The sequence below is a fragment of the Saccopteryx bilineata genome, chromosome 2 (assembly GCF_036850765.1).
Source record: "Saccopteryx bilineata isolate mSacBil1 chromosome 2, mSacBil1_pri_phased_curated, whole genome shotgun sequence".
Taxonomy (NCBI): domain Eukaryota; kingdom Metazoa; phylum Chordata; class Mammalia; order Chiroptera; family Emballonuridae; genus Saccopteryx; species Saccopteryx bilineata.
Genome location: NC_089491.1, coordinates 362,261,929 through 362,399,028, shown reverse-complemented (window position 1 = coordinate 362,399,028; position 137,100 = coordinate 362,261,929). Strand labels below are relative to the sequence as shown.

The window sequence follows — 137,100 nt, the reverse complement described above, 5'->3', positions numbered from 1 at the left end:
TTGACCTTCTGTATACTCTAAATTGTTCAGCCAGTTGGGCAAGGAATTTTCCTAGCTGCTTACTATACTGCCTCAAACTTCATTTGCCTTAGTATCTGTTACATATTTCTTAGAATTCGAAATTTTAAACTGGAATGGCCTTAGACATCTAACAGCCCCTGCAATTTAAGGGTTTTTTTAAGGCACTGTGACATGTTTGAGACGAGACTTGGAAGTCTTGGGTCTACCACTTGCTGCTTAATCTTGGGCAAATTATTTGTTCCCTATGCTTTATTTTTTTCCTTATTTGTGAAATGGAGATAACTGTCTCCATAAAATAGCTTGAAATGATGTGTGTAACGCTGTGCCTGACTGACCGCACACAGTAAATATTAGTATTTATCATCATAGTTATATTACTGCCCATGAGGAGATGGGGCCAGTAAAGTTGAGTGACTTATCTAAGGTTACTTTGGTAGCAGCTGAGAAGGGACTTGAGCCCTTCTCAATCCTATCTAGTTATTTTCACAGGTATGAAAAGTTTTTTGCTTTTTTTTTTTTTTTTTCTTCTTCATTTTTCTGAAGCTGGAAATGGGGAGAGACAGTCAGACAGACTCCTGCATGCGCCCGACCGGGATCCACCCAGCATGCCCACCAGGGGGCGACGCTCTGCCCACCAGGGGGCGATGATCTGCCCATCCTGGGCGTCGCCATGTTGCGACCAGAGCCAGTCTAATGCCTGAGGCAGAGGCCACAGAGCCATCCCCAGCGCCCGGGCCATCTTTGCTCCAATGGAGCCTTGGCTGCGGGAGGGGAAGAGAGAGACAGAGAGGAAAGCGCGGCGGAGGGGTGGAGAAGCAAATGTGCGCTTCTCCTGTGTGCCCTGGCCGGGAATCGAACCCAGGTCCTCCGCACGCTAGGCCGACGGTCTACCGCTGAGCCAACCGGCCAGGGCAGTTTTTTGCTTTTGGCAAAATGTGTGACACGAGCCATACTTAATAACGATGGAGGGAAACCGGGCTAGACAAGTGAATGTATTTTCATGCATTCAGCGAATTGGGGGCTATATGACAAATGTAGAGTTTTGTTAATTGTGTTAAGACAGAGCTTTAAAGAAGAATTAAAGGACCTAGTGTGCGGAGGACCCGGGTTCGATTCCCGGCCAGGGCACACAGGAGAAGCGCCCATTTGCTTCTCCACCCCTCCGCCGCGCCTTCCTCTCTGTCTCTCTCTTCCCCTCCCGCAGCTAAGGCTCCATTGGAGCAAAGATGACCCGGGCGCTGGGGATGGCTCCTTTGCCTCTGCCCCAGGCGCTAGAGTGGCTCTGGTCGCAACATGGCGACGCCCAGGATGGGCAGAGCGTCGCCCCCTGGTGGGCAGAGCGTCGCCCTTGGTGGGCGTGCCGGGTGGATCCCGGTCGGGCGCATGCGGGAGTCTGTCTGACTGTCTCTCCCTGTTTCCAGCTTCAGAAAAATGAAAAAAAAAAAAAAAAGAAGAATTAAAGGAATAGTTAGCAGGAAAAGTTGGGGGTTTTGGAAAAAGCGTAAGAATATACTTTAATACTAAAGTTTCTGTCCTAGAAAATGCTTTGTCCAAACTGCCAATCCCACTATACTGCTTGCTAATCCCACTCTTCATTCTGCCCCTTAAAGAAAGTGATAGCTCTTTTAGGCTATATGTGTAACTATGTATTAATGTAAACTAGTCCTCTTCCCTTTTTACCATCCCTAATGATTCAGCCCATAAGCCATTATATGGGGCTCAGGAAGGGAAAGCTACCAAGGCCCAGAGCTGGGTGTCACCAAAACAGTGAAGAAGAGCATTGTGTAGGAGCAGCCCAGATGAGGGTAAGGGGTGATCCATACAGAGATGAGGCCCATGCAGAATGTCAGAGCCCAAGTGGGGAAGGGAAGGCAGTGGGTGGCTGTGGTGACTGCCTAACAAGGGTTTTGGGTCTGCGCAGGGTAAGAAGGGCATTTGTAGAGGGGGCAGTCCCAGAAAGAGTTGTCAGAACCTGAATGGGATTTAGAGGGTGGTGGCAGCAGCAACGGAATATTGCTTATATTCAGGGATACTGATAAATATATTCAGGATAATGGGAACCAGGTTTACTCACTGTCCTAGAAGGAGTTCTAAATAGGAAGAAAGCAAACTAGAATGAACTTTGTAGTTTGGTGTTGGAACTGGAGATAATGGTGTGAACTCATAGTTTTCATGATAGAGAAATAATTACAGATGCGAATGTGTGTGCCAGCACACACTAGTATAGTCCAGTGAGAGGACTTGGTATTAGTGACACCCCAATAGCAATGAGCATAAGCTAGCACCTAGATCTTGGTTTCTAAATACAGTCTTCACTAAAAGGAATCGGCTTCTTAGAGAAGTGGCTGTGGCAGAGAGTATAAGATGTACTGAAATATCTTACTCCAGAAAGTAAGGAAGTTTTTCAAGAATTAGGGGAACGTATCAAAAGGAGACAGTCAGCTTGAAAGGACTCACTCCCACTGGCTAGATGTAGGACAATTTGAGCATTGAAATAATAATAATGGGTTATCCACTGAATAAAAATCTGTAAAAAAAAAAAAAAAGAATTGAAAGTTAGATAAGGAACAGGATATTTGCACAGTCTCAGAGTAATCCCTCCCTTCAAAATACTAATTACAAAAAAAAGAATACAGTGGAAAGCCTGGCAAACACTACCTTACTCAGGTGATTGAAATGAACCACCAGTATGAGGACAAATCAAATCGTGTTCCACCGGCTAGGATGTGGTGAGAACAGAACATCATTCCCATGATGTTTCTGCCAAAAACGCATATCCTGAATCTAATCCTGAGGAAACAATCATCAAACAAATCAAATAGGGCATTTTAAAGTGTCAAATTCATGAAAGTCCAAGAAAGACTGGGAAATGTTTCCAGACAGAAAGAAACAGACATGAAACTTAAAAAGTATGATTGGGGAGTGTATTCCTTTTGTTAAAAAGACATTATTGGCCCTGACTGGTTGGCTCAGTGGTAGAGCGTCGGCCTGGCATGCAGGAGTCCAGGTTCAATTTCTGGCCAGGGCACACAGGAGAAGCGCCTATTTGCATCTCCACTCCTCCCCCTCTCCTTCCTCTCTGTCTGTCTCTTCACCTCCCTCAGTCGAGGCTCCATTGGAGCAGAGTTGGCCCGGGCGCTGAGGATGGCTCCATGGCCTCTGCCTCAGGCGCTAGAATGGCTCTGGTCGCAACAGAGCAATGCCCCAGTTGGGCAGAGCATCGCCCCCTGGTAGGCATGCCAGGTGGATCCCAGTCAGGCGCATGCGGGAGTCTGTCTGACTGCCTCCCCGTTTCCAACCTCAGAAAAATACAAAAAAAAAAAAGAAAAAAGACATTATTGAATGGGGTCTAAGATTAGATGACAGTAATGTAGCAAAATTGTCTTCCTGATGTTGCTATGTTGCTGGTTGTATTGTGGTTATGTAGGAGAATGCATGTCCTTGTTTGTTGAGAACATACCCCTCATGATTTTGTTTGTTGAATTTAGTATCTTTTTTTATACTTTTGTAGATGATGATTTTAAAGACAGACATCCAAAATAACCTTTGGCCAGCAATCAGAAAACCTAGGCATAAGGCCTGTTCTGGAACTTGCCAGCTGTGTGAACTTGGGTAAATCAGTTAACCCCTACGAACCTCAGGCTCCTCATCTGCAAAACTGGGGAAATAACATCTGTCTCTGAGCTCTGATAATCAAATGAGTTGGTATATGTGAAAGCACATTATAAGTCAGCACAAATTGCAAAGAATTATAATTAGCTTTACTGAAATTTATTTTAAATTTTTTTATGAGACAGAGAGAGAGTCAGAGTGAGGGATAGTCAGGGACAGACAGGAATGGAGAGAGATGAGAAGCATCAATCATTAGTTTTTCGTTGCGCGTTGCGACTTCTTAGTTGTTCATTGATTGCTTTCTCATATGTGCCTTGACCGCGGGCCTTCAGCAGACCGAGTAACCCCTTGCTTGAGCCAGCGACCTTGGGTCCAAGCTGGTGAATTTTTGCTCAGACCAAATGAGCACGTAGGTGGGACATAAAAGTGAGACTAAGAGACATTGATAGGGAGTGACGTCACGGAAATGGCGCCGTGAGCAGCGCGTACGACAGATCTCCCCTAAATCACAACAAATTTATCAACTAGAAACAGAAAAATTTATCCTCGGAGCATTCCGGAGTTCCACACAAACTGAAAGTGAAAGGACTGTTATCACTTGAATCTGAGAGATGAGGGTGTGGAGGAAGCTACCACAGCGACGTTCATTCAAGCCGCGAGGGAGTGCGCCTGTGTGCTATCAACAAGACCACCCTCAGATGCCAATAAGAAAGAGGAAATCGAATATTATGAATACAAAAGAAAGAGAGGTAACACAAATAGATGTGGGAAAATCTATGGAGAAAAGACTTAACATATTGGAAGCCTTGGAGCTAAATGACAGAGAATTTAAAATAGAAATCTTAAAAATACTCAGAGATATACAAGAAAACACAGAAAGGCAATATAGGGAGATCAGAAAACAACTCAATGAACACAAAGAATATATTACCAAGGAAATTGAAACTATAAAAACAAATCAAACAGAAATGAAAAACTCAATTCACGAGCTGAAAAACGAGGTAACAAGCTTAGCTAACAGAACAGCCCAGATTGAAGATAGGATTAGTGAAATAGAAGACAAACAACTTGAGGCACAACAGAGAGAAGAAGAAAGAGACTCAAAAATAATAAAAAACGAGAAAGCCCTACAGGAATTGTCTGACTCCATCAGAAAGAATAACATAAGAATAATAGGTATATCAGAGGGAGAAGAGAAAGAAAATGGAACGGAGAACATACTCAAACAAATAATAGACGAGAACTTCCCAAGCCTGTGGAAAGAACTAAAGCCTCAAATTCAAGAAGCAAACAGAACACCGAGTTTTCTTAACCCCAACAAACCCACTCCAAGGCACATCATAATAAAGATGACACAAACCAATGACAAAGAAAAAATTCTCAAGGCAGCCAGGGAAAAGAAGAGTACAACATATAAAGGAAGGCCTATTAGATTATCATCAGATTTGTCAGCAGAAACTCTACAAGCTAGAAGAGAGTGGACCCCAATATTTAAAGCCCTGAAAGAGAGGAACTTTCAGCCAAGAATACTATACCCATCAAAGATATCCTTCAAGTATGAAGGAGATATAAAAACATTCACAAATACAGAAAAGATGAGAGAATTTATCAACAGAAAGCCCCCACTCCAGGAAATACTAAAGGGAGTTTTCCAACCAGATTCAAAGAACAGAAGAAAACAACACCACAAGTAACAGCTCCACCAAGAACACAATAAAACCAAACTTAAACTGTGACAACAAAGGAAAAAAAGGGGGGAGAGGATGGAGATTAACAGTAGCAAAGGACGATGAAGTGCAGAAATACTTATAAGATAGGGTACTACAATGAATATGGTAGGTACCCTTTTCATTACTTAATGGTAACCACCCTTGAAAAAACCACCACAAAAACACTTGACTTAAAAAAGGTAGCAACAGAGGAAAGAAGTATGGAACACAAACAAACAAAAACAAACGATAGAAAAACAAAAGAGAAGAATCAAACTAGATACAAAACTAACAGAAAGCAATTTATAAAATGGCAGTAGGGAACCCACAAGTGTCAATAATTATACTAAATGTAAATGGATTAAACTTACCAATAAAAAGACACAGAGTAGCAGAATGGATTAAAAAAGAAAATCCAACTATATGCTGCCTACAAGAAACACATCTAAGCAACAAGGATAAAAACAAATTCAAAGTGAAAGGCTAGAAAACAATACTCCAAGCAAACAACACCCAAAAAAAAGCAGGCGTAGCAATACTCATATCTAATAATGCTGACTACAAGACAGAAAAAGTACTCAGAGACAAAAATGGTCATTTCATAATGATTAAGGGGAAGTTGAATCAAGAAGACATAACAATCCTTAATATATATGCACCAAATCAAGGAGCACCAAAATATATAAGACAGCTACTTATTGACCTTAAAACAAAAACTAACAAAAATACAATCATACTTGGAGACCTCAATACACCGCTGACGGCTCTAGATCGGTCATCCAAACAGAGAATCAATAAAGATATAGTGGCCTTAAACGAAATACTAGAACACCTGGATATGATAGACATCTACAGGACACTTCATCCCAAAGCGACAGAGTATACATTTTTCTCTAGTGTACATGGAACATTCTCAAGAATTGACCATATGTTGGGCCACAAAGACAATATCAGCAAATTTAGAAAAATTGAAATTGTACCAAGCATATTTTCTGATCATAAAGCCTTGAAACTAGAATTCAACTGCAAAAAAGAGGGGGGAAAACCCACAAAAATGTGGAAACTAAACAACATACTTCTAAAAAATGAATGGGTCAAAGAAGAAATAAGCGCAGAGATCAAAAGATATATACAGACAAATGAAAATGAAAATACGACATATCAGAATCTCTGGGATGCAGCAAAAGCAGTAATAAGAGGAAAGTTCATATCACTTCAGGCCTATATGAACAAACAAGAGAGAGCCGAAGTAAACCACTTAACTTCACACCTTAAGGAACTAGAAAAAGAAGAACAAAAACAACCCAAAACCAGCCGAAGAAAGGAGATAATAAAAATCAGAGCAGAAATAAATGAAATAGAGAACAGAAAAACTATAGAAAAAATCAATAAAACAAGGAGCTGGTTCTTTGAAAAGATCAACAAAATTGACAAACCCTTGGCAAGACTCACCAAGGAAAAAAGGCACAGGACTCAAATAAATAAAATCCAAAATGAAAGAGGAGAGATCACCACAGACATCATAGATATACAAAGAATTATTGTAGAATACTATGAAAAATTATATGCCACCAAATACAACAATCTAGAAGAAATGGATAAATTTCTAGAACAATACAACCTTCCTAGACTGAGTCATGAAGAAGCAGAAAGCCTAAACAGACCAATCAGCAGGGAGGAAATAGAAAAAACTATTAAAAATCTCCCCAAAAATAAAAGTCCAGGCCCAGATGGTTATACTAGTGAATTCTATCAAACATTCAAAGAAGACTTGGTTCCTATTCTACTCAAAGTCTTCCAAAAAATTGAAGAAGAAGCAATACTTCCAAACACATTTTATGAGGCCAACATAACCCTCATACCAAAACCTGGCAAGGATGGCACAAAGAAAGAAAACTACAGACCAATATCTCTAATGAATACAGATGCTAAAATACTAAACAAAATACTGGCAAACCGAATACAACAACATATTAAAAAAATAATACATCATGATCAAGTGGGATTCATCCCAGAATCTCAAGGATGGTTCAACATACGCAAAACGGTTAACGTAATACACCATATCAACAAAACAAAGAACAAAAACCACATGATCTTATCAATAGATGCAGAAAAGGCTTTTGATAAAATACAACACAATTTTATGTTTAAGACTCTCAACAAAATGGGTATAGAAGGAAAATATCTCAACATGATAAAGGCCATATATGATAAACCATCAGCCAACATCATATTAAACGGCATAAAACTGAGGACTTTCTACCTTAAATCAGGAACAAGACAGGGTTGTCCACTCTCTCCACTCTTATTTAACGTGGTGCTAGAAGTTCTGGCCAGAGCAATCAGACAAGACAAAGAAATAAAAGGCATCCATATCGGAAAAGAAGAAGTAAAGGTATCACTTTTTGCTGATGATATGATCCTATACATCGAAAACCCGAAGGACTCCACAAAAACATTATTAGAAACAATAAACCAATACAGTAAGGTTGCAAGATACAAAATTAACATACAAAAGTCCATAGCCTTTCTATATGCCAACAATGAAATACTAGAAAACGAACTCAAAAAAATAATCCCCTTCACGATTGCAACAAAAAAAATAAAATACCTAGGAATAAACATAACAAAGAATGTAAAGGACCTATATAATGAAATTACAAAGCATTGTTAAGGGAAATCGAAAAAGATACAATGAGATGGAAAAATATTCCTTGTTCTTGGATAGGAAGAATAAATATAATCAAAATGGCCATATTACCCAAAGCAATATACAAATTTAATGCAATTCCCATCAAAATTCCTATGAGATTTTTTAAAGAAATGGAACAAAAAATCATCAGATTTATATGGAACTATAAAAAACCCCGAATAGCCAAAACAATCCTAAGGAAAAAGAATGAAGCTGGGGGCATTACAATACCTGACTTTAAACTATATTATAGGGCCACGATAATCAAAACAGCATGGTATTGGCAAAAAAATAGACACTCAGACCAATGGAACAGAATAGAAAGCCCAGAAATAAAACCACATATATATGGTCAAATAATCTTTGATAAAGGGGCCAACAACACACAATGGAGAAAAGAAAGCCTCTTCAAGAAATGGTGTTGGGAAAACTGGAAAGCCACATGCAAAAGAATGAAACTCGACTACAGCCTGTCCCCGTGTACTAAAATTAATTCAAAATGGATCAAAGACCTAAATATAAGACCTGAAACAATAAAGTACTTAGAAGAAGACATAGGTACTAAAATCATGGACCTGGGTTTTAAAGAACATTTTATGAACTTGACTCCAATGGCAAGAGAAGTGAAGGCAAAGATAAATGAATGGGACTACATCAGAATTAAAAGTTTTTGCTCAGCAAGAGAAACTGATATAAAAATAAACAGACAGCCAACTAAATGGGAAATGATATTTTCAAACAACAGCTCAGAGAAGGGCCTAATATCCAAAATTTACAAAGAACTCATAAAACTCAACAACAAACAAACAAACAATCCAATAAAAAAATGGGAAGAGGACATGAACAGACACTTCTCCCAGGAAGAGATACAAATGGCCAACAGATATATGAAAAGATGCTCAGCTTCATTAGTTATTAGAGAAATGCAAATCAAAACTACAATGAGATACCACCTCACCCCTGTTAGATTAGCTATTATCAACAAGACGGGTAATAGCAAATGTTGGAGAGGCTGTGGAGAAAAAGGAACCCTCATTCACTGTTGGTGGGACTGTAAAGTAGTACAACCATTATGGAGGAAAGTATGGTGGTTCCTCAAAAAACTGCAAATAGAACTACCTTATGACCCAGCAATCCCTCTACTGGGTATATACCCCCAAACCTCAGAAACATTGATACGTGAAGACACATGTAGCCCCATGTTCATTGCAGCACTGTTCACAGTGGCCAAGACATGGAAACAACCAAAAAGCCCTTCAATAGAAGACTGGATAAAGAAGATGTGGCACATATACACTATGGAATACTACTCAGCCATAAGAAATGATGACATCAGATCATTTACAGCAAAATGGTGGGATCTTGATAACATAATAAGGAGTGAAATAAGTAAATCAGAGAAAAACAAGAACTACATGATTCCATACATTGGTGGAACATAAAAATGAGACTAAGAGACATGGACAAGAGTGTGGTGGTTACCAGGGGTGGGGGGAGGGAGGAAATGGGAGGGAGGGAGGGAGAGAGTTAGGGGGAGGGGGAGGGGCACAGAGAACTAGATAGAGGGTGGCGGAGGACAATCTGACTTTGGGCGAGGGGTACGCAACATAATTTAATGACAAAATAACCTAGACATGTTTTCTTTGAATATATGTACCCTGATTTATTAATGTCATCCCATTACCATTAATAAAAATTTATTAAAAAAAAAGAGAGACATTGATGAGTGTGGTGGTTACGGGGAGAGGGAGAGGGATAGGGGGAGGGGGAGGGGCACAAAGAAAACTAGATAGAATGTGACAGAGGACAATCTGACTTTGGGTGATGGGTATGCAACATAATTGAATGACAAGATAACCTGGACATGTTATCTTTGAATATATGTATCCTGATTTATTGATGTCACCCCATTAAAAAAATAAAATTATTAAAAAAAAAAACAAAAAAAAAACATGAGCCCACGCTCAAGCTGGCGACCTCGGGGCCTCGAACCTGGGTCTTCCGCATCCCAGTCTGATGCTCTATCCACTGCACCACTGCCTGGTCAGGCAGCTTTATTGAAATTTAATGTCTCTAATTCTAGATAGTTTTGATGCTAAATATTGGCAAATGCCAAGCAGTGATGTCTTGGGGGATGTGTATATGTTTTGACAATTATACAGTTAAGATTTTTATTTTAACCTTAAGAATTTGGAAGTTTCTTTTTAAACGAGACTGAACAAATCTATCATGTTAGAGTTATGACAGTTGGTTCACATCATAAGGCACTGATGTCTCACAATCTGACTTGGAGCATTTTTTACTAAATTGCTGCGTAAATGAATATAGGGGCATTCTATGCATCTTAAAGAGGGAACTCTACTTTTATACAAATAAAACTCATTTAATTTGCTACATTTTAAAAATGGCCTGACCAGGCAGTGGCGCAGTGGATAGAGCGTCGGACTGGGATGCAGAGGTCCCAGGTTCGAGACCCCAACGTCGCCAGCTTGAGCACAGGCTCATCTGGTTTGAGCAAAATCCCACCAGCTTGAGCCCAAGGTCACTGGCTCCAGCAAGGGGTTACTTGGTCTACTGAAGGCCCACGGTCAAGGCACATAGGAGAAAGCAATCAATGAACAACTAAGGTGTTGCAACGCGCAATGAAAAAAACTAATGATTGATGCCTCTCATCTCTCTCTGTTCCTGTCTGTCTGTCCCTGTCTATCTCTCTCTCTGACTCACTCTCTGTCTCTGTAAAAAAAATAAAATAAATTTAAAAATGTATTGTGGAAAAAATAATATTGGTAAATTACTATTGACAGAGGTGAATAGTGGAAAAATGTACTTATCTGTAAGTATTGTGGAGGAAGAAAGTAAAAATGAGGGAAAAGAAATACCATTTATATAATTCAATTACACATAATCTAGAATTTGAAGCACCTCATTGATACATCCAACACACAAAGTATACTGAAAAATTGTAAATCAAATAATATTTTAGCCCTGGCCAATTGGCTCAATGGATAAATCATCGTCTCAGTACAATAAGGTGGCAGGTTCAGACCCCCATCAGGGCACATATGAAAAGCAATCAATGAGTGCACAACTAAATGCAACAACTAAGTGAAACAACTTCATGCTTCTCTCTCAAATCAATGGGAAAAAAATTTCAATCATATTTTAAATGCCATTGGAAAAATAAAATTCCCTACTTTTATCTTTTAAAATATGCATTTTTCCACCTGACCAGGCAGTGGTGCAGAATTTATTTTATTTAGTGCGTGTCAACCTGGGACACAGAGGACCCAGGTTCAAAACCCTGAGGTCACCAGTTTGAGCATGGGCTCATCCAGCTTGAGCACAGGGTTGCTGGATTGAGCCCAAAGGTTGCTGGCTTGGAAGCCCAAGGTTGCTGGCAAGGGGTCACTGGCTCTGCTGGAGTCCCTGGGTCAAGGCACATATGAGAAAGCAATCCATGAACAACTAAGGTGCTGCAACAAAGAATTGGTGCTTCTCATCTCTCTCCCTTCTTGTTTGTACCTGTCTGTCCTTCTCTCCGCCTCTCTCTCCCTCTCGCTAAAAAAAATTAAAATAAAAAAATTAAAAACGCATTTTTTATATATCAAGTGTAATTCCAATTGAAATAAGAGTAATTTCCTGGAAAAGACTTCTCTTGAAAAGGTTAGTTGTTTTGAAACAATATAGAAACAATATTGAGTACATTTGGGGATGGTGTCAGAGTAAGGGCGGAACGAAAGATACCCTTGAACTTTCCCCTTGAAATTTCAACAGACTGAACAGCTATAACTCAATGAAGGAATCCCAACTTCACTCACAGTCTTGCCTGAAAGATCTATGCACTCAATTGACTAAAGGTGGGAAGGGTAAAAAAGGGAGGCAAAAGATAAGATGCTCCCTGTTGGCTCCAGAGAGGAGAGAAACCTGGAATGACTGGGTCTCCTTCAGCCAGGAGGAGTGGAAAGATTGGGGGGAATTTGGTGTGATACTGAACCACAGTGACAGAGCATGAGATCACCCCCAGTGTTCCCAGGGTCTACCTGCAGCCTACACTCAGACGGAAACACAAAAATACAACGTGTGCCCTTGGGGGTACAGAGAGTGGCAGAGACACACCACGCAACTGAAAAACAGAGGTTCTCTGTGTGTTCCCTTCCTCTGTTCAGACTCAAGGAGGAGCACTTGAAGCCATTGATAACGACATAAAGCCCTCACAACAAGTCCCACACATCTTTGCAACTGCAGCACCGCCTCCACCTTTGCAACAACAACAGCTTCTCAGCAGAATTCAATCTGAAGTTTTTTTTTTCTTAAGTTGGAAATGGGGAGGCAGTCAGACAGACTACCGCATGCGCCTGACCGGGATCCACTGGCATGCCCCCCAGGGGCCGATGCTCTGCCCATCTGGGGCATTGCTCTGTTGCAACCAGAGCCATTCTAGTGCCTGAGGCAGAGGCCATGGAGCCATCCTCAGTGCCTCGGCCAACTCTGCTCCAATGGAGCCTCAGCTGCGGGAGGGGAAGAGAGAGACAGAGAGGAAGGAGAGGGGGAGGAGTGGAGAAGCAGATGGGCACTTCTCCTGTATGCCCTGGCCGGGAATCGAACCCGGGACTACTGCACGCCAGGCCGACACTCTACCACTGAGCCAACCGGCCAGGGCAGTCTGAGATTTTACAGAGCTAAAACTTGTAATCCAGTACCACCTAATGGGAAAAGAAATACCTCAGAAATATTTCTAATTTTTTCATTTTTCTTTAGTTCTTTTTATGGTTGTTTCATTTGTGTTTGAGTTTGATGATTATTTTGTGGGGTATGTTTTTGCATTTTTTTGGGTTAATTTTTAATTTTTTTTAAGTGAGAGGAGAGGAAATAGATTCCTACATGCGCCCAAACCAAGACCCATCTGGCAACAACTGTCTTGGGTTAAAGCTCTGTCCATCTAGGGCCGATGCTCACAACTGAGCTATTTTTAGCGCCTGAGGCAGAGGCTCCATGGAGCCATCCTTAGCACCCTGGGCTAACATGCTCAAATCAATTGAGCCATGGCTGCATGAAGGGAAGAAAGAAAGACAGAGAAGGGGGAGGGGAAAAGAAGCAGATGTTGCTTCTCCTGTGTGCCCTGACCAGGAATCGAACCAGGGACTTCCACATGCCGGGTTGACACCCTACCACTAAACCAACTGGCCAGGCCCTTAATTTTTATTTATTTATTTTATTTAGTAAGAGAAGGGGAAGCAGAGACAGACTTCCACAAGCTCCCTTTTCAGGATCCACCCAGAAAGCCCACTAGGGGGTGATGCTCTGCCCATCTGGGGTCCTTACTCTGTTGCAACTGGAGCCATCCATTTTTTAGCACCCGAGGCAGAGGCCATGGAGCCATCCTCAGCGCTTGGGGCCAACTCGTTCCAATTGAGCCATGGCTGCAGGAGCAGAGGAAAAGAAAGAGAGAGAGAGAGAGAGAGAGAGAGAGAAAGGGAGGGGTGGAGAAGGAGATGGGAGCTTCTATGTGCTCTGACCAGGAATTGAACCTGGGACATCCACACACCGGGCCAATGCACTAATGCTGAGCCAACCAGCCAGGGCTAAGTTTATTTTATAAGTCAACTTTTTTTTTTTTTTACAGAGACAGAGAGAGAGTCAGAGAGAGGGATAGATAGGGACAGACAGACAGGAACAGAGAGAGACGAGAAGCATCAATCATTAGTCTTTCATTGCAACACCTTGTTGTTCATCAATTGCCCTCTCATATGTACCTTGACCACGGGCCTTCAGCAGATGGAGTAACCTCTTGCTCGAGCCAGCAACCTTGGGTCCAAGCTGGTGAGCTTTGCTCAAACCAGATGAGCCTCCGCTCAAGCCGGCGACCCCGGGGTCCTGAACCTGGGTCCTCTGCATCCCAGTCCGACGCTCTATCCACTGTGCCTCCGCCTGGTCAGGCTAAATTTATTTTATATATATAAATTTATTTTATATATATAAATTTATTTTATATATATAAATTTATTTCATATATATAAATTTATTTCATATATATATATATATATATGTTTAGCAAGAGTGAGAGACAGACAGCCAGGGACAGACAGATAAGAAGGGAGAGATATAAGAAACATCAACCCACAGTTGCAGTACTTTAGTTGTTCATTGATTACTTTCCATATGTGCCTTAACTGAGAGGCTATAGGTGAGCCAGTGACCCCTTGCTCAAACCAGCAACCTTGAGCCAGTGACCTTGAACTTCAAGCCAGCAACCTTAGGGCTCAAGCTAGCAACCACAGGGTCATGTCTATGATCTTATGCTCAATCTGGCGACCCTGCACTCAAGCTGTTAAACTACACTCAAGCTGGATGAGCCCATGCTCAAGCCCACAACCCAGGGGTTTCAAACCTGGGTCCTCAGCATCCCAGGCTGATGCTCCATCCACTGCAGCACTACCTGGTCAGGCTTATCTTTATATTTTTTGTTGTTCTTTGTTGATTTTTTAACAATACCACTCTAAAATGCCCTCAAGGCAGAAAAGAAGGAATACCATGACTACCCAAGAAAGAGACACAGTTCAGAAATTAAATGAAAAATCTCCAGAAAGCAATCTCAATCACATGGAAACCTTGGAGTTAAACAATAGAGAATTCAAAATTGGAAGTTCTGAAAATACTCAGTGAGATGCAAGAAAATACCAATAGGCAACTTAATGAGCTCAGAAAACATATCTCACCAAGGAGATTGAAACTTTAAAGACAGAGATGAGGCCTGACCTGTGGTGGCGCAGTGGATAAAGCGTCAACCTAGAATGCTGAGGTTGCTGGTTCAAAACCCTGAGCTTGCCTGGTCAAGGCACATGCACTCCCACGTTCATCACAGCATTATTCACGGTGACCAAGACATGGAAACAATCTAAGTGTCCCTCAATAGAAGATTGGATAAAGAAGATAAGTTATATATATATATATATATATATATATATATATATATACACACACACACACACACACACACACACACAATGGAATACTGCTCAGCCATAGAAATTATAACATATTGTCACAACAATATGGATGGACCTTGAAAACATTATACTAAATGAAATAAGTAAATCAGAAAAAGCTAAGAACTATATGATTTCACACATAGGTGGGACATAAAACTGAGATTCATGGACATAGATAAAAGTGAAATAGTTACCTGGGGGGAGAGTGAGGGGGAGAGGAGATAAGAGACAAATATTCAGTGACGGAAAATGATTTGACTTTGGGTGATGGGCACACAACGCAATAAACAGCTTCAATGCTATAGAGATGTTCACTGAAACCCTATTTACTCTTGTTGATTATTGTCACCCCATTAAATTTAATTTAAAAATAAAAAAATTAAAAAAAAAAAACAATACTGAATAGATTGCAACTTTATGATACAAAAGGACATATTTGAGGCCCCATCCTAAAATGCTTATCTTGTTCAATGTGAGAAATGCCTACTAAACCAATTAAGGGGTTATTATTTTATTCTAGTAGAGGAAATAAAATTTAAGTTCACCTTTCTTTACAAATTTCCAGATTTTAAGAAGAATGGAGGCCAGTTGGCTTAGTGGATAGAGCATTGGCCCGACATATGGACATTCCAGGTTTGATTCCCAGTCAGGGCACACAAGAGAAGTGACCATCTGCTTCTTCCCCCTCACTCTCCCACTTCTCTCACTCTTCCTCTCCCTCATCCAGTGGCTCGATTGGTTTGAGTGTCAGCACTGGGTGCTAAGGATAGCTTAGTTGTTCTGAGCATCTGCCTCAATCACTAAAAATAGCTCAGTCGATTCAGCATTGGCCTAAGACAGGGGTGAGGGGGGTTGCCTGGTGGATCCCAGTCAAGGCTCATGCAGGAGTCTATCTTCGAAAGAAAGAAAGAAAGAAAGAAAGAAAGAAAGAAAGAAAGAAAGAAAGAAAGAAAGAAAGAAAGAAAGAAAGAAAGAAAGAAAGAAAGAAAGAAAGAAAGGGGAAAGAAGAAAGAAAGAAAGAAAGAGAGAGAGAGAAAGAAAGAAAGAAAGAAAGAGAAAGAAAAAGAAAGAAAGAAAGAAAGAAAGAAAGAAAAGAAAAGAAAAGAAAGAAAGAAAGAAAGAAAGAAAGAAAGAAAGAGAGAAAGAAAGAAAAGAACAGAGAAATTAGTTTGGTCACCAGGTGTGTTTCTGCCTTTAATGTAGTTATCTGAACTTTGAAATATTGTTTCTCATTAAAATTTAGAGACAGTTAAGCAATGAGGGAAAAGGGTGATACTACAGAAAATACAAAAAAAAAAATTTAGAGCTTTGAAATAGTTATTCCATGGAACTAAACAACAAATTTTAATAAATATCATTGACTTATCTCTGATATTGAAGAAAAAATTCTGACTGTTTCAAGTAGACCAGACAAGCTTTCAACAGTATAGAGATATTCCCAGTCTTGACATTTCTTTTTTCATATTTGAATTTATAAATTTCATTCTCTAACACGCTTTTCAAGCAAGCACTAAGCTCACCTTTCTAATTTATAGCCTTTTTTTTTTTTTTGTAACTCTCCTTGTGTTTTAAATAATGTGTGACCTCCACGGTAACTTTAAAATATACAACTTCTTTCCACTTAGCATACAACTGTTTTGCTTTTATTACATTACTCATGGGGATGACAGACTGTAGCTTAGTCTCAGTGAGAAACCCACTGCTCCTCTTCCCCACCCCTCCCTAACAAAAACAAAAAAGGAAGGGTGAAAATGCCCTCTGATTGCTGGTGTGTTTAATGGTATCTTAAGCACCAGGTGTTGATTTAGGAGTAAAGGGATGTGCTGAGAAAGGTACCAGGCTCAGATTGTATCATCGGGTGATTAAGCATTGTCTAAGATGTGTCTAAGAGGCCCTGGCCGGTTGGCTCAGTGGTGGAGCGTCGGCCTGGCGTGCAGAAGTCCCGGGTTCGATTCCTGGCCAGGGCACACAGGAGAGGCGCCCATTTGCTTCTCCACCCCTCCCCCTCTCCTTCCTCTCTGTCTCTCTCTTCCCCTCCCGCAGCTGAGGCTCCATTGGAGCAAGGATGGCCCGGGCGCGCTGGGGATGGCTCCTGCCCCAGGCGCTGGAGTGGCTCTGGTCGCCACAGAGCGAAGCCCCGGAGGGGCAGAGCATCGCCCCCTGGTGGGCAGAGCCTCACCCCTGGTGGGCGTGCCAGGTGGATCCCGGTCGGGCGCATGCGGGAGTCTGTCTGACTGTCTCTCCCCGTTTCCAGCTTCAGAAAAAAAAAAAAAGATATGTCTAAGAGCAGCAGAGTTCAGCCATTGCCTTCCTTAGTTTTAAGCTTTGTTTTGACAGTAAACTCCAAATCAATTATACAACAGATAGAAAAATCAAGTCAGTCTTTCCTACTTTATCAGAAAGAATAAAATTCTAATTGTAGAAGAATAATCTCCCTTGTAAGGGGTGGGATGGGGCACATGAGTTAAGAAGAAATTCATACTTAAAATTTGAGATCGGTGGTATCAAATTAACAAGATTAGTCAAAGAAGGTTGGTGAGGGAGTGACGCATTTCACAGAATAACTTTTGGCCTTATTTTGAGATTTGATTTTCAGTTTTTTTATTTTGGAGCTATTCTACTGAATTTGGATCTGTCAGGGTATTTGCATCCATCTCTGGATGGGGTGGCAGAGCAATAAATTTAGGTTACAAGTTATATGTATTCCATGCAACAAGTAGAATAAGTGGTAAATGGGTTATAAGTTTTCTGGAAGAAAGTTAAATTCTTGGACTTCAATGTACAATATATCCTTATAGGATACAACCTCAATGAATTGAATTACCTCCATGCCTATTTCTTGGGTATTTATTTCTTACTAATAAAAACAGCAAAAAAATTAACTTCTGTACTTAAGTGACTTTATAGTTCAGTTTCATTTTTGTTTTTTATTTTTATGTAAATACTCCATTAAATGTAAAGGTTCTTTAAAAGATTATTTTAAAGTCCATCTACCTACTCTTAAGCCTGCCCTTTTAAAAAAAATCCATAATAGTATTGATAAATAGGGGCCAAGTAAATGCAAACTATATAGAACAGAGGTTTAGGGTTATTAGTATTATTATTATTTTGTATTTTTCTGAAGTGAAAAGCAGGAAGGCAGAAAGACAGACTCCCACATGCACCCAACAGGGATCCACCAGGCATGCCCACCAGAGGGTGATGCTCTGCCCATCTGGGGCATTGCTCTGCTGACACCAGAGCCATTCTAGCGCCTGAGGCGGAGGCCATGGAGCCATCCTCAGCACCTGCGCCAACTTTGCTCCAATGGAGCCTTGGCTGCAGGAAGGGAAGAGAGAGACAGAGAGAAAGGAGAGGGGGAAGGGTGGAGAAGTAGATGGACACTTCTTCTCTTTGCCCTGGCTGGGATTCCAACCTGGGACTTTTACATGCCAGGCCGATGCTCTACCAGTGAGTCAACCAGCCAGGGAATTTTGTTTGTTTTTTAAGTTTAGTGAAGTTTGAAAAATTTTCAAAACAACTGTATAATTCCCTTAACACCTGTCTTGGCAAAACTCTGATTCTATTTGAAAAAGGTGCTTTTAAAAATGTTATATTTGGAGAATGCATAAGTGTGTGTGGGACAGGGAGACTCCACGTCCAAATATCTTTATAAAGTAACTTCTTAAATTTGCAAGGCTATTGACCACTGAATACATTGCCCTCTATAACTCTTGCCTTTAAGCATGCCAGAAAGCAAAGAGAATGAAAATAAGGTAAAAAAAAAAAAAAAAAAAAGAAAGACTAAAGATAATGAAGGTAGGTCAGTACAGAATATTTTTTACCCTCCCCCCTTCTCTCTTCCTGTAATATTTTGGAAAGCTCAGCTGCTCTCATCTATAAGGAAAATATCCTCCTGGAAAAGTCAACAGAAATCAGAAATAGAAGGACGTAGGGGGAATACAGGAAGATGGCTAGGGAAAACTGTTGGGGAAAGGAGGTCAAGATAGGAGGAACTATAAATGAATAAAGCCAGGCCTCTGTTATATGAAGCATCTTTTTACAAGGTTGTTAGAATTAAAGTTGATTTGTATAGAAGACTGAAGTGATAGCAATCTAGATAATTGAGTCATCTTATCATTGGTTAGGATTTATTCCCTTTAAGATTTTGAAAAGAAAGTCCCCATACAAGGTAAAATTTTATTCTCTACCCATGTATCTGAAAACCAGATGTTACCAAAGGCCAAATTTATTCAATCTGTATGAAGGGCTATATGTAGAATTTGAAAGGTTACTTAACTGAATCTTTTCCAATAAGCCTTACTTAGACTCAATCTGGAAAATTATCTCCTCCCACAGCCAGTGGCTCAATTGGTTCAAGTGTTGGCCCTGGATACTGAGGATAGCTCAGTTGGTCTGAGCATCAGCCTCAGGCACTAAAAATAGATTGGTACTCGAGCATTGGCCCCAGATGGGGTTGCCGGGTGGATCCTGGTCAGAGTGCATGCAAGAGTCTGGGAAGGAAGGAAGAAAGGAAGGAAGGAAGGAAGGAAGGAAGGAAGGAAGGAAGGAAGGAAGGAAAGAAGGAAGGGAGGGAGGGAGGGAGGGAGGCTCACAATCCTGATAGTCAACCAGGAAGGACTGTCGGGAGCCGATCCACTAATGCTGGCTAACAAGGTCACAGCAGGAGAAGATCCACAACTGCTGATTGACAAAGTCACAGCAAAAGAAGATCGATGGCTACTGGTTGATAGAGTCACCGCAGTGAAGACCAATGGCTGCAGGTTGACAAAGTCACCGCAAAGGAAAGGCACAACGATACTTCCCCCTTTTGAATTAATCTGGCTTATATCCCCGTTTCTGAGTGTGTGCTATTATTTATGGCACAAGGATAATAGTACCTTGCTTTCCCTGTAGATTCATAGTAATTTCTTTGGAAATGAGACAGAAGGTGTAAGTTCCACAGAAAAGCCTGTAAGCCCCTTGAACTGGGCTCATAAACTTAAGAGGCTGGCCATGATATCCCTCATAAAGGGTTAAGTTTGTAGGAGAATTTCTTCTTATTAATCATGTTAGGAAGAATAAAGTTAGAACTTAACTAGTGTATGAATATAGTAAATGAATAAAGTTTAACTAGACATTAGAATCTTAGGTAAAGTGGAGTGGAGTGGCCTGTTGCGTGGCCTTGGATAGGAGCGCAGCTGGTAAGTAAAGAATGTTTTGTTAAAAGACTTGTTTTATCACTGAAGGCAGTTGCTGGGCTTTTCTCAGTAAAACATTCTCATGAGATTTTTGTATTTTCTAAGAATAAGGAGAGGAATGTAGTGGGATTCATAGCAGCAATAGCAATTAATGCCTTCTGATATTATGTTGCTACTAGATATCTTGCAGGTGCACTCTATGTATCATTAAGTAAAAGTTACTCTTAATACTATGTCAGTTTCTTAAATAGCAAGCCTTTTGTAGTCTTGTGAAAAAAGAATTAGGACACTACATGAACTCAAGGCTATTTGCCTGAGCAAGCGGCAGTCCTTGATGATTTCGTCTGCTATCTCTCTCTGCGCCCTTGACTCACAACAACAGTAAAATAGTTATTAATTAGTACTAATCTTTTAGAAGTTTGTACCAATATTGTTATTACTATTCAAGTTATTGTATAATTGTACTTTGAATGACTTACCACCTGATTTGTAGCTTATAGATATGAATTAACTGTTATCTGGAAATATGTAACCATAGTGGAACTAAAACAATGATGTATTCAAAATACCATGTGATTGTAACTTAGTGTGTGTGCATAAAAAGTAAAGTTAGACCAGCCATTGGCAGAGATGCCTGGCAGTAAATGCTAACTAGAGAATAAAGAGAAAGAAAAGAATTCGGCTCTCTCACTCGATTCGCGCTGACGCCGTCTCTTCCTGTGGGACCCCTGGATTCCCCCCAGGGCTGAACCCCGGCAAAGGACCAAGGGATTGGGGCTGGAGGAGTGTCCATTTAAGACTATCCCAGACTCTTCAATTACTTTTGAATTGAGGATGACCTTGGTTTAGGTCAGGGTGCCAAATCTCTGTACACTATAAGTAAAAACTGGATTTAGCCTCTCTTCACAAAGCAAAATAACCTCAACAGTCAAACTCAAGTCATTTGAAGTATACAGAACTTAAATCAGCCAACTGAACATTGAAGATGAATTTGTCAATATCCCTATTCAAAGTGGTTCATGGTCAAGCCACAGTGACTAATGAAATAAGCCAGGTTTGCCTGTGGAACATTATCCTAAGTGTTTAGCAGAAAGAGACAGGAAGATGACAATAAAGTTCAGCAAATGCTAAGGCTGGCCCATAAAGGAAGGTGTGTGGATTCAAGTAGTGTCCCTGCAAAAGGAGAAGGTGGCAGAGCGTGTTGTGATAATTATACTCTTCAAATAATGACATACATACACATTTGAGTAGGTAGAATTGATTAATGTAAGAAAAATTACAGGAAAGTCATATAGTTTGTAATAGGACCAAAGTATTGTAATAAAGATAAGAATACACTAAACAATAGTACACACAGATACATGTGCTCACATGTACACATTATTTTTCAATTTAGTTTCTTACATCTTTCTCTTCTGATGCTACAGCAGCACATGGGTTACAGGGTTCTAGCAGCTGCAGCTGGAGAGTTCTATGCTACTCAGAAAACATGGCTAGCTAGACAAGATCCCTGTTTTCTCCTACATGGTTTATGCATCCATGAACAATGAAAACTTCAGAAGCAAACAGATGTCCGATACCAGTGATCATAATGAGAAATGATACAGGAGACGTTCACAGACTTGACTCTAAGCCTAATCCTGATTACATGGTGGTTTCCATCACCTCCATACACACCCTCAAGCATCCAAAATAGTTCAGTTCAGCTGATCACAGAGTCTAACATGGTAAGATATCCAGGAAATTTCACAGAAAGATGTGGCTGGAGGCCTTAAGAGTCTGGGCACCACAGTCTTTGGGACTGAGTCTCTATGAAGAAGACCCTTCCACTGTCAGACTTCGCTGGAAACTCATTCACTTGGAGGGAGAAGGCGAGGCGTGGCTTCTCAGAACTAGAGGAAGAAGTTGTTGGGAAGCCGTTTTTCTTCCATTGAAGTGTTTTAAACGACATTCAAGCAGATGTCCCCACAGGGAATTTCTGTTGGTGTTTCTGGAGTAATACTTTTAATAATACGCTGTTGGAAAGAAAATATTATGTTATAAACATACTCGTAATTTAACAGAATTGAAAAAACACTTCAACATTAGTATTACAGCTAAAATAGCATTTTAACGGCATTTAATAGTAAGTTGGAATAGTCTCACCGACTTTCCTTAGGAGAGGAATTCCCAATTTATTCACTCTCAAGTGTGAATTAAAATGAAATATTCAGGAACTATAAGCATCTGTAAACTAATTATGAAACTCACTAAGTCACTAATGGGAGAAAATGATGAGCCTTCAATAGAACCCCTGCTGGTCTATCACACGCCTTTGATGATTTGGGAAAATGCATCTTTTTCTCTTTCTCAGGAAGGAGGAGGTCATGGGCTTGGGGGACAGAGTGAGTGCTGGATTCTGCCCCCCTCGCCTCTCCCTCAGCCCTGCATACACACAACAGACACGGTGCACAGTGCCATCAGCCACATAACAGCCAGGATATTACTGGGTTAGTGAACCCATCTGTGAAGGCATACTGGTTAGTTCATAGAAAGGTGCAGACCACCACATAATTACATGAAAAAAGATGTGACTATTGAAATCATCACTCCTAAAGTAATCTCACGCTGACATGGTGCTTACCACAGGGAAAAAGCGGAGAATTTTTACATTAGAAACAGCTGAGGTACACAGAAATTTTAAGACAGACCTGAAATATGCTTGGGCTTTGTGTATGAAAAACACAGCCCACCTTGTAAAAGCCTCAGGGTGACATGGAGCAGCTCAGGGACGCAGGGAAGGAAGAACAGCAGCACTGCAGAAGCTTAGAAAAACTTCTATTAAGTTGCTTAGTAAAATCTCTGATGGAAAAGTCGATCCAGTAAGTAGGTAGGATGAGATTGGGAAGCCTCTCTGGATATACTAGTAAGTGAAGCTCTATGAGTTGTCCCTTTTATTTTGGATGGAAAAAGTACCCAGTCCCCTTCGATTTCCCAGTTCTGGGAGTTTGCTCTTCTTCTTTCAGGAGCAGGACCAGCCTTTGCAATTCAAAAAGCTCCACTTCACAGTTAATGAAATTCACAAAATTGTACATGCTGTGTTCCTAAATGGCCTCAATATTCAAATACCCCAGTCTCCCACTGGAAACCCATGTACAGAAGCGCTGCGGCAAGACTCATCAGCTACCTGGACAGGTGAAGTCACAGAAAGCAAAATTTCACAGACTATCCTTCCCCACAGAAGACGGTGTAACCTGACTACACAGGATTCTGTCTTGCTAATTAGGAACTGGACACAGATCATGCTACTAACTGGTGTTAAGTGTCGTGCAGAAGGAGAAGAGAGCACCCAGGTGTGCAGTGGAGGAAGGTCCATGATGAACCACTCTGTAAGGCAGAACATCTGGCTTTTGTACCCTACCCCCAACCACCTATTCGGCTGCCCTTCTGGCTGCTATCCCCCTGTCCCCAAATGCCAGGCCCGCCTTCGTTTTCCATACTTTGGCAGCACTTCAGTTGTCAGACTACTATTGCTCTTAAAATTTCCCAGCTCTGGCCTTCTGCAAGGTGGTCATCTAAGAAATGAACCACTGTTAGACACTTACTTCGGAGGGACCAGTATCTGTGCAGAGTACCGGGGACTTCTGTGAATGACCTAGTGGAGTTGATGACTTCTAGGCTACAGGTGCCTGTGATATCCTCCAAATTCAGGTGAGCCAGGGATGGCTCGCTCCACAAACCCCAACCTTGTAGATGGTCAGGGCCCAAAAGAGTTCAGAAATTTACTTTCTCTTAGTCTTTTTTTTAACCACATCAAAATTTCTTATGAAGCCTCCCTCCCTCATAAATAAAATGTTACAGACTATCAAGTATGGTATTCATGAAGAATTACAGCCCCTTGTTGTTCTTGGCAAAAAGAAAAAAAAAACCATGGTGTGCTTTATCCCTCTCAGAGATTAGGCATGCACATGGGCATATTAAGGCTTCTGAGAAGTCCTGCAGTAAAGAAACCTATTTCACTTGCCTCAATCCAGCATTCTCCAAAACTTTCTGACTACATACCCTTCTCCCCAGCAGTAATGCCTATTGATATCCCGTGGAACTGTTGCTCCTTAAAATACATTCACATTTGGGACATGTTCATCTAGTCCAACAAGCACATTTTAAAGATGCAGAAACTAAAGCTCAGAGAAGGTGAATAAGCTGTCGTAGCTGACTAGGTCTTCCCCCTCCCAGTCCCCATCGATTGTCTGTGTATCAGGATGCTTCCTGGTAACTCACTGTTCCCTATCTAGTGGCCTGTGGCAAAGATGGCCCTACAATCAGCCTTATCTCTGTAACTAATGAATCTGAGCTGTGTTAATTATACATGTTGAGGTGACGTTTCCTATGGGCAGGAAAAGGAATTTGCAAGAAAGATAACCAAGATTTGAGGTGTAGTCTGTTACCAAAGAATACTGACATCTATTCATCTGAGTTCCCAGCCCTGACCTTGGCCCCTGGGTTTGAGTCAGCAGAGCCAGTGGACCATCACGATTGCCATGAAGGACAATCTGAAGGAACAAATTCAATGACTCCAGTTCAAGGCCCTTTGGAAGGAATGAGGTTGTGACAGGAGTGGTTTGGGTGTAGGAAGTTAGTAACTCCTTGCAGAAGTTCTGTTCATCTAGAATTCAGTTTTCCTTTTTGCAAGAAGAAATGAACTCAGTTCTTAAGAGGAGCTGATGTGTAATTGGCTCATGTTCTCTTGCTTCAGGTTTCTTATAAAATGTTTTAGGAAGAAGAGCATGTTGGTCTCATGTTTGAGTTTTGCTTCCGAGAGCCCACTGACCAGCCCGTCTCAGTTCTCAGGTTGATATAGAGCACTGTCCCTTCTAGCTTTCCCCAAACACCCCTCTTCCCCTTTGAGCTTACCCCCCGCAAACGCACCTACCCACCCCAGACACCACCAATTTGATGATGTCCATGCCAATGGCAAGCAGGAGGCAAAGTAGTTGTCTGGTAAGTTCAGGGCGCTACAGCCCCTGCCCCCACACTGCGTGCTGTGGCGCTCCGGAAAGACCAGCTCGCTCCTGTGCTGTTTTATTTGAGGATTATGAGAAATGCCTTAAGATGACAGTTGGCAACCTGACCTGTGGTGGCACAGTGGATAAAGTGTCGACCTGGAACACCAAGGTCACCAGTTCAAAACCCTGGGCTTGCCTGGTCAAGGCACATACAGGAAGCAACTACAATGAGTTGATGCTTCCTGCTCTTCCCCATCTCTCTCTCTTTCTATCTCTCCTCTCTCTAAAAATCAAGGAAAAAAAAAAAAAAGATGACAGTGGCAGCCATTAGAGGTCTCCATGGTGTATGTTATATAAATATATAAGTGAATTTTGTGTGATGGACCTATCTCCTTTGAATAGACGTAACAAGAGAACCCTTTTCTCCCAAAACAATTACCAGTCTGAACACACGCACACGCACGCACACGGACACACACACGCGCGTGCGCACACCCGCATGCGCGCGCTGACGCACACATACCTCCTTAAAGGTCCCTGGCGTGGTGAGCAGCCGGTATGTTATATACGTGGGGATGCAGATGAATGACGAGGTTCCTATGCAGTAACCCAGGATGACACTCCAGTGAGGATAATTATACTGGAAAAGTCGTAGCTGTGGCGGGCTCATCAAAAAACTGCAAATAATGAACTAAAACAGAAACATTAAAAATCTTAAAGGTTATCTGTCCAGCTAGAGAAAGTTCCGATACCATGAACACCACCAAACGTAAAGGTTTACTTTCAAGACGTTCCCAAAATATGACATAGCTTAGATTGAACTCTGACACACCAAATTCATCGACTTCTGTGCCTCATTTTCTGCAAATATCTAACAGCCATGTTCTTATCTTGATGCTCTCCTCCCACCCCCCACCTCATCCTCTACTGGGGATGAGAAGACCTCAGAATGTTAGTCACAGCACCCCTTACAGGGCAAACAGGAAGAGACTAGCATCTGTCAGAACTGGTTTGGGCCCCTCTTACCGGCCGGCTGGACCGTGAAGGGATAAGCTGGGTGACCTCTCCATGGCCCCTGCCGGCCCTAGGACTTCCTATTTCTCTCTGCTTTGCTTTCATTTCCTCCTGCATTTCTCAGCTGCCATTGTTTTTGGTCAGATGAAAGGTACCTTTGTCCAGGAGAGATAATAAGGTCCTCAAGACCCAACGAGGACTCAGGCTCCTGGCAGGTGTTCCTTCTCTCTGCTCTCTGTAAGCACTCTGCGTTCTGCTTAAGTGTCTTAGCCTGGGGTTTCAACAAGGTGTCTCAACAATGAATGACTGCCTGCCACAGGCCCTCATAATGAAAGGAATAATGGGGAGGGGGGGGGTGAGGAGCAGCTCTTAGTACGCTTGTTACTTGAAAAGTCAGTGAAAATTTTGGCCAAGAAAAATTCCACGGTGTGCTCCCAACACCCAGTTCATGAGTTTTCTCGTCTCCGTTTGGTTTCCAGAGAGAGTGTAAATATCAGTTTTTGCCTAGTAACCACTGTGCTGAAATAGTTATTGCTCTTGATTTAATTTTATTCTATTATTTCATAGTCATAAAGAAGACAGTAATGTAAATTATTTGTGTAGTTAAACATCTATTTATATCTCTTTTTTTCTTTCTCTGCAGGTAATAAAATGGGAAATTGTTAAACACACATCCATCTTCTGAACAGTGTTATTATCCTAAGACCAGGAGGAAGCTTTCAAAACAGGAGCCCGGCCAATCGCAAACCTTTCTCTGGACTTACTCTCCTCGCTCCTAGACTCGGCTACTAAGGAAGCTAGTTTTGGAACAGAGCAAAGGGGGGGTCTGGTTAGGAGCCATCCCTGCGGTAACTCGTCTGTCTTGATGTCGGGTGTGACATCCGGTGCAGTCCCGAGGCCTCGTGCTCTCGCTGCGGCCAGTATGTGTTACTGCACACACCCCTTCGCACGCCCCAGCCCCTCCTTGCTTGTACACAATATATTCTTTTTTTGTAACTTGGCTTCAGTGAAAAAGAATATTTTTAGTAAGCTACTCATTGTTTACCTAAAGCAGCCTTAAAAAGCCCAGAGCAGGGGATCTGTTAAGTAAACCCAGAAGTAGAAGACAGATTGGCCTCCTCTTCATCATGCCCTAGGGCATTTGCCTTTAGAGGAAGTGAGTCAAGTGGCCATCATAGGAATTATGAGTAATGCACCTGAACCCAGATATGGGCTTTGCTGGGCACCAAAACTCATGGACAGTCCTACCAAGAGTTCACTCTCGGTTTTCCAGACAACCAGAAGTTCACAGAAATGAAAAGAATAAAAGACCGGGGCCAGGATTAGGGTGAGACATGAGGCACTCACCTCAAGCAGAACATTTAAGGGGGTCCCAAAATTTCTGTAATCAAGATAAATAATATTTGAATGCACTATGTTAAAAACAAACAAACAAAAAAAACAGGTTCCAACAGGGTAGGGTGAGGTGAGTGATCCTGTCTCTATTTAAAATGTTGCTATTGGCCCTGGCCGGTTGGCTCGGTGGTAGAGTGTCGGCCTGGTGTGCGGGGGACCCAGGTTCGATTCCTGGCCAGGGCACATAGGAGAGGCGCCCATTTGCTTCTCCACCCCCCCCTCCTTCCTCTCTGTCTCTCTCTTCCCCTCCTGCAGCCGAGGCTCCATTGGACCAAAGATGGCCCGGGCGCTGAGGATGGCTCCTTGGCCTCTGCCCCAGGCGCTAGAGTGGCTCTGGTCTCGGCAGAGCAACGCCCCGGAGGGGCAGAGCATCGCCCCCTGGTGGGCAGAGCATCGCCCCTGGTGGGCGTACCGGGTGGATCCCGGTCAGGCGCATGCAGGAGTCTGTCTGACTGTCTCTCCCCGTTTCCAGCTTCAGAAAAAAAAACAAAAAACCCCCCAAAAAACACACCTAAAATGTTGCTATTTTTGTTCATCAGGGGTCTTTTAGGCATTCATTTTGATTTTTAAGAAATATTGCATTTAAATAGCATTTTACCTTGACTACTGAGATTTTGGATGCCCCCTTAAATTTTATGTCCATGTTGAGTGCCTCAGTTGCGTCTGTCTGGCAAATTTCAGCCCTGGACAACATACCCTCCCTGTGTGGGGAACGCCAAAGTAAACAAACAAACAGGACTTCTTCCCTCAAGGAACTAATCCAGTGTCTCTCCTTCCTTTGAAAAACAAATGAAAGGATTTAAGTAGATTATCGAGAAGCATGGGTAATAATATAAATTAATAGCCCATTTATGTCGGGACTTCTGCTTTTAGTAATGGCAGGCTAGGCGATTCAGACCAACCCTGTCACTGAAAACCACTAACATTTCTGGGTTTAAAAATACATATACCTTTATTTAAAAGCTACAGGGAGTTGATAAGGTAATAAAGGAACTCCTGGGCCAAGATCTAGGGAACACTGGAGCCCAGAGCACACACCAGAGACACTGGTTTTGGAGACCTCCGGGATCCAGGGGAATGGACGTTAAGTCCAGGAGGGATTCTGGGAGAGGCACATGCAGCACTGCAAAGGCAAGGTGAGCAGAGCGTTCATTTTGTAGGTTAACATGTGGTACAATGAGTACAAAAAAACAAAGGACTGCCTGGCCTGTGGTGAGACAGTGAATAAAGCGTTGGCCTAGACCACGAGGTCTCCAGTTCAAAGCCGTGGGCTAGACTCGTCAAGGCACATACGACAAGCAAGCAATGACCAACTAAAGCAGGGGTCAGGAACCTTTTTAGCTAAGAGAGCCATGAACGCCACATATTTTAAAATATAATTCCGTGAGAGCCATACAACAACCTGGGTACGTTACTCATTATCCAATAAAAATTTGGTGTTGTCCCGGAGGACAGTTGTGATTGGCTCCAGCCACCTGCAACCATGAACATGAGTGGTAGGAAATAAATGGATTGTAATACATGAGAATGTTTTATATTTTTAACGTTATTATTTTTTTTATTAAAGATTTGTCTGCGAGCCAGATGCAGCCATCAAAAGAGCCACATCTGGCTCGTGAGCCATAGGTTCCCGACCCCTGAACTAAAGTGAAGCAACTGTGAGTTGATACTTCTCACTACTACCCCTCCTCTGTAAAATTAATAAATAAAATCTACAAACACACAACACCAACAAAAAATAAATGGCTAAGAAAGTCAAAACATTAAAAAAAAGGGCTGTTTTCAAAGAGGGGGACGGCACAGCTATGTGCCAAAGGCAGAGATGTCCTCAGACAAAATGGATGGCCCAGATACGCCTTACAAGCTGCAGCTGGGTTGAAGGAAGTCTAAAAGATCAAAAAGCGGCCGCCCCCAAAATAAAATTACAGATAAATGAAAGAACAAGACAGTGGTCCCTGCTGACATGCACGGAGTCAGTTGACCCCAGGGCTACCTTGGAGCACACTTGGGATGTTAGTGGGCCCCGATCCTCTTCGGGCAAACATCTCCTTAAGACGGATGCCAGGAGGGAAGCAGGGGCCCGTGCAGCAAGGAGGAAGTGAACACTGAGCACGTCTGGGCAAATGGGCAACCCTTGAAACTGAACTTTGTCACCCAGGTCCTTTGGCAATAAAAATGGGTTCTGCTTATGATTCAGGTCATGCCTGAAGACCTTTGTGGAGCATCTTTAAGAATATGGACACAGCCCTGGCCGGTTGGCTCAGTGGTAGAGCATCAGCCTGGCGTCCCGGGTTCAATTCCCGGCCAGGGCATACAGGAGAAGCACCCATCTGCTTCTCCAACCCTCCCCCTCTCCTTCCTCTCTGTCTCTCTCTTCCCCTCCCGCAGCCAAGGCTCCACTGGAGCAAAGTTTGCGCGGGCACTGAGGATGGCTCTGTGGCCTCTGCCTCAGGTGCTAGAATGGCTCTGGTTGCAACAGAGCGATGCCCCAAGATGGGCAGAGCACAATGCCCCCTGGTGGGCATGCCGGGTGGATCCCGGTTGGGCACATGCAGGAGTCTGTCTGACTGCCTCCCCGTTTCCAGCTTCGGAAAAATATAAAAAAAAAAAAAAATATGAACACAAAATTGCAAGGACCCTTCCCAGGGCCTCATGAGCAACACAATAAATCCTTCCCCGGCCTTAAATGGTTCTTAATTGTCATGTGACCTTGGACCCTTTACTTAATATCTCTAAACCTCAGTTTCCTTAAATGTAAAATGAGGTATTGGAACTATACTACTTCATAGAATTGTGAGGATTAAAATAGCAATAACTTGGAGCGCTGAGGTCAGCTCCATGGCCTCCGCCTCAGGCGCTAGAATGGCTCTGGTTGCAACAGAGCAACGCCCCAGATGAGCAGAGCATCAACCCCTGCTGGGCATGCTGGGTGGATCCCGGTCGGGCGCATGTGGGGGGAGTCTGTCTGTCTGACTTCTCCCCACTTGTAACTTGGGAAAAATACAAAAACAAAACAAAACAAAAAGCAAAAAAAAAAAATAACAATGGGCTTAAATTTTATACCAAGTCTAGCCTGACACTTAATGGTCAATAAATGTTAGTTATCATTATCACTGAACAGGGGAGCGAAGCAGTAAGGTGACTAAAGCCGGCATGACTTGGTGGTGTCAGGAGTCAGAAGTGTGGTTAACCGTGGTGGGGCACGTGACTGGGAGGGGACACAGAGGGGCTCTTCCTGTCGTGTTCTTGTTTCTTTGTATGGTTTTGGCTACGATAGTGTGCTCAGTTTATAAAATTTCATTGAGGTGTACACTTATGATTTGCACCCTTTTCTGTGTGTATATTATACCTCAATAACATTTATTTATTTTTTATAAGTGTTTGAGTGGCTCTTTCTCCAGGGCCAGAAGGAGAAGGAAAATGACAACTCACCAGGAGAAACAGAGGGCTGATGGCCACCCAGCAGACCCTCCAAAACCATCCGGGGCTGAAGCCCAGCATTTCCTTCACGTCCCTGCAGAACTGAGTGATGCCTGAAATCATTCGAAAGAGAAAGAGGTTGATTGACCACAAGAGGCTACGGGCCGTCCGATCCCTTGATTCTCAGACAGAAGCAGCTCTGAAATTTCTCTTGGGAGGGGCTCAGGGCACCAAGCTGGTCTGAAAGTAGAATGGGGGACTTGTCACAGAACTGCCCTGCATAGCAAGCAACGTTCTTTCTACATAGAGTGGGAGGATAGGCGGACCTTTGGGGAGGGATGTAGAGCCCCTCTCGGCATATATTTTATTATTACTGTAGAAAACAAAGTTAAATTTTGTTTTAAAATGATAAAACCACTCAACAGAGACGGACTTTGACCATATAACCACATACACGGAACTTCCAAGAGAAAATTTTAACCATAGATTGGCTCATTCATGTGCCAGACCACAATCAAGATCAGTCTATTCAAGTAACTGGCATACAAAAATAAATAAATAAAAATAAAGGAACTGGCATAGCCTGACCTATGGTGGCGCAGTGGATAAAGCATTGACCAGGAATGCTGAGGTTGTTGGTTCGAAACCCCAGGCTTGCCTAGGCAAGGCACATACAAGAAGCAGCTATAAGTTGATGCTTGCCGGTCCTCCCCTCCCCTTTCTTTATCTCTATCCTTTCTGTAAAAAATAAATAAATAAATAATTTTAAAAAAAATAACTGTCATGGGAGTGAGGGGATACTGACTGGTGAGAACTTGAGAAGGGGCTGGAAGCTTGTTCTGCGCTTGCTTCTCTGAGAGCGCCCAGCCATACCTGGGGCAGGTCCATAGCGACTCGCCCACTTGAACGTTGTCCTCTGAATTGCTGGGGAGGTGGGAAGGACTTCTTTTTAAAAACTGGACTCATGTGCAACTCAAATTATAGGCCCCCCTTCTGTATATATGCATAATGACAAACATGCTAATGCTGTTTTATTATCATAGAAACTAGGAAAATAAATACATTTTCAGAATGAATTAATCTCTTTTTTCTTTTCTTTTTTTTTTAATTTTTTAAAAATTTTTAAAATTCATTTTAGAGAGGAGAGAGAAAGACAGAGAGGGAGAGAGAGAGGAGAGAGAGACAGAGAGAGACAGAGAGAGAGAAGGGGGGGGAGGAGCCGGAAGCATCAACTCCCATATGTGCCTTGACCAGGCAAGCCCAGGGTTTCGAACTGGCAACCTCAGCATTTCCAGGTCGACGCTCCATCCACTGTGCCACCACAGGTCAGGCCTCTTTTTTATTTTCAAGAGGAAGAGAAGCATCTCTGAACCTGGCTGTCTTCACTTTAACTGCCTGTGCCCTCCCGACCCCCACCCAGGAGCTCCTGGGACCCCTGCCAATGGACCTATGTCCGCTCACACTCTGTGCTCCTGGTGGGTTCATCCTTATCAGAGATTCCATCCCAGGATCAGAGGGAGTTTCTCCACTGCAGATAATCCGAAGAGACAAACTTTTAAACTCTGTCTCAGGGCTCTGCAGGGAGCTCTTGCTTGCAAAATTTAAATTGAGGGCCACCCTATATAGCAGTAAGGTATGGTCCACTCTGCAAATGCATTCACTTTGCAATAGTTCTTTGTATTCTATCCAGTTCTTAGAGCCAGTCAGGATCTAAGCATCCACTGTGGATGAGCTCATGGAACCGCTTCAGCCAGTCTCCACTGGGTAAAATATTTAAATGCAGAATAAACGTCCACCCAAGAGTATGGAGCAATCTGTTGTAAAGAAGGTGCAGGAGAGGATGACCTGTTTCTAAATATGGGCTCAGCAGACCTTATCTGACAGACCCACCAGCCCACCAGGAGGTGACAGCTTGTACACTGCCCTGCCCTTTAATGAAATCAACCCTTCTCCATTCTGGTGGCTATGGGCTGATTGTGGAAGGACTGTGGCTGGTGGGAGGGAGTACCTTACCATAGAACCAAAACACAGCAACTGCTTCTATCAGAGCGACGGTGAGCACCGCGGGCCCCGTGGCGTACTCCTCCAGCAGCTTCACCACGTAGGCTCCTCCCTGGAAATGAGAGCATGAACCTGGTCCAGTGCGACCTGAGGCGTTGCCTCTTCTTTACGAGAGGGGCCAAAGGAAGCTTCTCAACGAAGGATATTTCCGGAAAATTCCCACCTGGGGCCTAATATAATTATCTGAGCACCTGCCTCTTGGACTGGCCTTCTCAGGGCAAGGCAGATTTCACCCTATCAGATGCCTCCGCCCTTCCTAGGGAGCACCCTCCGCCCTTCCTAGGGAGCACTCTCTTCTTGTTTCCCCTTCCCACTAAGTTTTAAGAGACAAACTCAAAAGGGCCTTAATTTATTTTCAACTTCCCTCCATTGACCACACACCTACTGTGTTCTCTGCCTTGGAGAATCCTGATCCCTAAAGACTGAATTTGGAAGAGCCTACAATACAGATCCACTCACTGAGCACATTGGTCAGAATCTTGCCTTCTGCCCTAACTTGCAAATCCCTTAGGTCCCGCTCAGGGTCCCTGCTCCACAGACATTGGGGCCCTGGTTGGAAGATGCATATCTATAAAATCTGCCTGAGACAGGACACAAGGCTAGGGTGCCTATGGGTACTATACGATCCCTGTTTTACAGTATTTGCGTCAGCTACCAAAAAAAAAAATCACTGGACTGGGTCTGACTTCACCATTGCATATTCCCTGGAGGGGACAAGGTGACACTACAATCATGAGATGCCAGCCTCCAGCTGTCCTGTGGATTAGGACATCAGGGCAATATTGCCATGAAAGCAGCCCTAGGGACTGGAAGTAAACTAGGAAAGCAAATCTTAGTTTCCCCCCAGATATTCTGCCACTCCTGAAATCTAGTTGGATCTACTGTAAAATGTAAGGAGCCCCCAGATGCCATGCACAGACTCTACAAACAGATGCCACCAGAAACAAGTTTTCTTTTTATCCTTGATGACAAACTTTTTATAAGCCCTCCCTCTGGTCCCCAAGCCAGGGAACCATGTGGGATGGAAGGAAAGGAACAGCCTCTTGTGGCATTCAGGTGCCCTCGGGGAGGCTGACTCTAAGCTGAGGGTCATGGTACTCACGAAAGTCAGGGTGATCAGGGACCCAAAGAAGCAGGTAACGACCACACAGAGCACCAACAACTCCCGGCGCTTGGACCAGATGTGTGGAAACTCATCCAGCACAGCTGTGATCACCCCCTCCAAGCCTGCAAACTGAGAGGGACACACAAATGGTCACAGGGAAGGCTTTGGGATAAATCGGTTACCTTCCAGGACAGTGAGCAGGAGGGAGGGGTTAAGACTGATCATGACCTGTTCCCCTACTCACCAGCCCTCACTGGAAACACCTTTGCCTGTTTACACTGCCATTTAGAGCCCGTGCCTAAGGACATGAAGGGAAGGAAAGACAGCACACGGACAGGACTGTTTTCAGTGAGGCCTCTTGGGGAGACGTTGGTTGTACCAGGAAAACCAACTCAGAGCTGAGACACGGTCCACAGGAAAGGCAGTGCGCTGGGCTGGATGCTGGGTGGCAGGGACTGAGACAGAGTGACCTTGCCCTGGCCTTTAGCTGCTGCCCTGTGGTCCAGCGACAGTGCTTAATGATAACAGTGCACACATGCTGAGCCCCTGTGCTTGGGTAATATCCCACTCATGACTCTCTAAGGTACTAGAGGCTGGTAAGCATGGTTGATGAAGAGTGAATGAGGGGTTGGGGGAGCATCAGGAGGGATCAGCCAATACCACCTGGGGCAGCCAGATGGGAGGAAATAGGTACAATTCCCCTACCTCCTCCCCTTGCTTTTCCTCCTTCTCTTCCTCCTCCCCAGAGCCATATCTCCCTCCCCATTGGCTCACCGTGCTATCCAAGCCCAGTGTTATTAACATCAAGAAGAAGATGATGGCAAAGAAGGTGGGCGCCGGCATGTTGGCTATGGCTTCTGCATATGTGATGAAGAGGAGGCTGGGCCCTGAGACAGAAGGGGAAAGAGGAGGAGCCTGGAGTGTGTTCTAGGCCCCAGTACCGGGGACCAGGGAGCCGCCCCACTCCCACCATGGCCTGAACACCTCCGAGGCATTAACTTTATCCAAAATCTTTGAAAATTTTTCAAGACACATTTAGAAATAATTCAAAAGTTAGATAGTGAAAAGACCCAAAGAACAGCACAGGAATTCAGTGGGAGCAAGAGACCTAAGCAGAACCAAGGTCCTACCTGCATCTTTGGCCACCTCGGACACATCTTCCTTCCTCATCTCAGCCATGTATCCAAGCACCGTGAAAATGACAAATCCTGAGACGAAGCTTGTCATGCAGTTTACCACACTGGTCACCAGAGCATCTCTGAAGCAGAAAACCCAAAAAGGCGGAGACATTTCCAAGGTGGAAGTCTGGGCATCTGTCTCCAGCTGTAGCAAGGGTGAGCAGGCTGAGCTCACAGGGACTTCAAGCCTGTCTTGGTGTCCCCTCCGCTCCTCCCAGTGCCTGGCCTCTCAGACTAGTCGCATCAGCCTTGCACTACAAGCTGCTGTTATCACGAGTGGCAGTCAGGGGTGGTTTGAAAACACGGTCCTGCTGCAGACCCGCACAGCACACACTTCCTGGTTTCACACAAGGCTTGCTCTTAGTGTGGGAGCCAGAAGCGTCCTTGGCTTCACTTTGGTGAAGTCCTCAGATTTAGACTTTTGATGTTAGGTGCAAATGAGGTTACAAGACAGTCACAGTGATATCCTGACACTTTTTTTTTTCTTCTTTTATAAGGGAAAGGGAGATAGACAGACTCCCTCATGTGCCCTGACTGGTATCCACCCATCAAACCCTGTCTGGGGCCAATGCTCTGCCCATCTGGAGCCATGCTCACAACCAAGCTATTTTTAGCTCCTGAGGCGGAGGCTCCACAGAACCATTCTCAGCTCTTGGGCGATGAGCTCAAACCAATCGAGCCATGGCTGTAGGAGGAGAAGAGAAAAAGAGGGAGAGAGAGAGAGAGAAAGGAGGGTGGAGAAGCAGATGGTCACTTCTCCTGTGTGCCCTGACTAAGAATTGAACCTGGGACATCAACATACTAGGCCAACGCTCTACCATTGAGCCAACCGACCAGGACAAATATCCTGACACTTTTAACAGAAGAGTTTATCATAGGACTTTCAGCTGGTATCCCAAAACAAGACCACATTGCTTGGGGTACATGTGAATTCCTTTTTTAAACAATTAAGTTCTGTAATTATCTTATGAATATTCGATTGCTGCACATTGCCATCTGTGATGGAACATTAAAACAAAGTCAACTCAAGCCTGACCTGTGGTGGTGCAGGGGATAAAACCTCAACCTGGAACGCTGAGGTCGCCGGTTCAAAACCCTGGGCTTGCCTGGTCAAGGCACATGTGGGAGTTGATGCTTCTTGCTGCCCCCTTTGTCTTTCTCTCTCTCTCTCCCTTTCTCTCTCTCTACTCTCTAAAAATAAATAAATAAAATCTAAAAAAAAAACAAAAACCCCAACAAAGTCAACTCTAGAGATGGCGAGTGATATTTAAGCCCTGGTCAGGTAGCTCAGTTGGTTAGAGCGTCGTCCTCGATAATGCCAAGGTTGCAGAGTTTGATCCCTGGTCAGAGCACATACAAGAATCAACCAATAATGCATAAATAATTGAAACAACAAAATACAAATTGATGTTTCTCCCTTACTCTTTCTCTAAAATCAGTAAATTAAAAAAAATGTTTTTTAAGTAAGAGGAGGGAAGACAGAGAGACAGACTCCCGCACACACCCTGACCAGGATGCACTCGGCAAACGCCCTACAGGGGTGCTCTGCCCATATAGGGCTGTTGCTTGGCAAATGAGCTATCTTTAGCACATGAGGCAAAGGCTTCAGGCAAAGGCATCCTCAGCACCCAGGGCCAACTTGCCCAAACCAATCGAACCATGGCTGCAGGAGAGGAAGAGAGAAAGAGAATGGGGAGGGAAGGGAAGGAGGAGGGGTGGACAAGCAGATGGTCACTTCTCCTGTGTGCCCTAACCAGGAATCAAACCCAGGACATACACATGCCAGGCTGACACTCTACCACTGAGCCAATCAGCCACGGCCAAAAAAATTTTTAACTTCAAATATGTATTTTAAAAATTAAAGGTGGTGAGTAATACTTAAATCATAGCAGGTACAACATTCTCTGGTTTGTCATTATTTCTGAAATAAGAATATGCCACAAAAATTATGGTGTTTTTGTGCTGGTCAAAATAGTTTGATCATTATGTTTTTTTTGTATTATATATATACATAAGCAAATTATCACATTATAATTGTGTTGTTAAATATAGTAAGTCAACTCTAAACATTTAGTGTCAGTTGCAATTTTTGTAAACTAGTTTTGGAATTTCTTTTTTTTTAATTATTTTTATTTATTTATTCATGTTAGAGAAGAGAGAGAGAGAGAGGAGGGGGGAAGAGCAGGAAGCATCAGCTCCCATATGTGCCTTGACCGGGCAAGCCCAGGGTTTTGAACCGGCAATGTCAGCGTTCCAGGTCGATGCTTGATCCACTGCATCACCACAGGTCAGGCCAGTTTTGGAATTTCTTAATTATTTTTTTAATATACAGAGACTCTCACAAAACTGAAGTGGCGTGGGGCTTCTCTAAACCCCCAAGTGGCCTGGGCGAGGCTCTGGCCATGAGTGAACTGGCCAGGGACCTGTGGTACCCCCTGAAGGTCGGAACATCAACATGGCTTGAGCCCAGCTAAGTCTGAGGCCATCGGTTCAACCATTTCCCTTCAGAACAGCTGACTTACACTCACCCCACATTTAAGCTTTGTTTAGGGGCCCCGATACTCACTGATAACAGTTGTTGTTGAATTTGTTGTAGCTAGCAAAAGCCAGTAGGACCCCAAAGCCAGGTCCAAGAGAGAAGAAGATCTGAGCGGCAGCATCCACCCACACCTGGAACACAGCAGAGGTAGGGGAGGGGCTGAGACCTGGGCCGGGGCTGGGTGCCAGCAGGGCCAGTGCCCTCGGGCCTCCACGTGGCCGTGTGCAGACACAGACTCACAGCTCTCAAGGCTCATTCCAAGGATGGCCACATACCATGTGCAAATAAACGCGATTTCTCCTCCTATTATGTGGGCATGAACCAGTTCAGTGACCTCAACTATATTTCTCATGCTTGTATTGATATTTCTGATTTAAAGCATCATTACAGACTTGCCACTGAACCGGAATTCTAGCTGTTGCTACTGTCCTATTCGGAGGACTAGCTTTACTTGGAAAAATGACAGATAGGTGCACACCATTTTCCTCAAAGTCTTACCCCTGTCTCCAGGAGTTTTTGCCAGTTGGGTTTCAAGTAGAAGAGGACACCTCTCCATGCTCCGGGGAGGGTGGCTCCCCGCACCAGCAGGACCAAAAGGATGATGTAAGGGAAGGTGGCTGTCACCCACACCACCTGTCAGGAAGGAAACACAGGTATGACGACATGAATAGTGTTGTCTTTTATTCTTAAAAACCTCCAAAACGGGATATCTACCTCTCTTTTGTTGTGTGTGTGTGTGTGTGTGTGTGTGTGTGTGTGTTTTCTGTAATTTTAGAAGGCTGGGTGGTGTGGCAGAAAGATCACAGTCCCTAGAATCAGACAGGGATGTGATTCACCCCTCGCTGGTACTAACTATCTGTAACCTCATCTATAAAGAGGGGAAAGTAGCAGGAAACAACCAAGGAGCTAGCATATATAAAGCACTGAACATTGTCCACGATGGGTTTTCAATAAATTATTGCCATTGTTATTAATTGTGACACTCTCAGTGGGTTAAAGGATTTTTTTTAAATCATGTAATGGTTCTTGGGATTGCCCATTTTTAGTTCTTTTTTTTTTTTTTTTTTTTTTTTTAGAGAGGAGAGAGAGAGAGAGAGAAGGGGGGAGGAGCTGGAAGCATCAACTCCCATATGTGCCTTGACTAGGCAAGCCCAGGGTTTCAAACCGGCGACCTCAGCATTTCCAGGTCGACACTTTATCCACTGCACCACCACAGGTCAGGCCTTAGAACTTTCTAACAGAGTTTTTTTTTTTTTGTATTTTTCCGAAGCTGGAAACGGGGAGGCAGTCAGACAGACTCCCGCATGTGCCCGACTGGGATCCACCCGGCATGCCCACCAGGGGGTGATGCTCTGCCCATCTTGGGGCTTTGCTCTGCCACAACCAGAGCCATTCTAGCGCCTGAGGCAGAGGCCACAGAGCCATCCTCAGCGCCCAGGCCAACTTTGCTCCAATGGAGCCTTGGCTGCGGGAGGGGAAGAGAGAGACAGAGAGGAAGGAGAGGGGGAGGGGTGGAGAAACAGATGGGCGCTTCTCCTGTGTGCCCTGGCCAGGAATCGAACCCGGGACTCCTGCATGCCAGGCCAATGCTCTACCACTGAGCCAACCGGCCAGGGCTAACAGAGTTTTTAAATAGAATTTTAAAAGTGATTTGAGAGAGAGAGAGGAAGGGGAGAAGACGGAGAGAGAGAGACAAGAACATCGTTTCTGTATGTGTGCTGACCGGGGGTCAAACTGGCGATCTCTGTGCTTTGGGACAATACACTAACCTAGTGATCCCCAACCCCCGGGCCACAGACCGGTACTGGTCCATGGGCCATTTGGTACCAGTCCGCAAAGAAAGAATAAATAACTTACATTATTTTCGTTTTATTTATATTTAAGTCTGAATGATGTTTTATTTTTAAAAAATAACCAGATTCCCTCTGTTATATCCGTCTAAGACTCACTCTTGACACTTGTCTTGGTCACATGATACATTTATTTATCCGTCCCACTCTAAAGGCCGGTCCGTGAAAATATTTTCTGACATTAAACCGGTCCGTGGCCCAAAAAAGGTTGGGGACCACTGCCCTAACCAACTGAGCTACCCGACCAGGGTACTTTCTAACAGATTTAGTGAAGAGAGAGTGAGCAACATAGAACGTGTCTAGTGTGGAAAAAACCCATGCTCCCCTCGTCTGTGGCTTTCTGGGCTACTGAGCTCTGAGTTTGGGATCCTCTGGGGCCCCTTGGCCAGCCTGGCTCGGCAGTCAGAGTCCTCCTCACCTTGCCAGATGTTTTGACACCTTTCCAGATGCTAAAGTAGATAACAGTGAAGATCAGCATGATGCAGAGGGCAAGCTGCCAGCTGATGCCCCCCAGATCCTGCAGTCCCTCGGAGCGGTGGATCTGCAGGACGTGGCGCCTGCAGTGCGAGAGAAAGAAGGCCCGTGAATTGTCCCAACAGCAACCTGAGCATCGTGCCAGTGATCCCTCTGGGAGGACGCCATGAGGAGAAATGGACACCATGCTGCGAGCACCAAGCAGTCACTGCACCTCAGCAAGAGCTGGGCTGGCTCTGCCCATCCTGAAGGAGAGACCAGCACCTTCAGCCGACCAAGACTGGGGAATACTCTCAGCACCAAGGCAACCTTCTAGGGCTCTCCTTTCCTGGAGCCGCCCTGACCAACCGGGAAAGATGACCCCCATGTCTGAGTCTGGGGTACATGAGGGTTTGTATGTGTGGGCAGAGGGCCCTTTCCTACCCTGAACAAGCACTCTCTTTGGGCTGCCATTGCGTGAGCTTCCGGCATTCCAGAATACTCTCTACTCCAGGCATCTCCTTCCAAAGGGTAGATCCCACTGATGAAGTAAACATATGTAACCAGGAACTACGTGGATAGTTTCAATCTACTGAAGTGGTCAGAGGTTCTGCTTCCATGACCCCGGCTGACAGGAAGGCCCAGGGAGAAGGGTGGTTTTGAAGCAGTGGAGTAATTTTGGAATGTGAAGATAAAGAGATCATCTTGGTCCCATTGGAACTGTCTGGCATGGCGCATCAGAGAGGCCGGACGGCACAGAGGGCCCGGTTACAGAGCTCTCAAGGCAGAGTCCCCCAGCTTCAGATCCGGCCTGGGGCTGGCCATACTCAGCCTCTCTCCAAAGAAGCCAAAAGCCAAATCATAGGGGTGTGGCCTGCCCTCAACAGACCACCCCCTCGCTTACATGTAAAACTCTTCCGCAGGGGACGTGGACTGGAGTGTCCAGGTGACGTTGTTCTCCAGGAAGTAGTTGGTGCAGTTGCCCGTGTTCCAGGGGTTCTTGCAGTTGGTCCAGGGCAGCTGGTCGGTGAAGGAGGAGATGAGGTAGTAGAGCGCCCAGGCCATAATGGTGTTGTAGTAGGAGGCGATATAAAAGGCAATGATGCAGATGGCGTAACCAATCCCTGGGACAGAGTAAGGGAGGCCGGGTGTAAAAGGCAGTCCCCCAGGGAGAGGCTGGAACAGGGCGCTGGGGAGCACTGCAGTGGGGGAGGGGGGAGGGTGGTGACTGCCACTCATTTCATTCCCCAAAGACTCTGGGAGGTGGCGGGAAAGTAGCAAGGTAGTAAGTGATTTCTACGTTTTGCAAGATAATATATTTCAGAAAAAATGTGTGTGCTGTTCATGCTTTAAAATTTTTCTATCTAGTTTAACTTGTAATTTATTCTCTTTGCCTCTAACAAGCTCATGGCACTTGAGCGGTCAAAAACTGAATTACTTAAAAAAAGAAAGAAAGAAAAAAACCACACTTAATTATTGTACTCAAGTTATCTCCAAGGGTTCCGGAAAGCCTAACTGATTCCAGAAGGTCCCCAGCTCCCACCCACTGATGGAAACTACCACTTCCTTGGAACATCCACCCACCCACCCACTCGAGCCTTCCGGTTACCTTTGAAAATCGGGCAGATTTTCCTCCATATTGAAATACATCCATTTCGGTGGTACTGGCCCAGCGCGAGCTCCATGTAGAAGAGTGGGATCCCCCCAAAAATGGCCATGATGGTGTAGGGGAGGAGGAATGCTCCTGGGGCAGATGAAAGACAGTTTTACTCCCTGCCCACACCTGTGTCAGGATGTCAACCCTCCCGGACAGCAGGGGCCACGCCGAGAATCACAGAGCCATCTGACGCTCGAGCTTCCCGGAGAGCCTCATGCTGAGTAACCTCACACTACGCTTCCCTGGTCTTGGTGCTTTGCCAGAAGGAATAGTAGACACAGCTCTGCTGCGAAAGCGAGGTTTTGTAGGAGGCGGAGAGGAAACAGAAAGAAAGTGGGGACCAGTTCCACTTCTAATGGCCTGGTGGACCAGGGACCACTTCACCTCTCTGGGTGTTTCCTCCCCTAAAAAAATCACAGGGTTGAGCAGAGCCATCCATCATAATCAACTGGTGGGCTTAAAAACACACACCCACCCAGACTTCCTGGAGCACAAGCTCCAGGTATGGGTATAACAACAACAACAAAATGTTTTAACTCACCAGGTGATTCTGATGCAACCAGTACATGGACCAGCGTTTGGGACCCTTGGAATAGATCTGTGACAACCTGTAGAACAGCTGTGATAATCTACGAGCCACTGAATTAGTTTATTTGTTCATCAGCATTATCCCTGACTCCAGACACTTGATTATTGATAGTTAGCCATTTTCCATGATTCCACTGAGCTAGCACGCTCCCTGCCTCGGCCAGTTTTGCCAGTGTGCCTGAAAAGGGCAGTTTGTCCCAGACTGAGAAAGGCGAACCTGCTGTAGGTCTGGCGACTCCTCTCTCCTAGCTCTCACGGCTGAGGCAGGATGTAGAAAAGCCACATTAAAGACTGGTCACCTGCAGCCTGACCTGTGATGGCGTAGTAGATAAAGTGCTGACCTGGAAGGCTGAGGTTGCCAGTTCGAAACCCTGGGTTTGCCTGGTCAAGGCGCATATAGGAGTTGATGCTTCCATTCTCCTCCCCCCTTTCTCCTTCTCTTTCTCTCTCTCTCTCCCCACCCTCTAAAAAAATGAATAAATAAAATCTTAAAAAAAAAAAAAAAAAGACTGTTTACTTGCAGCCTGAGTTTCAGCCCAAAGAATGGGTTGGCTTGATTCCCCAAACAACTTTCCCTCAAAGTCAGTTGAACCTAGAAACCCAAAGTCAATGCAACTCAGAAAGGTCCCATCTAGCTCAACATCATTCTGGAGAAATCTAAATTGGGAATAAGAACCGTGTTGTGTTGTCATGGTAGCATTTGTCCAAAGGGGTTAACTTGCCTAGCTTTACCGGAGGAAATGAGTGTGGGGGAAATCACACCAGTGACTCAGCCCCTTAAGTAAGGCTCTGAATAAAGGCGAGTCCTCCTAAACTGGAGATAAGTTGATGATTCCAACCTCTGCTCCTCCCAGGCAGGGAGCGCTGGGCTCCCCCTCCCACCCCCAAAACAGGCACTGCCTTTGCAGCTGCATGGACAATGGCCTTTAAAAACAAAGAGAGCAAACTCTGTGTCAGGCCATGGACACAAATGAATTACCCCCCAAACCTCATTTCATCTGCCCTCCCTAATCTGTCGCCAGAGCTCCTGTCAAAATAAATACTGACTGATTGAAATCCCATCTGTCATCCTTTTCTGAGAGCAAGCCAGTGGGTCAGCACAGAGTCCCCATACCTGCTCACTCCTCTCGCTAGGGCTTCCACATCTATATGCCTATAGTCAGCTGCTGTTTTTCGGGAAGCACTGGGTGTGGGAGGAGGGGCAACAATTAGTCTCTGCCCTCAAAAATCTAACCCTCTTGTCAGAGATACAAGGCACATCCACGCATGGTTTGGGGTTGGCATTAAGTTTACACCGTGGCCAGAGGCGGATTTAACGGCAGGCATACCAGGCTTGTGCCCTGGGCCCCAACTTCTGAAGGGCCCTGCAAAGCCCCAACTTAATACTTTTTTTCTAATGTAAGGGGCCCAATGTTTTCTTCTCAATTGACCTTAATCTGCCTTTGTGGCTGGGTTTGGCTCTCGATCATGCCCAGACTGTAATTTAAGACTCTGGACCTGAGCTGGCATCCTTCTCTGATCTCACACAGGTCCAAAGGCGCAGGAGGGTCTGGACCCCAGAGTTTCCTCCCGGGATTTCCTGACACAGATCTCCCCTCTCTGGACTGCTCTGAGCAGAACCTGTCCGTGGGAGTGCAGGAGCTCAGCATGGTGCTGCAGGCCCCCTCACATTCCGCTGGGTGGAGACTGGAGTTTGGATAATGCAGGGATGGAGAGGGGCTCTTCAACAAATGGAGCACTAATGATGTTGAAAATCTACTAGCCTGGCCTGACTGGGCGGTGGCACAGTGGATAAAGCATCGAACTGGGATGCTGAGGATCCAGGTTGAGACCCCAAGGTCGCCAGCTTGAGCACAGGCTCATCTGGTTTGAGCAAAGCTCATCAGCTTGGACCCAAGGTTGCTGGCTTGAGCAAGGGGTTACTCAGGCTGCTGAAGGCCCATGGTCAAGTCACATATGAGAAAGCAATCAATGAACTAAGGTGTCACAAGGAAAAACTGATGATTGATGCTTCTCATCTCTTTGCGTTCCTGTCTATCTGTCCCTATCTATCCCTCTCTCTGACTCTCAGTGGCACATTGGATAAAGCCTTGACCTGGAACACAAAGGTTGCCAGTTTGATATCCTGGGCTTGCCCAGTAAAGGCACTTACGAGAAGCAACTAGTGAGTTGATATTTCCTGCTCCTCTCTCTTCTCTTTTTCCCTCTCTCTATTGATTTTTTTAAGAGATAAGAGAGAGACAGAAAGATAGAGAAAAAGGGGACAAAAGTGGGAATCATCAACTTGTAGTAGTTGCTTTTCTTATGTGCCCTGACTAGGAAGCCCAGGGTTTCGAACCGGCAACCTCAGTGTTTCAGGTCGATGCTTTATCCACTGTGCCACCAAAAGGTCAGGCTCTTTCTTCTCTCAAAAATCAATAAATAAAATCTTAAAAAAAGAAAAAAGAAAAAGAAAACCTGTTGAGGTCAGGTTTGGGAGATCTCATCGGCTTGATAACCCAGAAACCTCAGACATGGAAACTCAGAGCGTTGGCTCCCTGGAGATTCATCTTTTAGATAAGCTACTAAGTCTAAGCAATCAGTTCCCAGACTCGTATCAGTTAAACAAGACAGAAAAGATATGATTTATCTTCTGGCCTCCCAAGAAGCTCAACAGACCAGCCCCTGGGTCAGAGCTTCTGCTCATGCGCCATGATACTGACCCCCTCCATTCTGGTAACATATGTAGGGGAAGCGCCAGACGTTGCCCAGGTCCACGGCATAGCCAATGACTGACAGGAGGAAATCCACCTTCTTGCCCCAGGTCTCCCGTTCCCCTTGATGAACCTCAGCCACTAGGGTGGTGGTGGCAGCTGGGATGGAGTGCTGAGTGTCATCTCCTGCACTGGGGCTCGGAACTGCTGAGTACCCGTTGGAGATCTGGCCGGACTCCACCTTATCCCCAGGGGCAGGGACACCCTTCTGTAGAACACCATTCTCCTGACAGTCTTCTCCATCTTTACACACTGACAGCTCCTTCTGGGAATTTAGGGGCGTGGTCTCCATCTTGCTGGCTGTCTAGTAGATGACACTGACAATCATCTGCTGAGGACCCGAACCGATTTCTTGGTGCACAATCTCTGGGGATCCTCAGAGCTTTAGATCAATGGAACTGAGAGCTCTGCTGGAAAGGCAAAGAGAAAAAGAATAGAATTAGGCATTTTACTTGGCTTGGTATTAACTCATCATACATCGTGTTTTGTTTTGTTTTTGCTGAATTCTTTCACTTTTTTCACCTGGCTCCCCAACCCTCTTCCCCTCTTTCAGCTGTCAGTCTGTTCTCTGTATCTGTGAGTCCGTTTCTATTTTGTTTTTTTATATTGTTCATTAGGTCCCACATATGAGTGAAATCATATGGTACTTGTCTTTCTCTGAATGGCTTATTTCACTTAGCATAATAATCTCCAGGTCCATCCATGCTCTTGTAAAAGGTAAGAGTCCCTTCTTTTTTACAGCCGAGTAGTATTCCATTGTGTAAATGTGCCACATCTTTCTGTCCACTCTTCTACTAATGGGCATTTGGGTTGCTTCCCAATAATGGCTATAGTAAGTAGCGCTGTAGTGGACGTAAGGGTACACATATTCTTCCAAATCAGTGTTTCGGGTTTCTTCAGGTCAATTCCCAGAAGTGGAATTGCTGAGTCATAAGGCAGTTCAATTTTTAATTTTTTGAGGAAACTCCATACTGTTTTCAACAGTAGCTGCACCAGTCTGCATTCCACAGTGCACAAGAGTTCCTGTTTCTTCCACATCCTTGCCAACACTGTGGTTTGTTAATTTATTAGTAAAAGCCATTCTGAAAGGTGTGAGGTGATCTATTGTAGTTTCAATTTGCATTTCTCTGATGATTAGTGACATTGAACATCTTTTCATGTCTATTGGCCATCTCTATGTCCTCTTTGGAGCAGTATCTACTCAGGTCCTTTGCCCATTTTTTAATTGGATAGTTTGTTTTTATAGGGTTGAGTTTTATAAGTTCTTTGTAAATTTTGAATATTAACCCCTACCAGATGTATCATTGGAGAATATGTTCTCCGATACAGTGGGTTGTCCTTTCATTTTGCTGATGGATTCCTTTGCTATACAAAACCTTTTTAGTTCGATGTAGTTCCATTTGTTTATTTTTGGTTGTTATTTCCCTTGTCTGAGGAGATATATCAGAAAAACATATTGCTATGAAAAATGTCTGAGGTTTTACTGCCTATGTTTTCTTCTAGGATTTTTATGATTTTAAATGTAACACATCAAGTCTTCAATCCATTTTGAATTTGTTCTTGTGTATGTTGTAAAAAGGTGGTCTAGCCTGACCAGGACCCAGAGGACCCAAATTCAAAACCCTAAGGTCAAAAAAAAAAAAAAAGCAAAAAACAAAAAAAAACCCCTGAGGTCACAGGCTTGAACACGGGCTCATCTGTCTTGAGCATGGGCTCACCAGCTTGAGTGTGGGGGTTGCTGGCTCCAGCATGGATCATAAACATGACCCCAGGGTTGCTGGCTTGAGCCCAAGATCTCTGGCTTGAAGCCCAAGGCCATTGGCTTGAGGCCAAGGCCACTGGTTTGGCTGTAGCTTCCCAGTCAAAGCACATGTGAGAAATCAATCAATGAACAGCTGAGGTGCCACAGTGAAGAATTGACTTGTCTCATTTATCTCCCTTTCTGTCTGTCTGTCCCTATCTGTCCCTTTCTCTGTCTGTCTCACTATAAAGAAAAAAAAAGTGGTCTAGCTTCATTTTTTTGCACGTATCTGTCCAATTTTCCCAACACCATTTATTAAATAGACTCTCTCTACCCCATTGTGTGTTCCTGCCTCCTTTGTCAAATATCAATTGACCATAAAAGTGTGGGTTGATTTCTGGGCTCTTTATTCTGTTCCACTGATCCATATGTCTGTTTTTATGCCAATACCATGCTATTTTGATTACTATGGTCTTGTAGTATAGTGTGATATCAGGTAGTGTGATTCTTCCAACTTTATTGCTTTTTTTCAAGATTGCTGTGGCTATTCAGGGTCTTTTGTGGTTCCATATAAATTTTTGTAATATTTGCTATAGTTCTGTGAGCTCTATCATTGGTATTTTGATAGGAATTGTATTGAATCTTCAGATTGCTTTGGGAAATATAGACATTTTAATGATGTTAATTCTTCCTATCCATGAACATGGGATATGCTTCCACATATTTGTATCTTCTTCAATTCCTTTCTTCAGTGTCATATAATTTTCCCAGTATAGGTCTTTTACATCCTTGGTTAAATTTATTCCTAGGTATTTTTTTAATGTAATTATAAAAGTGATTATTTTCTTAGTTTCCTTTTCTGATAGTTTATTATTGGCATATAATAATGCAATTAATTGCTAGATTTTTTTTGTGTGTCCTGATACTTTATTAAATTCATTTACCAGTTCTAGTAGTTTTTGGTGGCATTTTCAGGATTCTCTATATACAGTATCATATCATCTGTAAATAACAACAGTTTTACTTCTTTTCCAATTTAGATGCCTTTTATTTCTTCTTTTGGTCTGATTGCTGTGGCTAGGATTTTTAGGACTATGTTGAATATAAGCAGTGAAAGTGGACATCCCTGCCTTATTCCTTATCTTGAAGGAAACATTTTTAGTTTTTGCCTACTATGATGTTGGCTGTGTGTTTGTCATATGTGGCCTTTATTATGTTGAGGTATCTTCCCTCTGTACCTACTTTGCTAAGGTGTTTTGTCACAAATGGGTGCTGGATTTTATTAAATACTTTTTCTGCATCTATTGTTATGACTGTGATTTTTACCCTTCATTTTGTTTATGTGATGTATCATACTTATTGGTTTGCAGATGCCCCAAAATTGCACCCTTGAAATAAATACTACTAGATCATGGTGTATGATCTTTATAATACATAATCAAATGTCAAAATAACCTGGAGGTGTTATCTCTGAACCTATGTACCCTGACTGATCAATGTCACCCCATTAAAATTAATAAAAAAAGAAAAATATATATATTGCTGGATCCAGTTTGCTAATATTTTATTGAGAATTTTAGCATCTATGCTCATCAGGGATATTGGTTTATTATTTTCTTTCTTTATAGTTTATTCTGGTTGATTGCTCTATATTTTACTTGTGATTCAGTTTGGTCCTGGGAGGAGGTGAGTGTGTAGCTTCTACCTACTCTGCTGCCATCTTGGATCTGCTCATCATATTTTAAACGACCTTAGTTAATGGAATTATAAATACATCTATTAAGTGTGAGACATCTTATTTTCTACATGAGAGTCAATAAAATCAACTACACTTTTCAACCTATGCAAGGCATCAAACCACAATCAAGTAATCTGAAAAGGAAAAGACAAACAGAAATACGCAGCAAATCACCAAGGTCCTGCACAGGCTCCATTTAAGAACAAAATATTGACTTCACTTTGGGACTGAAATCTCACGCTGGAGTTTACCAGGGACTCAGAAGAACGTAAAAAGAGGGCTTACTTCGCCCTGGCTGGTTGGCTCAGTGGTAGAGTGTCGGCCTGGCATGCAGAAGTCCCAGGTTCGATTCCCGGCCAGGGCACACAGGAGAAGCGCCCATCTGCTTCTCCACCCCTCCCCCTCTCCTTCCTCTCTGTCTCTCTCTTCCCCTCCCACAGCAGAGGCTCCATTGGAGCAAGGATGGCCCGGGCGCTGGGGATGGCTCCTTGGCCTCTGCCCCAGGCGCTAGAGTGCCTCTGGTCATGGCAGAGCATCGCCCCCTGGTGGGCGTGCCGGGTGGATCCCGGTCGGGCGCATGCGGCAGTCTGACTGTCTCTCTCCGTTTCCAGCTTCAGAAAAATACAAAAAAAAAAAAAAAAAAAAAAAAGAGGGCTCACTTCAACAAAGCTTCCCTGAGTGCTTACGTTGTACTAGGGGAAGAATAACAAGTAAAGCGGCACTTTTGGCCTGCAAGTAGGTAAGAACAGTCATCTCTATCACTTAAACTGAACACACAGAGCATACTTTGTGTAAACTGTAGATGTGACTTAGGAAAAGAACAAAGGATAGAGGTGGAAAGACCACCCTTTGTGAGGCACCTCCAGCTCCTGAGCTGCAGACTTTTTCATTCGCCCTATTGCCCAGCTCTTAGAAGCCTTGGGCAGCTTCTCGCTGTTTCTGGCTGTGTCCAATCCACCTGTGCTGCTCCTTCCTGTGTTCCCATTACACCTCTGCGAGTCCTACTAGGCCTTACACGGCACTACTGCTCACCACTCATCCTTCTTGCCACTCTCAGCAACTCCTATGCTAATTTACGCATTACCCTGCAATAGTGGGCAGAGGGGGCACCTCTCACCCACCCCAAAAGAGCCAGAGAAAGGAGCTCGTTGGCTACAGATGCCAGCAAGCATAGCTGGTGTCTCTGTCCCCACGTGCTGTGGTGGGAAGGGCTGGGCAGGGGCCCCTGAGCCTTTATACCACTGCCATGAGCCAGGGTGCAGGGAAGGTAGCTCAGCTGGCTCTCCTCTGGACTGAGGTGTGAGACGTCAAACATGGGGTAAAAAGCTGAACCCTTCTGCACTTTAAACCTATTGCTTGTTATAAGTACTAAGCAACTAAAACCTTTCACCTGATTTCATTTCTTCTGAGCCTGAAAATGTCAAACTCTGGAAAGTGTTTGGGATTTGAAGCATGTTTCTGCTTAGCTTGGATTACATACTTTTCTAGTAAAAGACTTCCAGGGATGACTGCCACCCCTGTTCAGATCTGTGAAGTTATCTTAACCTTGCAAATCCAACAGTCAGAGGATGGCTAGGAGTTAGTAGCCAATAAAAAATGTCAGTGTGTGTGTCCCACCTACTTTGGGCTTTCAGTGCATGTAATTTAACTATCCCCACATGAGGATGGAGAGACAAAAATATAACGAGTGAAAAGCCGGAACATGAAGTAGTTGAGTCACACTGATGACCACCTCCATAAATACTGGCAAGGAGTAGACACGAACCCCCAGGAAGGAATATAAGTAATCGAAGTTTTTTGCGTCTCCTGGCTTTTTTTTTCTGTACAGTAAATATAAAAATGTTAAAAAAAATTGATTGTTGCCAAAAATAATCCAGTAATAAGAGAAACCAGCTCTATGCAGCTAGTGTGTACGTGTGTATGCAAGGGACTGGGGTAAACGTCCTGGATTCCACCTTATCTAGCTGTTTGGTCCCCACCCTTGATCTTATCCTGGGCTCAAGGATACAAACACTACTCACAGAAGAATACAAATTTCTGACAAAGAATGGTTTAGATAAAACTCCATTCTTCTCATGTTTATGCTGTTGTCTAGCCTCTCCCTGCTCTCCCCGTTCCCTGGGACCTCAACGAGACCTGATGAACTTTTACAATAAATACTTTCATTCACCATCACTAACTATGAGACCAAGGCATGTTTCTAAGTTCATTTTTTAAAAGAGAGAGATGACAAAACGTCAATACATTTATATTTACAGCCGAATTCAACCTGAACTTGGTGGTCCCTGGCTGTGTTGTTTGAAAAAAGGCCTCTGCATTCCTCTCTGGCCTATATCAACACATGCTTTCCACATTAAACACCAAAGAACTGGAAGACCAGATGGCAGAGATAAAGAGCTTTAGGACAGCCAGATGGCCCTCAGTGACAGAGCCTGCCCCCAGCTGAGGCTCCCCCTTGCCAAATCTTTCTCCATCTTCAAAAGTTTACTCAAAATATTCTTCTCCCTTATCTTTGGTATCACACCTTTTCTCTCATTTAAACTGATGCTCAAAGCAAAGTGTCACCAAACATTTCTCTGGCATGTCCACCATGGAAGGGAATCATCATCCCTCCCCAAGACACATTGGTAGGGGGAATGAAAACTGAGCCATACTAGGGACTCGTGACCTGCCTGGTGCAAAAGTTGAATGCTTTGTTCTAGACTTCATTTACTTTCTCCCTTGGGGCATTTGGCAGGGAAGTTAAAAGATGTGTGTGTTTGCAGGGCGGCACTGTGTGCTCTCTGGAGCTCCGCCCCCAAGGCAGCAGATCTTGATCTCTTGGCGACTGTCATGAGCAGCTCCTACAAGAATGTACATTATTCTCTATTTTTATTCTGAGCATTACAAAGGCCTTGTTTCTTGAAATATCCCCAGCACTTTTTTTTCTTCCTTTATCAGCAGGCTGACATGGCCCAAGTCATAAGAAAACGTGAAAAGTGCCCCTTGAGGCAGGATAGTAAGAAGCTAGGAAAATTCCTGGGCAAGTGGAATGAGGAACCGGAGACAAGAGAATTAAACATGGCCAAACAATTTGACCAATTTACAGGCAGTGAGTGAGTCACCTTACCTTCTCCAACCAAGTACACCTGAGAACAAGTGGTTTACACCTCTCCTCTCTGACCAGATAATGAATGGCTTAAATTACCCTGGTCAGGGAGATAGAGATCAAAGATCCAATTAGTGCCATTTGTGCCAGCCAAACCCAAGGGTGGATGAAGTCAGGGGAACAAATAACAAAAACCCGATTAGAGCCAGATGACCCAAGATAAAAGTAATACAGTAAAGCCAACCAGAAACTAATCCCAAGCTCCCCTCGACACTCATTTTGATGAATCAACATATTGAAGAATGCAGCAGGAAAGCTGATGAATATTCTGCTAAAACCCTCCCCTAAGGTTCTCACCGTGCAGAAGAGAGATAAAAATCCTCACATCAAAGACCCAGCACAGGCTTGCTCTATTGCACACCCATGCCTTCTCCAGTACCAACTTTTTACTTTCTTTCTCCTAAACTCTAAGGGTCCCCACAAGATCTGCAACCAGGGGAGACGCAGGCAGCAGCAGTTCATCCCAGGCTAACCCCCTGAACCCGTCTCCAAGGCCCCTTTTCTCTGACTTCCCAGTGAGCTAAGAGCAGCTTCTTTCCTACATTTCTAGAGAGCCGAAGCAGCCCTGCCTAGGCTCTCCCCTGTCGCTTCTTCTATCCTATGTCCTTCCTTTGTTTCACTGTCCCAGCTTTAAAGAACATACTCTCAAAAAATCACCTGGATTCATGCTGTGAAATCCTTCCTGCATGAAGTCAAGAACGCACACACTCCCGGCTGGCCTGAGGCAGACCTGCTCTGGACCAGGTCCCTGTCTAGTAACAACCTCAGATTGCTTCTGCCCAGAGGTTAGTCTCTCTCTATCCAGCTCTGCTTTCCAGGGTTCTCCTATTGTGCTCCCCGCCTTGATCATAGAACATGGGGTACAAAAACATAAGTTACAGCCACTTGAAGACTCCAAACTGGTAGAGATACACATGTTTTCTTAAACTCATTCCTGGGCCCCTCCCAGTGAGAAGAAAATCCCTCCCCATTACTAATTGGGTCGGCCAGGAGCAGATGGCCTGGCCCGGGCCCCCTTCTGTCTGCAGGATGCTGCCCGTGGATCCCAACGCCTTTCCCACGTCCCTGATTCTTCAGAGCACTGACCCGCTTTTCCTAGTGAGGCCAGAAGATAATAATGATTGAGAGCAAGCCGGCCCAGGAATATAGAAGTACGATTAAGGTTGGTTTCCTAGAATACTCTCTTGAAAGCTTCTTTTTTTTTTTTTAAAAAATGACATTTTTATCCTGCTGGGTAGAGAGATTGCAAATGAGCTCAATATGACAACTGTGACCTCCTCCCGGCAGGCTTTGTGTTTCTTTCTCCATGGGCAGAAAAAGCCCCGGAAGCCCTCCTTTGCAACTTGAATGTGTGCTGTTGTCCCAGGCTGAGCAGGAACAGGTGGCAGGTGGTGCCACGGAACCCAGCTCCTGGATGGGCTAACAGTTTGACATGCAGGAGCCTCGAGCCCCGTATCTCCACACAACGAGGGGCAGGGCAGCGGTGCAATGGACAGGCTGACAGTTGACTTCCTGTTCCCACTCCTTCCACTCAGCCCAGGGAGTGGGCTCGTTTACTCCCTCACCCCCTTCCCCAAGTAAAAACAATGTTTTTTATTCAGTGGTGGGATTCAAACAATTTAACAACCAGTTCTCTGCCCTTATAAGCATTTTAAGTATAATAAAACGGTATACCAAAAGGTAATTTATCATTTCATGCATTTAATACTTAAATAAGAATAAAAGAGGTTCACAAAACTAGATTATAAGAATGAGTTTTAAAATATTAATGAAAGAATATTAAATAATACCTGTCAAAAAATAATAAAACTGGGCGTGCAGGGGTCCCGGGTTCGATTCCCGGCCAGGGCACACAGGAGAAGCGCCCATCTGCTTCTCCACCCCTCCCCCTCTCCTTCCTCTCTGTCTCTCTCTTCCCCTCTCGCAGCCGAGGCTTCATTGGAGCAAGGATGGCCCGGGCGCTGGGGATGGCTCCTTGGCCTCTGCCCCAGGCGCTAGAGTGGCTCTGGTCTCGGCAGAGCATCGCCCCCTGGTGGGCGTGCCGGGTGGATCCCGGTCGGGCACATGCGGGAGTCTGACTGTCTCTCCCCATTTCCAACTTCAGAAAGATAAAAAAAAACAAAAAACAAAACAAAACTGTTATTTAATATTTTTCCATATTGCTTCTTGATTGACGTCCTCACTTGCAATTTTTTCACCTATGAATGGAATGAACATTACTACGGGCACTTAGAATACGCTGTTGCGTGGATGAACATTTAAAAAGAGTAAGAAATGTAAACTTGTGATTTTCACATTGGGCAGCTGCCCAGGTGCCCACCTTAGAGAGAACTCTGATTACAAGTGCCATTTTAACAACCGGTTCGCCGAACTCAACAAAAAATTAGGCATCGGATCTGCCGAACCAGTGCAAACTGGCTGAATCCCACCACTGTTTCTATTTAAAACTCCTGATCAAATCTATATTCTTCTTTCCACAAATCCTGTCTCTGTAGCCAGAGGAACCAGTCTCCGAACAAGCATGTAATTATAGTTACAGTGATTAGTTATGGAGCCGCCCAGCTCTTTGGAAATGCCTGTCCCTACGTGTCTTGTTTGACGCCCATCAGCACATTCTAAGCAGAAACAATACAGAAATGTTGGACTTTGACTTCACATGTCGAGATCAAAGTGAGTTCATTCCTCAGGATGCTCAATTTCCATTTCAAACACAAAACAAAACCACTATAAATTATAGGTTTTCCACTGAGATAAGATTAATTACAGGTCGTATAACCCAGTGGCAATTTGCATTCACCATTCAGAGGGAGTTCTAAAGGTCCTAAGACACCTACCAGGGAGGACAGAAACTATGTACAGTAGCTCAGGCACCAACGAACACGGTAAACATCAAACCTGGCCCTTGCCACAGGTGGACCCTCCTTCAGCAGTGATGAGCAGGATTCCCGCTATGTGTTAGGTTCTTGGTGGCAAGGCAGGTACAGTCCTGCCTTCATGATGTTCACAGTTACAGGCCAAAATCTGGCTGTTGGGAAAAACAACAGGACGCTCAAGGAAGGACAGGCTAGTTACTGCTGTTACACTTCTGACTGTGCACTGAGGTCTCTGCCAACCTGATGCGGCATGTTTAGACGCCTCACACTTCTAGCTTCAAACTGCCCTCAGGTTTTCAGCCTTCCTTTTGTTGCCATTGCATCTTTTGACACAGGGCCCTGAATTTAAGTGGATTCCGGCTCATAAGCTCCGTAGTGTAAGAGAAGGGGGTTTGTATTTGTTGAAGGGACTTCTTTTTCTAGTTGACATCTGCTGCTTTATTTCATTTTTCACTTTAAAGACAAGAGCAAAATCAAAACCTCTGAACTTAAACTTTTCAGCCTGAAAGAATCAAAGAATAGCTATAATTCTTTTTTTTTTTTTTTTTTTTTTTTTTTGACAGAGTCAAAGAGCGGGACAGATAGGGACAGACAGGAAGAGAGAGAGATGAGAAGCATCAATTCTTCATTGTGGCACCTTAGTTGTTCATTGATTGCTTTCTCATATGTGCCTTGACTAGGGGGCTACAGCAGAGTGAGTGACCCCTTGCTCAAGCCAGTGACCTTGGACTCAAGCCAGCGACCATGGGGTCATGTCTATGATCCCACGCTTAAGCCAGCGACCCCTTGCTCAAGTTGGTGAGTCTGCACTCAAGCCAGTGACCTCAGGGTTTTGAACCTGGGTCTTCTGCATCCTAGTCTGACACTCTATCCACTGTGTCACCACCTGGTCAGGCTATAATTCTTAAAGTAGCTTCAATAAAGCAAATATTTTTCTTATGAGCACTAATGGACCATACTGAAACAAGGTAAAATATAAACATCTGATACTGACTGTTGAGTTCTCTGAAGTGGAAGTGTCATAGGCCGGAAGCCCATAGGGACTCCTGGCTCGCCTTCCGAACAAAATAAAGAGACATCATGATGTGAATGGACAGTGTAGAGAAAATCTGCTTGTTTTTGGACATAAGGGGTAGAAATGAACTCCATGGTCACAGCCATCTCCTCATCCAAAGAATTCCTTGGATAATAAGACAGATGGTTTAATTTTCTGGAGAGGAATTAAATACGCTAAAATCCCCAGGGATATTTGGGCCAGTTACTATGAAGAAAAAAAAAATGGCCTTGGCCCAGAATACTCTCTGTCTGAATGAAGATAGCTTTGAGGCTCTCTTGACACAGAGTGTAAAATCTAGAGGATTAGTTCCGAGGCTAGCCAAAGGTACAACGGAGTATTCATTTTGACTTTAATAAAAAGAAGTGGATTTGGGCCACATAAGCATGAACAGATTTCTCCTAGTGAACATGAACAGCCAAGCCCTAGACTAAACTACCTTCCTGATGCATCACAATAGTTCCCGGGTGTCCCCAAACCATGGCTCTCCTGTCTCACAGATCTGCGTGGGAATCCCAGATCCATCACTTACTGGCTCTTTGACTTTGGCAAGGTTGCTTAACCTCTCTGAACCTCCATTTCCTCATGCATAAAACAGATCATCTATGGCAGTGCCCAACTCCCGGGCCACGGACCGGTACCGGTCCATGGGCCATTTGGTACTGGTCCGCAGAGAAAGAATAAATAACTTACATTATTTCCATTTTATTTATATTTAAGTCTGAACGATGTTTTATTTTTAAAAAATGATCAGATTCCCTGTTACATCCGTCTAAGACTCACTCTTGATGCTTGTCTCAGTCACGTGATACATTTATCCGGCCCACCCTAAAGGCCGGTCTGTGAAAATATTTTCTGACATTAAACCGGTCTGTTGCCCAAAAAAGGTTGGGGACCACTGATGTATGGGACAAACCAGTTGTGGGAATTAAATAAAAAAACGACAAATGGCCCTGGCCGGTTGGCTCAGTGGTATAGCGTCGGCCTGGTGTGCAGAAGTCCCGGGTTCGATTCCCGGCCAGGGCACACAGGAGAAGCGCCCATCTGCTTCTCCACCCCTCCTCCTCTCCTTCCTCTCTGTCTCTCTCTTCCTCTCCCGCAGCGAGGCTCCACTGGAGCAAAGATGGCCCGGGCGCTGGGGATGGCTCCTTGGCCTCTGCCCCAGGCGCTGGAGTGGCTCTGGTCGCAACAGAGCGACGCCCCGGAGGGGCAGAGCATCGCCCCCTGGTGGGCAGAGCATCGCCCCCTGATGGGTGTGCCGGGTGGATCCTGGTCGGGCGCATGCGGGAGTCTGTCTGACTGTCTCTCCCCGTTTCCGGCTTCAGAAAAATTCAGGGGAAAAAAAAAAAAAAAAAAGAACGACAAATACTTAGTGAGCTGATGGTCACACATATGCAACCCATTCTGCTTTTCTTTTCTTTTTTTTATTGACTTTAGTGAGGGAGGAGAGAGAGAGAGAGAGAGAGAGAGAGAGAGAGAGAGAAGAACATTGATCTGTTCCTGTATGTGCCCTGACCATCTTCATCAGGGATTGAACCAGCAACCTCTGTGCTTTGGGGTGATGTTCTTAACCAACCAAGCTATTCGGCCAAGGCCCATTCTGTTTTTCTATTTCACATCCCAGTCAGGGAAACTAAGGTCTGCAAGGCTAAGTGATTCATAGTCCAGTGTACAACAAGTGGGCAGCTTGAGCCAGACCTGAGGCCTCCACCCCCTTCCCTGGGCCCTCACTGGTTCGTGCTTGCTTCTCTTAATCAGTGGCTTGGAGTCACTGGGAAACTTGTAAACAGCAGATTTCTGGGCTGCTCTCCCAGAGATTTTAATTCAAGAGATCTGTGTGGGTGCTGAATTTTAGCAAGTAGTCCAGGTCACTGGGGGCACGTGGGCCACAAAGCATGCCCAGTGCATCCTCACCTCACACCTTCGCTCCCTCTAATTCCCTGCAAACTCCGAGGCCACCCACCCCCAGGAAGCCTCCTCTCACCACCCCAGCCCGAGATGATTTCTCTCTCTATGCCATCATTCATTATCGATTATTATCATTAGCTTTTGGTTTTGTTCTGGTTTACATATATTGGCTTTGCATTCCTCTGGAAACGGGCTGTGGCTTATACACCTTTGTGCTCAGTACTCGCTGAACCTGTGTACACACTGCACCACTCCCAGGAGAGGGTCCATTTCAGATTTTCTGGGCACAAGGCCCTGGAAACACAGACACCATGCTGGCAGGTTTGAGTCTAACGTGAGACACTCTTCTTTCTTCCTCAGGGCCCCATTCCCAGGGTCCTGCCCCGCCTATTCTCACCCATCAGGAGGGTCTGCCGTGATTCTTGGAAGTGGAAGGAAGATTGTCACCAACAATCATTTTGATGGACTATGGACTGGAAAAGCCTGACATGTTTTGGATTAAAGAATAGCACAGGTTGTGCTTTTTAGACTTTGAAACAAGTACCAGTGGGCACACCCATCAATGGTCTGTGTTCCAAGTGTTTATTTGTGAGTTGCTTGTTTAGAACTTGGGATATATTTTTAACCCACAGAAATAAATGTAAATGGCAGGCAGCCTCCTAAACTAGCTTACAAAATCCTAGTTTAACCATAAAAACACTAAAACATCTAAAAGGCAAGATGTAAAACACAGCATTGTTACCTATTTACAAAAAGAGGGAGAAGTGACAATGAACCTGATTAGGAGTTAGTTATTTATTTTAACATTCTTTCTGGCCTGACCAGGCAGTGCGCAGTGGATAGAGCGTCGGCCAGGGATGCTGAGGGCCCACGTTTGAAACCCTGAGTTCACTGACTTGAGTGTGGGATCATAGACATGACCCCATGGTCACTGGCTTGAGCCCAAAGGTCGCTGGCTTAATCCCAAGGTTGCTGGCTTGAGCATGGGCTCACTGGCTTGGTTGGAGTCCCCAGTTCGAGGCACATATGCAAAAGTAATCAATGAACAACTAAGGTGCTACAACTATTTATTTATTTATTTTTACAGAGGCAGAGATAGACAGGGACAGACAGACAGGAACGGAGAGAGATGAGAAGCATCAATCATCAATTTCTCGTTGCGCGTTGCGACTTCTTAGTTGTTCATTGATTGCTTTCTCACATGTGCCTTGACCGCGGGCCTTCAGCAGACCGAGTAACCCCCTGCTGGAGCCAGCGACCTTGGGTCCAAGCTGGTGAGCTCTTTGCTCAAGCCATATGAGCCCGCGCTCAAGCTGGCCACCTCGGGGTCTCGAACCTGGGTCCTTCTGCATCCCAGTCCGACGCTCTATCCACTGCACCACCACCTGGTCAGGCTAAGGTGCTACAACTATTAATGATGCTTCTCATCTCTCTCCCTTCCTCTTTGTCCCTGTCTGTCTCTCTAGCTCGCTAAAACAAAAAAACAAAAAAGAAAGAAAAACAAGTTAAAAAAATTCTTTCTGGTTCTTGAGGGGAAACTAAATTGAAGGACAGACGGACAAGGAAGTAGAGAGACTCTTGTATGGATTCTGTGGAGGTGTCTTGTAAGCACCTTTAGAGAGCATCTGAAGTTGGAGACATGAATTCCGTATTACACTTAACCACACAACTTAAGCTTTTGCAGAAAACAAAACTGCTTTCACTTTGTTGCTGTCATATGTTTCAACGTGGACTCCCCGGGAGAGAGACTTGGGAAACACAAACCGGTGATGTGTTAGATTAAGTAGGATTAGGAGTGTCACTTACACCTACTAAACACTCCTTTATTGTTGTGGTAATTCAACTTGTGCAATAAATAGACATTGAGATTTAAAAAAACATAGGAGCATTTCCAAACATAGATTTTTCTTGTCCTTAATATAGGTATATTACTAAGAGGACTGTTGTGTGAGACAAACATGAGTAGATCCACAAAGAGAGCCAAGAGGGGGAGAGGAGGGAGGAGAGAGGAAAACCAGCCCCAGGGAAAGTGCGTTATGAAGTGCGGGTGGAGTCACTTGTGGCAGCTGAGCAAGGCGTGAGAGAGAAGGGGAGGAGAAAGGGATTTGAAGTGAAATTAAATAAAATGCAAGTGGTGAAGAGAGGAGAGGGGGAACTGGGTCTACTTCTCCCGGTGGGAGAGCAAAGTTGGGGGGAGATGGCGTCAGGCAGCAGAGTGCAGAGGAGGGGTTGGTGGCCGCGTGCAGCCACCTCTCCAGCCACAAAACATTTGTGAGTGGGGTGTTGTTGCTTGACTTGAAGGTGCCTAAGAAGGTCGAGAAGTTCTGAGATGTGCTTAACAAGAAGTCACACACACAGTTTCAAGACATTCATGAAGAATCAGTCCATCATGACAGTACTGATCCAGTTCTCAGATGTGCTGAAATAAGCACCAGAGATCATTCCTAATCTCTGAGTTTCCAGTCTTAAAAAGTAGCCCTCAAAGCCAAACTGGACATCATTAAAATAGTGTGTGTGTGTGTGGGGGGGGGGATTGAAGATGAGCTGTATATTCGATAATAATATTTTATCAATGTTAAGTTTTCCAAATGTGATAAGAACATCCTTGTTCTTAGGAGACAGGAGCTGAAGCATTTAGGGGGAACTATTTGAATGTCTGCAAATTCTCAAAGTTTCAACACAAAAATGACACAATGTGTAAATTGTATAATTATTACATTATGTCATATAATATACACAATGTATCAAATTATGTGTGTGTCACATATGCAAAATTTAGGTATGTGTAGAAGTAGAGTTAGAGAACACACACAAATGTGGCAAAATGTTAACAATTGGTGGATCTGGGTGAGGGTTCACCGCACCATTTCTCTGCCTTTTCAGTTGAAAATTTTCAAAATTAAAAACTGGGGGGAGAAAAATCATTCTAGCCCTCAGAGAAGCTGGGAAACCTTCGGTCAGTCAAACCTCTCTGCTGCCCTGCGGTGGTGCCCAGAATAGCCTATCTCCACCCCCCACCCCCCCCCACCCCCGCCATTCCCTTTCCTTTCTTCCCAGCCCCAGTTCTTTTCCTCTGAGACAAGGGAAAGAGCCAGCTAACTAGATTAGCGTTTAAAAACAACACACCCAGGCGAAAGAAAAGAACAGAGTACAGGAGACTCAGGTTCCAGGCCTGGCTGCATCCTCACGGGCTGCGGGCTGTGGGCGAGCTTGAGCAAGCCACGGAGGACTTGGAGATCTCCTCCCAAGCCCTTCCAGCTCTGCCCCTCCCTAACTCTCGGGAGCCTCTTAGAGCAAAATATTCCACTTATTCTATTTTCATTCAGCAGTTCCGTAACAAAGGAAATACAATATATATATTTTTTCCTTGAGTATGCCCAGGAAGACCACACAAAAACACAGAAGAGCCAAGGCCCTCCGACCAGCCTCCAGCTCTGGAGGTCTCCCAGGGCACACAGCTGGCTCGCACAGATCTGCCACTTGGCCTTGTTCCAAACCCCTTCTCACCTCTTCCCTCCCAACCTCAAATGGTGACACAAAGAACGGGATGTCAGGATCTCAGGAGACCTTCCCCATGCCATCCGCCACTCAGTGGTCAGTGCCTAGGGACCCTGGCCACTGAGCTGGCCCTGGGATATCACCTCCATGTCTCCACTTTGCTGGGCTTCATCTCTTGCTCTTCAGTCCAGAGGTTTTGGGGTTAATGGGGGAAGGCTAGCTGCTTGTGGCTTTTAAAAGCCTACCGGTTAAATACTAACAAGTACCCTTAGTCCTGGGTTGGGGTGGCAGCGAGGGAGCCAAAGAAAAGAAGAAAATAAGGCAGTCAGACCCCCTTAACTACTTCCTTTGTCACCTCAGTAGACCCAGGGCTGGGAAAACACTTGGTTTTAAAATGTGTTATTGACATTCAGTAAATTAGCATTCATCTTCCCAGTCAGTGAGAGCTGACAAAGGTCAGGTTGGAGGGAGTGCTCCCTTCACGGGGACATATGAGCTATGCCTAGAAATAATGGGTCTGTGTCCGCCAAAAGTGGGTCTCATGCCCACCTGGAAAAGCAGTTCACCCTCTGCCCAGGGAAAACCTTTTTATACAGGTTTCTTTTAAAGGCTAGTTTCATCTGTTTTCCATGTGGGTCCCTCCTAGAAAGATGACAGTTTCCTTTCCTTAGAGTGCTATTTTGTCCAGTTAAACCCATAAACTGACAAGTACCCTTGGTCTAGGGTTGGGGTGGCAGCACCTGGACCCACAGGAGCAGAGTGAGTCACTATCATTTGCCACAGGAATGAAGAAATGAACATCAAACTTTTGACTCCACACCTGAGCCTGTTCCATGTACAAACCTCAGGGGTGGGTAGCCGACTGGCAACGGCTCAGCGACTGGAAAGAAAATTGCACTGCCCAAATCTGGGCCGTTTCTACTCTACCACACCCTGGGCATCTTACAAAGGGGAGTCGGGGAGTCAGGACTCAGGCCTGTTGGACAGACAAGGTGCAGAACTTGACTGTGTGTGTCAGAGTGCGCAAAGCCTCCACTGCAGCGTGAAACCCAAGAGGTCCACCGAGGACGCTGATTGAATGGTGGCATCTGGGTAGAGTCCTGGCCCGCAAGCATTTTGCCCCATCATTTCATTTCAACTTGTATTTGCTTAAAGCAGATGGTTAGGGTTTCAGTCACAAAATGAGTTGAGGGACTTGGACCCCTGCCTCCCCCCACTTAGAGCTCAGGCCCCTGAGACCCAAAGGTGCTCATCTATGACCTGGAATAACAAAGGTACAAGGTACTTTCTTAAAGGACAGAAAAGTGACCACATTTTCCCTTTGGCCATCCAGATATCCTTATTTTAAAAAAGTCAACTTGTGACCATATCTTGTTGATTCATTAAACTTAATTAAAATTAAACTTTAGGCCCTGGCCGGTGGCTTTGTGGATAGAGCATCGGTTTGGCGTTTGGACATCCTGGGTTCAATTCCCAGTCAAGGTACACAGTAGAAGTGACCATCTGCTTCTCCCTCCTCTCTTCCCTTCCTCTCCCTCTTCCCCTCCCACAGCCAGTGGCTTGATTGCTTCGACTGGTTCAAGCGTGGCCCCAGGTGCTGAGGATGGCTCTGTTGGAGTGCATCAACCTCAGGTGCTAAAAATAGCTCAGTACTCAAGCACTGATCCTAAAAGGGGTTGCTGATTGGCTCCCAGTTGGGGCACATGTGGTAGTCTGCCTCACTATTTCCCCTCTTCTCACCTAAAAAAGAAAGAAAGAAAGAAAGAAAGAAAGAAAGAAAGAAAGAAGAAAGAAAGGAAAGAAAGGAAAGAAAGAAAGAAAGAAAGAAAGAAAGAAAGAAAGAAAGAAAGAAAGAAAGAAAGAAAGAAAGAAAGAAAGAAAGAGAAAGAAAGAAAGAAAAAGGTAAAATGAAACTTCAGGTAGCCCCGCCTTTGTTCTTTCAAGTTATGCCATTCAACAAGGCGTAAAGAAGGAACTGCCACTTACTGGCTTAATTTCTGGAATTACCGGTGTTTTTCTTTGGAGGGGTCATCCACAGTGTTTTTGCAAACCTGACGTAAGAAACAACCCTCTGGAGCCAAGCACCCCATTCCACTGTCATCTCACTCATTGGTGGAACTCTCCAACTTTCATCAAAATGTTCTGACAACTCAAAATCCCCTAAGGAGGAATTTCTGAGGTTTTCGTTGATTTCGTGAAAATTTCAATGTATTCCATCCCCACTCTCCTCCCACCACCCACCCCTTGTATATGTATTTCTTAAACAAAGAGACCGAAAGAAATGGGTTTGACTGTGCAAAGATCTGTGCTGGTATTACCTCTCTGAAATGTCCTAGATGGATCACCCGAGTGTTGAGGGGAATTTTGATTAATCATGAAACAGTCTCGATCTGCGCTTATTCAGGGTCAGTGAGAGACAGAAATACCCATGCCCCAAAAGGCTTGCTTAATTTGCAGAAGCCCCCTAAGAACCTGCCTCTCACCCAGGCTGGAAGCAGCCACCTCCACCCCAGTCTTGAACCTTTGGACACCAGTGGTTCCACACAGAAGAAAGAGATGGGAGAGAGAGTCAGAGCTGTGTGTTCCCCTTTACTCCTAGAAACCCAAACATAAATACTGCCCATCACACCCGTCCGTTTTATAAAACACACATCCCTGGGTTGCTTTCTTACACGATTCCCTATGTAACTGAAAGCAAACATATGAGATCTTGGAGTTTGTCCTACTATGAGATGAGAGCGAGTAGGCTCATAAATAATCCGTTGCCCTGGTTCATTTTTTTTTTTCCTGGACAAAACTGATCATAAAGGCCTGACCTATGGTGGCGCAGTGGATAAAGCGTCGACCTGGAAATGCTGAGGTCGCCGGTTCGAAACCCCGCGCTTGCCTGGTCAAGGCACATATGGGAGTTGATGCTTCCAGCTCCTCCCCCCTTCTCTCTCCTCTCTCTCTCTCTCCTCTCTCTCTCTGTCTCTCTCTCCCTCCTCTCTAAAATGAATAAAAATAAAAAATAAAAAAAAGAATGTCTGTAAAAGATTCACAAAAACAAACAAAAAAAACTGATCATAAAAATACATACACACAAGCCTTTGTTATGTCTGACTCAGAAAGTCTACCCTTCTGAAATTCTTTAAAACACCAACTGAAAAAAGAAGTTTATCAAGCTAAAGACCCAGCCCAGAAAGAAATGTGATCCTTAGTGTTCTTTGGCTCCAAAGAGTTTTTTTCAACAACATATTTGAACGTACACATTTCTCAAACAGCTGACGGTCACACAGGTCAGCCGTGTAAAAGAGCTGGCTGGAGTTTGAGTTCCACATAAATTCTGAATGGCAGGACAGAGGTCTGAGCGTGCCGCCAGTGAAAACAACCCAAGCACACGGAGACTCCTTCCACTTAAATGTCATTCAGAGATTTCTCTAGTTAGGCATTTATCTCAACCAGAACTCTTTCTGTAGAAATGCCTTGGCAGAAAGCCACTCACACGCAACCGCAGTAAGTCAAGATCAAACATAAGCTATGAGGTAAAAAAAAACTAAAGCAACTTTTTCTTAAAGCGCAGGACAGCGTTTTGCTTAAGACCATCTTTACAGGGTCTTCCTCTGGTACTCAGGACACCACAAAGCCCGTGGGTGCAACAGACAAAGAAGCCCTCCGGAGCCCGCTCGTCCACTCCACGGTCACCCGTCCACTCCACGGTCACCCGTCCCGCCGGCCGGACTGGGTTCTTCCCGAGGGGGCGGCTACAGCCCCAGGAGCCCACCGGTGGCTCGGGCGCTCACGCGCCCTCGCTGGAGCCTGGTGCGGCAGAGAAGGATGAAGTTCTGGAAAGAAGCGTGGATTAGGAGCAAGAGGGGAAGCGGACCCACCTGCCGGGAGTCCGTGGGGAGGCTGGTCCGGGGCTCGCCGACGCGGGGCGACCCTCGAGCCCTCCAGGCACCGGGGGCGGCTGCTGTCTGTGCCGGAGCTGCGCCCAAGCCGCGGTATTTGTACTCTCGGCCCCTCACATGGTCTGATCTCTAGATATCCGCCGCCAAAGAGCTCTCTCCAAGAATTTTTGCGTCATTTTGAGCCGCACAAACTTCACGTTTCCCCACGGTCGTGGCTGGCTCGGCGTTCCTCCTGGGGTGGGCGATACCTCCTGGGCGCGCTCCAGGGGGCGGGGGGCTGAAGGAGGAAGGCAAGAGGAAAGGGGCGCCGGGGGCTGGGCCCGGGACGCTGAAGGACCCCTCCCCTGATACACACACGCGCCCGCGCGCGCGCGCGCGCACACACACACACACACACGCACGCACACTCACTCACTCTCGAGGAGGCGAGAGCCTGGAGCGGTGAGGGGTTGGCCACAGGCCAAGCAGAGCCAAGAATCCCAACTTTCCTGCTCTTTGACTTTTCGGGGAGGGGGGTTGCTCCACAACTACAGATATCCTTCCTCCCCTACCGATTGATCCCAAAGTTTATTGAGGTTTCTGCTCCATGTTACTTCCTCAGAGTCATCTGTCTTGACCACTGATACCGCCTCATCACCCCCATCCTGAAACCTGCCCTATTTTTCTTCTAGGACTTAACAGCACCTGGCATTTCTTGAGCGAATCAGGCTCCACCCCTGGGGTGTAAACTCAGCCAGAGGGTCCTGCCTAATCCTCGCCATCGGCAGTGCTTCCAACAGTGCTCAGCAGTGCCCAGCCTAATGCCTCACACTAAATACTTGCAGAATAAATGATTAGATGAATGAAGAATTCTTTCCCACTGTAAACCAACCACAGTACAAAGTAGTCACAGAACAGGTATACAGGATGGTGACAAAAATAGGTTTACAGTTGTTCATATAGAAAATAATACAATAATTAATAAATAATACAAGAGTAAATTCTGTTTTGTGGACTTACAACCATAAACCTACTTTTGCCCCACCCTGTATAGAGTGGTAAGTGGCAAAGACACTTAATGTCTGTGGTGTTGTCGAGGGGATAAGCTACTACAGCATTTTAAATATCGAGAGGTTTGACAGGAGCCCATTGTTTTGAACCATGTGAATAAATTAATTTGATAATTAAAAAAAGTTTAAAACAGAATTTAATGTCATATTTTCAGTAATTTTTTATTTAAAAAAAATTTTTTTTACATTTGAAAATACCGATGTGGAACTTGCTTTGGGATGTCCCTGAAGCTGAGACAAGAGAGCAAGGGCTGACCCACCTACCTGTCTCCAGAGGAGGCAGGGGCCTAGCAAAGCAGAAGACAGGAAGAAAATAGCAATGACAAGTCTGCAGCTCCCTTGTGCTTGGTGGATCAGAACCCAGAAAGCTGAACTCACATCCAGCTGAGCTGAGCAGGCGACTGGAGAGAGGAGGCTGGAACAAGTCTATCCCTGGGTGTGGGCAGCGCCTCGACCTGGGAGGAATCAGTGTGAGGTTTTGGTGCCACCTAGATCTCAGGGTGGTGATTGCAAGGAGAATGGGGGGGCGATTCAGAGAGCACCCCAGGCTGTCTCCCTGGTGAGCCAGCTGGCGGCAAACAAAGCCAGACCGGAGATTCCTGGGCAAGCTTGGGAATTTCTTCCGACTAAATCCTGGGTGGCAGGGCCCACATCGGGCGAGTCCTCCTTTTAGATGAACACAGTGTCTGCTGCATCCCAGGTTCCACTCAGCTTTCATAAACTACTGTGTAAGTGCTGTCTAAACAAGGGGCTATGTAAAAGTAAGGTGTGATGCTGAGCAGGGGGCAGGGCAGCCCAAAGTGAGGAGGGCATGCACTGGGAGGACTAAGGGCTACAGGAAGCAATGGAGTGACTTCAGTCCTTGGCTAAGTCGCTTGTCTCCACCCAATCTGTTCTCCACGCTGGCTCAACTTGACTTTTTAACACCATTCCACAGTCTTATGAACTGCTGACTTCCCCCTGCCCCCATTCCTCATCTTCTTTCTAGATCCTAATACTCACGCCCAGACACCCTGGGCCCTCTTGGAACTGCTTTCTTTGCTGCAGGTGCCGAGAGGATGGAAGTCCCACAAAGTCCGGTTAAATCTCAGCTCTGACCCTGTGTCTGTGTGGGTTTGTTCCCACACAAGGTAAATCCCTGACTCTCAGCCAGTATGACCTTTGGGTTCCTTTTCTGTAAAACAGGAGTCATAAATAATGGTGGGCACCGCCCAGCACTGTTGGAGTGAAGGGCTTGATTCTTCCGTAACACCAGAGGCTCCTCCTCCCGGGGAGACGCCCAACCTGTCCTCTCCCTTTGGCCCTGGAGCCCCTCAGGCCAGCCTTCTCCCCTCTTGCTCTCTGGTTGAGAGGCGCTGCCAGAAAATGACAGGATGACACAGACTGGACTTGCCCCGCATTTCACACTGCCTCCCTTGCACAGCGCAAAACTGTCCCAGATGGTACACCCTCTCTTTATACATGTGTGATCTCTTCCCCTTGTTCCTGTGGACGCCGTCTCGGAGACACCACTCGGCCTCAGCTGCCCCACCTTCATCTCAGCAAATCTAGCCTCTCTCCTCCCTGGAGATAGCCCTTCCCTGGCTTGCTTCCCACTCTCGTTGCCACAGCTGCCCCGTCCCTCTCAGCACCCTGACTCCCTCCCTCGCGAAGCTACTCAGTTCTGGCTCCCTATTCTCACCACCTGTTGAACTCTGCTTCACTGCCTGTCCTCGCCACCAAACCAGAGTGAGTGGACAGATGTCATCATCTACGCCCAGAAAAGGGCAGCCCTTCCCAGCTATCCACCTCCATCATAGCTCCTTCATGACTCGAGCACCTTCTCCACGCCAGGCCCCGAGGAATACACCACCTGTGCCTTTAGGAACCAGGGAGAGGGGCTGTGCTGAACATGGGAGGTGGGAGGGGGCACCCTGAGCCATAGAGGCATGGACAGGAAGTGCTGTAGGGAAGGGTCCAATGCTGGATCCACTTGGATTGGAGGCACAGGGGGGTTGGGGAGGTGCCTTAGACATGAGTAGTCAGGAGGCAGAGGCACCATGCAAACAGGGAAGAGATGGAAGTCAGGAACTAGGAAGAACCGCGGAACTCATTGACTGGTTGTCGTGGAGAAGCGATGGGGCTGTCACAGTTGCCGTGAACCTGGGTGACTGAGTGAGGAGATGTGCCAGGAGATCTGGGTCCAGCAATGATGTCTTTTTCTTTCACTAGCTCTTACCCAGAAATAGCAAGGAGGCTGCAGAGTAAACAGTCTTTCGCATTGAGAGGTAAATAGCACGTTTAAATGGTTATATCCCCTCCCCAGCTCTCTCCCCTTCATCACACACAGACACTGCCACCAAGAAGACCCACTTCCCGAGTGTCTCAAGGCTCCGCAACAGTTCCCCTGCGAAGTCCACGTCTCTCCCTCTGGAAGCCCTGGTACCATCTGTCCGTCCTGCCTCTGCTCTGTTTACACAATAGGGAAGATGAGGCCAGCCCCTTCTCCCGCGGGCTTTTCCTCAGTGTTCCCAGGCCTGAGTGTTCCAGCTCCATTCCTTTCAGGCACTCACCCCGCCTGGTCTTTCCTGGAAGACGGTGGGCGTTGTTTTGGTGACTTCATTCATATATGTTTATATACACACAGTATATAGATATATGTCTATATATCTGATTATAGATAGATTTTTTTTTTTTTACTTCATTCATATTCATCCAGGCATGCAGAGTATGGCACCTTCAAGGCAGGATTTGCTCCCCGCGGAGGTCTCTATGTGACAGGCCCTCTCTGATCCAGATCACACAATGCAAAGGGGATGGGAGGGGAAGCACCTTTAGGAGTACCAGGAGGGTGACATGCCTGGTAGGGAGAGGAATGGGAGGCGGGGCAGGCTCAGCCCTGAGGACACAGAAAACATTTGGAAGTAGATCAGTTGTATCTTTGGTCACCGTTTCCTAGCTCCTTCTCTCATTCCTTTTCTAAACAAACCTTTCCCCCAGGTTTCATAGGTATTGTGAGTATCCCGTGCTGTATCTGTAATATCTGTGAGCCAGGGCTTTTTATTTTTCCTTCCTTCCTGCAGGATTCTTTCCCTGTCTGTAAACACCCTTCCAGGGCCGCACTCCGCAGGGCAGCTGCTTTTACTTTCCACCTTGGCAGAGGAGTTGAAGCCAGGAGAAGCAGAGAACACCAGGCAGGGCGCCCACAGCCCTGTGTGCTCACAGATCGGTCACAGCCCTCTGGTATCTCCTAACTGTCCACCTCCTCCACTAGCTTCTGGGTCCCAGGGGCAGGGGCTCTGCCCCTCTCCATGCCTCGCACCTATCACTGTGTCAGCACCCAGCAGGCCCCATAAACAGACACTGGCAATGACTAAGGAAATGCCTTAAGGAACAGACTCAGTGCCATAAAACCCAGGGCCCTAGGGACGGGTAAGCAAGTCATGGCAGAGCCAACCACGGAGTACCACACACCTGTGAAAAAGAGTGAGGCAGTTTTACCTGGGCTGATTTGGGGAGGTTCACCAGATTTATCGTTAATTGAGATAAAAGAAAAACACAGGTGTTACTTCAATTTGAAAAGGTGGGGAGGGAGAGAGAGACTGATGTATGTATCAGAAGTATACAGAAGAAATCGAAGTATACAGAAGAAACTCGGAATAGGAAGTGCCTTGGAGGGAAGGACAGGAGCGGTGGAAGGGAAACCTACCTCTTCACTGTATGCCCTTCTCTACTACTTAAATATTTGTCATGAGTAGGTAATCACTTCATAAGTCTTTCAGAAAAGCAGTATTTGTTTCAAGTTATAAAAGCAAAAATCCAAAAGTATATTTATCGAGAGAGACAGACAGAGGTGGGGAGGTGGAAGAACACAAGAAGACATTCTAGGGGGCCCCGGGTTTATCACAAAGCAGGGAGGCGCTCTGAAGGCATTCTGGGGGACACAGCTCCACTGTGGGCAGCACAGACATGTTCCCTTCCTAATGTGGCCAAATTACTCAGCACCATTGTAAAAAAATTTTTTACCTTTAAGAAGGAGGCAAATAGTTTCTCTCGCTTACTAGCAAGGGTGCTGTGAACCAGGAGGTGAAGTCCAGGGCTGTGCTCAGCATCTGATCAAGGGGGACAATTGTTTTGAGCGCTCCAGTCCTCTGCTTCCAGTCCCTGAAGTCACTCCTCTCTCCTACAGCCTCCTTCCAGTTTTGTTTTGCTTGCTCAAGTTTATACAACACTCTCTTTGGCTCTTCTTCCCCTCCAGGAACTTGGAAATAACTTGTGCCCCTGAGTCTCTTCTTGGTAAAATGATCGCCCTCATGTTAGATGTTTGTGGTCACTGTGGTTAGGAGTTAGCTTAAAGCCTGCCTGCATTTCTTGTCTTTCTGCAACTTCAGGCCCTTTCATAACTATCGTGGCACTTACTAGGAGACCTTGCGCATAAAGCCACCTTCTCTTTCAGCTGGCTCGTGTATATGCACATTATCATTATTTTCCCAACCGGAAAGCTTCGGAGAACAGGGAATTTTTAACCCTCAGAAGCCTAAGCACAATACTGGATGTGTTGGAGAAGCTCTGTAAGAATAGGGGATTAGTAAAACCTACTGTATACTACACATCTACCAGGTACATTCCTGCATTCTCTTTTGTTCTTTTTTCTACCATATGGGTAATAGGCAGTATAAATCCTTTGGCTGCACTTTGCTGTGTTATTAAAATTAAATGAGCCCTGGACAGTTGGTTCAGTGGTAGAGCGTCAGCCTGACATGTGGATGTCCCGGGTTTGATTCCTGGTCAGGGCACACAGGAGAAGCCACCATTCTCACCCCCCTCCCCCTTTGCACTTCTTCTCTCTCTTCCCCTCCTTCAGCCATGGCTCAATTGGTTCAAGCGCATCCCCTGGGCGCTGAGGATGGCTCCATGGAGCCTCCGCCTCAGGTGCTAAAAATAGCTCAGTTGTGAGCATGGTCACAGGCAGAGCATTTGCCCCAGATGGGGTTGTCAGGTGGATCCCAGTAGGGACACATGAGGGAATTTGTTTCTCTATCTCTCTTCCTCTCACTTGGAAAAGAAAAAAACAAACAAACAAATAAATAAATAATAGATTTTCTCTCTTTCAAGCAGTTTTTTTTTTAAGTGAAAATTGTTTAATCATTTTAGAGCAGTCAAAATACAACAACATAAGACTGGTGTCTGAAAGCAATCATTTTACCATATGCATTTTAATCTTTCATATAATTCATTTTCAGTTGATGGTTAATTTAAAAACTGAGTTTTAATCAAAGTTGTTTTCAAACATTGTCATAATGTCTCTCTGAAGAGTCCTATCAATGGTACCAGCCATTGCTTCTCTTCTCCTCCTCTCTTGCTCTTTCTCCCTTGCTAAAGTACGGTCTTTGAGAAGCCAGAGTTTACTTTTCTCTTGATCAAGCAGTTTTTTTAAAATTGAATTTATGGGGGTGACACTGGTTAACAAAACTATACAGGTTTCAGGTGCACAGCTCTACAGCACACCCTCTGTACACCGTATTGTGTGTCACCTCCCCCCAAGGCACGCTTCCATCACCATTTATCCGCCCTATCCCCCCCTTCAGCTCTCCCCCAATGCCCCACGGAGAACACCCTGCAATCACCACAGTTATGTGTCCACAAATTTCCTTTTTTTGCTTAAACCCTTCCCTCCATTAAGCTGTGAGTGTTCATATTTAATCCATTTAAATGTGATTTTTCAACAACAGTGGCCTGGACACTGAGCTCAGAGGGGTTCAATAATTTGTCCCTGTTGGCACAGGCTCCAGTGGCACAGCCAGCCCATCCCCCGAGCCCCGTAGTCCTGAGCTTCCTTCCCACTGTGCTGGGCGGATTTGAAACAAGAAAGATGCATGCAGTGAAAAAGGGGATCAACTTTTGTGGTTGCCCCTCCCTCATCGACTCCCCCGATGCCAGTCACCTTTTGAAAATCTAGGCCTTTCTGCTAAGCACTGAATAAGAGCACCGGGGCTTTGTTCCATCCCTGTTGAGCAAGTTATAGGGGAGTTGACTTCAGATCCACGTATAAATTTTTGATTGAGAATAGCTGTCAGAATGTAGGGCATTTCCATCACTCAGCCGACCTGTATTACCATTTACTTGTGAATAAAGTGGTGAGCGAGACAAAGCCTGCGCCAGAGAGGGGCTGACAGGGAGCATCAACTTTGGGGAAAACCCACATAAACATATAAAGAAGATAATTCCAGAAAGTGAGAAGTACTGTGAGGACAATAGGCCCCGGCCCAGTATGGAGAGTGACAGATGTGGGGTGGTAGGGCCAGTGGGAAGGGGAAGCTGGCTATTAGATCAAGCGGTCAGGATGGCATCGGCAGTTCAGCCATGACCCAAATCCTGAGCAGCCGGCCCCGGGTGGAGAGCTGTCGGAGGAGGGAATGGCCAGGAGGCGGGGGATAAGCTTGGTGTGTGTATGAGGGAGAGACTGAGTTGGCTGCAGCAGAGCAGGGTGAACAGGAAGGTAAGCGTGGAAGTTGAGTGTGGAGAGCTGGGCGGGGCCTCAGCTGGGTGCCCCTGTCACGGACTGTGTCTCAGTGGAACTTAAAGGACTTCTGATCTGTTTTGGAGACCTGTCGACGAGGTAACCTATGAAGTCCCCACCAGGTGAGATGCAGGGAGGCTACAAATGTAAGTCAAGCACACTCTGGAACTTTCCACCTCATACCCACCCTGCCTCAGCTACCCTATCCTTCTGTACAGCAGCTGGTTAAAAAAATAAAACAAAAACTGTCATGAATGAGGTAGCCTCAGAGATGGTTCCACAGCCCACTCCGTCGACTTCAAGAAGAGCTATCGTAGCAGAGTTTTTCTGGAGGAGAGAGCAATTAGTACTCAAACTACCAGGAGGAGTGCAGAAGGGCTGCTCATGTCCACAGTCCTGTTCCCAGAACTGCACATCCCCTCCCTCCCTTTCTCCCCTTTCCTTTGTAGGAACATGTGAAGGGCTTGGAGTCTGAGAGGGGAAACAAATCAGAACTGGCCAGTTTATACCTAGTTTTCCATCAGTTGTATCATAGACTCCAGAGAGGGACCATCAGCTTCATGGTTCTGAACAAGTTGTCCTAAATATGAGCATGCTCATCTGAAGTGACTTAGAAGAAAATCTCAACTTGAACCAATGACTGTGTCCACAGTCAGCAGTGTGCACCCCCCACCGCATACGTGGAGGAATGGCAGTTCCAGTTCCAGCGCCCTGGCCCTGCAGACAGCAAGTTCAGCTGTCCTTTAAAGGACAAGCCAGGGCAACCACATCCTGAAGGCTCTATCAGGGCCTGGCTTCCGGGGCACGTCCAGTCAGCATGACTCTACATGTCTCAAGAGAAGTCCCGGAGCTGGCCAGGACTTTCCAGAAGTCAGTGTAATTTCCGAGTTGGAAAAGAAGGCGATTCATTCACACTTTCCCTTACTCAGCTCACCAGTCACCCAAATATTAAGTTCTTCCAGTTCAGCTCTCCGGCTGAAACTTCGGCCCATTTCCCTTTATCTTCAGCAGAGAAGGAAAACCCAACATTCTTTGTTTCTCCCCACTGGATGCTAGTTTTATTTGAGAAATAGCTCTCATTAGTTAGTTAGGAAGATTATCTTTTTATATTGTATATTGTTGGATTTATCATATATGGTTTATGACTTTTGCATCTATGTTTATGGGTGAGATTTGAATGTAATTTTTTCTTTTGCTATCCTTGTCAGGGTTATACTATCCTCATAAAATATGTAATATTTTATGCCATAAAATACTTCTTTACATATTTCCTCTTGGGCTAATCGAGATTTCCCAGAGAAGACTTCCAATCTTCTGGGCGCTGGAGTTGTAGTCCAGTATGATGAACATTCAGAATGCAAACCCTCTCTTCTGGGCGCTGGAGTTCCAGTCCAGTATGATGAGGAACATTCAGAATGCAAATCCTCGACCCCCTTATGGTACTTGCATCCTCGGCTGTTTCTGAGCCCCAGACCATAAGCTTTTTCCCTCTCAAAAATAAATCTTGAGTTGGCTGCTGAGCAGGGGAAAGACAGTCACCTAGCTGCACAAACTAGGGAGGGGACCTAACAGACTTTCAAACCATCAGCCACCCTCCTTTCACTCCCAATTCCCAGAGTGCGGCTCTGTGCTGCTACCATAGGAGCTTTCTGGGGACTAGGCAACATAAATGGGTTCATCGCTAGCTACCTCTGCTCAGCCTTTCGACCTTTGTCTGCCTTTCAGCTAATTGTTTCTCCTCTCCTGTTCCTGGCGGGCTGTGGATTTATCTCCTAAGCAAATCCCTTTAGTGCCACTTTTGACAAAGTTGAGCATCTCCTAGTTTTCAAATATCTGCATCTATAATTCTATCTCTTTAAATTTGTGTTTTCTGGGTCAGTCTTGCCAAAGATCTGTTAATTTGCTTCATTTTTTTAAAAGACCCAACTTGTGGCTTTGCTGTTTAACTTCTGCACTTCTTTGTTATTGCTTATTTTCTTCAGGTTTATTTTGCTGTTCTAAGTTCTTAAAATAGTTGCTTAGCTCCATTTTTCTCTTACATTTAATAAATGTAAGAAATCAAGCTCAAGTACTGTTTTAGCTGCCTCTCTCACTTTGATACCTAGTATTTTTATTATCGTTCAGGTTAAATTTTCTTTATAATTTCTTCATGGACCTATGAGTTAATATCAATGCATATATAGGTCTTCCAGTTATCTTTTAATTTTAGTTTCTAACTTAATTGCACTGTAGTTTGCACTACATGACAACAAGCCTTTGGAATCTGTTAAAAGATTCATTCTCCTGCCTAGTATGTGGTCAATTTTTGAAAAAGTTCCATGTGCTCAAAAAAGAAGGTGCAGTTCTTAGTGTTCTACAGATGTTCATCTTAGCAGAATTATTAAATGTTTAAATCTTTTGTGTATTCACCTTTTTGACCTATCAATACTGAGGTGTTAAAATCTTCCTTTATGACACTAATTTATTTTTCCATATAGTTGTTTTTGTTTTATGTATTAAGAATCTTGGGATTTTTCTGGAAAACCAAGTAAACATACGTACTGATTCTCTCTAGTAATGCTTTTTATTTGAAAGCCTATTTCCAGGGCCACTGCATTGTAGAACTCCAGGAAGGCTGGGCACGACATAACCTAAAATTAGTCTGTATGGTAATTCAGAGTGGCCTTCATTTTGCTGCTTATTAGCTATACCAGATTTAATTTGGTTAGTTTATGCCTGATACAGCTTTCTTATCCTTTGTTACATCCTAAATTGCTAATGTCTCTTGTCAGATTATGGCTGAATTTCTTTTAAAAATCCAGTGTGACAACTTCTTTTTTCTGGAAAATATAATCCACTTATGAATATTATGTTTATTGACACATTTAGATTATTTTGGACACTATTTGTCTTGCATTTTTCTCTCTTTTCTCTATCTTTTTATGTTTTGATCATATTCTTGCTTGAGAACTACAATCTAAGTTTTTTTTAGTAATCTAGAAATTTTTAGCACATATAATTAACAAACCAAAGTCTAAAGTTAATCAATATGCTTATCTTCTTCCTAAATAACATAAGGATTTTAGAATGTTTATTCCCATCAACCACCTTCCTCCCTAATTCTCTATTTTCACATATTTTGATCTTTTGTTGAACTCTGTGAGACTCACTACAGTCACTTTGTTTAGAGGATGCACGTATTTAGTACTTTCTTTGATCTACATTTTTTGTTGCATTTCATACCTTCCACATGAAATCCTTTCCTTTTTGTTTGGGCAAGTTTCCCGCCACCCCAAATTATAAGAGAAAGTTTGTTTAGAAAGCCACAGAGGTAGAAAAAGTGAGCCATGAAGACAGGGGCTCAGGAAACATGTTAAAGAAGGTTTAGAGCTGGGGGGTAGGGGGAGTAGAGAGAGAGACAGAGAGCAAGAGAGAGAGAAGGAAGACGGAGGTGTGGAAAGGCATGGGCCTGCTCCATAGAGAGCTGCCAATAGTTTTCAAATAAAAATGCCTTTTATTTTATTCTTGTTCTTAAAATACAGTTTCATTGAGTATAGAATTTTATTAACTTTTCATAGCACTTTGAAGATCTATTTTATTGTCTTCTGGCTTAATATAGGTGTTGATGAGAAGTTACCTGTCAATCAGTCTTTTCTTTGGTGGTAATCTGTCTTTTCTTCCTGGATGCTTCTAAGAGCTGTTCTAAGGTTTCGCCATAATTTGTCTAGAAATTGATTTACTTATCCTACGGGGAACAGGATTACTAGAATATTGTAAACATTTTGATTCAAGTTTGAGACTTTATCTGTTATCTTGGAAAGAGCTGCGTTAGACATCATGCCCTGCTAGGACTGAGATTCTTGGACAGCCAGAAAGGTGGATGGCTCAGGCACTGATGGAAATACTGATTAGGGTGTTATATTAACTTACTTTCAGCCAAAGGAAGGTCCAGTCTCAGTAAAATACATAATCTTCAGCACATTCTGAGGCTGAAACCTGTAGAGCATCACTCCCCACTCTAGATCTGGGTAAAAGAATGGTTAAGTGGCAGGGGCACAGGCCCTCTTAAATATGGTGCTTGGCAGTCCTCTGCCAAGACCAGGGAGGACCAGACAGGCTGGGAAGGAGCACATACCCCAGAGAGAAGTGGAAGCAGGAACGACCTGAACCATCTCACGCTTTTTTCACTCTGTAGACCACGAGTCACCCAGTTGCTTTCCTTTATAGCTGAATAAAGAAACATTTCTCAGATCAAATAAGCCAACTTACTCTAATTTAGCAAAGAGTTTTATTCAAAAGCTTCTCAGCACCATCTAGGTATCAGAAAGAACGGGCACCGCCTCTTCCTGCCCACCCATCTCCCAATTCCAGAGGCAGAAGTTGAACTGTTTGCTATAGTGCCTCCCAATAATTAGAATTCAGATCATGGTAAGGTTTGGGCTGTTCTCTCACCCAGTTTTCTCAAAGCCTCTACTTAACCTGGACTCAAGTAGAGCTGAGCTCCCCATAGCTCAGAATAATAGGAAGGAATCATGTCGGACTTGATCAACCTCCCATTCCTGGGCTGTTAGAGGCACATAAAATGACCTTGAGCAAACCGAATTCAGTGCCTGCCATCTGGGAAGGACAGCGATCCTGTCAGGCAGCATGCAGTTTTGAGAGCTCAAATCATAGGGTAACCCTCCCCCAACTCTACTCTAGGAACAGGAGCATGAGCTCCACTTGCTCTCCACCCTCCTCAATTGCTCATCCTCTCCTATCTTATTAAAAGACACTGGACCAAACCTTTTTGACAGAGTTAAGACAAACAATTATCTCTGATTAAAATGCGAAGAGATCCTGAGCTGTTGGAGATGAGGAGAATAGATAGGGTGACCTGATCTTTCCCTTTTATTTTCTTTAAGAATTATTTTGTTTCAACATAAAGCACACTTCCCCGAGAGGTTCCTGGAGGAGAAATCCAAGAGTCTGACTGTGTCCTGTGGAAACGCACAGTCACCTGTACAGCTTTGGCTTCAGTTCCTGGATCTGTCCTTTGCAGCTACTTCAGGTTCCACAGGAGCAGGAAGAACTGGAGGTGATATCACTTGGCCAAAGCTCCCATGGGGTCCCAGGCTGGCAGGACAATGGCTTCCTGATCGAACACAGCTAGCACCTCCTCAGGGACATGCTTCTTGTCCACCACCACTTCGTAGACATACTCAGAGAACCACTCGTCAGTCATGCACAGGTAACCTGGAGGAAAGAACAGAAGCCTCAAGAGTCTGGAGGGCAAAGGGCACAGAGCAGGAACCCTGCTGGCACTATAAGCCTTTTATAAAACTAGTATTTGTACACGCTTTTTGTTCTCCCATCTATAATCTCAACCTAAGTCTTATTAGCAGTTCTATGAAGCAGACAGGACAAGTGTGGCTATATATTTTTTTATCAATTAGAAACCTGGGGCTCATCCTAGAGCCCTGCCTGTTCCTCTTAGGAAGGTTAACCTGTTTGTCAGGTCCCACTAGGACGACACAAATCCCCTCAGGAACATACTTTCAACAAGCTTAAACATCGGGGAAGTAAGTGCTTCACCTGAGCCACTGTTAACATAGAGAGCAAAATTAAAGCGAGAACGAAAGTGTGGGTATTAAAAACAAGACTGGGGCAGGGAGCAAGCCCAGAGCACAGTGAGCCTACATGGGGCAATGCACGCACCTACACAGCCCAGGGCTTACCGGAGTAACAGTCACCACTGTCCTCGTCATCTTACCCTGGCTGGCACCTGATAACACTATACCAGACACTGGGCCAATTGTCTCTGAAAGTGTCGGTGCAAATCTCAGTCTGTGCTGTATCCTTTCTCACTACACAGGACCAGGAGAAACGGAGAAGATGTAGGCATTTCTCCCAAGGTGGTCCTCCAGTGAAGGACTTCTCAAACCTCTCGGTCCCAGGGCCAAGGCTGTACCCTGAGAACCCAAAAGTGGTTTATCTGGGTTATAACTACTGATATTTACTGTAACAAAAAATAAGTTTAAAATATTAATGTATATAAAAATAAGAATTAAAAAGCATAAACATAAATATTTTTAGGAAAAAAAATCGCATTCTCCAAAACAAAACAAACTTTAGCTAGAAAAGTGGTATTGTTTTACAGCGTACGTCTGGCTCCACAGCACACAGCTGAATTCTTGTACCGGCCGGCCGGGTGCAAGCTGCCGTGCTGGCTGAAGCAGACGGAGAGCATGTGACCTCCACAGACATGCTGCTGGAGAAGGGAAGACCTTGCAGACCTCCTAAAAGGGTCCCAGGACCCGCAGGGGTCCTCAGACCAGACTCCGAGAACTGCTGCTCTAAAAGCAAGACTTTTAAATAATTAAAAGCAACACGACAGTAAGTCTCATTTTGTAAGCTAAGTGGTGTGACAGAGGACAATATTTAACTTGGAAACAACTGCTTTGGTGAGGTCATCTCTGCCTGAGTCTCTCTGCTCCTCTGACAGAAGTCACAACCACCTACCCTGCTGTGGCACAGCACACTCGCCCTCGCAAGAAAATGCTCTGGCAGAGTGCTCAAGGGCTCTGCCCAAGTCAGGTAAGAGAATGCACCTGGCTCCCCGATGTCAGTGTGCCGTCCCAAGGCCCCTTTCTCAGCAGGAGGTTGAGGGAAAGAGCACAGACAAACACTGTCGCCTGTGCCATTTCTGGTTTGTCTTCATTATACACTCCAGAGCCCCTGGCTTTGCTTTGTGTCAGGCAGGCAGGACCTGGCGCTCACTTCCCATCACCAACACTACTGCCACTGAGCTCTACCAGCTAAAGCAGGGTCAGCTGAAGGGCCGACCAGCACCATTTCTTGCTGTATCCTAAGTAACTGCTTCCTGAGAAATTCAGTATCCGCCTTCCCAAAAAGGAGCTTCCAGCGGGCAGGAGACCTGATTACTAAACAGTACACCATTTGAGACATTGGTCACCTTTCTCCCTTCATAATGCAGGCTGAATAAAACTTCAGAGTAGCAGTGGACAATGAGGCAGGTGAAGGACAGAAGCAGATGCATGTAATAAAAGTCCTGTGTCCTTATGACAATACTATCATCACACAATCAAATGAGTCTTCAAAGAGTGCACAGAGAAAATGGACAATAAGTACATCTACACATCTTGTTCCAAAAGTAGATCAGATATGTCCTTAAAAATTAAAACTCCTATCACTGGCAGTCCAGCCTTTCAGTGTCCCTGCCGAGAGGACCAGCCATGATTAGTCTCTCTCTTCAGGATATGAGTTCTCTGGGGGCCCGGGAAAACCTCACCGTCTAGGGGGCTCTCAAGTAATTGCACTCGGAGCAGATAATGAACTTGTGGCTGCTGTAATGTTGATACTGCGTGTCGTGGAGTTTGACTGAGGAGATTAGGATCAGTGTGTCTGAAACCCAAGTGAGTACTGTGTATGGGGGCAGCAAAGTACCCACTTGGGCAGCTGCAAGTGGCCGTTCTGATGAGAGGGAAGCTGCAGCTTCTAGCCCATACGCTCTCGGCCATTAGAACAAGGCGCTCCCCAAAGAAAAAGGACAAGGAGAGGAAAATCGGCTGCAGGGACCCCCCAGGTTACATTCAGGGAAACAGAGCTAAATGGATATAAAAAAGTCTGCTTTAGAAACCCAGGTGAAATTAAACTTTGTTTAAACTTAAATGTCTTGTTTAAACGTAATGAGAAGGAAATAAAAAAGTAAACTCCCTCAAAAAAAACCCCAAAAAAACCCCAAAACGGCCAATGTTTCTGGATTTATTAAGAGAAAGGGCAGGACCAGTCTGTGAAGGGACAACTGGTGTCTGTGAACAGAGCTCTGGAAGGGTTAGAACACGACGACAGTCTCAAAAGGATTAGTTTAAGGCAGGGGTTGGGAACCTATGGCTCACGAGCCAGATGTGGCTCTTTTGATGGCTGCATCTGGCTCGCAGACAAATCTTTAATAAAGAAATAATAATGTTAAAAATATAAAACATTCTCATATATTACAATGCATTCATTTCCTACTGCTCATGTTCATGGTTGCAGGTGGCTGGAGCCAGTCACAGCTGTCCTCCGGGACAACACCAAATTTTTATTGGATAATGCGGAATGTACATGGGTCATTGTATGGCTCTCACGAAATTACATTTTAAAATATGTGGCTTTCATGGCTCTCTCAGCCAAAAAGGTTCCCGACCCCTAGTTTAAGGGGAAGTTTAGTCCATTTTTCTTTCTTTTTCCTTTTCCCCTGGTAAACACCTTGTTCTAATGTCTAAAGGGCTATGGGCTAGAAGCTGCAACTTTCCTCCCATCAAAATGGCCACTACACTTGAGGAAAGTTTTCTGAAATCCTACCAGAGATCTAAAACTAGATGAAGGTGACAAATATATTATCATTTATGAATTAGATATATTTTACATATTTTTTCTGACTTTGTCCTATGAAGTATTTCACCTCACTAACAAACTATGTCTGTTTAATATTTGTTGTTGCCATTTTTAAAAAAAGGTGTGACAAAGCCAAGTCATCTGCTCGGCTTCGATGGACCCGTCCGGCAGCCTGGACCTAAGGAGGACTGACTACTAACGCCTCATTAAGTCACCGCCAATCTTACACTGGACGGTGGGAACTCAGGTTTGAAGAAAGGTTTTCAGAAAAAAAAAAGGCAAACACATTGTCTCACATTTCAAACTTCCTAATAAATAGTGAAAAACCGGCCCTGGCCGGTTGGCTCAGCGGTGGAGCGTCGGCCTGGCGTGCGGGGGACCCGGGTTCGATTCCCGGCCAGGGCACACAGGAGAAGCGCCCATTTGCTTCTCCACCCCCCCCCACCTCTTTCCTCTCTATCTCTCTCTTCCCCTCCCGCAGCAAGGCTCCATTGGAGCAAAGATGGCCTGGGCGCTGGGGATGGCTCCTTGGCCTCTGCCCCAGGCGCTAGAGTGGCTCTGGTCCCGGCAGAGTGACGCCCCGGAGGGGCAGAGCATTGCCCCCTGGTGGGCAGAGCTTCGCCCCTGGTGGGCGTGCCAGGTGGATCCCGGTCAGGCGCATGCGGGAGTCTGTCTGACTGTCTCTCCCTGTTTCCAGCTTCAGAAAAAAAAAAAAAAAATAGTGAGAAACCAATCCCCAAAATATTAGTCATTTAAAATAAAATTGTGATTACATAGTAACGTGAGAAAATGTTTAAAAGTGATAAAAGTAAAGAATATAAAAATGGTATATCCTGCCAGACCAGGTGGTGGCACAGGAGATAAGAGCATCGGCCTGGGTTCGATTCCTGGCCCGGGCACACAGGAGAAGCGCCCATCTGCTTCTCCACCCCTCCCCCTCTCCTTCCTCTCTGTCTCTCTCTTCCCCTCCTGCAGCCAAGGTTCCATTGGAGCAAAGCTGGCCCGGGCACTGAGGATGGCTCTGTGGCTTCTGCCTCAGGCGCTAGAATGGCTCTGGTTGTAACAGAGCGACGCCCCAGATGGGCGAAGCATCGCCCCCTGGTGGGCATGCCAGGTGGATCCCGGTCGGGTGCACCTTGTTCTAATGTCTAAAGGGTCGGGTGCATGCGGGAGCCTGTCTGACTGCCTCCCCGTTTCCAACTTCAGAAAAATACAAAAAAAAAAAAAAAAAAAAAAAGAGTGTCGGCCTGGGATACTAAGGACCCAGGTCCAAAACCCTGAAGTCATCAGTTTGAGCATGGGCTCACCAACTTGAGGGCAGGGTGGGCTCACCAGCTTGAGGGCGGGGTAGCCAGCTTGAGCACCGGATCACAGATATGACCCCAAAAGTCACTGGCTTGAGCAAGGGGTCACTGACTCAGCTGGAGCCCCCTGGTCAAGGCACGTATAAGAAATAATTAATTAACTAGGGTGCCACAACTACGAGTTGATGCTTCTTTCTCCCTTTCTGTCTATCCCTCCATCTCTCTCTCTAAAAAAAAAGAAAAATGATCTATCCTATATTATTACAACTATGTTACAAATTGAAATACACAGGGGGGGAACTATGACAAAAATGGTAACTTTATATCATTGGGTAGGTGACATCTCCCCCTTAAATTTTTGAAATGTTCTATTGCCTTCTGAGTCCTTAAAGATTATCCAAATTATTCATGCTCATTATAAAAAATTCTAAAATTTTTCTCCCATGAGAAAAAAATTAGGAGAAGGAAGAAGAGGTAGATGAGAAGACAAATATAAATTTAAAAACTGCCTACAATGCCACCACCTTAGGATAAGCCTGCTTCCAATTTTATATATATCTTGGACAGTTTCCATATGTAGACTGTATACATTTAATAAAAATGAGATAGCATATATACTCTATTATTACAAAGTACCACACATACTCTTTTTCAGTACTGTTCTTTTCATACTGATAAAAAGTACATCTATTTACATCATAATGTCTAAGTGCTGGACCTGTGCAAACTGAAATGTATTTAATCAATGCCCTGCTGTTGGGATCTGGACTGTTCTTTTCATGCTTAGGAACCACAGAGCTGTAAACATTTTTTGTTATTAAATCTTTGTTACATCTTTATCTTTTAATTTCTTTTTTTTTTTCTTTTTTTTTTTTTTTTTTGTGAGAGTAGGGAAGACACAGAGACAGATTCCCATATGTGCCTGACCAGGATCCATTGGCATCCCCTGTCTGGGGCTGATGCTCTGCCCATCTGGGGCCATGCTCGCAACTGAGCTATTTTTAGCAGCTGAGGTGGAGGCTCCATGGAGCCATCCTCAGCACCCGGGGCCAATGTGCTCAAATCAATAGAGCCATGGCTGTGGGAGGAGAGAGAGAGAGAGAGAGAGAGAGAGAGAGAGAAAGAGAGAGAGCAGGGGAAAGAGGGAAGGAGAGGGGTGGAGAAGCAGATGGTCATCTCTCCTTGTGTGCCCTGACCAGAAATCAAACCCAGGACTTCAACATGCTAGGCCAACCAGCCAAGGCCTCTTTTAATTTTCTTACAGCCTCATTAATACTTGGTATATATAATTACATTTTTCTCCCTGGGTCCAATCTGAACTTATGTGTGTTTGTTTACTATTTACAGTGTTTGTTGTTAAGTGTCTGTTTGGGACTCTCTGCCTACTTTTAAATAGTGTGTTTGCCTTTTTCATAGTAATCATGAAGAGTGCACTATATGTTTATATATTGTAATAATGGTTGCAAGCATTTTTCCAATTATGTAACTTACCTTCTAATTTAGTTTATGATATTTTCCAAGCTACTAAACCTCACTTCAAACTTAGCAATCTTTTCCTTTATGGCTTCCAAGTTTGTTGTTATGTAAGCATATTTCTGCTAGTATAATGAAAAAATAAGTAAGAAAAAAGTAAGCTAAGTGGTAAGAAAACATTAGGAACACAGTCTCAATGAAAAACTCATGATTCACTAAAGCCTTGACACAGTCCAGTCCCCAATTATGAACATACACAATTTTAATAGATAATTAAGTAGTAACAATTTATCAACCACTTCTGTTAGGTGCCCACTGTGAAACACATGACCAAATACCTGACATTTTTATACAGAGCAGCGATTTTCAACTAGTGTGTTGCAAGAATTTTAAAAACATGCAGTACTTGACGTTAGTCAGCTGGTGTGCCATGGCACACACACAGTTTAACAATTCTTGTGGAACACCAGTTGAAAATCATTGATATAGAATACGCTGAAATGTGCAAAATGATGCAATTCCTATGAAAAGGAATTTGCCAATATCTAGAAAATTTCAAATGCATTTATTTACCCTTTTCATTACGTAATGCCATTTCTGGGACTTCGTCCTATAGACACGTAGTACTTGTATACACACACTATAAATTATGCATTATATATTTACTTATGCACAATAACTAATACTTATTTAGCTCTTACCATGTGACAGGCACTATTCTAAGCACTGTACATATATTTAATTCACTGCAATATTGTTTGTATCAGCAAAAGACTGGAAACAATCCAAGTTCTAGTAGTACAGGAACTGGTTAAGTAAACTGGTACATCCAGACAATGGAAGAGAATGAAGCTGTACTGATACGGAAACATACTGATAAGGAAACCCCAAGACATGCCATTAAGTGACAGGAGAGCAAGATGCAGAGCAGGATGTGAGGACCACTGCCTTGGTGCACTATCGAATCCTGTAAAGATGTAAGAGGAACGGGCCCTGGCCAGTCGGCTCAGTGGTAGAGCACTGGCCCAGTGTGTGGATGTCCTGGGTTTGATTCCTGGTCAGGGCACACAGGAGAAGCGCCCATCTGCTTCTCCACCCTTCCCCCTCTTTCTCACTTCTTCTTCCCTCCTGCAGCCTTGGCTCGATTGGAGTGAACTGGTGCCGGGCACTGAGGATGGCTGCATGGCCTCCGCCTCAGGTGCTAAAAAATGGCTTTGGTTGCAACAGAGCAAGGGCTCCAGGTAGGCAGAGCATCATTCCCTAGTGGGCTTGCTGGGTGGATTCCGGTCAGGGCGCATACAGGAGTCTGTTTCTGCCTCCCCGTCCTCACACTAAATAAAAAATGATAATAAAGTAAAAAGGAAAAAAAAAGATGTAAGAGGAATGAACAGCACCTGAGAGAAGAGAAGGGGAAATGACAGAGATGGAAACAAGGATCCTCTTCAAACACTTTATATTTTGATTTTGGAAAATGTAATTCTATTATTTATTAAACAAATTTTACTTTAGAAAGCAAAACACATACACAAATCTGTAGGAAGCTGAAATAATACAATTTCACATCCACTATCTTTGTTTTCATTTTAATCCTCACAACAACATTACAAGGCAGGCAGAGTTGGTATGAGTTGTCTAAAGTCACACAGCCAGTAAGTAAAGCCCACACTCAAATCTAGGTCTTAACTTCAAATCCAGTCTTTCATGGCATGGCTTCAGCAGCAGACAACAGCATGTAATGGAGTTTAGGCACCTAGCTATCTGCAACCAATTTCATTTGCTCACACGTCCTACATCAACAGTCAGGGCCCAGTTTTTGTGGGATTCTTCTATGAGACCTTTTATATCAGGGGTCCCCAAACTTTTTACACAGGGGGCCAGTTCACTGTCCCTCAGACCATTGGAGGGCCGGACTATAAAAAAAACTATGAACAAATCCCTATGCACACTGCACATATCTTATTTTAAAGTAAAAAAACAAAACGGGAACAAATACAATATTTAAAATAAAAAACAAGTAAATTTAAATCAAGAAACTGACCAGTATTTCAATGGGAACTATGGGCCTGCTTTTGGCTAATGAGATGGTCAATGTGCTCCTTTCATTGACCACCAATGAAAGAGGTGCCCCTTCCGGAAGTGCAGCGGGGGCCGGATAAATGGCCTCAGGGGGACACATGTGGCCCGCGGGCCGTAGTTTGGGGACCCCTGTTTTATATCTTTAAACCAAAGAGACACCATGTGTTCTAAATGCATGTATTTACAAGACTGGAAGACAGGATGGATTGGATGTTAACCCTCCCCCTTGCCCACCCCCGCCAAAAGAAAAAAAACCAACCCAGAGGAAGAGAATCAAAATCACCACTTAGGAGACAGACATCGGGACAGTGATATGAGGGTTTTTTATTCCTCCCAAGGAAACACAAAAGTATGTGGTGAGGACACATTCATGATCCTGAACCTTTTGCTGATAAGAGAAGGGATACCCGGATAGCTGGATATTAACTGGAGCCTCTTTCAGAAACAAAAGTCAGAGAAGATACTGTCTCCCCGGCAAACCTACTAGGAAAAGAGCAGAGCAGACAGTGTGGCAGGGAAAGAGAACTGGTTTGTGGGCTGTATTTCTTTAAACCATCAAACCACAACAAAGTTCTCTGCTATGGAGTCCAGAAGAAGCCTGTCTACTTCTGGGCTGAGGAGAGAGGCCAGCAGACCAACTAGTCTGGTTTCCCCTTACCCCACACCAGTCAGCACAATGCAGGCAGGTCTGATAGTATTCAATTCTGCCAGGACCTTGCTGCTGGACAGGAGAGGAAAATTTAGGTGTCATCCAAGGTTCTGTTTTCCTGAACAAATTCAATGACTTCTCTCTGACCCCCAAACTATCACTACTCCAAAGTCTGATTTTTTATCATTCCTCCAGAGCTCTGTGGATGGCTGGACACATTATTTCTTGGCCTTACTCCTCAGACGGGCCCAGAAAATGCTCCACATGCCAAGAGCTACCCTTCTCAGCTACCATTTCCCTGGCTGGCCTCCCACTCCCCTTCCCAAAAAAGCCGCAACCCTAGTATCTTTCCTAAAACTGCACTTGCCCCTGAGAATTGGTAAGGAGCCTCACATTTCCATTCACCATGTCCCTTGTCGTTATCCCCTATACTATTTTGTACTTATTCTTGTGTTTATGTTACATATCTCTTCTTACAATACATTACTAACACCCCACAGAGCAAGATTTATAACTGCAATTGTCCTAGTTTCAATTTTCCCCGTCCCTCAGGATTCAAAAGAATTAAGTAAAATATTGATGTGGCATAATAGGACTGCTGGGCTTCCACCCCTACCCCTCCAAGTTTCCAAAAACAGCCTTCAAATCCAACCCCAAGCCTCTCCTTGACTCACTTTTGAGTGCTCTGCGGTGGTTCTATTCACCACCCAGCTCTCCCTCCTATCATCCAGGCCCCGGCTTTGCTCTAATCCTCACCTGTTCCAGTCACCTCAGCCTTCACGTCTGCCTGTCATCTCCGCGGGTCTTCCTCTTTCTGTCATCTGCTTTCTTGGAGAATCATCTCTCCGGTTTTCTTAGCCTACTTACTTATCCTATTCCTTACAGTCTGAGGAGCACACCAGGACTGTCACTGTGTCACAGCACAATCTCTTCAAATTCCCTTCCAGAGTCCCAGGTGAGTAAGCATAAATTCCTCTGAGGGTGAGAGCCATTCATTTCACCTAGGTCTATGCACAGTTCCCTGCCTCCCAAAGGAAATGGGAGGTGATGCTATCGCTAACCCTTTCCCCTCACCACCAGGCTTATCCACCTCCCCTGCTTCTCCCACTAAACTAAGCCTACATGACGAGTCGCTGTCCAATAAACAGGTGATGTGATGTGGGGCCATGGATGCACTGGGGCCTGAATTCTAAGAGCTCTAAAGCTAGAACCAGGGTGAGCTGGACAGCTCCTCTGGGAGGGAAAGGGGAAGGAGCCTCATTTTCCTCATCTATCTACAGATAACACAACAGTAAGAATGATGGCTAATATTTTTGAGCACTTATCTGCCTGGCACAGTTCTTACCACTGAGGTAGATACAATCATTATCCCCATTTTGTAGTTGGGGAAACTGAGGCTTGGTTAGGTTCAACACAATGACCAAGGCTGCACAGACAAAAGGAGGGATTGCCAGGATGCATATCAAGGAAGTCTGGCTCCAGGCTCCATGCTTTAAAACCTCTATGCTTCTCAAACCAATGCAAACAGACTAGAGACAATCTGGTGAAAATTACAGATCTTCTCTACAGGAGAAAGCAAATATACACACAAAAACCTATATTAAGTATGAGGAGATTTCTTCCTGAAACTGATGCCTGATTACAGGGCCTCAGTCCCATAGTTTGTCCTCCTCTCACCAACAGTAGCCCTCTCCTAGTCACACAGTTTGAGAAGAAAGCAGCAGTCAGCTGGACAGCGCAAGCTTCCCGTTCCATTTAAATGTATTATATTTTTAACCCAGTCACGTAGGCTCTTTAGTTAATAAAAATGGAGGATGAGAAGTCCCTTGCTAGAACTCAGATACCCACATGTGATGGTAGCAGCACCATTCCCAAGCCTGTAGAGACAGGAAAACCCTGTAGTGACATAACAAATTTGTATTCTGCCCTTTTCTAGGAAATCAGAAGCCTGTTTTTTTTCCCCTTAAGTGAGAAACGGGCAGGCAGAGAGACAGATTCCCACATGTGCCCTGACTGGGATTCACCTGGCAAGCCCCTATGGGGCAATGCTCTGCCTACCTGAGGCCGTTTCTCTGAAATTGAGCTACATATTTTAGCACCTGAGGTGAGGCCATGGAGCCATCCTCAGTGCCCAGGGCCAACTTACTCCAACCAAGCCATGGCTGCAGGAGAAGAGATTGAGAGAGATTGAGAGAGAGAGAGTGCGCGCTAAGGGAGAGGGGGAGGGGTGGAGAAGCGGATAGGTGCTTATCCTGTGTGCCCTGACTGGGAATTGTACCTAGGACATCCAAACACTGGGCAGACACTGTACCGCTGAGCCAACAGGCCAGGGCATAGAAGCTTCTGCTTTTAACTGATGTAATTTTCTCTTATTTTGGCAAGTTCAGCTCAATACTGTCCATAATTTACATTATTTACGCTAGAAATCCAAAACAATCTCAAACAAATCTGTGAATCATCAATTATCTTTTATAAGTCATATACATTTTTAGGGAAACAGTCTGTGTGAAATTAAGAAATCTGAATCCCAATTCTATGTCTGATACTGTGCAACTGAGCAAATCAAAACCTCTCTATAAGTCTGTTATATTTCCCCCCATAAAACACAGGTATAATCTCTCATGTTCATATCTTGATTTACTCTACACTGAAGTCAAGAGGAAAAATAAATACAGATACATGAGCAAACTTTGAACTCTTATGAAGCAAGACACTATGAACTACATGTCCCAAGTACCTCTGACAGAAATATGGAATATTAACTGAACACTTTAGAGTTATCTAACAGTATACAGTTTGAAAAGTGCTTTCACATACCATTTCACTTGATGGATATATATGTAGACAAACCGTAGGACCTCATAAGGAACAGTAATCATCCATGCTGCTGACAGAGAAATGTGAAGCCATAAGGAGCTAAATTACTGTGGAGGCTCTACAATCAAGGAAGTGGTAGCTCTCTCCTGGTTCCACAGTGTAACATCCTATAAAGGATATGATGAGTTTTGTGCCTAGCTATGGACACACTGTGTGCAAAATCACAAGGGGCAATTTGGCTGGTGAGGCCATACTATTGGTTTTAAGGAAGCTATAGATGACCAGATAGAATCTGAATCAGGCACAGAAGTTCCTTTCCAGATTAACCTCTAATGTGCCCGAGTCTCTGTAACTAAATTATCAAGACTTCCTTTTAGGAGGAAGTCTGAAAATTTCACTAAAATGAATCAGGAACAGAGAATCTTATTTATAAGAAAATGTGAAAAATGGGGGTTAAAAACAATTTTGTATCTGAAAGGCACAAAAGCAATTTGAAAAATGAAACATTAATCTTGGTTCAAAATGAAAACCAGAAGAGCCTGACCGGGTGGTGGCGCAGTGGATGGAGTGTTGACCTGGAATGCTGAGGACCCAGGTTTGAGACCCCGAGGTCACCAGCTTGAGCGTGCTATCATAGACATGAGCCCGTGGTCGCTGGCTTAAGTAAGGGGTCAATGGCTCAGCCCCCAGGTCAAGGCACATATGAAACAATCAATGAACAACTAAAGGTGCCACAACAAGGTGATGCTTCTCGTCTCTCACCCTTCCTGTCTGTCCCTTTCTCTTGCTAAAAAAAAAGAAAAAGAATAAAAAAGGAAACAAAGTTTTAAAAAGGTAATAGATTTACTTTCAGTGAGTGACCACTAAAGAAACAGAATAGAGTAACACTCCCTAACCCTCATTTAAAACGTTGTTATTTAACTTATTAAGAAACTAAACTAAACAAGCATCAAGAACTGTGTTATGATAATTTCACATTCAGAGTTCTGCTGTACTGGACTTTAGGACTGGAATACCATCTCGTGATCATGTGAACCAATCATAAAGAAGTTCCATAATAAGACTGGCTCATTAGGGAGACTATCTAAGAATTTATTAACTACCCCAAATACTTGGTTATGTGCATGGCTGAATGTTGATAACTACTGTAGCTGGGTGATGGGCCCATGGGAAGGGGGCATCCTTAATACTATTCTGTTTATTTTATATGTACTTGAAATTGTCCATGATAAAAATTAAGGAAAAACATAAAGCAGCATTTGCTAAGTAATTATGGGGAATCTGGGTGATTACATAGTTTTTATTTGCTCAACTCAATGTGCTAACTTTAGACACAAACCCTCACAACGCGCCCCAGCCATCCCTCCTATTCATGTTCCCAGCCAAAATGGTGCTTTAAAAGCCCTTTCTCCCGACATCAGACATTTACACAATGTCTTCAGATCCTCTACAGTTTTATGTCCCCTCAGTCACTATTTTCTGGTCAACAAAGCCATGAATTATCTGTTATTCCCATGAATGGACTAGATGCTACTAGAACAGAGAAGCTGAGAGGAAGCACATTTTAGTGGTTAAGAAAACAGGCTCCAGTATCAGACTAGAGTCACCCTGGCTTAAAAATCATGCTCTTCTTAGATGAAATTTACAAATTACTTACTCTAACAAGCCTATAACTTTTCAAAGCTAAGGAACTAGAATTCACCAACATGAAGAAATTCAAAGAGCCCAGAAAGACAAAAATTTCTCCTTTCATGTTTCTTGTGATCAAAAGGAATCTTTGCCCATTTTGCAAAATAGGTTATCTGATTTACTTAGTGGTCTCTGGACAGGAAAGGCCATGAACATGACCGATGGTCGAAGACTAAACCCAAGAGTGAGCAGAGGGCAAGGGCAACCTGCCCAGGTATCTCTGCTCTCTTTACCTCCAGCTTGTATTATTAGCACTGCGTTTTCAGGCACCATCAAAATGAACAGGCAGAAATACGAAAGAGTAACAAACTATTAACAATGTTATCAATAGAAAAAAGAATCCCAGCAACACTGTTTTGAGTTGTCACTTCTCCGGAGAGAACACAGAGGCTCTGCCTCAGATGTCCCAGCCAATCCCCACCAGGATGACAGACAGGAGGGCCTTGCTGGGATAAACACACATCACCAGCATAATAACATACTCCGCATTCTCCTAAGGTCAGGCCAAGTGTGCCAATTAAATTAGATCATGTTTTCTTTCCTTCCTTCCTGTTGAGTCTTCATTACCAAGAAGTACATGAGAATAATTTATTTTGGCTTTGAATGAACTATTCCCTACCTCCTCCCCACCCCACCCCCGACCCCCGTTCAATTTCTTATCTTTTGGCTTTCTACCGAAATGCTTGGCTTTGTATAACCTCAGGCATTTCAGTTTTTAAAAAACACACAAAAAAGTTATTTTAACTTTAACTGAACAGCTGTAGATTTCACTAGGAAGGATTACAGGCAGACCATTCAAATCAAGACCCTAGCTCTTTCAACATATGGTCTTTAGTACCCACGGATTCTGCACCTATGAATTCAACCAATCACAGACAGAAAATATTCAAGGGGTGGAGGGAATTATGTTGTTGCTGACCTGTACGATATACTTAGGTGCAAAATGCAGGTGTCTGTAGAAAACATTTAGCCTTTTTTTCTTGTTATTATTCCCAAAAAATATACAGTGTGTCCGTAAAGTCATGGTGCACTTTTGATCAGTCACAGGAAAGCAACAAAAGACGATAGAAATGTGAAATCTGCACCAAATAAAAGGAAAACTCTCCCAGTTTCATACCTATTCAGTGCAGTTCGATGTGGGCTCACGCACAGATTTTTTAGGGCTCCTTAGGTAGCTATCCCGTATAGCCTCTACAGACTCGTCACTGACTGACGGCCTACCAGAACGGGGTTTCTCCACCAAACTGCCGGTTTCCTTCAACTGCTTATCCCACCGAGTAATGTTATTCCTATGTGGTGGCGCTTCATTATAAACGCGCCAATATTCATGTTGCACTTTGGTCACAGATTCGAATTTAGCGAGCCACAGAACACACTGAACTTTCCTCTGTACTGTCCACATCTCGACTGGCATGGCCGTGGGCCACTCCGCTGTATACACGGTGTTACGTCATCATCTGCGCATGCGCACATGCTGCCACATCATCCTACAGAAACTGGGAGGGTTTTCCTTTTATTTGGTGCAGATTTCACATTTCTATTGTCTTTTTTTTTTTTTTTTTTATTCATTTTTTAGAGAGGAGAGGGAGAGATAGAGAGAGAGAGAGAGAGGAGAGAAGAGTGAAGGGGGGAGGAGCTGGAAGCATCAACTCCCATATGTGCCTTGACCAGGCAAGCCCAGGGTTTCAAACCGGCGACCTCAGCATTTCTAGGTCGACGCTTTATCCACTGCGCCACCACAGGTCAGGCCTCTATCGTCTTTTGTTGCTTTCCTGTGACCAGTCAAAAGTGCACCAAGACTTTACGGACACACTGTAGTATAACAATTATTTACAAAGCATTTACATTGTATTGTATTATATATATATATATATATAGACAATTTCAAGTCTACAGGAGGACATGCGTAGATTATATGCAAATACTCCATTTTATATATATAAGGGACTTTCACATCTGTGCGGTTTGGTATCTGAGGGGTCCCCTGTGTGGACAGAGGGGGACGACTATGATAGGAGGATGAGTAAGTCAGCAAAGTAAAACTTGTACTGAGTTGTAGAGAGCACAGTTGAGTGGGGGAAAAAACTAGTGAAGTGGCCAGAATGCTCTTTAAGTGTAGGTACTTAGGTTCAAAGTAATAAAAACAGTAACTCACACTACCCAAAACTGAGCATTTACCTGGCTTTACAAGTGTTTATTTATCCTCTCTTAAATGGATATCACTGCTATCTACAAACTCAGTGACTAATAAAGATCAAAAAATGTCACAGAAGCTGGCCAACTGATCCAGGCTCATTTAAACAAACCATAACTTTAGTTCTTTTCCCAGACACTAACTTCTGTGATAACAAACCAAACTACAGGGACCAAATCAGACCAAAATGAAACAAGCTACAGAGGTTTATTTGAAGCAATACTTTGTGTTTTAAAGTGTTACAACAAATCCTTCTAATTCAAAGTAAGCTATTCCTTTGCATTCATTTCTTAACTATCATTAATTTACAGATATAACTATGCAAACTGTTTATTTTTAAGCTTTCTGCTAGCTTTAAGGTTTATGCCCCTCTCTACATGATCTCAATGTGCATTTGTCTTAGAATGAAATTCACCTCCTAAGAAACCACTAATTAAGAAATATGTTGCAGGCCCTGGCCGGTTGGCTCAGCGGTAGAGCGTCGGCCTGGCGTGCGGGGGACCCGGGTTCGATTCCCGGCCAGGGCACATAGGAGAAGCGCCCATTTGCTTCTCCACCCCCCCCTCCTTCCTCTCTGTCTCTCTCTTCCCCTCCCGCAGCCAAGGCTCCATTGGAGCAAAGATGGCCTGGGCGCTGGGGATGGCTCCTTGGCCTCTGCCCCAGGCACTAGAGTGGCTCTGGTCGCGCCAGAGCAACGCCCCGGAGGGGCAGAGCATTGCCCCTGGTGGGCATGCCGGGTGGATCCCGGTCGGGCGCATGCTGGAGTCTATCTGACTGTCTCTCCCGGTTTCCAGCTTCAGAAAAATACAAAAAAAAAAAAAAAAAAAAAAAAAAAGAAATATGTTGCACCTGACCAGGCGGTGGCACAGGAGAGTGTCAGACTAGGACTCTGAAGGCCCAGATTTGAAACCCCAAGGTTGCCAGCTTGAGTGTGGGATCATCAGGCTTGAGTGTGGGTTCATAGACATAATCACATGGTTGCTGGCTTGAGCCCAAAGGTCCCTGGCTTGAAGCTCAAGGACTCTGGCTTGAGCAAGGGGTCACAGGCTCAGCTGGAGCCCCCAACCAAGGCACAGATGAGAAAAGCAATCAATGAACTAAGATGCTGCAATGAAGAACTGATGATTCTCATCTCTCTCCATTTCTGTCTGTCCCTATCTGTCTGTCTCTCTCTCAAAAATAAACAAACAAACAAATAAATAAAATGTTGCACTCTAATACATAACAGTAATTTAAAGAGCACCAGGTAATCACAGAATAAATTACAGAAGGGGGACATATAACTATCTTATGATAAACAGAAATACATTGATAATGCTTGTATTTGTTCACACATAAACACTGAGCTGCTAAATTTCACAGCAGATCCCAGGGACAGTTAACCAAAACCCAGCGATGACCACAGGGAGACGAAGACTTTGAACAACAGATTCAATGGCCTTCAGGTTTTGACCACATACAACAGGCCTGTGTTGCTCACTCACAGCATACTGTCAAGTTCAAAACTTGGGTTAATAGGCTCTTCTAAGACAAAAGTTTTCAAATATAAACTACTGAAGCCCCATCTGCTCACTTCCAAACTTCCATCCTCCTTCTCTACCTTTTACCCTTGAAAATCTGGGGCTCTGATGAATATAGTTGAAAAAAACTATTCTAAACACAAAGGGAGGCAACAGGCAGAGAGTTACCGAAATCTCTAGTATCTGGGTTTTTGGGGTTTTTTTTCCTGTATTTTTCTGAAGTTGGAAACGGGGAGGCAGTCAGACTCCTGCATGCGCCCGACCGGATCCACCTGGCACGCCCACCAGGGGGCGACGCTCTGCCCATCTGGGGCATCGCTCTGTTGCAACCAGAGCCATTCTAGCGCCTGAGGCAGAGGCCACAGAGCCATCCTCAGCGCCCGGGCCAACTCTGCTCCAATGGAGCCTTGGCTGCGGGAGAGGAAGAGAGAGACAGAGAGGAAGGAGAGGGGGAGGGGTGGAGAAGCAGATGGGTGCTTCTCCTGTGTGCCCTGGCCGGGAATCGAACCCGGGACTCCTGCACACCAGGCCGATGCTCTACCACTGAGCCAACTGGCCAGGGCCTCTGTTTTTTTTTTTTTTTTAAGAAAATTTCTGGCTGATTCCTGCTTGGGTGAGATGTATGTTGATGTTTGATTTCAAGTGTCTAGGTATCCCGCTAGCTTCCCTACCTACGTCCTCCCAGTCTTCCTTCTAGTCTAGTAAGCTGTGGTTAATGTGTTTTTCCTAGCCGGAATCCACTGGCTAAAAGTAAGAAATATACATACACACTCACATGCACAATACTCTATTGTAGTTATCAATTTTGGTTCAAAACCCTGAAATTAAAGCATAAAAGCTTCTTAGGCTTTTATCTACTATAAAAAAAGTTTTTAAAAATATGGTCTCAAAAATTTGCAGGAAAAAATATCCTATGATCTGTGGATATTAAGATTATTAGAGATCTTTATTTTCTTCTTTTTGTTTATATATATATTTTTCTGCAACTCATATATTACCTTTTTTTTTTTTTAGTCTAATTATTATAATTTACTTACAACTTCTGCCAGAGTTTTGATTTGTCAGAGTCAAATACTTTTAGGCCCTGGCTGGTGGCTCAGTTGATAAGAGCATCAGCCCGGTGTATGGACATCCTGGCTTTGATTCCCAAAGTACAGAAGAGAAACAAACAACTGCTTCTCTCCTCCTCCCTCTTCCTCCCCTCTTCCCCTTCTCTACCTCTTCCCGTATAGCCAGTGGCTTGATTAGTTCAAGTGTAGGCTGCAGGCGCTGAATATAGCTCAATTTTACAGAGTGTATCAGCCTCAGGCACTGAAAATAGCTCAGTTGATTCAAGCACTGGCCAGGTGGATCATGGTTGGGGCGCATGTGGCAGTCTGTCTCACTATCTCCCCTCCTCTCTCTTAAAAAAGACCCAAAAACTTTTAAACAGTAACTGAAACAATCTTTGCCTTTATAGACCCACAACTCCTAGAGTCTCTAATAAATGCCTAAAGTTTCTTGCCAATGTCATTTCTCCAGTCATAAGCTCTGACTTTCTAGTTAGTGCAGTAGATGAAAATGCGCCAAATGCTATACAGCAAGTATCCTGGCAAAAGGCACTTAACCTTCTCATTAGCCAAGGTATTTTGGTATAAAGAGTCTAGTAGGGTCAGCAGGATTTAGAACAAATGTCAACACATATTAGTCTCAGAGTCAACTTGGGGGATTCAGGCACACTATTTTGGTCATAGGAATCCTGGGAGCAAACTGCATCTTCAGATTTTTCTCTAGAATAGTCTATCCAATTGGATCAATTACTGAAAAATGCTCCACTCTAGAGCAGCTTTTTACCGATAGTTCTTAAAGCAGAGAGTAGAGCAGACTCCAGGCACCCTAAGTTGGTATTACCAGCTTAAGCTCACCTTTGTGGCCATGGTCTTCACCCCATGAATTCTCCACTCTCCATTTCATAAATACACCATCCTGATCATCCTGCAAAAGAGTGGATAAGAGTGGATAGTCTGAAACTAGAACCCTCCTGCTGATAAGTCATGTCAATTTTAGCTTCCCTCAGCCACTCAGAAAAAAACAGCCTTCTCTATACAGCCATGATGTGCTCACATGATCACAGCCATGTCTTGTCTGCTGCAGCTAAACGGATGCTCCAACAGAAGTGTTTGAAGCTCTTGGCGTAAAAATGCAACAAACTTAACAAAGTAATCACATTATTTTCTCTTTATACTCCATTCTATACAGAAAATAAGCACATTAAAATGCTACTTGGCTAAGAAAAACAAAATATTAAGTTACTAAAACAGTGACCACCACCTGCAGCCAGACTCTTGCTTCTCTAATCGATCAGCATCCTTTGCGAAGGCATCGCAATGTATTTATTTTAGAAATGATTCTAAGATCTGGTCAGAGTTTAAGAAAGAAAACACATTCTCATCATACTGCCTCATTTTCTACTTTGGGGCAAGCACTGTGCTGACACTCTCAAACATGCGCTTCTGCTGATTCAGTTACACTGCTCCTGAATTTAATACAACAGAGACCAAACGGCAAAGCAAAAGGAAAAAGGCTATTTTCACAAAACAAACCCCAGGCAGGCAGTACTACCGTTTCCCCTCTTCTATCTTCATTAATAAAATAAGCTCAATTTTCATCTTAAAGGAACAATGACACACATCATGAAAACCTCATGTATATTCTTTACTGTAGTGATAGAGAGAGGAACAAAAGGAAGGCTCCATTTGGGAAAAGATGTTCGTTTTTCATGTTTAGCCAGGACATTCACTGATGTCAAAACAACTTAAATCTTGTAGCATGAGAAGAGAGCTGGCTCTGGTATTATCTCCTAATGGTTTCATCTGTCAAGTCCCACTTGCACATAACTGCATGAGCCTCATCTACATGGGATGTGACTCTTCTTGGCTGTTTTCTTGGATCTCAGTGATTTTCAATCTCAGAAATAGCTAACAATAAAACTTACAAGTTTCAAACCCTTATCTGTACCACCCCTTAATCTTAGCCCCAGGCACCTTTAAAACTACATCATTAAACTACACATTCTAAGCCTAGCCTATTAAATGTCTGTTTTGGTTTTCTGTTCCCCCCACTATTGTCCTTCTTTACTTTCTTTTTAAATACCACTGTCAGAATCTATATTACCCTAAGGTCATTTATTATAAAAAGTCTGAAAATGCTTCTTTGTCTTTCTTTTGCCAATGAATTCCTGCATGAATAGATCTGGATGTGTCATCTACAAATATAGACTAAGACTAATACCTAGTCCTCCTTTACAGAGAGTCTAAGAAATCAGCAATAAGAAAGAATGTCCCAGAATACAGCTACTAGCATCTATCTCTGCATTATATTTCAAAAAAATGAAGTGCAAGCTAAGTTTTAGTGCTCAAAAACTCATACTGGGAGGAAGAGAAAAATCCCATTATGACGTTCCAGTTGTGGTAATATAAGTTCTGCTTGATTCTATTAGCATGGAAAGTAGCGCCATTTCCCTGAGGAGAAAACGGCATGTTAATAAACCATGCCAATCAAAGAAGGAAAGTTCCGGAGAAAATGACATGGTATGTGTAATTTTTATTTCTGAATAAGTATGTGTGATTATTAATTAAAAACTATGAATAATAAAACAGATAAAAAAGCCAAACCTCTCTTAGAAATTTCAAGGTTTTTAGTTTGTTTCTTAATAGTCCTCTGAATAATTTAAAAGTTTAACCTGAATTTAAGGAACTTTATATTATAAAACCACTGAATTGAGTTGGTCCAAACATATACACCATTTAGTATTTTAGTACTATTTTATTTAAATATTTTACTTTATTATTTAAGGTATTTTATAAAAAGTTCCTTCTAATGTCGTTAGTTATTCTGTGACTTTCTGACAGGTTATTTATTTTATTTTAATCTAAATCATTTACTTATTTATTACTTAGAAATTAAATGTAATGGGGTGACATTGGTCAATGAGAATACATAGATTTCAGGTGAACATCTCAATAGCATTTGAACTGTTAATTGTGTTGTGTGCCCATCGCCTAAATAGGTTAGAAAAAGAACATTCATTTTGTTTGTGGTAGTAGAGAATTTAAGTAGTTTGAAATTTTTTCTTCCTTATGATCCCTGAGCACAGGTGTAAAATATCCATTCTATAAGCCTAGAAATGGGGAACTTATTTGTGACAGATAAAAAGTTTCACCTGGTGTTTCCAACAGTGTATCCTAGAAATAGTGACATTCTATTCAGAGTTATTTCATAGAAAATTCAAAATACTGTACATCCAATTTCCTGAATCTCTGCATAAATCCAGTAATGGATGGGTACAAATTACTGTTACTGACATTTTACTGCAGAAGAATCTGAATGACAAATGAACGGAAGTAAGTCTGAACACAAGTTACAGAAAAGCAGTTAAAGCCCTGGCTGGTTGGCTCAGCGGTAGAGCGTTGGCCTAGCGTGCGGAGGACCCGGGTTCGATTCCAGCCAGGGCACACAGGAGAAGCGCCCATTTGCTTCTCCACCCCTCCGCCGCGCTTTCCTCTCTCTCTTTCTCTTCCCCTCCCGCAGCCAAGGCTCCATTGGAGCAAAGATGGCCCGGGCGCTGGGGATGGCTCTGTGGCCTCTGCCTCAGGCGCTAGAGTGGCTCTGGTTGCAACATGGCGACGCCCAGGATGGGCAGAGCATCGCCCCCTGGTGGGCAGAGCATGCCGGGTGGATCCCGGTCGGGTGCATGCGGGAGTCTGTCTCACTGTCTCTCCCTGTTTCGAGCTTCAGAAAAATAAAAAAAAAAAAAAAGAAAAAAAAGAAAAGCAGTTAATTCCTTACTCCCTGCTGAACCAAATTCTGCTCATAGAAAGTTCCTATTTTCACTACCTCTGCGTACGCAGTCAAACCTCAAGTGACACAGGTACAATGTCTTGCTTGGAAGCTAACTTTTAACAAAAATCATATACACTATGAATGAAGCTCTGATGGATAAACAGTCTGGAGGAGAATGTAGGCCCACCTGTGTAAACACAGTGGGAGGCATGCTGAGGGTCATACCTTCTCTGAGACAGCAGTGAAGGTCATGGCGTGGGTCATAAGTGACTCACCAAAAGTCAGTCTCTCAGCTTTATTCATGTTCTTCATGGAGACACCAAACACTAACTCATGGTCATAGCTATAAAAAGAAAAAAGACAGCACAGAATAAAGAGAGCACAATCAAGGGGGGAAAATAGCATTTTGACTGTAAAACAGAGAAAACTGAAGGGGCCCAATAGCTCCAAATGGACTAGCTCTTCAGAGAATTGGGCAATGCAGAATTTAGTCCCTCAGTGGCATCCATTCTCTGTGTGTCACAGAGTACTCAAGAAATATGAAGTGATTAACAAACTCCTCATATCAAAAAGTTGACCAGATGAGCTTGGATAGTTATTTTGGCAAGAAAACTTTAAGCTTTTGACTTCTTCCAAAAACAGTCTCTTTTAAGCTGGTAGAATGACCAGTTTCTGAAATTCAGTTAGACCATTGCTGACTGTGAAATTTAAATATATAATACCAAAAATATTCAAGAATATTTTCAAAGTTAAAAAAATCATGATTTCTCTTTTTTAGCATATTTCTTTTCTCTTGTTAACTGTCAACTTTCTACAAGTAACAATTACTTATAAGTAACCCTAAAGTGGTATACTTTAATAATCCAGAAATCTTGTATACTTTCATTCACAAATGAACCTTCACTGTCATCAACAACCAGGAGGAATGCTTTAAAGCATGCATGTAAAAAAAACAAAAATTGCATGTAAATTAGTCCTTGTTGTCATAAAGACAAAATATGTAAGTCATCAAAGTAAGAGAAGTAGTTCAGAAGGACCAAATAGCAAACAAGATGTCTAGAAAAACTTTTGTTACATTCCAAAATCTCTGAGATTTACACAGTAATCAATTATTTTTTTAGAGTGCCCTTCTCATACAGAATGGCTTTTTAGGAACCTCTAACAATTTCAATGAAGACACAAAGTATACTCTTGACTCCCCAGGTTACAGCATGTAAGTATGTGGAGTTCTCGTTAAGAGTCCCCAAACTCTGCAAGATAGAAAGAAAGAGATCCACTCTTAGGCCAACCTTACTCTCTGGGTGAGTCATTTCATACAAAGAATGCACTCCAACAGCAACAACCCACAAATAACTTTCTATTTTCAATTTCTTGCACTCACACATTCATGTCACTGAGGCCCAGCTTGCCACTGAAGTGTTTTCCAATATCACAGCCAAACCATACAGCCTAGAAATAGAGGAAAGAGGAAGGAAGTCAACAATAAATCCTTTCTTTCTATAAATCCCATGCAAAAGACACAGAAACAATACCAACCTCTCCATCTTTGATGGAGGCAGCAACCATCTTTTTCAAGAAGTCAACGGGCTGGTTGTTATATAGAGTTTTTCTCCCTCCAACCATATTGCTTAAGTAGTCAACTGTGTAAAGTCTGTTGTATTTATGCTGGGGCCGAGGGTCATTGACTAAACAAATCTATTGAGATCAAGAACATATTGATTAGAACAGAAAAACCAAGAATGTCAAGCAAGACATATTACCTTTCCTCTAAGTTCATATGTCTGCATCAAAGCTCATCACCTTTGCCTACAAGAATATGCATTACAAACACATTGCTAAAAAATAAACAAAAGGTGGCAAAGTCAGTGATAAGAGGTCCTTGCATATTCTAATTAGTGCAAGGGACACATTTGTAGGTACATTTTTCCTACTGGCAAGAATTACCCCAAAAGTAATTCTAAAGAACTGCATGTAACCAGTAAAGCAAGATGGAGATCCCACATTACAAGATCCCTGCTCTCAAGTTACCAGACAGGTCCACCACCTGGCAATACCTCAGCTGAGCTGGGATTCCAATCATAACACAAAGCCATTTGCTTATAAGAAGGTTAAGATGACAATAAAGAAAGGGGGCCTTTGGTCATCTTGCTAGGCAGTGGAGATGACCCGAAGAGAGCAGGAAAAACTAGGATGGACACTGCTCCCTTCCCTGAGAGAGTTCCCAGGGTGTGGGTACATTTCAGAGGGACTCTGCAACCACAGTAAGAAACACCCAATATGCACTTACTGTCTTTGCACCTGGAAATGATTCTGGGCCCAAAATCAGGGGAACGTGTGGGAATTAAACTGACTACTAGCCTACAGTTAAGAGAAATCTCTGCAGGGAAGCACTGGGGATTCTGGTGTGATCAACTTTATTAGGTCTGTAGAAGGAGAAAATGTTTGTTTTGTTTCTAGTTTGATGATCATGCATGTTAACCTAGGAACCTTATACCCTTCCTTGTAGTCAACAGGCATTTGAAGGTAAACAGCCAGTGGCTGCCAGTGCAGGTCTCCAACCTTATTTTCCATGTTGAAGAGAGGCTTGACATGTTGCCTGTAAAACTCCAGCGGTGTTATGGGGCCAATCTTCTGATAATTTTTATCTTTGTCTCGATACTCCCAGGTGAATGTCTCTGGTGGATTACCCAAACAGATGCATACCACTCGGAATATCTGGATGAAAGAAGGAGGACAGATAAGTGATGGCTAGGAAAAAGTGTTATTTACCTCTTCATTTTCCTCAAGCTTGGGAAACTTAAGAAATCAGTGGCTAAATTCAAGCCAGAAATTTCACAGAAAATATCATTCTAAAAGTTGAAAGGTTGATGTCCAGAATTTGGTATCAGTTAACTTCTAAATTCTTAAACAGTTTGAACAACACAATTCTTAAATATTAATATTTAGTGCTTAGTACTTGCCCTGTAAATAAAACTTCCTTAGCCAAGAAGCTGCTCACCATTGATATATAACAAGGCCTGGGTTCCTGCTCTGCTGACTGTATTTCAATTAGACAAATAAGAACATGTTTTATAAATGATTTCCTTTGAGGTTTTCTTTGATTGTGACAAAGTTCTCTACTCAAAGAAAAGTCATTAACTTTTCAATTGGATGACAATACCTGTTAAATATCAGAGCCTGACTAGGTGGTGGAACAGTGGATAGAGCATCAAACTGGGAGGCAGAGGATCCAGGTTTAAAACCCCAAGGTACCTGGCTTGAGTGAGGGAACGCTGGCTTGAGCATGAGATCAAAGACATGACCCCATGGATGCTGGCTTGAGCTCAAAGGTCGCTAGCATGAAGCCTAAGGTCGCTGACTTGAGCAAGGAGTCACTCGCTCTGTTGTAGCCCCCCCACCTGTCCCCCGTCAAGGTACATATAAAAAAGCAATCACTGAACAACTATGGAGCCACAACAAAAAGTTGATGCTTCTCATCTTTCTCCCTTCCTGTCTGTCTGTCCCTATCTGTCCCTCTCTCTGTCAAAAAAATAAATAAATAAAGCCTGACCTGAGATGGCGCAGTGGATAAAGCGTCGACCTGGAATGCTGAGGTCGCTGGTTTGAAACCTGCACTTATCTGGTCAAGGCACATATGGGAGTTGATGCTTCCTGCTCCCCCCCCCCCCCGTCACTCTCTCTCCTCTCTAAAATGAATAAATAATTTTTTTAAAAATTTAAAAATAAAGTTCTGTGTTTAAAAAATATATATTATTAGAACAGCTTGACCAGGCAGTGATGCAGCGAGTCGAGTGTTAACCTGGGAAGCTGAAGACCCAGGTTAAAAACCCCAAGGTCACCAGCTTGAGCAAGGGGTCACTGGCTCAGCTGGAGCCCCTCAATCAAGGCATGAATGAAAAATAAATCAATGAAAACTAAAAGTGCTGCAACAACAAGCTGATGCTCCTCATCTCTCCCCCTCCTTGTCTGTCTGTCCCTGTCTCTAAATATATATATATTACTAGAACAGGAATAACTTTTAGTAAGTAGTAAGGTTCCATTTTGTGGGTTGTGAAACCATAACATTTTCTAATGATGTCACAACAGCAAGTTAGCATCATAACAATCCACTTTCATATTATTGTACAGAAAGACACTGAGATACAGAGAAATACCTTATATAAGATCAGAGTATAGAAAGTACTTCCTCTGCTCTAACAAATCTGCTATATCTTTAAAAAAATATAACACTATGATCTGCCCCTCTTTCTCCACTCCAGTCACCAATGCATCCAAATTCATCACTTATTATCTCTATTATTTGTACCACGCATTTGTATACACTGTTATATTCAAGAGAAATGAACCTTACATTTACTAAATGTGCCTATTTTTTGCTAGATACTATATACATATTTTTCGCTTAATTCTCATAATACTCTCTTAAGTTATAATTTCCCCTCCATTTTTCAAAAAAGATCAAGGCTTGGTCCTGGCCAGTTGGCTCAGTGGATAGAGCGTCGGCCCCACATGCGGACATCCCAGGTTCAATCCCCGATTAGGGCACACATAAGCAAGTATCTGCTTCTCTTCCCCTGCCTTCCCCCTCTACTTTCTCTCTTCCACTCTCGCAGCCAGTGGCTCAACTGGTTCAAGCATCAGCCCCTAGCCACTGAGGACAGCTCAGCTGGTCCGAGCGTTGGACTCAGGCACTGAGGATGGCTCAGTTGATTTGAGCATCAGGCCCATACAGGGTTGCCGGGTGGATCCGGTCAGGGCACATGTGAGAGGAGTCTACCTACCCTCCTCTCAGTTTAAAAAAAAAAAAGAGCTCAAGGCTCAAAGAAATTAAATAATGTACTTATGGTCACATACCAGTAAGTGGCAGAACTACACTCTGAAGCCACACACAATCCAAAAAAAAAGTACTGTTCCATGGGTCCAGAGTTTAAAAAATAAATAAATAAATAAATGGAATCACACTATATACTCTCTTTTGTATCTGGCCTCCTTTATTGACAATGCTGTGAGATGAACTCACAGGGCTGTATCAGTAATTTGTTCTTTAGTTGTTCTGCACTTCTGCCAATACCCGGCATTATAATTTTACTTTTTTGGTGGGTATGTATGTAATGGTATCTCAGTGTAGTTTTAATTGGCATTTCCCTGATAAGCATGGTCAGATTTTAAAGGCCCTTAGTAACCTCATTCAGCCTTTGCAAACTCTGAACTCGTCAGACTTTGGAAAGGATATTTGGCTCCAAGCCAATTAACAATAGTTAAACAAGCTCTAATTCAAAAATGTCTCCAAAGTAAAATTTCCAGGGCCCCTGATACAATATTTTCTTGATAAGAGATTCTGCTATTCTGCAATGACATTCCCTGTTCCCAAAGGTACAAAACTGGCAGTAAGGTTTGGATATCCAAGTCTGCTCTCTGGTGGGCAACTTAGAAAAGTCACTTGCTTCTCATGAAGATGCATTTGGCATTCAGGACAAAAGAAGATACCGGACACTGAACACGAGTCATTACACCAAACTGAAAATTGGTGAATAATAGAATCAGGATAAAAAATGGAAAAAAGGAAAAGGACACAGAAAGCAGGAGACAAGGAACATGGGAAAAGAATGTGTGGCTTCCAAAGACAAATGATGTGGGATTGAGTCAATTTCCATACCCAGGGTTAACGAGCAGAGAGACATCAAATGGGAAGAGAAAGTCAGGATGGAATAGTTACAGTCATAAATACTTAGAAGGGTATTAAAGAGAGTTTAAAGCCAGCTACAAGCAGACACAATCCTGGGTTGAGAGTCATAGTAAAGTCTAAAGCACTAGATAAAGATTAGTAACTTCTATTATAAAAATGCAAAACTACAGTGTCCTTAAGAAATTATCTACCCTAATTTCTTAGTTTTATTGATGGAGAAACGAGGCTCAAAGGTAAAATGACTTACTGATCACAGAGTAGAAATGCCATAAGGACACAAAAGTGGTCACAGAAAGCAGCTGAACTTTGAATTTGAAGCAAGTTCAGTGTTGACGGTAAATGAGCTAGTTACCAGAGGGAAGGAGTAGGGACCTTGGTGACTAGACCTGCAGAGAAAAGGGAAAGAGGGGAAGACGGCTCTCTACTGCTTTCTGGTGGGGAATGAAAAGAAGGCACGGATCTGTTTTTAAAACAACAAAAACAACTGTGCCTGCAAAAGAAGGCAGGGAGATACTTTCTGGAAGCATTAGATATATTTTCAGGCAAAGAAAACACTATTAAGAGTACATTTAAAAAATATGTGCCCTTTTTTCCATGATGTTAAAGGAAATGAACTCATCTGCAGAGCTCCATATAGATTATAAGTCAAATGATGACCTTGAGACTACTTTCAGAGTGGTGTTTGAGTCAAAGAAATACACTGAAGACTCTCTAGGTCCAACCCAGAACTACTGAACCTGCATTTTCACAAGATCTCCAGGGGATTCAGACACACATTAAAGTTTGAAAGCATTACTTTAGATCACACCTATTCTTTCCCTCTTCCAGTGCCTTGCTTCTTTGACTTTTATTTCTCTCACTCATATATCCCTTTCCACACACTGGTGCCCTCACACACCCCAGCCACCAAAAGGCCTTCTCTCATATCTGCAAGCCCCCACCCCCTTAAGATACCATGACATCACTAATTCTTTCCTTTTCCTTGTCAGTGGTTTTCAACTGCCAGTCTGTGGATGGGTGTTAGTCCATCAGAAATTTCATGCTGGTGGAGGAAAAGGAAGATAGGGAGAGGGAGAGGAGGCAGAAGAGGGACACATGGTGATGGAGAGAGACTGGACTTGGGGTGGTGAACACACAATACAATATACAGGTGACATAATATATAATTGTAGACTTGAAACCTATAGAATTTTATTAACCATTATAACCCCAATAAATTCAATAAAAAGTTCTACTTCTAGAATTATAACCTACAGGTACACACACACATATGCAAAATGTTGTATGTATAAGATTGTTTATGGCAGTGTATAAAATAGAAGTTTGAAAATAACCACAATGTCCACTGACAGGGATCAGTTAAATTATTTATGGTATATACAAACAATGGAATACCATACAAATATTTTTTAAAATGTGGAAATTCTTATTCATTCATTCATTTTAGAGAGGAGAGAGAGACAGAGAGAGAATGGGGGAAGGAGCAGGAAGCATCAACTCCCATATGTGTCTTGACCAGGCAAGGCCAAGGTTTCAAACCAGTGACCTCAGTGTTTCAGGTCTATGCTTTATCGATTGCGCCACCACAGGTTAGGCCAAGAAGTTCTTTTTTTTTTTTAAGGTTTTTTAATTTTTTAAATTTTTTAAATTTTTAAAAATTTTTTTATTTATTCATTTTAGAGAGGAGAGAGAAAGGGAGAGAGACAGAGAGGAGAGACAGAGAGAGAAGGTGGGGAGGAGCTGGAAGCATCAAGTCCCATATGTGCCTTGACCAGGCAAGCCCAGGGTTTCGAACCGGCGACCTCAGCATTTCCAGGTCGATGCTTTATCCACTGTGCCACCACAGGTCAGGCAAGACGTTCTTGATGTATCAATATGGAAAGATTTCCAAGATATGTTGTTAATATACTAACATTTGTGACTCAAAAGGAGGGGGAAAATAATATATACTTGTATTGGATTGTATAAAAAAATAAACGGAAAAATAACAAACTTGTAGTAGAATTAACAAATTAATAAAACTAATTTGGGGTATGTGGGAACTCAGAAAATGGAAAACAGGGTTGAAAAAAGACTTTTCACTGTATTTTTTTTATATTTTTGATATTAAAAGAAATTTTTTAAATAAAAATCTTTAAAATAAAAAATAAAGCTATAGATAACTAGATTTTTCATAGGAGAATCAATTTTTTAGGTCTAAGTCTAGGACTATATAATGCTTTTAAGAACTGAGAATCACTATTATAGAATTTCCTAAGTAAATGATAATGGCTTCTTGTATCTTTTCATGGCACTGAAAAATATTATTTCTAGTCTGTTTTATGTTGTGTTTTTAACAGCTTTGATGTAGAACACATTAATAATCCTAAAGTGATCTGGAGGCTAAAAAGAGTAGATGCACACCCTGGCCGAATAGCTCGCTTGGGTAGAGCATCGTCTGCTCTAGATACACAGAGGTTGATACAGTGGTTCTCAAAATTTTTGAAGTCGGGTGCATTTAAAATCCTAGGAATAATTGTAATTGTAGGCGTACTATATACAAATTTCTGAGAAATATGTTATAATAATTAAGTCAAATATTAAAGAAAAAAATATAAAGTTCAAGCGTGCTTTTATGGTAATTAAATAAAATAAATAGGACAAAATTAAACTTATTCTGACATTAAAAACATTTTTATGCTACATTTTTTGTTATGCTTTTTAGAATTCATAAAAAAGAGGGGTTAAAAATAAAAAAAGAAAATAAAAATAAAAAACGACAAAAAAGTTATCTTTTTATATATATAGATTCATAGTAAGTAAATCTTACATTCTTAGTAAGATTTAGTAAATTCGGCAGGTCCTGGTGTGAATGTGTTAAGTTTTTTCATTCTTGTGTTTATGAGAAACATGAGCCTGATGTGTCCTAGTGATTTCTTCAATGTTTGGGCATGTATCTGAAAGGCAAACTCATTTCCTCGTCAATACGTTGGAGAATTCCTCTCTTTTTACTCTAATTGTGTTGAGTGCAGAACACCCCCACCATACATATCATCTTAACTTTACACCAAACAAAGGATAGAAGACACTTGCTTCCAGTCTTTCTGGGGAACATGGGGGAGTGTAAACAATCCAGCACCACAGCTTAACAGCCTTTTGCAACCTAATTAGGCAAGTGAGGTAGGGGGTTGGGTAGACCGTCAGCTTACAGCCAATTCCCCACACCTCTGTCCCCCAAAAGTCTAAACTCCAAAAGCCCTATTGGTTTTCTGGTCCCCAACAGGCACATATTTCTCTGAATACCATAGGGCGCAACTGGAAATCTTCTAGGGTGCGCCAGTGCGCCCTGGCGCACACTTTGAGAACCACTGGGTTGATGGTTTGATCCCTGGTCAGGGTACATACAGAAACAGATTGATGTTTCTGTCTCTCTCTAAAATTAATCAATAAATTAAAAAAAAAAAAAAAGAGTAGCTGCACTGAGAAAACATTGCAATAGAGGTGACAACGTTTCCAAAACAGATTTGACTTGTCTGTCATCTTATCAAGCAACCTGTACTTCTCTTCCCTCAGAAAGAATGCTTTAAGCATATAACCCCTTCCATTCAAAGCTTTCAGAGCTTCATGGCTGTTGGTAAGACATCATTTTGATATGCCTACAAGGTCAGGAATATCATAGGTACTAATCTTTGGCTTTACAACCATAGCTACACTTCTCATTACCAAAGAGTTGGGTTCAATAAAGAGGAGTCCTTTGGAAGATTGTAAAACCTAAAAACCTATCATACATAATTCTGTAGTCAACAGTTTAGGCAGAATCATTAAGTAAATAATCTTAAAAGCATCCATACTTGGGGGAAAAAAAAAAAGCATCCATACTCGATATTTGGTATGATTGTGTCTTACTATTTTTCCAAGGTACGAGTAGGAGAGGAAAGATATGTGATACGTATCTGCCCTAATTCATATCAGCCAACCTCATGAACAAGAGTGGATCTTAGCTATATCCTTTAAAACAGTGGTTCTTAACCTGTGGGTCGCGACCCCAGCGGGGCCGCCTAAAGCCATCAGAAAATACATAATGCATATCAGGTATTTACATTCCGAATCATAACTGTAGCAAAATTACAGTTATGAAGTAGCCACCAAAATTATTTTTTGGTTTGGAGTCACCGCAACATGAGGAACTGTATTGTGGGGTCACGGCATTAGAAAGGTTGAGAACCACTGCTTTAAAAGATCATTAAAGTGGCCAGACCTGTGGTGGTGCAGTGGATAAAGCCTCGACCAGGAACACTGAGGTCCCCGGTTCGGAACCCTGGGCTTGCCTGGTCAAGGCACATATGGGAGTTGGGAGTTGATGCTTCCTGCTCCTCCCCCCTTGTGTCTCCCTTCTCTCTCTCTCCTCTCTCAAATGAATAAATAAAATCTTTAAAAAATAAAAAAATTTAAAAGATCATTAAAGTAAACATCAAAAGCCAACAGGATGACTATGATCTGCAAGAAATATTGTCTGGGTCCTTTTCCATAACTGTTTATAGAAAATTCATCCTCATTACATCCTACCCCCTTACTATATTCATGTATGCAAGAGACACAGCCTCAACAAGAGAATCATTCCAAGCAGGAAGGAGAGAGAACATTAACTGAACTACTGCTATATGCTACGCCTTGCATTCTTTTTATTTAATTTTTTATTTGATTCCCACCAAAAATCCAATAAGGAATATATTTTAAGTCCCAAACTGAATTTTAGACAGGTTAAATATTTTACCCAAGATCAGAGCTGCTAAATGATAGAGCCAGAATTGAAATCCTTGTCCACCTAACTATTTCTTTTCTACTACACCCAGAAACCTATATAATTTTGTTAGTCAATGTCACTCCAGCATATTAAAAAAAAAAAAAAAGTAAACAGGCCCTGGCTGGTTGGCTCAATGGTAGAGCACTGTGTGGAAGTCCCAGGTTCGAGTTCCTGTCAGGGCATACAGGAGAAGCAACCATCTGCTTCTCCTCCTTTAGATTATAGATGATATTAATTTAGATTTGTTTATGCTTTTTAGCTTTTCCAAAATGTTTTCTTTTTCTTCTTTCTTTTTCAGGTGGGAGGAGGGGAAGATAATGAGGCAGACTCCTGCATGCACCCGAACCAGGATCTACCTGGCAACCCCGTCTATGGCTGATGCTTGAGCACCGAGCTATTTTTAGGCATGAGGCTGACATGCTCAGACCAACTGAGCTATCCTCAGCGCCCTGGGCCATGTTCGAACCTATCAAGTCACTGGCTGCAGGAGGGGAAGAGGAAGAGAAGGGGGAGAAGGAGGAGGGGGAGAGAAGCAAACGGTAGCTTCTCCTGTGTGCCTTGACAGGAAATCAAACCTGAAATGTTCACACACGGGCTGATGCTCTATCCACTGAGCAACTGGCCAGGGCTCCAAATGTTTTCTGATACAACATCAATATTATTATTTTACATACATTATTTTAACTGATATAACCATCAATAGTTTCCCCTCTTTATTCCTACAGAATAAAGCCAAAAGTCTTGGTATCTCCTAAGAGCCCTCATAACTCTGCCTTTCTAGCTTAATTTGCTCCCAATCATACTTACACAATTTTCAGCTACACTACTCTCTGAAAATTATACTTTTGTTCATGCTATTCCTTTTGTCTAGAACAGTCTTTCCTATTATCCACCTGGTAAATTCCTACTGCTCTTTTAAGAGCTGGCTCAAAGACCTTCCCACGACACCTTCAGCTGACTGAATTAGTCCCTCCTTCCTCTATGACAACCACAAAATCCTTTTTTTACACATCTCTAACACAGGATTTATAAATATCCATGTGTTTGTTTTCCCAACAGACTGAGCTCCTTGAGAGTAGAGATTGTCCTCATCATCTCTGTATCCAGTGTCAAACTCAGAGAAGGTATTCAATACTTATGAAGTGAATAAGACAACGAATTATATAGATCACTAAACTCGTAATTAGAAGATGGAAGTAACTACAAGTCCCATACTAAAATGCCAAGTCTATACCTCAGTTTTTACAGCTGTAAAATAAGTAAGTTTTCAATTCAACATTTATTGTAATGACTATTCTTCTTAATCAATTTAATGGATGGGAATATTCTGAGAGTTCTTTAGAAGGGTAACAAAAAAATCCAAGTAATTGTTATTTACCTCCTCCATCATGGAATCCTGTGTATCTGAGATTTCTCCTTTGGTTGCTCCAGTGTATACAAGGTTCCGCAGTCGTATACAGAATTCTCTCATCTACGACAGAAAGTTAGTCAGAATCACAATATTTACCCAAATTCAAATGTAAATGAGACTAACAGACCAATACTAGTTCTATTTTAAAGTATATCTCAGCCAAGACCCAGGGCAAAGTTCATAAAAGCAAATGTGTTTTTCCCCAGTCTACTTGAACACAGAACTAAAAACACTTTTCATAAATAAGAAAAAATCATGGATTATTCCCAGACTTCTAGAAGAACAGCTTCTACTCTGAAACAGACGGTACCCTCTGTGACAGTACATGCCTGGGTATGGGGAAAACATCTAATTCCATAATGCCTGTGATCCTTAGGATAAACAGCAGACTTAAGATGATTATGCCATTAAGGCACTCTCAAAGATTTTGATTTAGAATTTTAATTGGTTGTCTATTTCTCTGCCAAATCATTAGAACCATGGCTATGCCATCCCCCAATAGTTTTCACTTTTGTTATTTTCTATTTTTAGAAGTGCCAAAGATAAAGGTGAATGTGAAATCTAACCACAATGCTAGAGAATTTTGCTCTTGTCTGAAAGAGAACTCAGTGCTATACTATTAATGATCTACAACTCCCAGTTCTCAAAAAAGATGTCTGGCTGACAAAGAAACATCCCTATAGGATTTATAGTCCTCCTTGGGAAATGGGTTACATCAAGAAGAGAGGATGATTTATTAAGACAAATGAAGCAATAAAAAGCAGTTCAATGACTACATCAAATCTTTAGTGTAGGAACAAACTCTACTGATGTGGCTTGGGGAAGCCTCTTTCTTTGTAGATTTATTAGTATATAAAGCTGTCCCAGCCCACCTCCACTAGAACCAAGTGAGAGGCACAGTACCCAGTGTGCTTCTCCATATTAGCTGAACACAGAACTTTCTTTCCTGACTACCAGAAGAAAACATTAAACCTAATAGAAATAAAAAGAGAAAAGTTAAAAAAAAAACACCTAATCTCAATTGCTTTTGAGAGACACTGGTTAGCAATCTTGTACATAAACTATGTACACTGAAAAGCTCAGAAATCCCCCTGGAAAGTAAGAAGTTTTAAGCTAAGTACAGTAAATTCCATCCAAACCTGCTCCATATGCTGTACCTTGTGATTCAGAATATCATTCATCCTTCTGGTTGCCTCTGTTGAATGAGATTCAGGGAAACACTTCTTAGGAACAACACCATATTTTTCTAAAATAAAATAAATTTTAGTGTTCAAGAAGGTAAAAGTAAACTCCAGCACTGAACCCTGGAAAAAATAGCTATTGCTTTAAAAACTAGGCCCTATTTTGTTGTTCTAATTCAGAAAACTTAACAATTTTATGCTTCATAAAATTAAACAGGTTATTATTTTTTTTTAAAGATTTTATTTATTCATTATAGAGAGGGGTGAGAGAGAGAGAAGGGGGGAGGAGCAGAAAGCATCAACTCCCATATGTGCCTTGACCAGGCAAGCCCAGGGTTTTGAACCGGCAACCTCAGCGTTTCTAGGTTGATGCTTTATCCACTGCATCACCACAGGTCAGGCTAAACAGGTTATTTAACCTCCATATTTATCCATCTATCTTTGATTTAATTCTATTCTTTTTATCTACCATATTTTGCAAAGTGCTCAACATAATCAGGTTTTCTCAAAAGACAACTTTTTAGAATGAGGACATTTTCAAACAGTTGCAGTTTCAATGTGTTTCTTTCTTCATTATATCAATTCATAAGAAATAAGCTTTTGCATTCAAGTTAGTTCTAGTTAATACAACCTTTTCTTTTTTAACCCACCCTTCACAGTACATATCTCTTTACCTCTCGTTTAATAAAGGCACTTTATAGGTAAGAATGTGAAATAAAAGTTCTTAGGGCTAACTACGTACCATTCTGGGAGACCAATTCTACTCTGTACATAACCACCAAAGAAATGGCCTATGCCTAACTACAGAGCCTTGCTTAATCATGCTGTTTCATTTCCATTACAGAAAGGCTCTTACCAACAATATTGACAAGCATATCCCATTGTCCACCATCGTTTGCAGGATTTGTAAGCAAATATTGCACCAGCCTTCCATCCTCAGGCTCCTTTTTTTGGGCAGTGTCCACAAAAGCATTTAAGAAATAGTAACAGCGTTCAACCTAGAATAGAGAAGTTAAACACAATTATAGTAAGCCCCCTAAGTTACAAACATCCAACCTACTTACAACTCGTACTTACGAACGGAGCAGCGTTAAGGGCTACTGGTAATCAACTGCAGTTGGACATTAGTGAAAATGAGTCCAGAGACTCTATGGTCAGAGTTACTCAACTCCCATGGCAAAGAACTAACCAATGAACACCTTATGGAACTACAGTAGCATTTAGGGAAGAAAACAGGGACCTAGAAACTCCAGAACCGAAAGTTTTCTACAAAAGAGCTAACGGATGCCTGACCAGTGGTGGTGCCATTGATAGAGCATCAACCTGGGATGCTGAGGTCTCAGGTTTGAAACCCCGAGGTTGCCAGCTTGAGCACAGGCTCATCTGGCTTGAACATAGGCTCACCAGTTTGAGAGCAGGGTCTCTGGCTTGAGCATGGGATCATCAATATGATCCCACAGTTGCTAGCTTCAGCCCAAGGTCACTGGTCTGAGTGAGGGGTCATGGGCTCAGCTTGAGCCCCTGGTCAAGTCACGTTATGAGAAGCAATCATTGGACTAAAGGGACTCAACTATGAGTTGATGCTTCTCATCTCTCTCCCCCTGCTCCTGCATCTCTCTCACTAAAAAAATTAAAATAAATTTAAAAAAGAGTTAGCTGACGCTCTTTGTCTTATTGAAACAGAAATGGTTTACAAAAAAAAAAAAAGAAACAGAAATGGCAAAGTTAGAGGAGCAAGATCTTGATACAAAAAGGTTCACCAATGTTTATCATATGGATACTGAAGGCCTGAGATGCTACAGAGCCATTTATCATGAGAAAAAGAAAAGCTCTGTACAAACCTCCCTTTATGCCCATTTTAGGAAACTGACTCCTACAGCAGAATCAAATCCTGACTCTCTAACACCAGTCCCATCCTAACAATCCAAGATTGTTTAAGGTTATATTTGAAAATGCTTATGCATTTAGATGCAGAGAAAGGTAAAAAATAAATACTATGTTAAGACAAACATCTGTCCAAGTTGCATTTAATAGGTAAATGTACCTGTTCCAACTTACAAGAAATTCAACTTAAGAACCTACAGAACCTATCTCATTCATAACCTGGGGATTGCCTGACAAAAAAAAAAAAAAGAGCCTGACCAGGCGGTGGCGCAGTGGATAGAGCATTGGACTGGGATATGGAGGACTCAGGTTCAAGACCCCGAGGTCGCCAGCTTGAGCACAGGCTCGTCTGGTTTGAGCAAAGCTCACCAGCTTTATCTCAAGGTCGCTGGCTTGAGCAAGGGGTTACTCGGTCTGCTGTAGCCCCACGGTCAAGGCACATATGATAAAGCAATCAATGAACAACTAAGGTGTCGCAACGAAAAACTAATGATTGATGCTTCTCATCTCTCTTCGTTCCTGTCTATCTATCCCTCTCTCTGACTCTCTGTCTCTGTTAAAAAATAAAAAAGAGATAGGCCCTGGCCGGTTGGCTCAGTGGTAGAGCATTGGCCTGGCATGCAGAAGTCCCATGTTCAATTCCCAGCCAGGGCACACAGGAGAGGCGCTCATCTGCTTCTCCACCCCTTCCCCTCTCCTTCTTCTCTGTCTCTCTCTTCCCCTCCCGCAGCGAGGCTCCATTGGAGCAAAGATGGCCCGGGCACTGGGGATGGTTCCTTGGCCTCTGCCCCAGACCTGGAGTGGCTCTGGTTGTGACAGAGCGACGCCCCAGAGGGGCAGAGCATCGCCCCCTGGTGGGCAGAGCGTTGCCCCCTGGTGAGCGTGCCAGGTGGATCCCGGTTGGGCGCATGCGGGAGTCTGTCTGACTGTCTATCCCCGTTTCCAGCTTCAGAAAAATACAAAAAAATAAGTAAAATAAATAAATAAATAAAAAATAAAAAAGAGAGAGCTAATACCTTTATTTGCATTATAAACAGGAGTCTTAGAACTACTGTAGACATAACATACTAGTTTTCTTTTTTTGAATACATATAATTGACATTTTAGTTTCAGATGGGGTTTTATTTGCTTTTTTTTATTGAGGCATAATTGACATATTAGTTTCAGATGTATATAGTAGGTATTTTAAACTAACTATCAGTATCTAGCCTCATAAAAATATTTAGTTTCTTCTTATATTTGTGGGTACATATTCCAATATTTTATCTGAAACAAGACATTGCTTTATTTTGAAAATAAAATCTGGGCCCTGGCCGGTTGTCTCAGAAGTAGAGTGTTGGCCTGGCGTGCAGGAGTCCTGGGTTTGATTCCCAGCCAGAGCACACAGGAGAAGTGCCCATCTGCTTCTCCACCCCTCCCCCTCTTCTTCCTTTCTGTCTCTCTCTTCCCCTCCTGCAGCTGAGGCTCCATTGGAGCAAAGTTGGCCGGGGCGCTGAGGATGCCTCCATGGCCTCTGCCTCAGGCGCTAGAATGGCTCTGGTTGCAACAGAGCATCGCTCCCTGGTGGGCATGCCAGGTGGATCCCGGTCGGGCGCATGTGGGAATCTGTCTGTCTGACTGCCTCCCCATTTCTGACTTCAGAAAAATACAAAAAAAAAGAAAAAGAAAAAAGAAAAGAATATCTGGTATTTAAAGCCTTCAATCAATAAACATCTAATAGACACTTACATAATATACATTTTAAAGAGTTAAAAAATTGAATGAAATATACTGTTTTCAGTTAAGTATTACCCAGAGAAGGGGGAATTAGGTCCCAGAAAAACCAAATAATCAAAATAAAAAAGCTAAAAGAAATTATTCAAAACAAAATAATAAAATTTAAATAAGAAAGAACAAGGAAACAGACTTTATTATTTCATTGCAAAACCCAGCCACCTACCACCTGACCAGGCGGTGGTGCAGTGGATAGGGTGTCGACGTGGGACACTGAGGACCCAGGTTTGAAACCTCGAGGTTGCCGGCCTAAGCGTGGGCTCACCAGCTTGAGCGCAGGGTCGTCAGCTTGAGCATGGGATCATAGATATGATGCCATGGTCGCTGGCTTGAGCCCAAAGGTTGCCCGCTTAAAGCCCAAGGTCACTGGCTTGAGCAAGGGATCACTGGCTCAGCTGGCGCCCCTCACTCAAGGTACATATGAAAAAGCAATCAATGAACAACTAAAGTGCCAGAACAAGTTGATGCTTCTCATCTCTCTCCCTTCCGGTCTCTCTCTCACTCCTTCTCTCTCTCAAACCTAGCCACCTACCAACCAAACCAGTTCTGCATTTGAAAAAGTCAACTTTGGATACTGTGGAAATCAGAATAAATGTTGCCACATCTACAAACAGAAGTAGGACTACAACTTGAAAAGCAAGAAATAAAGAGACAGTCCTTCTTAAGATTCATAATAAAATAAAAAGACTCTCAAGATCAGTCCCATACCTTGTCCCAGAAAAAGAGGTAAGATTGGCTAAACTCAAATTCTTCAACATTTAATTTTTTCATGAATGGAAGTCTCATAACGTTCAGACAAGAAAAGATCCAGCATCGCCCTGAAACAAGAAAGCAAACAAGGAAATTATAATGTGTGTTCACACAGATTGCATTGTATTTCCCAACAATGAAGCCATGACAATATCTTGGACAATTTAAGACTACATCAGAAAAAGAGGAAAAGTTTAAAAAAAAAAAAAAACAAGTAATGATTACTATTTGTACTATGTAATTATGCAAAGGTATAATATTCTTTTTTTTTAGTCAGAGAGATACAAAGACAGTCAGATGGACAGGAAGGGAGAGAGAAGTATCAATTCATAGTTGCATCACTTTAGTTGTTCAATGATAGCTTCTCACATGCCTTGACTGGGGGGCTCAAGCTGAGCCAGTGACCCCTTGCTTAAGCCAGCAACCTTGGGGGCTCAAGCCAGCGACCCCATGCTCAAGCTGGATGAGCTTGGGCTCAAGTCAGGAACCTTGGGGTTTTGAACCTGGGACCCTCCATGTCCCAGGTTGATGCTCTATCCACTGCACCACCACTAGTCAGGCTAATATTTTTAACATATAAAAAAATCTCTACATATCATATAAAGAATCTATTATAAACCACCTAAGAAAATCACATTTGAAATACTGATAAACATGAGCAGAGATCATAAATAGATAATTTAATGGCCAAAAAATACAAGTGGTGACCAAAAAAAATTTTAAGTTCATTATAAGACACCTGTTAAGTGGGAAAACATTTTTTTTTTTAATTTATAATTTAAAAAATTTTATAGTGCCTAATACCGGCAAGGACTTGGAGAAACAGCATTATGATATACTTTGGATAATAATCTAAACAAGTACTAAATATCTGAGGGCAATTTAGCAGTACGTGATCAAAGCTTTAAAAAGACCCTACCATTTAATCTGGAATATACAGTATGTGCTTCAATATAAGGTAACCCTAACATAAGTAAATCTCCCTTCTCACAATGAGAACTAAAATACCGCATGCATCTTGGCACCAGAGCCTTTGCCATGGTAAGATCTATTCTTTCAATCAGAACATATCATTTTTCTTCCACCTAGTATATGTCTGGATCACATACTAGATGCAATTTTTGAATCCATGCATGATGCTACCCCTAAACATTTAATGCCACACCTGAACTATACAATCACATTCGTTTGTTCTGTTAGTGAATCACAAACTCTAATGTCATCATTTCCTGTACTGACTTAAGCGATCTTTATTTCAGAAGGCCTATTTTACAATATCCAGGAATATACTGAGCTCAAAATTTTAAAAATGGGTTCAATCAATTGATCTCTATAAGCATCCAAAACCAGCATGAATGGATGTCATTTTAGAGTAATGACTTTATGAAATTGTGCTTTACTTCAAAATAAATAAACTGAGAGTGCTCACTATAGAAGTCTTCGTAAGGCCTCAAATATGGAGTAACTCTTTTCTGAGGAAAATTCAGAGGGGAAAAATAACTTTTATTTGAGAATAACTTTTACTAATATGAAAATATGTTCACAATATACCAGTAAGTAAAAAAGGTCGGTCGACTACCTAACAATATTTGAGGATCCATTCATGTTACCCACTCACACAGAACAAAGACCTAACAGAAAAAAATATTTACTTGTTGGTATTTTGCAAATATTCTTCACTGAACAAGTGACTTTATAACAAGAAAATAATAATAATAAAAGTAAGTAACTATAGTGTTTTCATGAGTCATTACTGAGTTGGTATACCTCATCTTTACCTTGTGTTTATCTGTACGCCACCTTTCTCATATCTACTATATTATTTTCCATTGTGGGAATCTGCATGAACTGTTAATGTAAAAACTGCATGAAAATAAATTATAACTCATGTGTAAAAGTGACACTACAGAATATATAAGACCTGTTCTCTTCCAAATAAACATTTTCAGGCTTTTCCCTAAGAGGTCACTGCAATCTAAATTATGTAGGGCCAATGTTACATTACTAATTATATAATTTGTAGCTCGACAGTCCATACCACCGAAGCACCTCCTATTGCAGCAAAATACGTATTCATTACTTTAAGGTCCTAATTTTTCCCTTAAAATTTAAAAGTCAACTTTATGGAGGTATAATTTACATGTAATAAAATATATCCATGTTAAATGTACAGTGTGAGTTCTTACTGGCTCTAAGCAAGCACTAATTTGTCAAAATAACAAAGATTGGGAATTGTTTTCAAATAGCCTTAAAACTTCCATTCAGTAAAATTTTATCATGAGAATGTCCTTCTCATTTAGATTCCTTTCACTGTGGCTGTTTTTCTGACAGTGGTTCTAGATAGCAGACAGGAAAACGAGAGCTCCTGACCAGTAAGACAGGAGAACTAAAAGGTTTTCTGTATTGTAAACTGGTCTATTGGTAACTGAGCCAACATCTGCCCAAGTTGCAACCACTAAGTATATTTAAAAGTAACATTTGTTGGCATGTTGATGAGATTACATGGTGTCTTTTTTATTTTATACACTTGATATGACCTTTAATGCAATTTTAGGGAGTCCTCTAGGAAATGAATGTTTTTGCATGGTCTGTTTTGTACCAAGAGCATCTATGTCCAAGACACGGGGATGCATACAATCACTTAACTTCAGCATAGAGTAGTACAGTGTATTACATTCAAACAGATAAAACCACGGGTGTGTCACTTTAGGACTCAAATAAAATACACTAACAAGCCATAGAGCACCAAAAAAAAATCACAAAGTAATGTTCTCGAATCTGCCTTTACTTGGGCCTATTCTCCAGGAATTTACCACCAGTTCTTTCAATACAAACCTCTGCTCCCCTAGACTCTTCTTAAAACAGGACAGTCAGGAGGTCAAGTAAAGTGTGCAGGAAGTTTTAAAAGTTCACCTGAGCACTTCTGGTTGGTGACCGGCTTGCCTTCCTGAGGCACAACGTGCTGGAACACATGCTGAGCCCTCTGCACTGTGGCCCTCTTCAGACAGATGTCCAGCAGGTCGTGGGTGGTCCCGACATTCTGGGCAAGCACGAACTGAGGGTCAGAATTCAGTTTCTGAATCAGAGCAGCTACTTTCTCCGAATTTAGTCCTGTTGGAAGACCAAATGGGATTACAACACCAAAAAGGGGTTGAAGAAGGATAATCCAGGACTCCTGTACCTTGGCTCTTAACTTTGTAATAGCATGCTGAGATGACTGTGGTAGTGGAGAAGCCCTTTGCCGGCGTCCTCCGCCCCCCGCCCCCTAAGCTGTCTTTCCCCAGGCCGCTCTAGCCCGCCCAAAGCGCTCCATCTCCGCCAACCCCCCAGGTCCCAGCCCTGGCCCTGCCCTGCTGCCGGTCCTCCGGCGCGCAGCGGAGCCAACGAGAGAGGTCCCGGCGGGGAAGAGCGGCGCCTCACCCGCGCTGTTCATGGCGCCCAAGCTGCCCGGTTGAAGAATGGTAGTTTTCGGGGTCCTCAGGCGAGCAACCGGGTTGCACAGTGGATCACTGCCTAAGACTTCCGACCTGCCTCTGGCACTCGGAGCGCCGGAAAGAGGAAACGTGCTGGGAGGCGGAGGAGTGCTGAGGCCGAGAGAAACGGGGTCCGTGGAGGGACAAAACTCCCTCCCTCGCGTTGCTGAGTCAGCGCCGGCGGGGCCCGCGGCGCTCTGGGGCGGACTGACGGGGGCGGGCTCGCTGACGTGGTCTGTCTTGCTGGCGTCCCCGCCCGGGTGGCCCCCGCTGCCTCTCCGCTGCCCACAGTACCCGGGCGGCGTCGGCGCCCTGGGCCAGCTGTGATGCCACTTCCAGGCCACGGGGGCACCATACTAGGAACAGGCCAGCTCCAGTGGGGAACCTGAGAAGTTCCGTGCTGGTCCAAAGCCCGAATACTCTCGCTTTAGGGTATTGACTCTATTAAGCCTTTAAAGAATCCAAAAGGCGTAGCATAGGACGAAGTAAAGGGGCCGCATATTAAGTACAGGGCTTAGGACGACTCGCCACAAAAGATGCACCCAAAGGCTCTTCCTATATGGAGGCGTCCTTTGCTGACCCATCGCTGCATTTTCAGTGGCAACTTGTTGCTTGGGTTCTTTCTAGTCAGAACCAAGTTCTTGTATTTGAGGGGAAATTGGTACCAAGTTCTTCCCCACCCTCTCAGAAGCTACTACCACGGTTCTACAAATACCCCATATGCAAATTTCAGGAAAACTACCCATTCTGGGCTTCATGGAATTGGTAAGGGTCTCCTACTTAGCCCAGCATGTACTGTGGGGTTTAAAGGGAGTGACAGAGGGCAGCCTTAAGCATCAATGGTGTTTTGCAAACGACGCTGTTTTGCCAGACGCTCTACAAAACCTACAAATGAACCCCTGCCGCGCTCAGCCCCCAAGCTATTAAGATAACTCGGATGTTTTCCAAGATTTTGAGATTGTGAAGTCCTTTTATACTGTGTTTTGTGCCCTAAAATCCTTTTTTTTCCCCTTTTTTCGCGACTGAGGCAGGGACAGAGAGAGGGACAGATAGGTATAGACAGGGAGACAGATGCAGCACCTTAGTTGTTCATTGATTGCTTTCTCATATGTGCCTTGACCTGGGGGCTGCAGCAGAGCAAGTGATCCCTTGCTCAAACCAGTGACCTTGGGCTTCAAGCCTGGGACCTTTGGGCTCAAGCCAGCGACCATGGGGTCACATCTATGATCCCACACTCAAAACTAGTGAGCCCGTGCTAAAGCCGGCAACCTCAGGGTTTCGAACCTGGGTCCTCTGGGTCCCAGTCCAGTATTCTATCCACTGCGCCACCAGCCTCAGTGCCCTGAAATCTTAACCCTTAGTGAGTTACTGGGGTGGGACCCACAGGTGATAAAACAGATACATGTATTCTTCCTTATCACGGAAAACCCTTACTCTGCTATTCACAATAGTGAGAGTCTTTTTGTGGAACCTAGAATCTAGACCCTAGTTCTAAGGAACTCTAATATCTGGAAAAATTGATACTCAGACACCAATCCATCATTTGAGAAATCAATCTCTATGTCCCTAGAGAGACCTTAGCTAATGTTTGAGGGATGTGACATAGCAAATATCTCCAACAGGGCTCAGTAACTGTTCTGTTTTGAGATCTACTTATCTCAGGCTGAAAATTACACTGAAAGAAATCATTAGTTCTTTCACAAAATGATATTCAAGCATTCTGTCTGTTGGGCAGATAAAATATATTATGCCCACTTTGTTAAGGATGGCGCTGCCCACATGGAAGCCCATCGCCCAGGTGATATTAACGTGTGTTGGGGGCGGGCTGTGGGCAGGCAGGATCCTTGTAGCCTGGGGCTTGGTTTTAGGACTAAGCCTTTTCCACCCTTTTTGATGTGGGGTGGTGCAATCCCATCATGCCTCAGATAAGTGACTTTGTATTAGAGACTTCCCTATTTTGTATATTGATTAAAGGTTTTGATTTCTGCACTATAAAATGGGGCAGACCGGAAGCTTGCTCTCTAGGTTCCTGAGATTAGCATTAGAGCAGAGAGCAGGTTGGAGAGCAGAGTAAGACCACGTGGAGGAGAGGAGAGGCAGCCAAGATGGTGGAGTGCTGAAAGAGAAGCCAGTTAGTGCAGTTTGTGTAGAGAGAAGGAGATGGGGAACAAAGGAGAATGAGACTAGTGAGCTAGAAACCTTTGATTCTAGGAAGCTCAGATAAGTCGGTAGCTTTGTGAGTGCTGAATGAGTGGGTTTTGGAGCCCAGTGTGTGTTTTTACTTGCCCTCCGGGTGCAAGCTAGGATGAAAGATAATGGCCCTCCAGTTCGTGGCTCAATTGTTTCATTACCGTCTGTCTGAATCCAATGCGAACCTGCATGGGCCGGTGGCTGTGAAGATGGCTGTGTATACTGGCTTTACACTGTCCAATTCAACTAATAACATTTTATTCAATATCTACTGTATACCAGGCACCGGGTAAGCTGTTGATGATATGGAGACTAACAAAGCCTTATCTTGCCCTTAAGAAATTCACAATGTAATAGAAATGAATGCAATAACTTTAGACAACCTGTTCTAGCATACAAGTAGTGCTATAGAAACAGTAAGGAGTTAAGCCGTTAACTAGGGCTACAGGTGCCTGAAAAAAGAGGTGAGAAGTAAGTATAATCTTAAAGAATGGATGAGCTTTTACAAGGAAAAAAACACCCCAGAAGAAAGGCGTATAAGCCTCTAGCAAAGGCACAGAGGAATTAAAGCACATGATGAAATCATGTTCAAGAAACTGTGCCTCATAGTTTGATGTGGTTAAGAGCAAGGAAGGTGTTGAGATCAGGGGCAAGGTATAGGACTGGAAAGGTAGGTTTAGGTGAGGATATGAAAGGTTTTATCTGCATCCTCCCAACAGCAGTGGGAGGAGAAAGATTTTAGAGATAGGGAAACTAGAGAGAAGGCTGTGCCAGTAGTCCCTTTGGGAAATGACAAAAGTCTTAAACTCAAGATAACCTGGACATGTTTTCTTTGAATATATGTACCCTGATTTATTAATGTCACCCCATTAAAATTAATAAAAATTTTAAAAAAAAGTCTTCAACTGTGGAGAGGGAAGAGGCACAGATAATCTGGGGGTTTTCAGTTGAATGACAGGATGGATGGTGAGATATCATCCACCAACAGAAGGAATACAGAAAAATAGGCATGTTTGGGAGTATGTGAATGAGCAGATAATGAATTCACTTTGGGCCTTGGCAAGTTCAGAGTTCTCTCAGGACACCCAGGAAGAGAAGTCCAGGAGGCCAATTAAAAAGGTGTCTAGAGCCTGACCAGGCAGTGGTGCAGTGGATAGAGTGTGGGACTGGAATGCGGAAGACCTAGGTTTGAGACCCTGAGGTCACCAGCTTGAGAACGGGCTCATGTGGTGTGAGCAAAAAAGCTCACCAGCTTGGATCCAAGGTCGCTGGCTTGAGCAAGGGGTTACTCGGTCTGCTGAAGGCCCATGGTCAAGGCACATATGAGAAAGCAATCAATGAACAACTAAGGTGTTGCAACAAAAAATTGATGTTTGATGCTTCTCATTTCTCTTCATTTCCTGTCTGTCTGTCCCTATCTATCCCTCTCTCTGACTCTCGCTTTGTCTCTGAAAATAAATAAATAAATAAATAAATAAATAAAAATTAAAAAGGTGTCTAGAGATTAAGTAGGACACAGAGGTCTTGGAACAATGAAAGCAACAAGTTTGCAGAGGGAAAGAGAGTAAAGCAAAAAAAAAAAAGATGAGGACTGAGAATAGCACCCCCGGCAGCTGCGTGCAGTTGTACAGGGTGTTCACAGCACAAGGGTGCCAGGCTGAGTGGGGTGAACAGGGCCTGAAACCCAGTTCAAGGTCTGCTTGCCAAGCCGTGTACCCTGGCCCGGGCTGTGCCTAGTCAGTATGGTGTACCTTTTACTACTTCTTACAAAGATGCCACATGGGGGTAGCATTAGACCTGGAAAGAGTAACATTTAAAAAAACGGATGAAGGCAAAGGGCCTGAGAAAAGGGTACAGCGGTCAGAGAGGTAGAAGACCTGGAGAGTTATGTTCTGGAATCTCGGGAAGGTAAGGAGAAGATGGTCACTGGAACTGAAAGCTTTAGAAAAGTAAGATTAAGTTTGGCAAACTGGGTAAGAGGTGACCTTAGAGGGGGCAGCTTCCATGGAGGGGCAGGGTTGGCAGAAGCCACACTACAGTAAGTTGAGAGGAAAGGAAATATCAGGACTACCCTTTTCGAAGAAAAGGAAACCATGTCTCCCTAGAGGAAGAAGAGCAGGAACCAGAACAAATGAGAGATTAAATATATTATATGATACTAAATATATTGCTAGAATAAGAACCCGGGAAAAAAGGGATGGAATGAATCACTGGGGAGGTGGAGGGGACCAGTTTTGCAGCCGCAGCTACCCTCTACGTGCTGATGATTACATGTCCCCACCCCATTATCAGAGATTCCTATCATCATCACCATGCCAGTCTTTGCTCTGCCCTCATTGTCAGAGTGACACCCTTTGTACCAGCTTTCCACCTACCAACTCACACCCACGCACTCAACCCTCATGTGGGCACAAAGAGGAGATGGAGAAAAAAACTGGTTTCCTAGTAGGTTTTTTTTTTTTTTTTTTTTTTTTTTATTCATTTTAGAGAGGAGAGAGAGAGAGAGAGAGAGAGAAAGAGAGAGAGAAGGGGGGAGGAGCTGGAAGCATCAACTCCCATATGTGCCTTGACCAGGCAAGCCCAGGGTTTCGAACCGGCGACCTCAGCATTTCCAGGTCGACGCTTTATCCACTGCGCCACCACAGGTCAGGCTCCTAGTAGGTTTTACCCCAAATGACTCACCCAGGAAAATATTTCTCTAAGAATAAAATTCTTAGGACCTACCCCTCTAATTCAGTGGTTTTCAATCAGTGTGCAGCAAGAATTTTTAAAACATGTAACACCTGACTATTTAGTCAGGGGCACTGACCTCTTTTCCCTTAGATTGTCAAATAAAAAAAATGACAGTAGTCAACATAACATAGCCAAAGATGTGAATGAATCAAAATTATACCTTTTGGGGGGTCAGACTGCCAATATTGATGTGCTGCAGAATTTTGGTAAATAGTTTGCATGCCATGAGATGAGAAAGGTTGAAAATTGCTGCTCTAACTCCATCCAGAAATTTTTTTTGGGGGGGCTGTTACACCTTATGAAACAAAGCAACCAGAAACAGAATTCTAATATAAAATCCACAATAATACAAAAGAAAATCTTTATAAATCCTATGAAGTGGCATCAACTGCCATTGCAGATGTACCTCTACCTAATGCTTCCATGAGGCTATCCCCATTTAAAGCAAACAGGCGATCCTGTGACCCCCTCCTTTGCTGTCCACCAGTCTTTGACATATGTTGGCCAACCACTTCTACTTTGATGGCAAAGACCAAATTTTTATGTTGGGTGGAAGTCTGGACTAGACCCTAACACAAATATTCTGCAATTCTATGAAACATTCACATTTAAGTGTTGCCCCAATTAACTCTGAGATTTGCTTTGGTCAGAAAGCCTCCTGCCTGACCAGGTGGTGATGTAGTGGATAGAGCATTGGTCTGGGACACTGAGGACCCAGATTCGAAACCCCGAGGAGGCTGGCTTGAGCACAGGGTCTCTGGCTTGAGTGTGGGATCATAGACATGACCCCATGGTCACTGGCTTGAGACCGAAGGTTGCTGGCTTGACCAAGGGGTCACTGACTCAACTGGAGCCCCCCAGTCAAGGCACATATGAGAAAGCAATTAATGAACAACTAAGGTGCCACAACTACGAGTTGATGCTTCTCACCCCTCCCTTTCTGTGTGTCTCTGTCTCTTTCTTTCTTCTCTCTCTCTCTCTCTCTCTCTCTCTCTCTCTCTCACACACACACACACACACACACACACACACACACACACACTCCTGATAGTTCAGCAGAAATTTAGGTCACACATCAGTGTCCTGCTGGGCCAAATTTGGCACCTGGAGGTATTGTTTGGCCTGCAAGGTGTTTTAACACTGTTGAGCCAGTATTTAGAATTGGAAAATTTTGAATGCAAATCTGAGTTGTTGGCTTTACTGGAAAGTATTGAAAAAAATATATTGTTGTTTTTTCATGGTAGTCATTTCTTCATCAAAAGTGAAGAGAAACACCTGACCTGTGGTGGCGCAGTGGATAAAGCGTCGACCTGGAAATGCTGAGGTTGCCAGTTCGAAACCCTGGGCTTGCCTGGTCAAGGCACATATGGGAATTGATGCTTCCAGCTCCTCCCCCCTTCTCTCTCTCTCTCTCTCTCTCTCTGTCTCTCCCTCTCCTCTCTAAAATGAATAAAAAAATAAAAATTAAAAAGAAGTGAAGAGAAACAATAAAAGAACCAACAGGAAACAGGTTAGGATCTCCTCAGGGTATCAGGTTGGCCATCGTTCTGTGATAGGCACAACAGGCCCGGCGGGGAGAAAACAAGCCAATAGGGCTCACCTAATTTTTTTTTATATCTAGCTTACTGAACTCATTTACATTTATTACCTGTAGATACCTGAGTTTCTAAACTCCTGAGGTCGGGTGACTCAGGTGCAGTTTGAGAGTGCTACTTCTCTCCTTCCACTCTCATCCCTACTCTTAGCCCCTAATTCCTGCCTCCCTGGGATAAGTGAAGCCAGAGGAGCTGACTCCACCAAGGCTTTCAGATGCTGAATCCTGGGACTTGCTGGGCCCACAGGAGCTTATATCCCTTCACTGTAATTTTCCTCCAGATTGTGGCATACACCTATATGACTGTTGGTCACTGGCCGCATCAGCACTTCTCCTGCCTTCCCTGCCATTGCTATACTCCATGTGGGCTTAACCAACCCTTGTTCTGCTCAGAGAACTTCAGATTCTGATTTTAAGAGTTTTGACATATCTTACATTCATTGTAAATTATGTCTGGGTTTAAAAACTTTTTTTCAAATGTTCTAGAATAACATTGTTATACCAGCAATTATTATTTCTACCTATAGATATGACATTTTTGCCATTCACTGTGCTAGGTGCTAGAAATTCATAGAGCATGCCTGATAGAGGAAACAGCATATATACAGAGTCAAGGAGGTATGAATGAGCCTGAGTATGATTCAGAAACAATGAGAAAGTCTGGCCAAGTTTTATGAGCATTCAAATTATGCAAATTTGAAATCATTCATGATAAACTATTTATAACACTTTATTGTATGAACAAAATTTGAAGCAATGTGAAATGAAGCCTTTACAATGATTAACATTTGTCAAGAATTGCATATGTTCCTTTTTATTTTTTTATTTTTCTTTAATCATTTTTTAGTTTTCAATTATAGTTAACATAAAATATTATATTAGTTTTAGGTGTACGACCAGTGATTAGACATTATATAACTTACTCAGTGATCATCCTGATAAGTCTCGTACCCATCTGACACTATACACAGTTATTATAATATTATTGAGTATTTTCCTATGCTGCACTTTATATCCCCAGGACTATTCTGTAACAACCAATTTGTACTTCTTAATTCCTTCACCTTTTCCACCTTTCTCCCCAACTCCCTCCCATCTGGCAACCATGAAAATGTTCCCTATCTATGAGTTCTGTTTCTACCTATTTGTTTATTTTGTGTGTTTTTTTAGATTCAATTGTTAATAGATATGTATTTGTTGTCATTTTATTGTTCATATTTTTTGTCTTTATTGAAATATTTTATTTATTGATTTTAGAAAGGAGAGAGAGAGGGAGCAAGAATCATTCTTACATGCCTTGACCAGGCAAACCCAGGATTTCAAACCAGTAACCTCAGTGCTCCAGGCCAACGTTCCATCCACTGCACCAACATAGTTCAGGCCATATTTTTGGTCTTTATTATTTCTTCTTCTCCTTCTTTTTCCAGAGACACAGACAGACAGAAAGGGAGAAAGATGAGAAGCATCAACTTGTAGTTGCTCACTTTAGTTGTTCATTGATTATTTCTTATATGTGCATTGACTCAGGGGCTCAAGCTGAGCCAGTGACCCCTTGCTCAAACCAGCAATCTTGGGCTCAAGCCAGCAACCTTGGGGTCAGGCTATGATTCCTCACTCAAACTGGTGACCCTGTGCTCAAGCCAGATGAGCCCATGCTCAAGCTGGTGACCTCAGGGTTCAAACCTCAGTCCTCAGTGTCCCAGGTCATTGCTCTATCCACTGTGCCACCACTGGTCAGGCTTTTCTTCTTCTTTTTAAAGTAGACCCTTTAGCCCTGCCCTGGTGGCTCAGTGGATAAAGCATCATCCCAGTGCCCTGAGATCACAGGTTCAATACCTGATCGGGACATGCACAAGAAGCAGTCAATTAATGTACAACTAAATGGAACAATGAGTTGATGCTCTCTCCCTCTCTCTCTCTCTTTCTCTTTCTCTCTTTCTTTTTTCTCCCCTTCTTCCTTCCCTTCCTCTCTCTCTCTCTCTCTCTCTCTCTCTCAGTTCAATGAAAAAATTAAAAAAAAAAATCCTTTAACATTTCATGTAATACTGGTTTGGTGGTGATGAACTTTTTTAGCTTTTCTTATCTGGGAAGCTCTTTATATATCCTTCAATTCTACATGATAGCTTTGCTGGGTAGAGGAATCTTGGTTATAGGTCCTTGCTTTTCATCACTTAGAATATTTCTTGCCATTCCCTTCTGTCCTGCAAAGTTTCTGTTGAGAAATCAGCTGACAATCTTATGGGATCTCCCTTGTAGGTAACTAACTGCTTCTCTCTCTCTGCTTTTAAGATTCTCTTTTTGTCTTTAAATTCTGGCATTTTAATTATGACACATCTTGGTGTGGGCTTCTTCAGATTTATCTTGTTTGGGATTCTCTGTGCTTCCTGGACTTATATGTCTATTTCCTTCACCAGGTTAGGGAAAGTTTTTTATCATTATTTTTTCAAAGAGGTTTTAAATTTCTTGCATTCTCTCTTCTCCTTCTAGCACCCCCATAATGCAAATGTTGGTATGCCTGAAGTTGTCCCAGAGGCCCTTTACACTATCTTCATTGTTTTGAATTCTTTATTTCTTTTTGTTGTTCTAATTGGTTGTTTTTTGCTTCCTAATATTCCAAATTGCTGATTTGATTCTCAGCTTAATTTACTCTACTGTTCATTTCCTGTAAATTATTCTTCATTTCAGTTATTTCTAACTGGTTCTTTTTTTATGGTTTCTATGTCCTTTTTTACACTTATTATTTCTTTGTTAAAGTTCTCACTAAGTTCCTTGAGCATCCTTATAACCAGTGCTTTGAATTCTGTATCTAGTAGATTGCTTATTTCTAATTTTTTTAGTTCTTTTTCTAGAGATTCTGTTCTCTCATTTGAGATATGTTTCTTGTCTTTGTATTCCCTGGCTGCTTCCCTGTTTTTATTTCTATGTTTTAGGTTCCCTGTGTTTGTTTCTCTGTATTAAGTAAAGCTTCTATGCCTCCCAGACTTGATAGAGTGGCCTTGTGTAGTAAGCTTCCTGTAGGGCCCAGTGGTACAGCCTCCCCAGTCATCTAAGCTGGGCATACCAGGTACCTATGTGGACTATGTGCACTGACCAGTTGTAGTTGATCCTTGATTGCTGTTGGCATCACTGGGAGAGAGTGCCTCCCAGACTGATGAGCTTTGAGGACTGGCTGCAACATTAGTGAAGGAGCTGTTGTGCAGGTGTCAGTCCTATGGAGCAGAACTTGCTTCAATGGGACTTTGGTGCTCATTGAGCCTACTTCCTGAGTGTGTTCCTTGTGGAGATGGTAGGGTTGTAATCTGGCATGGTCTGAGGCTATCTATCAGGACCTTCTGGAAGATACAAGGTCAGTCACTGCCTGTGCTCTGCCTGGGACACCTGGCACAAGCTACAGAGCAATGTGCAGATGGCTGCCGCTTGTGCTGGGCTTAGAGGTGCCCAGGAGAAGCCATGCTGTGAACCAAGATTAGCAGCTGCTAGTACCAGGCTTGGGCCGCTTAGCAGGAGGTATGGGCTATGCAGAGGATAGATGCTGCTTCTTTGAGAGATTTTAGAGAAGTTTGAAGCATGAGCCAAGACAGGCCATTTGTATGAAAAAGCCACTGGAAATGGCTTGAGTGGGCCCACAAGTTTGGGGGGCCCACTCAAGTCTCAGGAAATCACCTGGGTGGAGTTGAACAGTGTGAGCTAGGTTGATGAAAACTCAGATATCATGTCTTGAAATAAAAAATGAATAATACATTAGTCCTTGAGCTTAAAAAAGAAAATTAATACTATTTTTTGATTAATGGAAAAAATATTCAGGGCATTTACTATGCGTGAGATACTGTATTAGGTATAGAAATATACAGGAAATCCAGACAAATAAGGTTCCTGCCCTCCTGGTGCTTACATTCTAGTGGGGGAGACAGATCACAAACAAATAAATGCAGATAATTCCAACAGTGGTATGAAGAAAAATAAAACAGCATAATGTTTTAATGACTGGCCAGGGATAGTGGTCATATAAAAAGCTCCTCTGAAGAAGTGACCTTTTAGGCTGAAATTGAATGGCAATAAAGATCCAGCCCTGTGAGGGTCAGAAGGACAAAGTTGCAAGAAGAGGGGAAAGCAAGTGCAAAGGCCTCAGGATAGAAACGAACAGTGCCCAACAGATCCTAAAGAACCCAGCTTCTTTACGGCACTGGGATCTGCTACCCACAGCGTCGGCACCATCCTTGGATCTGTTCTCTTCATGCTTTCTCCTCCAAGTTCAGTGGGGAAAAGTCTGGCTTTTTTCACCTCTCCTAAGAGTCAAGACCATCTTTCTCAAAAATTTTAGTAACTTTATTGTCCAAAATGAGGTCATGTGCCTTTTCCTAAGCCAATCACTGGCTAGGGGAATGGGCTTGTCCTGTATCAGTCAGTCCTATCCCTACTGCAGTCATCGGTTCCCCTAACTGCATTGGTTCTTCTGAGTGTGGGGAGGGGAGTTGGGGTGTTTGGGAGGGGGATGGGATGGATGTTGAGAGTCAACCATAATGTTACTACACCATAGTAAGTTTAGATTTTATTCCAGTGCAATGGGAAGGAGTAAAGGGACATGATCTATTTATGTTTTTAAGGACACAGGGCAGATATTTGCAACACATTTAATTAGAAAAAAACAACATTAAAGATATAAAGAACACCTAAATATAAATAGGAAAAGGACAAACAACCCAATAGAGAAATGGGGAAGAAAGAACTAAACAGGCATTTCATAAAAAATTGAAGTAGGATTGGCAAATAAATAGTAATGATGGAAATGCAAAATAAAATTGTAATATGATGCCACTTTATATTTAGATAGGCAAACATTTTAAAGGTGGACATTAAAAAGTACTATGGAGAATTCTTACATACTGCTTGTGGGAGTATAAATTAATATTACATTTTGGAAAATATTTTTCAACATCTTGCAAAGTTAAAGATGACAAACTCTATAAGCTAGCAACTTTGTTCATGGGTACATATTCTAAAGTTACTCTGTCCAGTATGGTAGCCAGTAGCCACTGTGGCTATTTACATTTAAATTAATTAAAATTAAATACAATTAAAATTTACTTTCTCAATTGTAGCAGTCACATTCCAAGTGCTCAGTAACTACATGTGGCTACTATAATGGACAGCATAGCTATATAGAACATTTCATCATCACCGTAAGTGCTGTTAGACAGCCCTGCCCTAGAGGTATTTTTGTATACGTGCACTAGGAGTCATAGTCAAGACTATTTATTTTAGCATTGTTGGTGATTGCATACAACCTGGAAAAATCCAATAGTTTATTGATGAGAATTTGCATGAATTGTGACATATTCATATAATGGAATACTACACAGAAGTGCAAATCGACATGGATGAAATTCAGAAACATAATGTTGTGAGCTAAAAGCAATTTGCAAAGCAAATGGCATTCAGCCATTTTTTAAAGTTCAAAAGCAAGGAAAATTAAATAATGTATTGTTGAGAGATATATACATATATGGCAAAAGAAACTTTTTAAAAATGAGTGTATTACACATCGAATTCAAGGTGCTGTTTGTCTTTGGGAAAGAGACACAGTCAGCTTCAAAGGTACAGGCAATACTCTATTTCTTAAACAGTGATGGGTACGTGGATGTTTATTTTATCTGTTATACCTAATTTATGCATTATCTATATATTTGTATACATGAATTTATTTTCAAAAGGAGATCACTGTGGCTGCAGTGTAAATGAGGGACTTAAGAGAGACAGTAATAGAAGTGAGAGACTTGTTCAGAGACTATACTTTATCCAGGAGAAAGGTGAATGGTAACCTGGATCAAGAAGGCAGCAGTGGTGTCGAAAAGAAATGGATGAATATGCCCTGTAACCATTATTCTCTGGTAGAGGTTTGCAGGGTGTGCTGTGGAGCATGGAAGCGGAATATCTAAATCAGACTGGGAGCTTTAGGGAAAGCTTCTTGGAAGAAATGACAGATCACCTGAGTTTGGGACAGTTAGGACTTTGTTAGGTGATAATCACAGGAAAGGCATTCTATTTGGAGGTAATGGTTTATGCAAAGATCTTAAAGCAGCAAGTCTCTGTATGGAAACTAAAGAGCTCGAGGGCAGAGACCAAACATGGAGAGCCAGCTGTGCACACTGAGAGGTTGAGATCTTATTCTGAAAGATGAGGGAAAAAGCCTCCATTTTTCTTTCATTTTGCCCAGGAGAAGAGAAGATCCCTGTAAACAACGAAGTAAGGCACTAATAAAATGCTCTGAAAATCTAGCCACAAGGAAGTCCTGGCTAGCCTACTCTGAAAATGCTTCTCTTTGCACTTATTGTCAATGTAAGAAATATCCAAACCTGTAAGAATCTTTATGAGTTTATTCGAGCCAAACTAATGACAATTGCTAGAAAGCAAAATCTCAAGGGATTGAGAAAATGCTCCGGAAAATGCCAGTTTCACCATTTATTTTATACATCAGAATCAAAAGGGAAGCCATAAGGGGTTACATGAAATTCATTGGTAATAGATTAGGGAGGCAGGAGAAAGCAAAGCAGGCAGATCTCTAGGACTGAATAAAAAGTAAAGCATATGGACACATACTTCTTTTACATAGGTAGGTATAGGATAGCTAACAACAATTACAGCCCAGAGAGATGGTATACAGAAGAACAAAGTAACAATGAGGGGCTCTGTGTTCTGGTGGGAGATTGTGCGCTGAGGGGTCCAGAAAAGGGGATTGCTCTGACGGTCCAAAGCCATGTTATCAGATATGTTATCTTAGACACAAAAAGACAACAGACAGGCTCAGTTAAGTAACATTGGCCTTTGTTAGGACAAAATAAGCCCTAGGACATAACTACGCACCATGAACTGTTTTTAGTTTTAGAAGATTTTAATTTCAGATCAACCTGTGTGGTTACTGTAGGTCTCTGAGTTTGTAAGGCTGCCTCCATGCAGACCTCCCTGAGCTTGTCAGGTTTAGTATGTGGCCCCTTTTTCATCCACACGATGATTACCAAAACCTAAACCTAAATTTTGTGGAATTTGAGAAGGACTGAAATGAAGATAAAAGGCAAAGAAGGGCAAATGGAAGAGGAAATGATAGAGATGAGAAAGGAGGAATTGGACCTTTGAGAAAATAATAATTAAATACCATTGGAGACCATAGACCCTGGCTTCCTTTTAAGAATGCTTTAGACTAGCTTTGCTTAAAGCCGCAATGAATAAACCCGTAGTTTTATTTTAAGTTCTTTTTTGTTTATGCACTATAATCTTTAGTATCTGAAGCAAATATTTAAATATAATAATCATGACATTCTTGTCCTCTTTTCAGAGACTTTTCCTGAGGCAAAGCATAAAAATCTCAAAGTTAACATGCAGGAGCTGGTGACTGAAATCCACTTTTTTCAATATAAACCCTTTGTAATATTTTCTTACCAGATTTCCAGTTTTGCTTTTAAAATTAGTACTTTTTAAAATTTTAATTTTCTTTCTTTTGTCAAGAAGAATGATACATCAGAAGTAAAACTGGATTTCTTTTTCTAATTTTTTTTAAATTTTAGTGAGAGAGATAGACAGAAAGGAGTAGAAATGAACAGCATCAACTCATAGTTGTGGCACTTTAGTTGTTCACTGATTACTTCTCACACGTGTCTTGATGGGGGCGGGAGGTGGGGCTCCAGCTGAGCCACTGACCCCTTGCTCAAGTCAGCAAATCTTGGGCTTCAAGCCAGTGACCTGTGGCCTCAAGCCAGCAACCTCGGAGTTTCAAACCTGGGTGCTCAGCATCCCAGGTCAATGCTCTATCTACTGAACCAACATCTGGTTAGGTAAAACTGGATCTCTTGAGTGGAGTCTTTGGACAGCTGGTGCCCCTGACCCCAGGATCATTCTCTTGTCCTCAGTCACAGTTTGTGGTCTGATTGTCAGCAACCTGAATCTCAAACCTGGGGAGTTTCTCCAAGTGGGGGGCAAGGTGGCATCCAATGCCAAGAGTTTTGTGCTGAACCTGGGAAAAGATGGCAACAATGTGTGCCTGCACTTCAACTCTTGCTTAGATATGCTTAGGGACATCAACTCTATTGGATATAACAGCATGGAAGCAGGGCCTGCAGTACGTGGGGAGCTGAAGCAGCTGTAGTCTGCCTTCCCCTTCCAGCCTGGAAGTGTCACAGGTGTGTATCTCCTTTGATCAGGTAGACCCAATCATCAAGCTGCCAGAAGGATACACATTCAAGTTCCCAACCACCTCAACCTGGAGGCCATCAATTACCTGCAGCAGAAGGTGACTTTGATATCATGTGTGTGGCCTTTGAATGAGGTCAACCAACCCAAAGCCTCCAGTAAAGTCAGCTGCCTTTGTTCCCCCTGGGAGGGGGAAAAAAACCCACGAAGTAAAACTGAACACATTCACAGAATAACATGCATATCACCCTAAAAATGGATGAAAGCAATGGTCTCTCTTGTTAGGATGGGGGTGGATTTTGTTGCTTAAAAGCCCTCAATTAGAAAACCTGATGTCTATATTAAATAACAAAGGCAGCATATAGTTGAGGTCAAGGTTTCAAGGCCATTAGACCAGGTTTTATGCCCTAATTACCACTTGTAGGCATAAACAGTCATTTAATCTGAGTCTTAGTTCCCTCTTCTGAAAAGTGAGATTCTAGTTACAGCTAAAATTTATCAAGTGCTTGCTATGCCACAGGTCTTACAATGTACAAATTTTAGCTCATTTATTCCTCACCACAACCCTAAATCAGGTGGTAGATTCTATTACTACCCCCTTTTTATAGATGAGAAAATGCAGAAACAGAGAGGTTAGGAAACTTGCACATCATCACACAGTTAGTAAAGTGGTAGAGTTAGGATATATACCAGGTATCTGATTCCAAAGACTAAGAATTTAAACTCTTCAAGCCTAAGGCTTGAAAGATATAATGCAAGTGGAAGCATTTTGAAATTTTAGTACTTTAGACATGCCAATCTAAGCAGTAAACCTATAGATTTATAAATTGGTAAGTGTTGTGTGTTATTTTTCAACTTGCAACAAAGCAACCATTTACACATATTCCATTGATGGATGCTTTTGCTCTAGGTTTTGACAAATGGGACATAATCAGGATGTTTTTCTTAGGCACGTACATATGCAGCTGTTAAATTTTTACATTGGCCTATTTTAATTGTCTGACATAGGTAGAAAATCATGATGATCACTCAATGTGGCAAACAAGAATCAATGATAGAAACCTTGATTCGATAATTAATAGCATTTTGGATTCAAAATGCATTATGCCTACATTTAGAGTGATCAAAAGAGATTGTTAGAAATTTTTAGCAGAATTATGAACTTGATAATAAGCCATTGAATATTTTCTTAAAAACAAATATAATTGACATTTCAAATTGGAGCAAAGTCCTTTAGACTGGTCATTTCCAAGTGAGCCAAGTTTGTTATTAAACACTTTTATGAGTACTATAACTATAAAATTCAGGAATTCAAGGCTATGATTCTTTAGTGATAAAGTTCATATCCGTTTTGTTGGAATGTTTTAAATGATGTCCTTGAGCTGCCTATAAATTCTACAAATAGCTGGAGTGACACATGACTTGTTTGGGGCTGAGAATCTGTTCAGAAGAAATATATAGTTTGCAAAATTATACACAAAGTGGTAGTAAGGACTCCTAAGAGTTGTTTCATTATGATTAAATTTATTTTAATATCAATCATATAAAATGAAGATTCACAGGATCTTAGAGATTATCTTTTAGTCTAGTACCTCAGTTTGGAGTCTCTGAAAGATTATCTGATATCCTTATATCCTTGTGGTGAGCAGCTCATTAAAGGCCAAGCCAGAATGAGAGGTCCATTTTAAAAAGCAACTGTTGGGCCCTGGCCAGTTGGCTCAGGGGTAAAGCGTTGGCCTGGCATGTGGAAGTCCTGGGTTCAATTTGCAACCAGGGCACACAGGAGAAGCACCCATCTGCTTCTCCACCCTTCCCCCTCTCCTTTCTCTCTATCTTTGTCTTCCCCTCTGGCAGCCAACACTCCATTGGAGCAAATGAGTATGGCTCCATGGCCTCCGCCTCAGGCGCTTGAATGGCTCTGGTTGCAACAGAGCAATGCCCCAGATGGGCAGAGCATC

The 137,100-nt window shown here is 43.2% G+C and overlaps 2 protein-coding genes and 1 pseudogene across 3 annotated transcripts; 1 reads left to right on the top strand and 2 right to left on the bottom strand.

Annotated features, from left to right (window-relative positions):
* Positions 1–21,463: 21,463 nt before the first annotated feature.
* SLC6A4 (solute carrier family 6 member 4) lies at positions 21,464–65,669 on the bottom strand. Its single transcript, XM_066263130.1, has 14 exons — positions 65,034–65,669; positions 45,154–45,611; positions 41,816–41,950; positions 41,111–41,330; positions 40,172–40,310; positions 38,402–38,536; positions 37,931–38,034; positions 35,317–35,444; positions 34,961–35,073; positions 34,184–34,315; positions 33,034–33,133; positions 31,033–31,133; positions 25,715–25,882; positions 21,464–22,221 (listed from the first exon to the last, which is right to left on the bottom strand). Exons 2-14 carry the CDS (start codon positions 45,494–45,496, stop codon positions 22,147–22,149), a joined length of 1,893 nt encoding a protein of 630 aa, XP_066119227.1. The 5' UTR covers positions 45,497–45,611; positions 65,034–65,669; the 3' UTR covers positions 21,464–22,146.
* An 11,181-nt stretch (positions 65,670–76,850) lies between these two features.
* On the bottom strand, positions 76,851–120,687 carry BLMH (bleomycin hydrolase). Of its 2 annotated transcripts, none has more exons than XM_066263129.1 (12): positions 120,392–120,687; positions 119,885–120,082; positions 116,930–117,039; positions 113,421–113,562; positions 112,541–112,578; positions 111,351–111,443; positions 102,063–102,218; positions 101,040–101,198; positions 100,885–100,952; positions 99,729–99,846; positions 96,587–96,656; positions 76,851–77,816 (listed from the first exon to the last, which is right to left on the bottom strand). In XM_066263129.1, exons 1-12 carry the CDS (start codon positions 120,402–120,404, stop codon positions 77,665–77,667), a joined length of 1,317 nt encoding a protein of 438 aa, XP_066119226.1. In that variant the 5' UTR covers positions 120,405–120,687; the 3' UTR covers positions 76,851–77,664. The 2 variants fall into 2 exon arrangements, with proteins under 2 accessions (XP_066119226.1, XP_066119225.1); XM_066263128.1 differs by having other exon boundaries at positions 112,541–112,629; positions 120,392–120,684.
* A 9,680-nt stretch (positions 120,688–130,367) lies between these two features.
* LOC136324861 (galectin-1 pseudogene) lies at positions 130,368–135,277 on the top strand (annotated as a pseudogene).
* The last annotated feature ends 1,823 nt before the right edge of the window (positions 135,278–137,100 follow it).

Coding starts and splice junctions, on each gene's coding strand:
- SLC6A4 (XM_066263130.1), bottom strand. CDS start 45,496: ATGGAGACCACGCCCCTAAATTCCCAGAAGGAGCTGTCAGTGTGTAAA. Junction 35,074..35,316: donor CGAGGTGGCCAAAGATGCAG/GTAGGACCTTGG, acceptor CTTCTGTCTCAG/GGCCCAGCCTCCTCTTCATC. Junction 33,134..34,183: donor CCCTGATCACCCTGACTTTC/GTGAGTACCATG, acceptor TCTCATTTCCAG/GGAGGAGCCTACGTGGTGAA.
- BLMH (XM_066263128.1), bottom strand. Junction 113,563..116,929: donor ACCTCTTTTTCTGGGACAAG/GTATGGGACTGA, acceptor TCTCTATTCTAG/GTTGAACGCTGTTACTATTT. Junction 96,657..99,728: donor TCACTGCTGTCTCAGAGAAG/GTATGACCCTCA, acceptor ACTCTTTTGCAG/GATGATCAGGATGGTGTATT.